This window comes from Gymnoscopelus microlampas (assembly GCF_963454915.1).
Source record: "Gymnoscopelus microlampas genome assembly, chromosome: 5".
NCBI lineage: Eukaryota > Metazoa > Chordata > Actinopteri > Myctophiformes > Myctophidae > Gymnoscopelus > Gymnoscopelus microlampas.
The window spans coordinates 34,495,641-34,639,819 of NC_139942.1; the positions used below are offsets into that span (position 1 = coordinate 34,495,641).

Genomic DNA, 144,179 nt, shown 5'->3' on the forward strand with positions numbered 1-144,179 from the left:
AAACCAGATGAGCAATAAAAGGCAGCCTCCGCACACTCAAAACTGTGCAAAATCAGATTTATTTGAATATCTTTATAGCAAGCTTTCGGTCATAGACCTGGCCTGAAGAAGGTCTATGCTATAATTTCTTTTAAATAAATCTGATTTTGCACAGTTTTGGAGGCTGCCTTTTATTGTAAATCTACCAGTGAAATTTATCAAGAAGGTGGCATCCAATTGTGTGAAAAATGACCTAACTGTTGTCTAATCTTTCAGCACCACTCATGCTTTACTTCCATAATAACTTCAGAAAAGATATGGCACTCTACTATTACTAGCCAAGTATAACTCAATGCATGACTACAGCTTGACCACATTAGAAATACACAGCAAAGAAAACTATACGCGTTGAGCAGTGAGATACCCAAGAGCTGAGAAGATATACTGTACTATATCTTATACAAGCAGATAACGTGGCACAAAGTGCAACATAATCCACTTGTCAGACAGTGCGTTGCTTCGATGTGTCAATCAGCGAAATGCGCCGAGCAGTGCATTCAGCCAGTTCATTTTATTGCATGGGTCAAATAGGCTCTCTGCCTCTCTCTCTCTCCCTCCCTCTCTCGCTGATCGAGCTCTGGACTGACATCATCACGTGCATGGGTGAAATCTATTTCGATCTAGCTTCTCTCTCCCTCACCCAGTCCCTCTCTCCCTCTCCCTCGCTGCATCCAAAATCACGTGCTACATATTAATCAGAATGGTATTTTTCAACAGCTTTTGAGTGTACACAACAGTATCTTTAATAATTTTGGATCACGTGGTGTCAAACAACATGGAGGTTAGGAAAGTATTCCATCTGACGGTCAGCAAAAGTACTACACAAATACATTTTCCAATTTCATTAAATTGTTTAGCAGTTAACGTTGTGTATTGGTTCATTAAACTACTACATTCTAGATGTGTTTAATGGAAGGGTACTTGACGTTAAAGGGATATTTCACTTAAAAAAATAATTTTAGGTCATTTTATCATCTACTCAGGCTTTTGTGATTCCCCCAGACCATTTTTAAGTTGCTTGATTCAGTATTTAGATATTTTATATTCATTTTATCAGACACGCCCCCTTCCTATACAAACCCATTATAACTTCAAACTCCATTTTAACCATGTTAGATTTATCAAAAACACCCGTCCTTGGTTCTGGTGACTCACTCTGCCCTCCTAATACGCGAGGGGGCCGTGTTTTTTCGCTAACTTTTTTCAGTTATTTTTTAATTTTTTTTATTGTATTTAATTTTTTTCATTTTCCTAAAAATAAATGAAAAAAGTTATAAAAAAAAACACGGCCCCCTCGCGTATTAGGAGGTCGGGGTGAGTCACCAAAACCAAGGACGGGTGTTTTTGATTAATCTAAAATATTAAAAATGGAAAAAAAGTTATAATGGGTTTGTATAGGAAGGGGGCGTGTGTGATAAAATGAATATCAAATATCTAAATACTGAATCAAGCAACTTAAAAACGGTCTGGGGGCTCACAAAAGCCTGAGTAGACGATAAAATAACCCAACGTTTTTTTGAAAGTGAAATATCCCTTTAAGCCCTAGATTTGGTCACTGTCCGCCAATGTGCTGTAAATTGTTATGTTGTCATCGTCACTTCTGCATTGCGGGACATTTGTACCAGTGTAGTGTCCAGTATTGCATGCTGTAATATTACCCACATTTAGTAGGCTAAGCATTTAACTTACTATTGAGTAGCTACTAAGCTTTGGGACATACTAAATAGTCTCACATGCCACTGATATACTTTATGAGTAACAGGGTTGCATTAGTTAGAGCAGTGTTATGAGTGAGCAATACAAGATCTATAATACTGATCATCATACTGACATGATACTGACCATGATACTAACCATTATACTGACATGACGCTGACATGATACTGAACATGATACTGACCATGATACTAACCATGATACTGACATGATACTGACCATGATACTCACATGATACTGACCATGTCAGCAAAGTTTGAGGTCATTCGGTCGTATGGCACCCTAGTTATGCCCGGTGAAGACAAACACACACGCACGGTTGTAAGGTGTGAGTGGGCTCTCTCTCTCTCTCTCTCTCTCTCTCTCTCTCTCTCTCTCTCTCTCTCTCTCTCTCTCTCTCTCGCTCTCTCTTTCTCGCTCTCTCTCTCTCTCTCTCTCTCTTTCTCTCTCTCTTTGATTCTGGCACACACACCCTCTTTCTGGTAGTATAATCAATCAATCAATTCTTCAGCGGTGGTCTCATCATGTTGTAGTTTAGCATGCTCAAGCTGCTCTCAGAGACCCTTTTATGCCAGGTGAGTCCCCGGACCCCACTTTGAGAACCACTGGCCACCACAGAATACAATGTCTCACTAAATCTGTTTACTAAACCAATAACCAGCATATAGTGTGCTTGCTTGGGTTGCTCATTTGGCATTTGAATCAAACTCTGTTAATACTGGGCTCACTAGCTCAGTCAGTGTATGATTACACAACGGCTAAATAAATAAATAACCTCAAAAAAACACTTTCTCCTAGAAACTCTTGTCCATTTTGCCATTGACCATCACTGCTTTTATAGATTTTAGGGGAAAAAGTACAAACTTTGGCAGGCTATTAGTCCTACATACTTACACCTAGAAACCCCATTCAAACTTTAAAATGTTCATCTTACTGTGAACAATGTTTGCCTGAAAACAAATCTTTGAAATGTTTCATAGGTTTAGAGATGTACTCCTCTAAAAGTTTTGGCACCTCAAACAACGCTTTCACCTAGAAACTCCATTCACACTTTTTATAATTCATCTTACTGTGGACACAAATGCTTGAACTTTTTACTTTGAAATGTTTTGTAGTTTTTGAGATATTTAACTTTAAGCGACCAATGCATTGTCAATGGCAATGGATATAGGGCACCGAAGTCTGACGTCACTGCCAGTAGAGGGCCAGTAGAGGGCCCAAGACTCAAGACCCAAAAGAGTCTTGAGACGAACCAGTTATATCCAGGGAGACATCAAATTTCTCTTTTGGGCCTTAAGTCCCAAGAGTCAAGGCCCAAAAGAGAAATTTGATGTCTCCACGGGAGTAATTGGTTCGACTCAAGACTCTTTTGGGTCTTGAGTCTTGGGGGAAAAAAAGACACAAGACCCACTAGTTAGATATGAACCGGGAACCTCCTGGTTGCAAGTCCTGTATCTAAACCACTGCACCACAGAGGTCCTGACCTATTCTGTTGACTTGCATGTAATTTTCTCAAAGATTATATAAAGGTAAAAGCCCCAGGTAAAAGTTAGAAAGATGTCCTTGTGGGATTTGAACTCAGGAACTTCAGTATGCAAGGCCTGAATCTTAACCACTGCTCCACCATGGTATATACTTTCTATGGTCTCTTGCACGATGTTCACTGAAAGATCAGATAAAGGTGCAGGAGTCGGGTATTGGTTGGAAACCTTTCCTGGTTGGATTTGAACCGGTAACCTTCAGGTTGCAAGTCCTGTATCTAAACCACTGCACCACAGAGGTTCTGACTTGTTCAGTTAACTTAGCCTGCCAAAGTTTGTACCCTTTTCCCTTTAAATATCCATTGCCATTGACAATGTATTGGGCGCTTAAAGTTAAATATTTCAAAAACTACAAATCATTTCAAAGTAAAACATCTCAAGGATGCATGTCCACAGTAAGGGGGAATTGTTGTACTGTGAATGGAGTTTCTAAGTGAAAGTGTTTTCTTGAGGTCCCAAAACCTTCCATCCTCCTCCATTATAAATCTCTGAACTTTTAAAGGAGTACAATTCTAAAACTATGCAACATTTCAAAGATTCCTTTTCAGGCAAACATGTCCACAGTAAGATGAACATTTTAAAGTATGAATGATGTTACTAGGCGTAAGTATGTAGTTGTAAGCCTGCCTTTAAATGTCCATTACCGTATCGACAATACATGGGGCGCTTAAAGTTAAATATCTCCATAACTACAAATGATTTAAAAAAAAAAGTGGTAGCACTTTACAATAATGACCCGTTATAAAGCATTTATAAACATTTATAAGTAGTTTGTAGACTATTAACAAATCATTAACAACCTGTTTGTTGACATTCGTAAATGATTACTAAAACCTTTATAACTACAGTTACAAATCATTTGTAAAGTATTAGTAAGTAGTGAACTATTCATGAATAAGCCATTTATATACATCTGTAAAAGATTATTAAATCATTTGTAACGACCCATTCTAAAGCATTTATAAACGTTTATAAGCAGTTTGTAGACTATTAACAAATCATTAACAACCTGTTTATTGACATTCGTAAATGATTACTAAAACCTTTATAACTACGGTTACAAATCATCTATAATTCATGAATAAGCCATGTATAATACATCTGTAAATGATTATTAAATCATTTGTAACTGATGTTACATAATATATACAAGCTATTGGTAGCTTGTTCATGTTTAACATATGCTTTGTTAAACATTCCTAAAGTATCTATAAATCCTTAGTACATGTTATTATGTGCCCTATAGTAAAGTGAAGACAGTTCATCATTTATGACTGTCTGTTAATGTGGACTTTCTCCTTACCTGTTGCAAACTACCTGGCTTTCATGAATGCAGACACCAAACAATTACTAGAATTATCATTCATGTTAAGCAAATGATGCGTAAGACATTCGTAAAGAGTATGTAAACCATTTGTGGTGTTAGGGACCAAAAAAGTCACTACAAAGTACTACCAATCAACTCTAAATTGCCTGAAACGTACTCCTAACAGGTTTTTGGGGGGACGATTTTGGCCTCCACACTTAGTGATTATTTCGGATTTAACTTTCGTTTCGGTGGTGACCAACTTTCGTTTCGGTAGTTTGATTACAAAATGTAAGTTGTGTAAAAAATAATCTGACTATACTAAGTTGTTATTTGTTTGTTTAAGTCAGGCTATACTCTACTCAGAGTCATAAGTTTACAAAATGTACTAAAGTACAGTGAACGTCTGTGCGGTTTGTCTTCATCACTGAAAATAACGTACATGTAAACTGATGTCATGTGCAGTTGGGGTGAAGAAACACAACCATTTCACTCCTAATAATACCTATTTGACTTGACATCCTGACTTGCTGCTGTAGCTGAGGCTTGAACCTGTTACCTGCGGCTCACTAGTCAGTGACTCTATCCATTCACCTACAGCTGTTTCCTTGTCAGGGCCCCCCATGAAAAAGATTTATATTTATGCTGTAACACATTTTTTTTAAAGTTATTTGTCTTGTTTGTTGTTCAAGTCAAAGCACCAGGAAGGCCGTACTTGTCAGCCATCTGTTAGCTCAATGGGTTGAGACGCAGTATTCATGATCCAGAGGCCATGAGTTCAAATCCCATTGATGTCTTTCCTATGATTCTTTCCTTTGCAGACTGGCTTCCAGAAGATCAACTGAAAACTACCAGGAAGGCTATATTTGTCATCCAACTGTTAGCTCAATGGGTTGAGACGCAGTATATATGATCCAGAGGCCATGAGTTCAAATCCCATTGATGTCTTTCCTATGATTCTTTCCTTTGCAGACTGGCTTCCAGAAGATCAACTGAAAACTACCAGGAAGGCTGTACTTGTCAGCCAACTGTTAGCTCAATGGGTTGAGACACAGTATTCATGATCCAGAGGCCATGAGTTCAAATCCCATTGATGTCTTTCCTATGATTCTTTCCTTTGCAGACTGGCTTCCAGAAGATCAACTGAAAACTACCAGGAAGGCTGTACTTGTCAGCCATCTGTTAGCTGAACGGGTTGAGACGCAGTATTCATGATCCAGAGGCCATGAGTTCAAATCCCATTGATGTCTTTCCTATGATTCTTTCCTTTGCAGACTGGCTTCCAGAAGATCAACTGAAAACTACCAGGAAGGCTGTACTTGTCAGCCATCTGTTAACTCAATGGGTAGAGACGCAGTATACATGATCCAGAGGCCATGAGTTCAAATCCCACTGGTGTCTTTACTGTGATGCTTCCCTTTGCAGACTAACTTCTAGAAAAACAAGCTAAAACCACCAGAAAACCTGTAACTCTCAGCCAACAGCTTAGCTCAACTGGTAGAGCGTCTGTCCAATAACATGACTTGACTTGACTTGAGTGGGTTCGATTCCCACTCCGAGTCAAGTGTCCCCGGTAACTTGGGGCAACGGATAAATTGACTGATATCCTTAGTGATGCTTCCCTTTGCAGACTAACTTCTAGAAAAACAAGTTAAAACCACCAGGAAACCTGTAACTCTCAGCCAAAAGCATAGCTCAACTGGTAGAGCGTCTGTCCAATGACTTGACTTGACTTGAGTGGGTTCGATTCCCACTCGAGTCAAGTGTCCCCGGTAACTTGGGGCAACGGATAAATTGACTGATATCCTTAGTGATGCTTCCCTTTGCAGACTAACTTCTAGAAAAACAAGTTAAAACCACCAGAAAACCTGTAACTCTCAGCCTACAGCATAGCTCAACTGGTAGAGCGTCTGTCCAATAACATGACTTGACTTGACTTGAGTGGGTTCGATTCCCACTTGAGTCAAGTGTCCCCGGTATCTTGGGGCAACGGATAAATTGACTGATATCCTTAGTGATGCTTCCCTTTGCAGACTAACTTCTAGAAAACAAGTTAAAACCACCAGGAAACCTGTAACTCTCAGCCAACAGCATAGCTCGACTGGTAGAGCGTCTGTCCAATAACATAACTTGACTTGAGTGGGTTCGATTCCCACTCGAGTCAAGTGTCCCCGGTAACTTGGTTTAGTTTCCGGGACACTTGACTCGAGTGGGAATCGAACCCACTCAAGTCAAGTCAAGTCATGTTATTGGACAGACGCTCTACCAGTTGAGCTAAGCTGTTGGCTGAGAGTTACAGGTTTCCTGGTGGTTTTAACTTGTTTTTCTAGAAGTTAGTCTGCAAAGGAAAGCATCACAGTAAAGACACCAGTGGGATTTGAACTCATGGCCTCTGGATCATGTATACTGCGTCTCAACCCATTGAGCTAGCAGATGGCTGACAAGTACAGCCTTCCTGGTAGTTTTCAGTTGATCTTCTGGAAGCCAGTCTGCAAAGGAAAGAATCATAGGAAAGACATCAATGGGATTTGAACTCATGGCCTCTGGATCATGAATACTGCGTCTCAACCCATTGAGCTAAGAGATGGCTGACAAGTACAGCCTTCCTGGTAGTTTTCAGTTGATCTTCTGGAAGCCAGTCTGCAAAGGAAAGAATCATAGGAAAGACATCAATGGGATTTGAACTCATGGCCTCTGGATCATGTATACTGCGTCTCAACCCATTGAGCTAACAGTTGGATGACAAATATAGCCTTCCTGGTAGTTTTCAGTTGATCTTCTGGAAGCCAGTCTGCAAAGGAAAGAATCATAGGAAAGACATCAATGGGATTTGAACTCATGGCCTCTGGATCATGAATACTGCGTCTCAACCCATTGAGCTAACAGATGGCTGACAAGTACAGCCTTCCTGGTGCTTTGACTTGAACAACAAACAAGACAAATAACTTAAAAAAAATGTGTTACAGCATAAATATAAATCTTTTTCATGGGGGGCCCTGACACTACATCTTTTCACATTGGGGTCCACTGCCCAAATACATGTCAATTTGGGGGGTTGACAACAAAACGTTTCAGAACCGCAGATTCCAAGGAAACAGCTGTAGGTGAATGGATAGAGTCACTGACTAGTGAGCTGCAGGTAACAGGTTCAAGCCTCAGCTACAGCAGCAAGTCAGGATGTCAAATCAAATAGGTATTATTAGGAGTGAAATGGCTGTGTTTCTTCACCCCAACTGCACATGACATCAGTTTACATGTACGTTATTTTCAGTGATGAAGACAAACCGCACAGACGTTCACTGTACTTTAGTACATTTTGTAAACTTATGACTCTGAGTAGAGTATAGCCTGACTTAAACAAACAAATAACAACTTAGTATAGTCAGATTATTTTTTACACAACTTACATTTTGTAATCAAACTACCGAAACGAAAGTTGGTCACCACCGAAACGAAAGTTAAATCCGAAATAATCACTAAGTGTGGAGGCCAAAATCGTCCCCCCAAAAACCTGTTAGGAGTACGTTTCAGGCAATTTAGAGTTGATTGGTAGTACTTGGTAGTGACTTTTTTGGTCCCTAACACCACAAATGGTTTACATACTCTTTACGAATGTCTTACGCATCATTTGCTTAACATGAATGATAATTCTAGTAATTGTTTGGTGTCTGCATTCATGAAAGCCAGGTAGTTTGCAACAGGTACGGAGAAAGTCCACATTAACAGACAGTCATAAATGATGAACTGTCTTCACTTTACTGTAGGGCACATAATAACATGTACAAAGGATTTATAGATATTTTAGGAATGTTTTACAAAGCATGTTAAACATGAACAAACACATTAACAGACAGTTGTAAATGAACTGTCTTCACTTTACTATAGGGCACATATTAACATGTACTAAGGATTTTTAGATACTTTGGGAATGTTTAACAAAGCATATGTTAAACATGAACAAGCTACCAATAGCTTGTATATATTATGTAACATCAGTTACAAATGATTTAATAATCATTTACAGATGTATTATACATGGCTTATTCATGAATAGTTACTAATACCTTTATAGATGATTTGTAACCGTAGTTATAAAGGTTTTAGTAATCATTTACGAATGTCAATAAACAGATTAATGATTTGTTAATAGTCTACAAACTGCTTACAAACGTTTATAAATGCTTTAGAATGGGTCGTTACAAATTATTTAATAATCTTTTACAGATGTATATAAATGGCTTATTCATGAATAGTTCACTACTTGCTAATACTTTACAAATGATTTGTAACTGTAGTTATAAAGGTTTTAGTAATCATTTACGAATGTCAACAAACAGGTTGTTAATGATTTGTTAATAGTCTACAAACTACTTATAAACGTTTATAAATGCTTTATAACGGGTCATTATTGTAAAGTGCTACCAAAAAAGTTTCTCAAGCATGCATGTCCACAGTAAGAACTGAACTGTGAATGGAGTTTCTAGGTGAAAGTGTTTTTTAAGGTCCCAAAACCTTCCATCCGCCTCCATTCTAAATCTCTGAACCTTTAAAGGAGTACAATTCTAAAACTATGCAACATTTCAAAGATTCCTTTTCAGGCAAACATGTCCACAGTAAGATGAACATTTTAAAGTATGAATGAGGTTACTAGGCGTAAGTATGTAGTTGTAAGCCTGCCTTTAAATGTCCATTGCCGCATCGACAATACATGGGGTGCTTAAAGTTAAATATCTCCCAAACTATAAATGATTTCAAAGAAGAAATCTCAAGCATGCATGTCCACAGTAAGGTGGAATTTTTTAACTGTGAATGGAGTTTCTAGGTGAAAGTGTTTTTTAAGGTCCCAAAACCTTCCATCCGCCTCCATTCTAAATCTCTGAACTTTTAAAGGAGTACAATTCTAAAACTATGCAACACTTCAAAGATTCCTTTTCAGGCAAACATGTCCACAGTAAGATGAACATTTTAAAGTATGAATGAGGTTACTAGGCGTAAGTATGTAGTTGTAAGCCTGCCTTTAAATGTCCATTGCCGCATCGACAATACATGGGGTGCTTAAAGTTAAATATCTCCATAACTACAAATGATTTTAAAGAAAAGTTTCTCAAGCATGCATGTCCACAGTAAGGTGGAATTTTTGAACTGTGAATGGAGTTTCTAGGTGAAAGTGTTTTTTAAGGTCCCAAAACCTTCCATCCGCCTCCATTATAAATCTCTGATCTTTTAAAGGAGTACAATTCTAAAACTATGCAACATTTCAAAGATTCCTTTTCAGGCAAACATGTCCACAGTAAGATGAACATTTTAAAGTATGAATGAGGTTACTAGACGTAAGTATGTAGTTGTAAGCCTGCCTTTAAATGTCCATTGCCGCATCGACAATACATGGGGCGCTTAAAGTTAAATATCTCCATAACTACAAATGATTTAAAAAAAAAAAGTTTCTCAAGCATGCATTTCCACAGTAAGGTGGAATTTTTGAACTGTGAATGGAGTTTCTAGGTGAAAGTGTTTTTTAAGGTCCCAAAACCTTCCATCCGCCTCCATTCTAAATCTCTGAACTTTTAAAGGAGTACAATTCTAAAACTATGCAACATTTCAAAGATTCCTTTTCAGGCAAACATGTCCACAGTAAGATGAACATTTTAAAGTATGAATGAGGTTACTAGGCGTAAGTATGTAGTTGTAAGCCTGCCTTTAAATGTCCATTGCCGCATCGACAATACATGGGGCGCTTAAAGTTAAATATCTCCAAAACTACAAATTATTTAAAAAAAAAAAAATCTCAAGCATGCATGTCCACAGTAAGGTGGAATTTTGTAACTGTGAATGTCCTGATCTCCAGAGCTCGATGAATGTTAGGGACCAAAAAAAGTGTCACTACAAAGTACTACCAATCAACTCTAAATTGCCTGAAACGTACTCCTAACAGGTTTTCGGGGGGGACGATTTTGGCCTCCACACTTAGTGATTTTTTCGGATTTAACTTTCGTTTCGGTTTCGTTTCGGTAGTGACCCAATGGTGAAAAAATAAATTTACTAAGTCCAGAGCTCGATGAATGTTAGGGACCAAAAAAAAAGTCACTACCAATCAACTTTAAATTGCCTGAAACGTACTCCTAACAGGTTTTTGGGGGAACATTTTTTTTTTCGTTTCGGTAGTGACACCATTGTGTCACTACCGAAACGGAAAAAAAATGACTAAGTCCAGAGCTCGATGAATGTTAGGGACCAAAAAAAGTGTCACTACAAAGTACTACCAATCAACTCTAAATTGCCTGAAACGTACTCCTAACAGGTTTTCGGGGGGACGATTTTGGCCTCCACACTTAGTGATTTTTTCGGATTTAACTTTCGTTTCGGTTTCGTTTCGGTAGTGACCCAATGGTGAAAAAATAAATTTACTAAGTCCAGAGCTCGATGAATGTTAGAGACCAAAAAAAAAGTCACTACCAATCAACTTTAAATTGCCTGAAACGTACTCCTAACAGGTTTTTGGGGGAACATTTTTTTTTTCGTTTCGGTAGTGACACCATTGCGTCACTACCGAAACGGAAAAAAAATGACTAAGTCCAGAGCTCGATGAATATTAGGGACCAAAAAAGTGTCACTACAAAGTACTACCAATCAACTCTAAATTGCCTGAAACGTACTCCTAACAGGTTTTCGGGGGGACGATTTTGGCCTCCACACTTAGTGATTTTTTTCGGATTTAACTCTCGTTTCGGTTTCGTTTCGGTAGTGACCCAATGGTGAAAAAATAAATTTACTAAGTCCAGAGCTCGATGAATGTTAGGGACCAAAAAAAGTGTCACTACAAAGTACTACCAATCAACTCTAAATTGCCTGAAACGTACTCCTAACAGGTTTTCGGGGGGACGATTTTTTTTTCGTTTCACCATTGTGTCAATACCGAAACGGAAAAAAAATTATTAAGTCCAGAGCTCGATGAATGTTAGGGACCAAAAAAAAAGTCACTACCAATCAACTTTAAATTGCCTGAAACGTACTCCTAACAGGTTTTTGGGGGAACAATTTTTTTTTCGTTTCAACTCTAAATTGCCTGAAACGTACCCCTAACAGGTTTTCGGGGGGACGATTTTTTTTTCGTTTCACCATTGTGTCAATACCGAAACGGAAAAAAAATGATTAAGTCCAGAGCTCGATGAATGTTAGGGACCAAAAAAAAAGTCACTACCAATCAACTTTAAATTGCCTGAAACGTACTCCTAACAGGTTTTTGGGGGAACAATTTTTTTTTCGTTTCGGTAGTGACACCATTGTGTCACTACCGAAACGGAAAAAAAATGACTAAGTCCAGAGCTCGATGAATGTTAGGGACCAAAAAAAAAGTCACTACCAATCAACTTTAAATTGCCTGAAACGTACTCCTAACAGGTTTTTGGGGGAACATTTTTTTTTTCGTTTCGGTAGTGACACCATTGTGTCACTACCGAAACGGAAAAAAAATTAATAAGTCCAGAGCTCGATGAATGTTAGGGACCAAAATAAAAGTCACTACCAATCAACTTTAAATTGCCTGAAACGTACTCCTAACAGGTTTTTGGGGGAACACATTTTTTTCCGTTTCAGTAGTGACACCATTGTGTCACTACCGAAACGGGAAAAAAATTACTAAGTCCAGAGCTCGCTGAATGTTAGGGACCAAAAAAAAAGTCACTACCAATCAACTTTAAATTGCCTGAAACGTACTCCTAACAGGTTTTTTGGGGAACATTTTTTTTTTCGTTTCGGTAGTGACACCACTGTGTCACTACCGAAAAGGAAAAAAAATTACTAGGTCCAGAGCTCGATGAATGTTAGGGACCAAAAAAAAAGTCACTACCAATCAACTTTAAATTGCCTGAAACGTACTCCTAACAGGTTTGTGGGGGAACATTTTTTTTTTCGTTTCGGTAGTGACACCATTGTGTCACTACCGAAACGGAAAAAAAAATAATAAGTCCAGAGCTCGATGAATGTTAGGGACCAAAAAAAGGGTCACTACCAATCAACTTTAAATTGCCTGAAACATACTCCTAACAGGTTTTTGGGGGAACAATTTTGGCCTCCACACTTAGTGATTTTTTCGGATTTAACTTCGTTTCGGTAGTGACGCAATGGTGTCACTACTGAAACGAAAAAAAATGTACTAAGTCCAGAGCTCGATGAATGTTAGGGACCAAAAAAAAAGTCACTACCAATCAACTTTAAATTGCCTGAAACGTACTCCTAACAGGTTTTTGGGGGAACAATTTTTTTTTTCGTTTCGGTAGTGACACCATTGTGTCACTACCGAAACGGAAAAAAATGTATTAAGTCCAGAGCTCGATGAATGTTAGGTACCAAAAAAAAAGTCACTACCAATCAACTTTAAATTGCCTGAAACGTACTCCTAATAGGTTTTTGGGGGAACAATTTTTTTTTCGTTTCGGTAGTGACTCAAGGCCCAAAAGAGAAATTTGATGTCTCCGTGGGAGTAATTGGTTCGACTCAAGACTCTTTTGGTTCTTGAGTCTTGGGAAAGAAAAAAAAAGTGCGCCAGTTGGAGTTGAACCGGGAACCTTCTGGTTACAAGTCATGTATCTGAACCACTGCACCACAGAGATCCTTACCTGTTTTCTTGACTTAGCCTGCGAAAGTTTGTACCCTTTTACCTTTAAATATCCATCGCCATTGACAATGCATTAGGCGCTTAAAGCTAAATATTTCAAAAACTACAAACCATTTCAAAGTAAAACATCTCAAGGATGCTTGTCCACAGTAAGGGGGAATTCTTGAACTGTGAATGGAGTTTCTAGGTGAAAGTGTTTTTTTGAGGTCCCAAAATCATCCATCGACCTCCATTATAAATCTCTGAACTTTTAAAGGAGTACAATTCTAAAACTATTAAACATTTCAAAGATTTTTTTTCAGGCAAACATTGTTCACAGTAAGATGAACATTTTAAAGTTTGAATGGGGTTTCTAGGTGTAAGTATGTAGGACTAATAGCCTGCCAAAGTTTGTACTTTTCCCCCTAAAATCTATAAAAGCAGTGATGGTCAATGGCAAAATGGACAAGAGTTTCTAGGTGAAAGTGTTTTTTTGAGGTCCATTTTGCCACAAATCTTTGAAATGTTTCATAGGTTTAGAAATGTACTCCTCTAAAAGTTTTGGCACCTCAAACAACGCTTTCACCTAGAAACTCCATTCACACTTTTTATAATTCATCTTACTGTGGACACAAATGCTTGAACTTTTTACTTTGAAATGTTTTGTAGTTTTTGAGATATTTAACTTTAAGCAACCAATGCATTGTCAATGGCAATGGATATAGGGCACCGAAGTCTGACGTCACTGCCAGTAGAGGGCCCAAGACTCAAGAGCCAAAAGAGTCTTGAGACGAACCAGTTATATCCAGGGAGACATCAAATTTCTCTTTTGGGCCTTAAGTCCCAAGACTCAAGGACCAAAAGAGAAATTTGATGTCTCCGCGGGAGTAATTGGTTCGACTCAAGACCTTGAGTCTTGGGACTCAAGGCCCAAAAGAGAAATTTGATGTCTCTTTCAGGCTGTAACCATCAAAAAGTCAGACCTCGTCGCAAAAACACGCTGATGGGATTACTGGAAATGTATCAAGAAATAGTAGAATACATTCCCTCACTTCAATAAATCAAATAAATGATTGTTATTAACGAACTACCATAAAGAACATAATGTAAAGCAGGCTAAAATAATTATGTCAACAAGGCAGGGATGTTAGCTGGTATTATTATTATTATTATTATTATTATTATTATTACCCTTATATAAATGTGGCAAAATGTCACGTGACTATCAAGTATTTTGGTCTCATGTTGTTGCCACGACACCTGCTGGCTGAAAAAAGTCAATGCAGGGCTTGGCACTGACAACATAATTATTCATAGCATATTTGTATTGTGTATATACATAACATTACGTAGATAAATTACTGATAGCATTCTTTCTATGTTGGTGGGGAAATGTAAGGTTTGTGCGTGATGAATCTAAAATTTGCCTTACATTTATAGGAAGGGAGGAAACAATAATTGACAATTATGAATTCCACTTAATAAACTTACAATATCACTGGTGTTCACCGTTCACCGTTCAAAAGCCATCTAAAACTTAAAATGCAATCAAAAATCCATAATTGAAGTTGCACAAAGACGTGTCTTTTCAACAGATATCTCTACCCACTGGGCACACAATACAACAACGCCCAAACGCCGTGCATACGCCGTCCATACGACGTCCGAGTCAGACGTGTTTCGACGTCGTTTCAACATATTTTTGCAAAACAGCTAACTGACTCGGACGTCGTATGGACGGCGTATGCACGGCGTATGGGCGTTGTATTGTGTGTGTGCCCAGTGGGTAAAGAGATATCTGTTGAAAAGAGACGTCTTTTACAATGTGTTTTTTTTATACTTATTGTGGGCTTGCAGCGAGCATAGATATCTTCACTATTTATTTATTCTCCCTCAAAAGTATGGCACCTAACTACTCCCCCATACTTTCACTTAGAAACTCCATTCAAACTTTAAAAATCCAGCTAACTATGGACAAGTGTGCTTGTACTTTTCTTTTTGAAATTATTTGTAGTTTTTGAAATATTTAACTTTAACTCAGGGACACCTTTAAATTACAATAACCCTGTGTGTCTGCTTTAATTAGCTGATAAAGCTGTTACTAATTAATTAGTAAAACTTTAGCTGGGAAGAGTTCTTTCAGTCATAACCCCACCTCTAACTATCAGGAAAAGGAGGGACACAGTCCCCCTGATGGTCCTCCGTGTACGTTGATGGCATGGGACTTGAACTTGCAAACTGTCTGTAGCAGAGGCAACCGATCAAGTGCACCACACCACTGCGCCAACGAACCTTTAGGCCCTTTTGTATTTTGGCCTTGAAAATGTCAAAGTAGGCTACTACAACATTGAAATATGGAACAACTGAGATTTGAACATGGATCCTCTGTGCTCAGAGTCTGATCACTATCCCATTACACCATCTCTCACTGGTTCCGAGCAAGTGTCTTCTAGTGATTTTGACTTGCTTTTTTGTATTTTGGCCGTCCGGGGACCCCTAGGGCTCCTTGGGGGGGTTCCAGGGGGTCCCCAGCAAAATGTTATTATTAAATATGGCTCTTTTATTGCTACTTTTAACTTTTTAATGGATCCTATGTAAGTAAAGCCTGATAAAAGTGTCAAACTCCCCAAATCCACCAGAATACTGGAAATGACATCTACTCTCATCTAAAAATCCTTCACTATCTTTTACTGAATAACAAAATTGCATCCAACCTTTTGCATTTTTATCTTTATTACAACAACAACCAATCATTTAAATCTCCCAAATCTTCTGAGTATGTTGGTCATATATGAGCAAATGGTGCTTGTGCTGTGAACAATTTAACAAAAATAAAGCAATTTACAATTTATTACAACAGGGGTTATTGTATCCATACATTGTCTCTTCAGAGCTTCATTTTAAACTACTTCACCCAAATGCGTTATCATTATTTCCATCAATAAACTTGGTTTTAGAATAATCTTCATACTGTAGCATTGAATATAAAAATTAAACAGACAACAGAATTGTTGCACACTGCCAGAAATGTTGAATGTCATTATAGGTTGTGCTCACATACTGGGTAACCTGTTAGTTATTGAGAGGATAATATCAGTTTACATAGCCAGTAATCTCTTGTGGTATAGTACATTAACCACTTAAAGCCAATACAATAGGCTATACTTTGTTGACCGGGATGCCCCAGGGGTCTATTCTTGGCCCCTCCTTTTTCCTCCCTCTACACCAAACTCTCTAACTGAAAATAGCCTATCTGTCCACTTGTAGATAGGGAATTTTCGTTTAATGTTCACCTATACTTTCGCTGAATGTTCACCTATTACAACATGCCCAGGATAGGGACACTAATGTGGTTAAGAGTGGCTGACTCTGCTGTTCAACTAGATGATAGGACTGCACTCTTGTGCCATCTGTTGTAAAACACCAATTCATCTTAATTTGCATTGTGCGTGGATGTAGGTCATATCTCAAGCCATGATTATTTGGCATTGCCGCCTCATATGCCTTGCCTAAAACTGAACAAAGGATTCATCAGTGGTGTCACAAATAAGTGTCATAAAACATTAGTGTTTCAGACTGATGGGGCCATTGAACTTGAAAATACAGCATTTTTGTCAAGTGACTGTTTCTGGAAGGTTCATTATGTGACTACAAATATAAATTAATGTCAGGGCCCCATGAAACCACAGGCTACTATTCAGACGATTTGTGACGTCACTGTCCTATCTTCGGCATCATTATTATAGCCAACAACGTAGAATAAAGATACCATGGATAGGACAGCGGTGTCACAAATAATTGGAAGTGTGTAGCCTGTAGTTTCAATGGGCCCTGATATTAAGGCTTAATTTATACTTTGTTATAAACTAGTTTTCTGTTCAAGGGCCCGATGATTCTGACACACTTCCGCAAGTTAAAGCTTGTCACATCACTGACATGGAAGTGAGCATTTATGAGCAATGCGTACCAAAATAAATGACACCTCCTTGTACCTCCATCATTCATTTTGAAGCTCTAATATAGCTTGAATTCGGTTCAGAAAGTGTTGATGTGTGAGATTATCTCTTTGAATAAAATGTCTTAATATCATAAGCCTTTGTTTGCTACAGTCAACTTTCTTAATGTATCCAAAAACGCAACGCAATAAATCTTCTGTGGGGAACCCATGGGAAGTAACTACCAAGTTGTCCGACAACACTAGAACACTATGTATAGTAAGCAAGCAGGCAAATGAGAATGTGACAACATATCAACCACACAAGGTCACCATGACCCATATGGCCATTGGAATAAAAATTGCAAAAATATATACGGTGCACAGTATATACCGTGTATCCAATTGAAAACATCAATTATCTTCCATATGTAACCACGCCATCCTTATGACACCCATGACTTTTGACCAGCAAAGTTGGTGAGAATACATGGATTGCTTCTAATATAACAGACACACATACAAACAGGGGAAAAACATAACCTCCTTGGCGGAGTTAATGAACTGCACACAATATGAGAAATGAGCATAGGCCTGATATAAAGGTTTTGGCTCTGTACAAATTAATAATTAACAATTACAAATCCAACTGGTTATGAAAAGGGTTCTTACTGGGTGCTTTTTGTTTCACCACTTGAACCCTGACATCCCTATTCTAGGGGGAACATTCTCAAAATAGCATATCTACAAGCTCACAACACTTCGCAACATGACACATTGTGAGCTTGTAGATTCAGTGTAGAGGGGGGAAAAGAGCAGACCTACTACAGAGCTGACCCCAATCAACTAACTATTACTAAGTATAGAGAGTTTAATCCACTTGAACCCTAGCATTCCTATTCCATGGCATAGATTGGGTGAGAATAGTAGATCTACAAACTCACAATGTGTCGCAATGCAACACATTTTGAGCTTGTCGATCTGTTATTTTCACAAATTTGATTTGATAATGAGGGGGGAAAGGAGCAGAGTATAGTATAATATAGATCCCTGGGGGACTTTGGTCAATTAAGTAGGGTTTTAGTGGTTAAGTGGTTAATCGATCCGCCTTACTATAATGAAATCATATGAGTCCCATTAACATCATTTGCAGGTTGACTTGAGAGGGTTGTACATGTAGGTGCACTTTTTTTTACAGTAGATAATGTTTAGATTACAGTTGTGTAAATTGTTGCACTGCCTTCAATGTGGCATTTGTGTCTGTGGTAATTAGGGGAAGAACTGCATTATATTAAAAACTGAGTGTAAAAAAACCCACACAGAAGTTAAATGTTCTCTCTCCACACACACACACACACACACACACACACACACACACACACACACACACACACACACACACACACACACACACACACACACACACACACACACACACACACACACACACACACACACACACACACACACACACACACACACACACACACACACACACACACACACACACACACCAACAGAAACAGACCCATTAAAAAAAAAAAAATACATAACACCAGAAGAAAATGAAGAGCTATTGATAGCACTAATATGTCTCCTCTATTTAACCCATTAAGACCTGGAACACATTCCGTATGTCATTTTTAGATTTCTTTGGGCTATTCAAAAATAGCAGATATACAAGCTCATAGCGCGGCACCGCGTTTTTTTTGGCAAAATCTTGGATTATGTATTTTTTAAAGCGAACATTTGTAAAATATTTAGTTCCAGGGACTCCCAGAAGCAAAGATGTGAGTTACAAATGTCCGCAAAAAAAGAATATATATATATATATATATTTGCACAACTTTTCATGCTTTTTCAAAAATAGCCAAATAAATATTAAAATTACACAGATGCTTCCCCGGTCTAAATGGGTTAACAGACAGCAGTGGAGATTGTAATACACAGACCTCCCAGTGTCAAGATACAGTACAGCAAGATGGCGATACAACAACCCAATTACAAATTATATCTTATACAGAACCATATAAATAATACCAATTTTATACTGAATATAATCAATATTAAAAACATTTGACAGATCTTTCAGAACACACACTAAATTGTTTTTAAATTAAGATGTAGAAAACTCGGACAGTTGTAAAGCTGAAAACATAAGGTGGCATACCATTTTTCTTAATTGTGGAATGTATACCATAATTTGGGCAAATTCACTGTGACAAATCAAAACTCACAGAATCCCAATGTGATGGGGTATATTGGCACTTGAAAGCCATCACTATCAGAGGACTTCTGTAAGCACATTGTAAATTGATTCTCATGACTTACATGTCAGGCCCACAATACAAATTGGGCCCAAAAACAATGGCACCTCTTTTACAATTAAAGACTGCAGTATAAGGTGCTTCACTGGGACATTTCTGCAGTCCAGACTATAAAAACTCCCCATGATTCTCATTTTGCATCACTCCGAATAAAAAATGTTTTTGTCTAATCACCGCCTGTCTGTCTTATCAAAGTTCTTTTAAAATAAATGTTGATTCAAAACAATTTTAAGAACTGATCACCTGGGACATCACTTCCAGTGATCGTGTGTGTGTGTGTGTGTGTGTGTGTGTGTGTGTGTGTGTGTGTGTGTGTGCGCGTGCGTGCGTGCGTGCGTGCATGCGTGCGTGTGTGTGGAGAATCATTTACTTGATACAAAATGTAAAATGAACCTGGAGAAAAATGCAGCATAACCTAAAGTGAATAAAAAACAACTCTTGAATCACATACCCTCATTCGTCTTTACTTTAACCACTGATGTGATTAAACTCTTATGCATGTCAGCAAAAAAAGGGGGTGGTGTACTTTCTAATGGATGTGCATTCATGGCCATAAAATGTAATTACCAAATCAAACTGCCAACTCATATAAAGCCTAATGCCAGATTCTTAAGCACAAAAGTGAGATAAAACATGAACATACAGTATTGCCTAAGCTCCCTACAGAAATATTTATTTTATACTCAAAGATGCCCTGCAGAAGGAATTATAAACCAATCTTGTCTCCCATTGATCTCTCATGGTAGTAACAGTAAGAATAATGAAAGACCTGCCTCGTTAATGATTATACCCCAATTTCTTAGTCTATGGCTTTAAAGTAATTGAAAGGATGTGGCTGGAATAGCCTTTTCTTTCTTCTTTTTTTTACCTTGTGCTTCATTCAGCATCCATAAATTACCAGATATCAATGGTGAGGTTAAAGCTGCTAGAAAAGGTGCTGTAAACATCCTCATTTTCTTGTGAACATATATTTTTTTTACAAATATAATAAGAACTTTGTTGTTTATACAATTTTCAGTCTGCAACACTTGTGCAGAAATATTAACATTGTGATAAAATCGGAATCTTAAAACAGGTTTCAGAAAGGATTTCCATGATAAACATTTTTTTTTCTTTTATAGATTTTTGATATACAAATCAAAAGCTTAAGTCAAAATAAACAAACAAAGCAACTTTTTCTTGATAGTCATAACATCATTATCAAGTTTTATCTATAAGTCTCTCTCCATTGCCATCAAAAATAAATGGAAATTATGCTACATCTTCACTGAAAAGGGCGAGGAAAAGCATTTCAGCAGGCTCTGAACCCATTAAGAATGGTTATCAAGTGAATCAAGTCATTTCTCTCTGTAATACAGCAGATATGCCTTGAGCGACTCGGGCAAAGGCAGAGCCATTATTTGTTCTCTCAACACATTAACTTGCTTGAGGATTTCAATATCACCAATGTCTCGTTCCTCCTCCTCTTCCACCTCCTTGTGGTTTTCCTCCTCCTTGTGTTTTTCCTCAGTCTGTTCCTCCTCCTCACTCTCCACAGTTTGCGGTATCAGCTGGTTGCCCACAAATACATAAGTGCTGATGCGTCGACGCCGGCAACGCCTGCGTTTGCGCTTCTGGGGAACTCTCTGCACAAGCCCCATGTCCTGACCGTCCTCCTCGGCCAGGGCTCTGAGAGTGCGACGTATGTAGATCCGGGACAGGTCCTGAAGACTCCTGACTGTCACAGGGGCTGAGGGCAAGACACAGGATGACATAGGACAAGACGACAATAGGGGCTGCTAACAAGAAGTATGAATACCCAAACGTCTGTGTCGTTCCCTCAACTGTCTCAGCCCAAAGCTGAAGAAAAACTTCCACTGCTATCTGAAGGAAAAGAATAATCGGAATTGTAAGCCACCTGCAGGGCAGGCCTTTTATGTCTGAGCAACAGTCACTAGCTCTTATCACTAAACTTTGAGTTGAAGTGCTATTAATAATGATGGCTAATTTACACTTCAAAAAGAGTGATAAAAAGAAAATGTTTTAAGCGAGTTTGAAACTTTTATGTTTTTGAAGGATCGAGTTTTAAACTCACGCAGTTGAACAGCATCAGGCTTGTCTCCATCTGCTCTGCTCTGCTGGACCAGGGGGGCGAAGGATACAGCCAAGATGTTTTTGCTCTCCCAAGTGCACTGGCCTGTCCTGGTTATCTGGGTCAGCTACACCAAAACAGAATTTACCATAAACTATTAACAGCAACACTTGACTACATATGAACATTTTCATATAACACATCATCAGTATATGATATATGTGCCACTTTAGGATGGCAAACTGAGGTGATCTACCATAACAGCTGAAATGAAGCTGCAATGCTTCAGTTCGGCTAAAATCTTTCTTGAGCTGTCAAAGATTTCCACAGCCCATTGCCCCAAATCTTTGTCAACATTGTCAGGCTCCTTTCTGGCATATACAGCATATTACCAACTTGCTAGTATGTTATACATGCCCTCTCACATGCCCTACAGTCTCTCTGTAGTCAAACATCCAACATGTTCTGTACTATACATGTTGTGTACTATAATTCTTCTATTCTATTATACCCATCAGTGACCTTACAAAGCTGATAATCCAGAGCTATTTGCGGCTCTATAATGTATGTGAATGTTACCTAACAAGTTATGCAGGCCAAGTCTTTTTCACTGTGTCATTCTTCATATTGCCTGCAGAGGTCCATTGTAATTTATTGCCATTGAGTTATTTAAAAATGTTTGCATGGCATTAGTAATGAGGGATGGTAGTCTAAATTTAATAGACCTAACACAAGTCCTTGGTATGAGGGTGTGACGCCATCTACTGTTTTTGTCCATTCTGAATATTCTGTTATTATTTTGGTGAAGACAATATGAGAACTAGAAAGAGGCGCTCCATGGAGCGCATATCTCCACCAGGCTAGGGTGCATAGCCCCCTATCCAGACTGCTGCAAGGTCCGGACTGCTGCAACCCACAACTTGCATAGCCCTGGCTATGCAAGTTGTGGGTTGCAGCAGTCCGGACCTGAGGAAGCTGCAAGGGGAAATTGCATTTATAAAACATGCAGTGCAACTTTTCACATTTGTAGTGCATCTATATGTAGATGTGAAAGTGCGATTTATAGAGGCATAATAATATATCATAAGCCTAGTTTGACCCCCATTGCCACAGGCCTCCCGAGATAATTTGTACCTCATATTTCTGCAACAGTGACATTTAGCCTATAGCATTTGTGGTGCCCCTTATGGATATAAGTGAAATACCTTCTCTTTTGTTTTTTAGCTCTTCACTGTTTAGATGTGCCTTGATGTGATTCCAATTGCGTTCCTGATTCTTGGCTTTTAATTGCCAATCCAAACCGATATGCCCTTATATGGGTATGCCAATATATGGGCATGTACTGATAACATCAGGGATCTCCATATATGGCCATAAAAGGGACAAGGACTGACAGATAGAGATGGCCATATATGGGCACAAAAGGGACAAAGACAGACGGGTGCAATGGGTACTCTGACAAGGCCCCCGACAATATGACTCAGATATTGGTCAGATCGGCAGTGCGACGTAGATGTGAGGGCTTGCATATCGGCCCGAACCTCTAGTATGAAAAATCGGAATGACACATTTTATCACATGACTGCAGAGATAATATGTAGCAATTTGTGTGAGTTTGGGACAAAATCTCCAGGAATAGTAGCAAAAGGTGTGTTTTGAAGAAAAATGCTAAATGGTGGGAAATCTAGTTTGACACCAGACACTGTTTGACACTAGACACTGAGGACAATGAATTCACCAGGCTGTTTTTGACACAGAGAAATGGTTCTCAATGGACCATATTCACATCCTCCCCGAGTATGACATTAGAGTGAAACGGCCACTGTGTGAATATGATCAATGGCTTCAACATCACATCCATAGAGCCTCAAAATAAGATGCCCTGTGGGGTGCCATTTCCCATCTGGACCTCTCCAAGCAATTCCTCACGGGCCAATATAATGTATAGCAATGATGTTCATTCTATGTTCTTCACATGCTTCACACAGCTTACCTGATCCTCTATAGGCATCACCAGTATGCCCCCAATGTTGAGCAGCACTTTCATGTAATTTTCATGATCCTTCTGCACTCCTGCCCCGCAATAGATGCGATCATATTGGTGACTATCCGTCGAAATTTCAAGGCAATTTCCAACCACAAAGACTGGCTCACAGAATTCAAACCTAAAGTGGAGAATGAAAAGAAAACTGCATCAGATCAGGAAAATATTCCTTATCTAATCATCACAGTTTTGAGTCATTTGAAACAAACAAGCTGAATTAAATACATTCAAATGTATGCCATTTGTTATTCAAAGCCTTCAGGCAAAGAAAAACAACTGAAAATTGACATGCTATCTATAGTGCTTAATTGTGTTATGAATACACGCATCATTACATTCTCCGTAAATTGCAACATTTGTGGCATTTGCTCACTTATCAAAGCTGTCACTATTCTTAATGAAGTCATCCAGTTTCTCTCTAGCATATTCAACCACATCCTTGTGGAGTTCAACCCCATGGTTCACACCGAAAGGCCCTAGAAAAGAGCAAAAAAACCAACATTTAGTTTACAACCTTCTTGTTTGTTTCAGCACCGCTTCTTGCAGTATTATCAGTGTTATAACTAGTAGACTCATACTGTAATAATACAGTTGTAGCTTTGCTTACCTAGATGTTCTCTAAAATATCTCAACCTTTACACATACTGAAAACACAACACAGAAATGGAAGTACAATCCTGCACTAATTGTACAGTAGCTTACATTGATACTTTTGTACCTTGTCCTTCCTAAATAAAAAATATACGTATAAAAAAAAAAGAAAACACAACACAGAAATCATACATGATATTACACCTACCTATGATGAGGCCAACCATTGTGCTCAAGTAGCCGGTTCCACTGCCCAGATTAAGGAAAGATAGTCCTGGCTGCAGTTTGAGTGCCTCCATCACCTCAGAGTATATGCATGGGGCGGACAAGTGGATGTTGCCATGCTTCCATGCTAGATCTTTGTAGGCATTGTCCCGGTAGTCATCCAGGTAGTAGTCGCCGCGGTCTATGGCCCGAAAGGCCTGCTCCACTTTGTCTGTACGAATATACTGAGCCTCCTTCAGGTTGTCGATCAGGTCGTCATTGTCCTCCCCAGCGCTCACAGCTCCCCCCATGGTGAAAAAAAAAAAAGATGGCGCGGACGGAAGACCTTCCTTAAGTTGAGAGATGCAGTATCGTCTTAGAATGGCATGGATATTAGAAAATGGTTGAAGGATCCTACATGTGTTTCTCCATTGAGGTCGGTTCAGATCATGGTTGAGACCAGTGAACTAGGGAACTGAGAGAGAAACAATAATAAATGAGTTAGAATTATAAACCTCAAAAGCATCTGTTCAGACCTGTCAGGGTGGTGTGGTGTTGGCACACCTCTACAGGAGTGTTCTTCCACAACTTGGCTTAGTATGTTGGTAACAAAATAAATAACACACACACACACACACACACACACACACACACACACACACACACACACACACACACACACACACACACACACACACACACACACACACACACACACACACACACACACACACACACACACACACACACAATGCAAGAGACAAAAAAGGCATAAGTGCCACACTATAGCAATGGTTGCTGGTACGTTTTCTCCTTTATGAGAACAATCAAATAACATGAGACAATAGCAAAATCATTAGAATGTTGGCCTGTCACAATTATCACATAATCATCTGATCACAATTATTTTGCATAATCGCCATTATTGTTTCCATGTTGAAAGATTTTCATACGTTTTCAAACATTTTCAAACATGCCGGATATAGCAGATAATATACACGCTTATAACGCGTCACTAAGCGTTTAGATCCGATTTGTTTACATCTGCCCCTCCCACCTTTCCTGTCTCTCTTTCACTCCGAAATAATGAAGCAGAAATGCAGGACATTTTTTAATGATAATAGATAGGCGAAAGCAAAGCACCTTCCTAACATGAAACAACCCTGCCGACTATGCATTGCCATAAATCAAGTACCGGAAGGAAGTTCAACCTGGTGAAGCCTACTTCCTTCCAGCCTGTTGCATTATTTACATCACGAAACAAAGATGATTGGAGGTCCCTTTGATACAAAAAAAAATCAAAGGCACCTGATTTCAGATGTAATGTAGCACTTTGAGATTTGCTAAGACATAAAGCGCGTACAGGGAATGAGGGCATTGCTGTTCCACCATTAAGCCAACAGCAGTAGTAGTCACAGAGCCGAATCGACTTCTCTATAAAAGAGACAGTGGCATGGCAACAGAGGGGTGTGTGGCTAAGGTCTGTGCACCCTTCTACCTCAAACCACTTTCTTTTTTACTTGCAGGCTGCACCCACATCATAGTTTCAAATGCAACTGTTCGACCTGCTTCGATGCATCTATTTTCACAACCTGACCCAACCGAATTAGAGAGAGAGTATTTTCAAAGGAAAAATAAACAGCTTTTATATTGTGCGAAAATGGCAAGACAATCATCAGTCCCAACTTTACAGGGGCAACAGCAGCAGATTTGAATCAATTACTCTAAAATGAATAGGCCTGAATCTGTATTTTGCCAATTAATGCTTAGCTATCTGATAAAATAGCTAAGCAGTAAATGTATAAACAACCGTTGGCATCTCAAGTTGTGTGTGAGAGAGAGGGAGAGAGAGAAAAAGAGACCACGTGAATGATAGAAATGGATTAATGGAGAGTTTTGTAACTTTGGAATGATCAACTGAATGGGTTGTACCACTTTAACATGCTCTTCTTATTTGAAAAAGCTGTATTTTTGTCGGTGGTGAAGGAAAATGCTTCAGTGCTTTGGTGTCTGCGTTCTGCTGCCTCGTCAGTCAGTGCCAGTATTTTGAGAAATAAATGCGTAGGCTACAAGTAAACACATAGCCTAGAATCTAAGAACAACAGCTGTCATCTTAAACAGCACAGAGCAGCACTACACGGTGACGCACAAGTCAGGAACGCCGGCATATGTAAAGCCATACATGGGTGAAAAAATTACACCCGCTTCGTTTGGTTCTGTGTAAAAACAAATAAAGCTAAGCCAGCATAATGATGGGTCTTCTGATTGACAGGCCCAATTCTTTTTTTTTTTAAATCTGAAAGCCTTGTAGCACACTCTGTGTTTAGGCTGTCACCCTTCAAAGTGCAAAGTCGCCAGAGCTTCCCCATCCAGTAGCTATGCTGGACACACCGAGTTTGGTGTTGGAGATTGACATGACACACTTATGGCTGTTACAATGAGCCGACTAATAACAGTATATATTGTTAAAAGTAAATATAAGCAACAGTGTGGCTAAATGTAAACAGTCACATAAATGATATGACCTTTCCCACAAAATGAAAGTGACGGTATGGAATTAATGAATTCAGATGAGACACTGGCATGACCTATTAATATATGAAATAAATTAATTCAAATGAGATCTGGCTGAATGACGTGTTCCTGGTGACTCAGTAAGTGAAGGTGCAGAGAATAGTCACAATAATCAATTTAACATGACTCAAAGCCTAACTCTCACTTTGTCTCTCTCTCTCTCTCTCTCATGTTTCGAATCGGTTACCACAGTAACCTTTCCAACAACGCACCAATGGGATTCTGATTAACTGGGTAGCGTATACATTATTGATCCACACTTTGCTATAGAAGCCTCTATAGCAAAAGAGAGGACATTTACAAAGACTGATACAGTATAATCTGATAAATAAATAACAGTCCAGAGTTTGATGAATCGGCATGGCTAATCTGTAAAACCTTGAATGAGAGATGCAGCAGTGGGAGGCGACTCTTGAAATTTCTCCCTGCCTCCTCAGCATCTCCACATCTGACTCAGCTAATAAAGATTAAATTCAGGGGTGACATTGTAGTGGTGGGCTTGTTGAAGTACTTTTCCATTGGGCCTCCCTTTCTCTCCCGCAAAAGCATCATTGGTCCAGTCTCACCATCAGTGACAGTACAGCAGTGTTTTTGTCCTACTTATCCCCCCCTCTGCCATCCCTGTAATACATAGTCCTTTGAGTTTTCAGTTGCAAAATAAAAGTCAGCAAAATTGGGTCAGGAAATGTATTTTACAAGTAAATTGCTTCTGGGCATTGCAATACAGTTTTACCAATGTTAATCCACAGAGGTCATTATTCACGCTCACCTCAAAGGCCAATCAACAACTAGCTAGGTAATAGCATTTCTCCTGTAGCTGTAGCCTGACACAGAAACATCACTCCATTCTAAACTAGGATGGCCTAGGTTGACCCACCAGACAAACTGTATATAGAGTGAGCATACATGCCATGCCTAGAGTGACTGTCTGCTATCTGACTGTGTGCTGGGGACAGCTCATTGAGCAAGCTTGCTGCCAAAACATGTAAACAGATCCGTGGGAAATGCAAGAAGGTGTACACTACACTGCTGAAACTCAATAACCTGGGCATGACCCGTAGGAGGGATGCATAATGATCTATGGACAACAGAAATTTACATGCATAATTTTGGCTGCCACTTCATTAATGCTGGTACAACTGACGTGATGATGACTGTTATGTCCAGGCATATACTCAGTTGATTTTCAGCAGCAAATATTTTCTGCAAAGACTTTGCAAAAGCAAAGCAAAGTTTGTTGTTTACCCAGGGTGTTGGACTAAGTGCGGAACTTATTTACAGCCAGACCCTGCATGGAAGCCTTGCTCAAGGGCTATTCAGCGGTGATTCATTGCTGCTTAGTCTTTGCAGAAATAATATACTCAGTTGATTTTCAGCAGCAAATATTTTCTGCAAAGACTTTGCTGCTTAAATCAAACGGAGCAGGGAAGTTTCTGCAGTGCCTGGCAACACAAGTGCGGACACTCTCTCAAGTCTCAACTAGAGCCTATTGCAGTGGTTCTCAACCTTTCAGGCCACGACCCCCCAAAATAATCATAATTGAACTGGGACCCCCCACCCTGACAAGCACTTGGAATTGTAGGAGTTGAGGCATTACATTTTGTTTGACTCAGTTCCACAGATAAATATTGCAAAAATAGCCAATCTACAAGCTCAAACCGCCTTGCATTGCAAGGCGTATATAATTTGACAATTTGGCCAATGTTTGATCAGTTTTGATTGTATAGTTTGTTGATTACTTTTGATGCAGTAATGGTCTTTTTCTTAGGTAATAAAAAGGTCTTAATTGTCATTTCACTGTCATCTGGGGACCCCTCTAAAATCATGTGGGGACCCACAGGTTGAGAACCACTGGCCTACTGTAATGTCTTGGCTTTAGCAGATGTTTCTTCATTTCTCGGCATTATGACTGACAGTTTACCAAACCAATCATCTTATCAGCAGGTCATGTGCTACAGTTGCCACACAGAGTGGAGCTCTTCAGCCAATCATAGCGCTGAGCTGCTTCTTCCCACTGCGTTTGATGATGTTGGGAGAACAAAACAATAACAGGGATTTCATGAAACGCACGCTAATGTCGTCTGTGCACAATCACTATTGTCTGTAACTTGCAAACTCACTCTGCCGTTCATAAATCCAGAGATATTGACAGAGGTGTGAGCTTTATTATATTTTGCCCCCCCCACCCCCACCGACACAATGCTGTGCAGTGATCGCTGGCTGCAGTGCGATGAAGATTTATTTCAGTGTTGCCAGATTGGGTGAAAGAAATAAGCAACCAGGTCTAGGACAATAAGCCCAAAAGAAGCAACTAGGGCAATTATGAGCATTTAAAACTGTATATACAACGTGTAGATCTGCTATTTTTTTTTAAATATTGAAATAAAATGTGGATTTTTTTTTTTTTTGCAACATTCTAACAACACAAATCTGGTATGCGGGCTCCCTGGGCTGGCACAAAACATTTTCAGTCGGGGGTTATAGGGACAACCTAATACAATCCAGCCACCTATATTTAAAGCAACTTCACAGAAAAATAAAGCCCCAAGTCACTTATAATAAGCGGACAAGGCAACTGCTTTCTTTAACAGCCAGCAGTTGAACAGGTCTGTTGGGTCTTCTCTCTTGGCTGACATACATATCATCACATTATATGCACAATGGTTCATGCCAGGTCAGTCAGTTCCACGAATCCACAATAACAACACACCATGGCAGACATCCAGCTTATGGTTATGTTGTAAAAAAAAATACTCTCCAGCAAGATCGCGTTTAACACTCTAGGTTGACCAACAAAAAGAAACCTGCACCAAAAAGGAAGCTCACGCGCACAAATGACAGTGGAAACCGTATCCAGAATGTAATAAAAGTTAAGCCCCATGCAGACCAAGAAAAGCAAAACAGTTAGCTTTTCTTAGTCTGCAGTCTTAGCTTTTGTTTAATGAAATCTCTATGCAAATGAGCGTTTTAATGTTTATAATAGCGTCCAGAGCTCGAAAACAAAAGGCTTGCTTTATTTCTCCCTTAACAGTTGGATCGACGAGCGTCAAAAAAGTGGAGAAAAGCGGACCGTTTATTCGGCTCTTAATAACGCTAACCAACGTTAACTTAGGATTTTAATATATAGTGTGTGCGTTTATACTTCGTCGTACGCCTTTCGCTCAAAAAATGACGTACTTTAACTGAGGTGGGGAAAAGTGTCGACACAGTTTCATTTCCCCCCAGTTATATTTAGATATTTATAAAGAGCAATAGCCAGGCTCGTGCGAGGGATGCTATAAAATGATCCTTTAAACCTGGCTAACATTAGCCTGTGTGCTGTGCTGTGCTGTGTGTGCGGGCCAGTGTTGCCAGATCTTGTAAGAGAAATAAGCAACCAGGTCTGTGAAAGCAAGCCCAAAAGAAGCAACTATGAGCACTTGTGGCCTATAGTCGCATGGCGACGCGTTGTGAGATTGTAGATCTGCTGTTTTCAAAAACTCTTGCAATAAAATGTGGAATATTTGGAATATTTTTTAAATATTTTTAATATCATTTTTCTAACAACACAAATGCTCCTGGACACTGGCACAAAACATGTATGGGAATATTTGAGAACCACTGGTTTAATAATCATTAAAAAAAATTGGAAGCAAGCCCAAATAAGCAACTACATTTTAGAAACAAGCCCCAAAACAGCAACAACCAATATTCATTAGCAACATCACAGAAAAACAAGCCAAAGTATCTTATAATAAGCGGACATGGCAACACTGGCTGTGCTGTGCCGTGCGGGCCTGTGTGCGCCATCACCGTCAACACAGACAAAGCAGGTTGGAAGAAACGGCGTTAGATAACAACCTGTCTACGAAACAACACTCTCGTCTAATAAAACCACACGTTCAACCGCGTGTTGTAAACAAAGTATACATTTCTGACATGCCAAAACAACACCACCAAAAACTAAACAAAAAAAAACATTTACTAAGTCGGTACCAACACTCATTTGAAACATACTTACGATACAACGCTGTGTCGTCGCATCAACTCTCTGTAATGTTAAATGGATGAAGTGGTTCGGTTGACAACAACGTCCACAGACAGACAACGTTAAAGTGACTACAACAACGGACGGTAGTCTGTACACAACACAGCTGATCTGAGATCGGTTGCTTACCGCGGCCAAGTGGAGGAAAGAACAGCTGAGAGGATGTAAACACAGATCACGTGGTTTGCAAAAATATTGATAGAGCTAACGTTCCTCCTCCCCTGCGAGTACTGGAATATGCCCATTGCATCATGTGTTTATTTTAAATAAGAGTAAATATACTTCTACGCTGAAGTATAGATAAGAGACTCATCTTGAAAAAATGATCAGTTCAGTCCTTAAGTTGGTAACCAACTTAGCCTTGGACCAAGGCATAGATGTATTGTATGACCATCATAGATGTATTTTATCGATTTTGATATTTTATATCTACGATAGTCTTGGCTAGCACCCTCCAGTGCGTCCTGCCCATTCACCAGTAAAGCCCGTACTTCTCCGTACATGTAAACAAACAAAAAATATATATATATAAGGAGCTTACCCGGTTGCCCCAAATGTTAACTAGCAGTCCGCAGTCTTTTTGCAGTGTATTAGTCCATAGTTTTCAATAAAGAAGTGTTTTAATCCCGTCTGTGTCGGATTCTGTCGGAAATTCCCTTTATTTCTCAATGGGCGGGACGCATCTGGTGAAATCCGGAATTATGCTCAACGTAAACAGGAAATAAACGAGTCGAAAAAATGGCGTTCGGCCGCAAACGGGATTAAAACACATATCTATTGAAAAGTATGGACTAATACATTGCACAAAGACTCCGAAGCGTGAGTTAACATTTGGGGCAGCCGGTTAAGCACCTTATATATTTTCTTTGCACATGTACGGAGAAGTACGGGCTTTACTGGTGAAAGTGCAGGACGCACTGGGGGGTGCTAGCCAAGACTATAGTAGATACGAAGTAAAAATAAAATAAAATACATCTATGATAGTCTTAGCTCCGTTCCGTCAGCAGAAATTGGACTTCCGGTTTTTGACCTAGCAGAAATAAGGGTTCCGGTTGCCTTCAAAATAAGACCGTGAATTTTTTATGTTTTTTAAAAGACACAAATCTAATTTAAAAATACATTTATGATGTATGCCTTTTAAATGGCTCATACTAAAACACTTCTAAGTGGCAAGTTTAAAAAAAAAGACAAAATTGTATTTAAAAAATACATTTATGATGTACAGTATGTCTTTTTAAATGGTTGTTCCAGTTTGAAATTGGCTATTGACCCCCATTAAATGTGCACTTAGCACTGTTTTGCACTTTAACTGGATATTGATTTGTGTGTGTTATATATATATGTATTGTTTTTGTATTGTTTGTCCATTGTTGTAATAATGCTGACTCTAGGCCAGGTCACTCTTGGAAAATGATGATGATATAATATTGTTTATTGCAGAAGCAAATAAACAATGATAAAAGAGACCACAAAATATGCTACAAATAATAATAGTAGATAGTGCAGGTGAGATAAAAAAAAAAGAAGAATTTGGGATTTATATAAAGTTGATCTCACCTATTTAAAAACTAAAATACAATACAAATACAAATGTAATCAGAAAAAAATCATTAAAAATGTATATTATTTAACAACATATATACAACATGGAAACACAGCATAAAAAAGATAGAGGACAGAAATATTAGTAAATTTGTAGTTTGTGTGTGTGTGTGTGTGTGTGTGTGTGTGTGTGTGTGTGTGTGTGTGTGTGTGTGTGTGTGTGTGTGTGTGTGTGTGTGTGTGTGTACTTCTCCATAACTGAGCGCCCATAAACTTGATAGAAAATGGATACAGACCAGTACAGAATGCTGGTGAACATTTGAGAGATAATTTGTAAAAAAAAGGAAAGTGGCAGGCCGCCCAGTGCGGCCTGAGGTAAGAAAAGTGCCATTTTCAGACAATACTGGACACTGGACAGGAGACGGCTGTTGGCGCTAGCACTTTTGACATACGCACACGTTCAGGGAGACCCCCTCTACAACGCCACACTCGGCGCTAAGCGGAAGAGGTGTATTTGGAAAAGTGGCGGGCCGTCCAGTGAGGTCAGGGGTCAGAAAAGGTCAATTTTCAGTGCATATAGACTTCACAAATTGGGCGCTGGACACGAGATAGCTATTTGCGGGGGCACGTGTGACATACGCACGCGTTCAGGGAGACCCCCTCTACAACGCCACACTCTCTGCTAAGCGGGACAGGTGTAAAAAAAAGTGTGGCGGGCCGTCCAGTGAGGTCAGAGGTCAGAAAAGTGCCGTTTTCAGTGCGTAGCCTATACCAATTGGACACTGGACCGGAGACGGACACGTGTGCCAACACTTGTGACATACTCACGCGTTCGGGGAGACCCCCTCTACAACGCCACACTCTCCGCTAAGCGGCACAGGTGTAAAAAAAAGTGTGGCGGACCGTCCAGTGAGGTCAGAGGTCAGAAAAGCGCCGTTTTCAGTGCGTAGCCTATACCAATTGGACACTGGACCGGAGACGGACACGTGTGCCAACACTTGTGACATACTCACGCGTTCGGGGAGACCCCCTCTACAACGCCACACTCTCCGCTAAGCGGCACAGGTGTAAAAAAAAGTGTGGCGGACCGTCCAGTGAGGTCAGAGGTCAGAAAAGTGCCGTTTTCAGTGCGTAGCCTATACCAATTGGACACTGGACCGGAGACGGACACGTGTGCCAACACTTGTGACATACTCACGCGTTCGGGGAGACCCCCTCTACAACGCCACACTCTCCGCTAAGCGGCACAGGTGTAAAAAAAAGTGTGGCGGACCGTCCAGTGAGGTCAGAGGTCAGAAAAGTGCCGTTTACAGTACATAGCCTATACAAATTGGACACTGGACCGGAGACGGACATGTGTGCCAACACTTGTGACATACTCACGCGTTCGGGGAGACCCCCTCTACAACGCCACACTCTCCGCTAAGCGGCACAGGTGTAAAAAAAAGTGTGGCGGACCGTCCAGTGAGGTCAGAGGTCAGAAAGGTGCCGTTTACAGTACATAGCCTATACAAATTGGACACTGGACCGGAGACGGACACGTGTGCCAGCACTTGTGACATACACACGCGTTCGGGGAGACCCCCTCTACAACGCCACACTCTCCGCTAAGTGGGAGAGGTGTAAAAAAAAGTGTGGCGGACCGTCCAGTGAGGTCAGAGGTCAGAAAAGTGCCGTTTTCAGTGCGTAGCCTATACCAATTGGACACTGGACCGGAGACGGACACGTGTGCCAACACTTGTGACATACTCACGTGTTCGGGGAGACCCCCTCTACAACGCCACACTCTCCGCTAAGCGGCACAGGTGTAAAAAAAAGTGTGGCGGACCGTCCAGTGAGGTCAGAGGTCAGAAAAGTGCCGTTTTCAGTGCGTAGCCTATACCAATTGGACACTGGACCGGAGACGGACACGTGTGCCAACACTTGTGACATACTCACGCGTTCGGGGAGACCCCCTCTACAACGCCACACTCTCCGCTAAGCGGCACAGGTGTAAAAAAAAGTGTGGCGGACCGTCCAGTGAGGTCAGAGGTCAGAAAAGTGCCGTTTTCAGTGCGTAGCCTATACCAATTGGACACTGGACCGGAGACGGACACGTGTGCCAACACTTGTGACATACTCACGCGTTCGGGGAGACCCCCTCTACAACGCCACACTCTCCGCTAAGCGGCACAGGTGTAAAAAAAAGTGTGGCGGACCGTCCAGTGAGGTCAGAGGTCAGAAAAGTGCCGTTTACAGTACATAGCCTATACAAATTGGACACTGGACCGGAGACGGACATGTGTGCCAACACTTGTGACATACTCACGCGTTCGGGGAGACCCCCTCTACAACGCCACACTCTCCGCTAAGCGGCACAGGTGTAAAAAAAAGTGTGGCGGACCGTCCAGTGAGGTCAGAGGTCAGAAAGGTGCCGTTTACAGTACATAGCCTATACCAATTGGACACTGGACCGGAGGCGGACACGTGTGCCAACACTTGTGACATACTCACGCGTTCGGGGAGACCCCCTCTACAACGCCACACTCTCCGCTACACCTGTGCCGCTTAGCGGAGAGTGTGGCGTTGTAGAGGGGGTCTCCCCGAACGCGTGAGTATGTCACAAGTGTTGGCACACATGTCCGTCTCCGGTCCAGTGTCCAATTTGTATAGGCTATGTACTGTAAACGGCACCTTTCTGACCTCTGACCTCACTGGACGGTCCGCCACACTTTTTTTTACACCTGTGCCGCTTAGCGGAGAGTGTGGCGTTGTAGAGGGGGTCTCCCCGAACGCGTGAGTATGTCACAAGTGTTGGCACACGTGTCCGTCTCCGGTCCAGTGTCCAATTTCTATAGGCTATGCACTCCATTGAACAACATTTATCCATTTAGATACATTTTTTATCTTTTAAAAAACGTTTTTGTTACACAAAAACATAATATGTGTTGTATAGCTTCGTTTAAATGCTTAATTTATAGTTTTAATGTGCAAATGAACCGTTTTTCAATGGTTTTCAATGGTTTCTTTTTACTCTAGAGGGTACTCTTATTCTGAAGGGATCGTCAACCGGAAGTCTTATTTCTGCTCCGTTATTTCTGCTGACGGAACACAGCTGATAGTCTTGATCTAAGGCTAGGAACCAACGGTGAAAAGCATATCAACGCCTGCTGCATGCATACATCAATTAGCAAGCTCATGGAAAATACAGCCTACCTCATAACCTCACACAACCTTTCATATGCCCATTGCCCATGTACTCTAAATTTAGACTGCTGCAAGGACCACTGTAGCCAAAGTATAACGATGGTGACACATGGTTATCTTAGTGTTGCAGCATGCAGGGATGGACAGCAGCGCTGACTGAGTTCGCCACTTTACAAAAGCAGATGTAGGCTACCGTTTTTAAAACGCTTTGATTGATTGATTGATTGATTGATTGATTGAATACTTAATTAACAGTTTTCAAAGACAGGCACAGCGAAGTACAGTTCAATAAGGTCTGTTAAAGGACAACTTTGTTTTTTTTTTTACAACAAGGGTTATTGTATTAGTTTGTAATGATAATAATTAAAAGATGAGTGTTAAAATCATGTATTGCTTTCTATCGTTATAGTGATTTTATTGATTTTTAACTGGGGGGCGTGGGGACATTCTGTCTATTGGTAAATAGTCATGAAACTTTGTACGCACATCCCCACTAGGCCAAGGAGGAAGAAATGCCACCCTACCTTTTTCAAATCAGCCTCATGCTGGCGCTGTAACAGGCAGATTTACGTTTTGGCCTAGATTCAGTTCAAGAGCTATAGGTGTATTTCGTTCACCATTAACTTATTCATCATATGCACATAGCCTTATCAGTGAGCCTTTGAGACACACAATCACAATCACTCTCTCTCTTTCTCTCTCTCTCTCTCTCTCTCTCTCTCTCTCTCTCTCTCTCTCTCTCTCTCTCTCTCTCTCTCTCTCTCTCTCTCTCTCTCTGTTGGCCTATATATATACTGTATATAAATTATATGATTGCATTATTTATATTCATTACATTTTACTATATGTATTGCATTTTATGTATTACCCCAGTGTGTAATACCTACATAAAATGAAGCAATGTTAATGTCTGTCAAGCCATAGCCCATAGGTAACTTAGTACTAAAGCAGAACCCCTGACTTCATTAATTATTCACTATGCAAACCAAACACAGCACTGGAGAACTAAACATTTTGAAGCACTTTCTCCAAGTTCATCAAGTTCACATGCCATGAGATAAACGTAGGCCTACTGGAGCTTCAGCCAAACATGGAAGTCATAGGTCATATATGTCGAGGTCTTCAAAACATCTCGGGGCCTTGACTGCTTCAACGGACAGGATCTTAAGGTCCGGAGGGCACTTGGCATGGGATGAGGAGAGTGTGGAAATCTGACATGGGAGAAGACCTCAAGGGCGGCTGTTTGTAGCTACAGTGGAGTCAGTACTGCTTTATGGGGTCGAGACATGATGGACCCTCACAGCACAAAGGCCCTGGATAGCGTGTACACAAGAATGCTACGAATGGCACTAGGTGTCATATGGTGTCTACAGGGACCTACCACGGGTCACAGACAAGGTCAGAGAGAGAAGGATGAGGCTGACAGGGCACTGCGTCAGGCACCCGGAACTAATGGCAAGCAAACTGACACTGTGGGAGCCAACCCACAGCACAGCCAAGGAAAGGAAAGAGGCGCACCACCTACCTAGATGCACTGCGGTGCGACAGTGGAACTAACAACACTGCAGAGCTCAAGACCCTGATGCTAGACATGAGGGTGTGGAGGGCAGCGATTCAGGAATCCCCAGTTGGTGTTGGCTAGACCGCACTCTCACTTCGCATCACATCGGCAGTAAGAGGTAACAGGGTGCTGAGGTCAGGTCCCAAGATTGTATAGTTGTGAAGTTGTCAGGTTACTGTTGATAACTACTGTTGATAATCCCCCCTACACACGCACGCACGCACGCACGCACACACACACACGCACACACAGTAACAAAACTGCTATATTAGGAATCAGCCAAGTCTCTCATGCTGTGATACAAATTACGTGGTTTGCATTGTGTGTGTGTTGATTGCCCTTTGGTAGACATAAAAAATAAAAAAAAAGTCAAGCGCCAAAAAAAAGATATTGAATGGTTTGTTTTTGATTTCCTTTAGAATGAATTTTGCACAATCTGCAAGGCATAGGAAGATTGCTATTGGAAGATTTCTTCATGTGAATAAAGAACATTGTGGAGTACAGTATGGCACTATTCTATACAGTACATCACTTGATTTGCATTTATTCATTGTACCACTATGGAATTTATCAAGCTTTGCAAGAAGGCTTGTCTTCTTAATATTTCCCACCAGGTGGCGGTAAGACCTACTGAAATGAAAGCTTGTTCCTGGAACTGTTGAGGGTGAGGATATTTGAACTGTGAGGCATCACTTGTTTGTTTTAACAAACACACAACCATTTGAAAAGTTTATTTCTACCATACACAAACTGTACAACACAGCGCATATCTGCTCATTATGAAATAGTAAAAGTAATAGGAAGTTTCAATTTACAAACTACCTCAACTGAAAAAGCATTACATTTTAATGTAAAAGAAAAGAAAATACATTACAATTTCATATCATACTAATATCGTTCCACAAAAACCCATTTCACATTACAAAACGTCAAATACTAACAGGGAAAAAAAAATATTATTCACAAAACTTCCTGAGCAAACAATGTGTGGTATAGGAATTAAATATGATAAATTATAGATACATTATTAAGTTGAAAGAATGTGATTCCATTTTAAAAGATTTAAATTCTTTAAAACATACTGAGTATTTGGCTAAAAAAACAGGGTAATTAGAAACAACTTCATTTCATCTTCTGTAATTTGGCTCTTTTGCTGTTACATTTTGTCATTTACACATACAGTAGGAGGATATACAACTCAGTTTTAATTTGCCTGTTTGATACTTGATCAATACCTTTTCCCCCTCTTGTTATTAACCTTTTTTTTTAGTCACATACATACAGCAACAAAAGTGACATCTTTCTTTGATTCCTATTCTCTTTTTGTTTGTTGAAGTCGAGGGTAGTATGAGGAAATGACATACAAAATTAAAAGTGCAATTTATGCAAACAAACAAGTCATTAACCAACAAATATCACTTATCTTTGATTTGTATCTTTTCTTTTCTTTTTTTGCATTTAGAACATGAAATTTATAACTCGCTTGAAACTGAAATGTTGAAATACTAGTTGTAGTGATAATGGGCTGGGGATTCAAGTAGCTACTGTTCAAATCTGCACCAGGAGTTACAGAAATATCCATACTGTAAAACTTGAGGAAATGGGAAGGCCGAGAAACAGTATAAGGTAAACGGTAGTAAAATATAACTGAATTGTTTCAGTAGCCGTTATAAATCACTCCATGCTCTCTTTCCCCATGCTAACGAAACTTAAAATAAACACTAGACTTTTCTCTTTCAGTGGTAATGTTTAAAAACCTGACTTTAAGATTACAGCTACTGAGACAATGTAACTTGAACAGTCATTATAGGAATATTTTCTCCTTTCAAAATAATTGTACTGTATAATAAATTAGACACCATCCACGTAATACTGTCCTACCACAAAACAGAGCACTGTATATTTTATGAATTCATATACATTTAGGCACATACTATAGGCACACTCTTAAATGTGTGCACAGAAGGCAGTTTAATATCTATATATCTCAAGTAAAAGAAATACATCTTGACAAAGTGGATTTTGATTTTCTTTGTGCTGTCAGTTTGACTAATCTAGTAGTGACACATTAGATGCTAAATTAAATCGGACATTCGGGTCACTGAATAAAATAAATAATGTTGCATTTTGATAGGAGATCAGTGACACTTCCTGGTTGCATTCAGCCTTCAGAGTTATTGGATAAGAAAATGTACAGTACAAGTGCATTGCATTTTTTTTTTATCCTAGCGTTCACTTTGTCTTGCCATACATTCAGTTTTCAATAAAGAATAGAAAGCAAAAGCACACTCAAAAATATTAATGCTTGGTAATTTTGGTGGACTTTTTTAAGGGTATTATACTTCTGGGCTGATAAGTTATTCAACACTAGATGGCGAAAGTAAGCCATGATTGAAACTGGAATGTGCTTCAATGTAATTTACAATGTGCAGAAAGTCAACAGATTTCTCAATATTAAGCATTTACAATTAGAAATAAATTAAAAAAGGAAATAAATACATTGATGAACAAATATAATAAATAGCAATAATATGACATGAACAGGTACAGATTCAAATCAAGCAAACCATACAAAATAATTAAGTGCAAGAGGGGTAAAAATCTCACCAGGAAACACATATCAAGTGAATTCAGAAACAGTAAGCATTACAAATCTGGCTGGTAATTTTCTCAGTGCAGTGTATTTACGAGTAAATTTCGAACACATTTCCAAAAGCCTTGTCTTATATACTGTATTCAGCCTAGCCAGCACTCTTCAGTAAAATAGAGCTATCTAGTGCCATTATTCCAAGTCAAAGATACCTCTTGGTAGCTCTACAGCTTAAACATGGATGCCCTTAATAGCTTGTTTGATATTATCCAAGAGGGCCTTGCATTCCGGAGAGTATTCATGCTCCGAGTTGTTGTACATATCAGTTAATGTGTTCACATAGGCTTCAAAATTATGCTCACTGATGGGCCCCTGCAACAAAAACATGTTTGGCTATTAGTAAACATGCACAGCATAATGACAATGCATAGAATGTGTATTTCTAGGCAACAATCACATAATTTGAGGTGGAGAATGTGGATGAGGCTTACTGTACCATTTGAGGCAGCTGAATATCTGTTAGACTGTTAATGAGAGCTTGGCTGAGGCGAGCAAGCTCCTTCAGAAGGCTGTCATTGTGCTGTTCGATCATCTTGTTTTCTTCCTCAATTGTCTTCAGGTTACATTCCATCGATGAGATCTGCTTTCGGAGAGGAAGGAACCTTGTAAACTTGAGGAAGCCAGAATCTCAATTTATGGCATTTCGAGCTGTCTTCTCAGTGTGGATATTTACCTGGGTTTGAAGCTGCACCATGTCTGCTTCTATCTTCAGGTTAGATTCATTGAGCTCGTTTATTTCGTGATCCAAGTGATGGACATCGTCTTTGTTTTCAACACCTGAGTGAAACGACAGACTTTTCGTCATACTACAAACTGTGAATCCTGCTTCTTTTCTAAGAATAAATTACTCGGGAGCCTCAAATGCTTTCATTAAGTGAAATTAATTCACATACAAGTGCTTTAACCACTTAAACCTTATTAGTTGACCGTGGTCCACCAGTAGCCTGGAAACCAGACGAATCCGACACAGCTAAAAAAGATTGCTCTGGTGATATTAGTCTGGCCATGCCAAGCTAGTCCCCCAGGGCTCTATACTCGGAGCAAGTTCACAGGTGAGGTTGTGACACGTTGTGAGCTTGTAGATATACCCTTCTGACCTTTTTGAATCTTGCCCCTCACTAATCCATTATCAATACAAAACTAAAACTAACACTAAAACTAATGAAAAATTAAAAACTATAATAACATGGCTAGAGCACACGTTGTTAAACCACTTCAAAACAGCTTACCGCTACTGGCTTTCAGTTTGATGGTCATCATCTCTTCTCCAGACTGCTTCTTCTTGATACTCTGAGCATTCAGAGGGCAACCAGACAAGCTAAATCAAAAGAAAAAAGCAAACAAAAGTTAAGTGAGATAATATGATGTTTGATATGATGATTTGTTAAAAGTTCAACAGAAATATTGAAGGAGGTTAACGGTTGTGAGAATGCAATTATGTTGCCAGCTGTATTGTATTGTATTGTTCAGACACAAAATGAAGGAGGGGTGGCCTCACCTTCTGTGTGTGACAAAAACATTATTGGCATGTCCAAGGCCATTGCATCCAGGTAAGGGACAGTGGGGCAGTTCTTGTTTATTGGACTTCCAGGGAAAGGCCAGTCCATTGATGGGGGACTCCTTCTGCATTTTGGCAGCAAGGGGACAACTCCCTGCCCTGCGGTGGGATGTGTATTTGCCTGATACATGGCCCTGGCCATCACATCCAATTACTGGACATCTATCAGAGACAGAATCAAGATGTCAGATTTGGTGTCTTTTTTGTTGTGCTATTATTGCATAGTGTACAGCATAAATTACCTGTAAAATCCAGGTCATTCATGAGCAAAATGTTGAGTAAACTCAAGATTTTGCAGCTGTTTTATGTTTTGCAATGATTATGACCACTAAATTGATAAGAGGGTTCATTTTTATTGTTGTTAAACTCTGCTTCGTGTTAATAATTAACTAAAATCCAATACAAAAATATTAGGCTACTTGTATTTAAAATGTTTAACTTAAAACTACAAGGAATACAAGAGCGCATAACCAGTAAATCAATTAATTCTCTGAGTTCATAAAAACCTATCCATAACTAGACCGGAAGATTCATTTAACCATTACGTTGATTAATCCTGCCAAAAGCTGATTAAAAATAAAGTCAACAAAACTAGAAATGGACGCAAGTAATCATTCTAACAACAACTTGCTAATCCACAAAAACTTTAGGAAGCACAAATACTGCTTTGTTGAATACATACATGTACATTGTGGGCTTATTGATGTTTGTGCTTGAAAACAGACGAACGATTCTTGCTGAATATCATTAAGAGTTTGGTAATTGCATTTCCACATCTGTTTTCTGTGGGTCAGTAATGGGGTGACATGAATTACAGATAATTGTCATGCGTCCCCTCATGTGAAAGAATGTAATTTTGAGGTTGCTCACCCTTCCCTTATTGATAAAGGTGAAAGGTTGTGCGAGATGATACAAATGGCACACATACAGTAGAGTGCCGCCGCGAAAAGCCTGTTTCAGCACTTTATTACTCGACAGAGAAACAGCACTTAGAGGACAAAACAGCATCAGTCCCATTACTTACATCTACCACAGGTAGGTAGCTCGATGCTAGGCACCAGGACAATAGAAGCATGCCATATGGCCCACTATTTACAATAATCTAGGGACAATATAGATGTACAGTAGGTTTGATGCACTGCCCCCTCCTTTTCTCTCCCTTTCTCTCTTTAATGTTTATGAGATCTATGCCAGTTTAATTCCTACGCTCAGGCCCTTGCATTAGTAATTAAAAAGAAAAAAATTATAATCAGTGTCCAGATGTATAAGTAAACAAGGTTTCATATATCTGACTTTGGATTTAAGCAGCAAATCAATTACATTATTATTATTCTTTTTTTTTTCAATAACCCTATTGCAGAGACAACAACTAGAATGATTAAGCTTCGACTGAGTGCAAAGGCACAGAAGCCTTTCAACATTTTCTTCATATGACAATGAATACTATAATTACAAAGAAAGCACTCAGTCAAAAGAGTGATAAGCCAGATATTCCATTCAGCCAATAGGACAAAACGCAAAAGCCTGAAACATGCCCTATAAACATGTTGTTAATCCTTAGAAAATAATTCACTAATGTTGGGAGAAGAGAAATATTATTTCTTTTGTTTAACTTAATGGCTTCCAGGTATAATACGCTAGCAATAAGATCGTTTCATGACCCCCCCCCCCCCCCCCCCCCTGTTGTTTTATTTTTAAGCTAGTAACACTATATGGCGCGATGGTCTCTCTTACTTCATTTCTTGTTCTTCTTTTTCATCCTTGTTTGGTGTGAGCTTAAAACCTCCCTTTCTGGCACGTGGACATCCTGACAGACTAAACAATGATTGGAGACGTTGGGAAACAAAGGGAACAAAGAACCATTTAACAACTAGTCATGGCTTAAGTCACCACTTTCGTTCTGTGAAACATATAGTGTGTTTATGTATGCATGTATTTCGGAAATACAAACTTTCCATAACACGATATCTGTCACTTGCCATTGCAGAGGTCCCCTATCATGCATATATCCTGCATTTGCATTGTGGCCCATTCTTTGTGTTTTAATAAAAATAAGTATAGGATACAGTGCTAATGCAAAAGAGAATGCAATACAGGATAGATTGTAACGCTTAATGTATACTGTACTGTATATATGGACTAACACATTGGCTACATTTATTTGCATTATTACAGAATACAAAACTTCTGCCATGCTTCAGACAAATATAATTTGTGCTCAGTTCTAATTACTTATTGTTTTTTCTGCAATCTGGTCAGACAGGATACCTTCTGTGCGAAGCATAGTTCCCAGTAACATGCCCGGATCCGTCACAGCCAGGTGTTGGGCACCTGCAGGTTGAGAGGAGACACAGAGGCCAGGCGTATCTTATTATAGAAAAGACTGGGACAACAGCGTCCTGTTAATATGCATAGAAGTTATACAAACACTCAGCAAGTTCATGTTAATTAGACTAATATTCCATGTAATCTAAGCAAAGGACAGGGTGGACGGAAGCTGAGATATAATGTAGCTCTCATAATGTGAGCGATCTATCACAAATCACATAAGTTAGACTAAGGGCACGTACTTTAATTCCTGAGAGTTGGCTGCCATCAGTGATTTGAGTGTCTTGTCGGCCAGGGGACATCCAGAAACACTAGATAAAGAGATAGCAGTCATTTCAATGCACTGTTGGTCCAGCCCTGCTGATCTTGAGGACAGAGGTCGGTATATAACCACATGAAGCCTAGCGTCCTTATTGTGGGCAAACATTCACAGAAAATAGCCGATCTACAAGCTCACAACAGGTCACAAAGTAACACATTGAGACTTGTATCTGCTATTTTGGAGGATGGGACCAAGTATAGACCCCATGGAGGAAATTATTTTGGGAACACAATTCTGCTCTATCTTCATAAAACATCAACAATTAAAAGAATGACAGAGGGTATAATTGCCGATCATATGAGCTCCTAACGCAGGTTTTAAACAGTAATAATGATCAACATTAAAACATCGACATTGTTATCCCAGTCCATATATCCTCTGGCTGGTGCTAATGAGTGTGTAATTAATTACACTACCTTCGATGCGATGCATAATTTCCTGTAACGTGGCCACTGCCATCACAGCCTGGGGTTGGACAGCTGCAGAGGAAAGAAGCGTTTAATACATAGCGAAGTATGCTCATCATGATTGTGACACACCTTTTATTGTATTGTATCTTTTCAGAAAGACCTTGTTTTAACCACTTTCAAACTGATGTCCCTATTTTGGGGAAATTAAGCAAAAAACGAATTTAAAAGAAATCCAAAACATTTATAATCTTTAAAGAAAATAGCAGATCTACAAGCTCACAAAGTGTCGCAATGTGATGCGTTGTGGGTTTGTCGATCTGCTTTTTTCACATTCATTTTGTCCTAAGACAAAGTATACATAGGGTTTAAGTGGTTAATGGACACTGTGGTAAGAGTTAGTACAGCAGAGAAATTTAGTAGAAAATTATATTATATTGCGTAATATTCAATGTTGCAATATTTCTGAATGCAGTGGAAAAGGGGAGGCAGAGGTATGCTGTGCTGTGGAATCTAGACAGGCCTACCCTCTTGTGGGGTGAATCTCAAGAGTATACCCAGCAGAACATGCACTCTAGCTACAAGAGTCAAGAGCTGCAAGCTTGTGTAGTACAGTACGTACAGGTAAAAACTCACTTTTTAATTAGATACATTTCTTCTCCATATGAACCTGCAGACATATCAGTCAAAACGATATGTGATATATCATGGGGCAACAGGACAGAATGCGGACAGTGAGTTTCAGTGTGCTTTAACTCAGTAGTTCTGAAACTTTATTTGCTTCAGTACCCCGTTTCCCTACTTTTTGAATCCAAGTATCCCTTTAACTGACTACTAATAGAAACTAGAAAGCAATACGTATTGCTTTCTATTCAATAATAGTTGTGCTAGTCAAGTGTTACTTTTACACAGCTCAGCAGGTTCACAAAGTTTGTCAATGTTTTATCAGTAGTCTAAACATAAAATAAATTCTTCCATTTTCCACTTTCTCTCCCATACCTCCTGTAGTACCTCTGCGTACCCCTAGGGGTACATGCACCCCCATTTGAGAAACACTGCTTTCACTCACAGTAAACTGTCCTACTGAGCAAAGGTCTTGTCTGGAATTACACTTTTGTTATTAATACTGGCCATCTGTCCACTGACCTTTTTAAAGGGAACATCTCATTATTCACGGATGACTGAGTGAAGATGCCACAAGATTTTTACTCCTCCCCTTTAAAATAAAACCCAATATTTAACACTGCATCATACCTCATTAGTTCCTTCTTAGCGTCTCGTAATAGCAGCTTGGATTTGGGGGAGAGCATGCTGCCGTTATCGTGATAATGTTGGTCCTCCAGGGAAGCCTCATCAAGGTCCTCCTGCTGAAAAACAAATAAATATGTCTCCTTAAACTAGTGCACATTGTTATTTGAATCTTCAGACTTGATCATGATCCGCAATGACCTAAAAGTGAATAATCAATCGAAAGTCCCACTTAATGCTCTTAAAACACAAGCCCTGGGGTTAGAGTGCAAGGCAAAGCGATTATGCTTAAGGATACTTATACTGTAGTAAACCATACATCCATTTAAAGTCATAGTTAATCCCTACAGTATTTATGATGTACAGCCATGACATTTAGATTTCCTTTTATTTCCAAAGACAAGATTCTGTAGCCACCAGATGCTGTATATGATTTAGAAGCAGGTCAGACATGAGGCTTCTTGATATCAAGCATAAAAACGGATCCCACCTATAAAAAGAAAAGAATAAAAGAAACAGGGACCCGAAGCCCAGATTAAAATCCCCCTGGGGGCCCTTGGGAACATTCTAAAGGCCCCGGCTTGGTCCATGTCCCCGGTATAAATACTATATGTCACAGATTCTTAGATTTGCAAGATGTGAGAGAAGAAGATGATAATTTCTATTTGAGTGGTCTATTCTTGTTGTACTTGGCACTGGGGAGCTTATTTCAGTGAAATGTAGTAACACTGGTCTCTGACAACTTATTGAAATATTTAGAGTGTGTACTATCTGTGAAAAATCCTCAAGAATCCTTGTTAGATTCTTGTTCTTAGTGTTCTTGTCCATCGTACCTTCATAGAGCACCGAAGTCTGACGTAATTTACACATCCTAGGTTTGTCTACCTGGTTCGTGGTTTTCCACCCCCATTCTGAATCCCCATAGACGTATTTGATATCACGTCAAATAAGAACTGTATTCCAAAAATAAACAAATGACCCTGGCGGTTTTACTCTTATGGATATGAAGCATCAACTGGCGGTGAGAAAACGATAATGTTACTTCTGCCGAATTAGTTACATTTTCTCCAGAAACAGACTGTATCAAATATAAGTGACTGACTATCATAAACGATACAGAACCTCCTCCCTGACAATATCGCAGAGACAGTTTGTTTATTTTTGGACCACAATTCTTATATGAGACGATTCTAAGACGACCCAATGTTATTCTCCATAGCGAAATTACTTTACGAACCTGGGGATGAACGAGTGACGTCAGGACTTCTGTACTCTATTACTGAGTCACACAAAGGCTGTCATTGTCTTTAGCAGCTGTGACTGAAAACTAATATAAATTAGAGCATAGCACCTCTTTCCATCCATCAAGCTCTTTTTGCATCAGTTACTCGCTGTTATGCTTAGCATGCTGTACATCTTATTATTTTATGAATAGTCTCAGGGTGTCCCTTATTCATAAGGAATATACTGTGATTTTACCTCTTGCAAAAGTTGTGCTTTACTGAAGTTGATGGGGATGGGGCTCTCCCAGCAGTCTCTCTCACACAGGGCCTGATAGAAGGCAGGGTTGATGAGCATACTCCCTGCCTTGGACATGGTGGACTCAGGAGAAGAGAGCCGGTCTTCTGAAGGCATTTGTGTCTGGGCTTTCACATTCTCCATCTTGCATTTTTTCATGCTCAAGTCCAAGGTCCCATTTTCATCCACCTCAATGGGTGTGTCCTAAACATTTAATCAACACAAAGGAATAAGGTCACTGGTGTGTACATTCAACCGCCTTGTCTATATTTATACGGTGGCCATTTTGCTCTAACTTCATACTCAGGGGTTGGGAAGCCCCCGAGTATGAAGTAAGAGAAAATGTCTGCCATGTAATTATGGTCAATTGGGTTCAGGTGCAGGATAAAGAAGGAATTATAAAAAAAGAAGGAATATCCACACACTGAAAAATAAAGTTCTCAATATTTAATTCACTGTTTCACAGTGTTACGGTCACATAGACCTTCAGCGGGTATCCATGCCTCATGAAGGTCTATGCATAAAGCATTCATTATATGATCCCAGGTAGAAAGGTAGAAATCCATATGAATCAGAAAAACATACATACTATACTATAATGTAAATACTATAACAACAATACTCTTCATAAAAAAACATGATGATGATGCTGATGCTGATTATGAAAAGGTGATTTTGAAAGGCTACAATTTTGCATGACGAATTTTAAAAATGTAATGCTCAGTGGAACATACATTATATTGAAATAAGTGATGATCTAACACGGAGCAAACTACCACACTAAGCCATGTTAATTCTATTCAACACAGACACACAAAAATAATAAACGCGGGTGGTATAGTTTTTCAGTGACAGCTGTGTCATCTGTTTTCTAGGACACACGACCAAGATGGCAGCTGGGGGCGGCTGGTTTTAGGTCATCACCATTATAACAAAAATTAAAAAAGCTTAATGTAGCATAAGTTTCTTGGCTGACAGATGTGTCACTCATTCTGTGCTGAAATGCGTATGACCGCTTATGGCTGAGATTTTCATGGCGTTAAAAGTTTTACCTCATTAAATACAGAAATCCTTTCTATAAATGAAACCAATTATTTGGCGCATATGTCTCATTAAACCCTATACACCATTATTTTAATAACAAAAGAGGGCTTTTAAAATTAATTAAGGGGGATGACTTTCATGGATATCGCATGTGGCTATCCACTTTAATTATCAGGCCATGTTATGACATGTGTATCTAATCAAAATAACATCAGTGTAAAATTAAGTGCTATGGAAGAGTGACCTTTTCATTTTGCGATTTGTTCATTACAAAATGTTAAAAGTTATAGCCAAAAGTGTTTGTTGTGATTTATTACTTATTACCTACACATTGTTGCATTTTATTTTTATTTATTGATCAAATGGCACCCCACCACACGCGCGCACGCGCACACACACACACACACACACACGCCCACCCGCCCGCCCGCCCACCCACCCACCCACCCACCCACCCACCCACACACACACACACACACACACACACACACACACACACACACACACACACACACACACACACAGCTATTCACTTTTGTGAGCTTTATCTTATTTTTGCCTGCAATGACATGCCTATAGTCCAAATTAAAACAAGCTACCTTTTTTTTATTCACACTTGTTTTGTGGCACATAAGGTTGGTTTTGTGTATCACATTTGAAATCTAATGTATTGTATGTATGTATGGTATGTATGTATGTATGTATGTATGTATGTATGTATGTATGTATGTATGTATGTATGTATGTATGTATGTATGTATATATGTATATATGTATATATGTATATATGTATGTATGTATGTATGTATGTATGTATGTATGTATGTATGTATGTATATTTGCTTGCGATATTTATTTGTTTATTTATTTTCAACACTTGTAACTGCACATTGCACTCCATTGTATGGTCTTGTGCTGTGGACTTCAGAGCTTTAGTTGTATCATGAATCTCTCAGAGACAAGTCAGCTGCAAAGAGAGCAGATGATTAACTTGCTAACACTGTTTAATTCATTCAGTGGGCCGGTACCTGGTACCGGGCCACGTTCTCAGCTCAACAAGCTGGGAGACAAGGAATCTGTGCTGTGTAGGAGTGGAAACCCTGAATCATCTACAGCATATATATATACATAGGCCTATCGTCGCTGTCGGGGGGGAAACCTTGTATGTCCAAAACCGTTACCTTTCAGTAAAATGGAAAAAAAATAACCTGTGTTCTGATTGAGCGATGTAGTTATTATTTAGTCACAAGCTCTTGTTAATACTTGTTATTGGTTCAATGTTTATAAAACTCACAGACTTAATCACTTTTACTTTCACTTTCATAATTTTTTAAAAATTGAGAAAGTAGCAGCTGTACAAGGTCAAAACGTGTTGTGATGCAACGCATTTTGAGCTTGTAGCTGCTATATTGGTCCTTTTGCGCAACGCGGGAAAAAACAACCAACAGTTGAAATATGGAGATACAAGGTTTTCTGCTTGACGGCAACGATATATATATATATATATATATATATATATATATATATATATATATATATATATATATATATATATATATATATACACACACACACACACACACACACACACACACACACACACGCACACATACATACATACATACTGTACATACATATGTATGCAAATGCAAATCAATTTTAAAAGGCCATATTATATAAATTGAGGGGGGGGGGGGGGTTTGGGGGTTATACCAGTGTGTACTTTAAAAGAAATTGGATTTGAGTGAGTAAAAGATTTGAGATGACGATCCTTTAGCTGTTTGATTTAATCCATCCAAATGCTTCCATAGACTCTTGGGTGCAGGCACACTGCCGATGCTGGATCATATAACTACGCAAAATATCCATCCACCATCTGCAGCGTGCACGATGCAGTTTCACACTACTACTACTCAGGGTTTATGTACATGTACAACCATGAGGAAACAAATACAGCACATGTTTAACCACTTAACCACTTAACCACAAAAACGTTCTAAATTATTTTCGACAAATAGCTGATCTACATGCATCGCAAAACGACATGTGCAGATCTGCAATTTTCGAAAAAAAATAGAATTAAATTGTTTGAATTTTTCATTTTTCATTTCACCTATAATGACATTCCCAAACTGTGAATCCAGGGTTAAAGTGGTTAACAAAAAGATGGTTGTAATAAAGACAGAAGTATATCGTTTTTTATTTTTTTATGCGATTACGCACATTTTCTTTTGTATTATGATAAAGCTGTATGGGGGTGCGAACCTCCTTGTTTCTCTGCCACCAGAGAGACTAGCTCCTCTTGCCAAATTCTCTCTTTTGATGTTGCTCCTTTTTTATACACAAATCAGAGGTCCTTTAAAATGACCACATTAAATGCTTTTCCAAGTGGTCTGATTTGATTACCTTTGTTGAGGTTGCCAGGGGTCGGGCAGTGACGGCTTCCATGTTACCTCGGTAGCGTGTAGAGAGGTTAAGGATGACGGCAGTCGCCGCTGGGCCCTGGAGACTGTCTCCATTTTTTAAATGACTGGGTGGGCTGTGGTGACCAGGGGTGGGCAGCCGGCCGACAGGAGCACTAAGGAATCCCGGGTATTGATGAGGAGCTGCAAGACAAATAGTCACAATTGTTTTTATTAAAAAATATATATATATTGCTCAATGCAAAAATGATTTAAGAAATACGTTTTATTTGCAATAAATTGTCATTACTAATAAATTGCTAAAAGAAATTGTAGACCAACTAAAATTGGAACTTTTATTACTATTGTGACTGAGCATGGTCGGACATAGATAGTAGTGTATTGCCCCTTTCTTGTGACAGGAGGTGACCATCTCAAACACATTTAGACTGGGAGCCCCTATACGTACCTATACTTTTCAACCCGGGAACCCCTTTTGGGGTCGTTATTGTTATGTATAGTATATAGCAACATTAAAAAATATATATATTTGAAGTTTTTCAGAAAACTTAAGTCTTTTAGAATCGGCCTCAGGTCTAAATGGGTTAAGACGTGCCTATATCTGCCTATATATACATAACACGCTATGGTACATCAGGCTTATTCTTGTGAGTCAAATATAATGTGTGAAACTCACATTCAGGGAAGTGTGAAGAGATTTCTTGCTCCTGGTTGGATGCCATCAGAGGCTGTTTGCCGAAGACCTGTGCATCAAAGCTAGCATAATCAAAGCGCATCTTGCTGAATTTGTCCATGTCCTTGGCGAGGTTGGTTTGCAAGGCCGCTACAGGATGGGAGAACCTATAGTTCAACTGGCTCATGTCAAACTTATTCATCAAGCTGATGGGTCTAGGGGGGAAACAAAATGAAAGTGAAGATGACAATGCTTTATCCTGTGAAATAATAGCATGTAGTGAATTGAGGAGTTATTATTTTGAGAGACTAGAAAAGTAATGGCTATAGAAAAGCAGATCATTTAATAGCTGTTGTTATTATTTATTCACAGATGCCAATGTCTTTGTCCTTGTTGGAGTCTGGTATCTGATCTGTGTTGTCGACTCACAGCAATGTTGCCAAACTAATTAATATCGTAGGAGTGGGCTTCCTGCCCATGGCATATCCAATATGAACAAAGAGTTTTGGTCTTTTATCATCTTTAATAAAAAAGGAACTCACAAGACCCACAACCATTACTTAAGTGAGACACTATCAACTCTTTGAAGTTAAGAGAATTTTTTTTTAAACATTTTTGTGTTTGGATCCAGGAATGAAGCATTTTATAGTTTCTTTGACAGTAACTGCATTTGCAACAAAAAGAAAAGAAATCCCTCTACTTAATTGTACATTAATAACCTCAGCACTCTCCTGTAAAGTGTGTGAACATTGCTATTATTGGCAGCTACGTTCATACGTATGTGTGTATAAAGGAAAAGCTCTACTCTTACCTGGCGTCATACCTGGGCGATCGATCGGGTGTTAGTCTGGATTTCGGGCTCTCACTCTGAGGTTTGGAGACTTTCACTGCTGCGGCAATGGGGCAACCTGAGAGACTAGATGGGAGAAAATCAAACACATTAAGCCCTATAATGTCACTCATCTATGAACAACAAGTAGTTGTCTAATAGTGCGCTCCCCTGGATGTACCTCCGGTGGGTGCTACGGTTGCTGTTGACATGGCCCCTTCCTGTGCACCCAGGTGTAGGGCACTTGAGGACGTTCTCATGCATGGCCAGGACTGGGGAGACATGGAGGGAGGTAGCAGATAGGACAATGGTGGACACAAAATAAGAATTGGATTGATAAGTTCAGAATGATTTGGTGCATCCAATTTTCAGATCATAGGTACAGGTTGTCAGTAACTAAAAGCACAGTTTTATATACAGTATACCCTATTTACAGCATAATACAGTACTGTATACATTTATATATTTGAGTTATATATATATGTTTAATAGTGTTTTTTACAAATAGTTAGCACATTTGTAAACCTCCAGAGCAGAGATCTCACTGAGACAATATTATAAAATGACTAACGCTAAAAACAAAGGTAAACGGTTTCCTTATTGTGAGGGATTGCCGTATGGTGGTCCGAAATGTAAATAGCTTACAGGAAAGCAGTCTACAACAAGACACAGCTAATTATATTCTTCAAAACCACCACATTGTTAAAGGTCTGCTCTGTATCCTTAGAAACTTCTCTTCTGTGCATATTCTCCAATTAGTTTGTGGGAGTTGTCTATTTATTTTTGAATACTGCACAAGCTAGGCCTTTGATTTGCAAATACTGCCTCCAGTCTAAGAGCATATGCTTTCATTTTGAAAAAAAGTTAATTACGTTTTCTGTTCCTTTTGTAACATTACTGTTTAATGTTCAGCGTTTGTTAAGTTATGTTGAAATGACTTAACAATTATCAATTCAAACAAACCCAAACATTTTCAATAGTCAGACATTGCAACACATTTTATAAAAGGAAAAACAAAAGTAGTTTATTCGTGATAGGTCTCTTACACATCACTGAACTAAATTGGAATTACGGAAGCAAGGCTTTTTTTTATTGAATTCAAACTCATACTAAGAGAGTTCCAAACATGATCAGTTACCCACAAATGCAATATTTTGCATGTTGTAGCTTGTGTGGCTTACTTTCTGGAGGAACTCTGACTTTGTGTGGACACCCAGACAAACTCCTGTGGTGTGGATAGAGACCAGTTACATGACCAGTGCCATCACAGCCGGGAGTCGGGCACTTGATATCCTTCTTATCTGTCCGTGGTGAATCTGTGGACACAGTAAAAAACAAACAAACAAAAACATTTGATTGGCTAAATTGACTCATTGTACTTTTATATTTGAGTGAATGTACTTTCCAAAAAGGTGGAAATTACCAGAAAATGATATATATAAAAGATGAGCTTCACTCTGAAAGGTTAGAGCAATTATGGGGGTGAACATTTTTACCTATTGTTCATTGCTCAATATGAATGAATAATAATAATTACACTCTCTGAAAGGCTTCTAGCAAAGTTCTTGAGTTACGAAATTAATTCAGTCATTTTGTCAGAGCTAGAATCCTTTTAGTTTTTTCTTTTCAAATACATGCCTCATGTTGGAAAGAAACTATTCAAATGCACTTGTATACATTCTTACTGTATACATTCCAGTGTGTAACATATTGTCCACAACTCCATGTAGCTTGAAATATCATGCAAAGCCAGATACTTTTTTTCTGAAATGCATCTATTAATCTGTCATTTTAGTTAAGGCCACAGTTCAACACAGAGTATTCACTTCTTAATGCCCATCCATCGAAAGATTACATCTAGGATTACACATTTAGCTGCAGTCATTTGAAGAATCAGAGGAAAATATGAGAGGTACTTTATGAGGATTTAAGACTTATGTTCATGGTTAAATATCTACAGTAGTTTATTCCTATCAAAATCCAATATAATGAGTTGTAGCAATTCCAACAGGAAACTTTTTACTTTTAAAATGTTTAGTCTGGTTATTTACTACTTCACTTGCTGCCAAATGGTTTTAGTATTAAAGAGGATTTCCTCCCTCTAATTTCCCTGAGTATGGCCCTCTTATTCCTTTTTTCTGTTTTCCAGCAACCAGCCACCTAAATCACAAGTGGTCAATTTGATTTTTATATTAGATTAACACTGTACATTATTTCTGAGTGAAACCCTTAATGTGTCCATGCTTATGACCCTAAGTGAAACTATAGATTTATTTCCCAGCTAAACTGAAATACAGACCTGCAGTACCGAGATAAAAAGAAAAGGAAAAAAAGATGCCATGGAGGAATTATCATATCACACCTGAATGACATCACAAGTACAATACATCACATCACTTGTACATCTTTTAGTGAAGTGTTTGTACCTCCATGGTAGTTCAGTCTGCTCTCCAGGTCCATCATTCTCTGGTGTCTCCTCTCATTGGTCATCTGCTCCAGCAGGAATCTATCCATCTCTCTGTAGGCGTGGTGCAGGACCTGCCTTTGCTCTGACTGCAGGGCCATGGCCTGCTCTAGTAGGCTGAAGTTAACTCTCCCCCGGCCCATTTCAATGGCCCTGTCCTGGAGGCTCTGGGTCCAGCCCTCGTGCCGGGGCGGCCTCTCCACCTCCAGCTCCCCCTCACTGTCCTCCTCCATTGGGGGTGGCCTGTACATAAGGGCCTCAGCCTGGTAAAGGCTTGCTCGGCTCATGGGAACACCTACATCTGACTCGAGGACTTCTCTCATGTGCTGGCTGCTCCGTCCCGATGGGTCTTCTGAGGGTCTGGAGGGACTGCTGTTGGAGTCGTTCACCCTGGCAGACAGAGATAGAGGCTCCCACTCATCCTCCTGGCTGTCTCCATATGGGCTCCCCTGAGGCGATAAACTACACGTAACGCTCATCCTGTCCTGACTTTGGTCTTCTTCTTCATTAGCGAGCTCCCCCTCCTCTGCCTCCACCAGTGCTCTTTGAGATGCGTCTGCCTCAAACTGCGGAGAATCATCTGATCGAACTTCAGACCACCCAAGAGGATCATGGGACTTCGCCGCTGTGTCGTGGAACCCATTTCTGTTGGCCACTCCATTAACAACGTTCAAGTCTCCATCTACAGTAGTAACAAAAACAACAACACTAATTATTCAATTGTGTTTTCACGCCTCAGACGTGCTGTGTTCTTATGCGACCACTTCGGTACTCGGGAGGATAAGACTTGTATGTCCTAAGCAAGTGGTTTCTTTATCTCCTGCAAGTCCATATAAGGCTTCATATTTTGTGTCACTTTTCATAGGTAATATGTTGCAACATTTTTTTTTTTTTAGACTATTAAGAAGATTTTTTACAAGAATACATGCTGTAATGGAAATTATAATAGTATGGCCAGCAGCCAAAAGATTTCAAAGCAAAGCGTCATCTATTTTGCTGACAATATGTGACCATTTCTTACACTGGATGACTATAAAACCTGGAGATGATTTGAAGAACAAGATTGTTTTAGTTATCTTTTCTTCTTTAATGTTTTCAATCAGAGTGCAACATCCTAATTTGAATTCAGAATAACCAGATTAACCATGGATCTCCAGTGCTGTGCCAACAGAAAATCAGTAGTTGTGTGCGTATATTAACCACATAAACCCTCACATCCCTATTCTAGGCATATCATAATACGTGAACATTCAAGCTCTGCTATTCTTTTTTGTATATTAAGAAAGGAGGGGGGACCCCAGTCAACTGAAGTATATAGTGTTTATGTGGTTAACTGTAAGATAAGCTGTTAAATGTGGCTATGCGTAAAAAGCCTGTTTAAAAACAATATTTATTTCTAGGGATGAGAAGAAAATCTGTATATAACGCAATAACCCATTAAAAGTCATAAATAAAATAAGCTATACAAGAGGCTTGGTAGATACTGTCCCAATGGAATAACATCATTAATAGCTTATCTTATTTTTTTGGCTAATTTCTGTCAACGGTATTTGGATGACACACTATGATATATGTGCTATAATTAATTCAATTCACATGCTAATTTAATGTATACTAATTTTGTTACAACTTTTTGCACTTAACCCGGGGCCTTCCATTTTTCAGTGGAAATCCATAAATCCAATGAGCCACAAGATTGTGTGAATCCGTTTGAATGGCAAGTCAAATCATTGAAACAGACCGACAGTGACACTACTGATTATGTTAAATCAAAGTCAGTAATTAACAATGGAAAGCTATCGTCTGGACTGATTCAACGTAGTGAAAGTAATCTCACTTGATAAAAAAAAACATTCAAACTTATGCTGTGTTAAGACTAGCTCTTTGGACCACAAGATATTTAGACCAATATAAGCATAAAGCAGACTATACTGTTTGTTTATTCTCTCAAGTGGCTAGACGTCAAACCAAGAGTACCCCACAGACCAGTCCTGTTTTCTATCGGTCCGGATAGATTTTGAGAATCACATCACACACCACCGACATTATCAGGCTGCAACTTATTGCTCTACAGAGCTTTTAATATGACATAAATGGGCAAAATAGGCAAACCACTTTTGCAAATGCATGACTTCCTAGCCTATTGTGTATCATGGACTTTTAATTGTTGCATTTGTTTTATTATGCACCTATCAACTAGTTATAGGTGCATTTTTCTTTGACAACATGAAATAATTCAATGACAATTACCATGAGCAAAATGAAGTATCCATTTCCCCAGTGGTAAAAATATTTGTACAACAGGTGTTATCTAAAGATAGCCCCTAAAGATAGATGGTCAATGAAAAATTCATGACAGTTACACTAGTTATAATCAGTAGGGCGGCCATCATAGTCTTGTGTTTCATTCAGATGGATACAGGGCCTGATACAGTCACACACAGACACATGCAAGCACACAATGCACATGTGCGCACACACATCACACAAGCGTCCACGCATGCATGCACACACACACACACGCGCACACGCACACACATACGCACGCACTCACACACGCACGCACGCACGCACGCACGCACGCACGCACGCACGCACGCACGCACGCACGCACGCACGCACAACACACACTCACTTAAGTGCAATGAAAAGAGATTGAGGGAAGAAAAAAATTTGAATCCCTCTGGTGTTTTGTGTGTTGGAACAGGTGAACGGTTTGTACTCCAGAATAGCCATTACCAGCTCTCTGCAGCAGGACTGGAGTTGGCTGTGGTTGAACACAGTGTGGCTCAACCAAATGACACGCTTATTTTTCTCTTTTTGTTCAATGCAGATATGACCACCAGCATCCCACTGTAAAATTCTTTGTTTCCAACCCACTTATGCCACCATGCCACTTCTACTAAAAAACTAAACAAAAACAAAAAATCCTCCCAAATCTGACAGTGGTATGAAAATAGGTGTTTAAGTATGTGTTTAAGTTAACACAGTAATTTCCTCAAAGTAATTTGATGCGATGAATGTATGGAATTTTACATTCAGCAAAAGCTTTATTAAAATGTATTCCATGGTATATAAGGTTTATGAAAAGTAAGATCAAAAGCTATGTTCAAAAGCTAAAACTAAACTAAACTACCTAGAACTTAGAAAAACCAGGAAGGAAAACTGATATTACACTGATAACTGTAATGTAATATGAACCCAGGAAGCAAATATAAATTCCATTTCCAATGAATCCACACAATTCAGTGAGCTACTCTTCTGGTCCATTTAACTACACACATGTGTACTATAATGAGCTGTAGACATTATGCCTAATTATGTATTAGACTGTGTTAGAGAGCCTAACAAAAGCTTTTGAAAGGGACAATTACGTTTGTTGCTTAGTTACATCGTTAAAAATATACCAAATAAGTGCAGATTATAGTGGGTGAGAATGCACATGTAAACCAGGGGCATTGTTGCCAAAATGCACAAAATTCAATTCATTAGAAAATAGACATGTTTACCTTTGAAAAAGACAACGCTTTAACTTGAAATGACCATTTAACTGTTGTTGATGACATTAACGTGTAGCTATGCAAAATCCCAGCTGTAGGAATATAATCCTCCTGCCCACAACGGTAGTGCTCTCATTTGGTGTCTGCTCATTTGCTGCGTATAATGTGCAACTTTAATATAAATCAATTAAAGAAAATGAAATAAACTTTCATTCAAATTAAAGTGAACCAACGTGCTCACCCTTTCAATTTTTCCATTCCATGCATCCATTCAATGGATTTGGAATGGCTATTCAAAAAAGACAGATGAGGGGCCAAAATCTGGCCTCATCAAAAGGGGAGGGTAAACCCATGCCAAAAATATCATGGTAGATCAGCTGTCAAAACTTCAATTTGAGGACGTGAGACACAACTAATGTGGACCCAGCAGTGTAGTCTTTCACTTCCAGTGCACAATGACTGTGGCTGCTGGCTGGTGGCAGAGGGAGGGAAATATGAATGCAACAGATGGGATTTTAAAATTCAGCGTCAATTGTTCATCAAAACAGACAAAACAACAGGACATCTGTTTACCTGCTGGAGTGTCAATGTTCCTCAGCTCTTCTTTGTCCTGTGGTGCTGCCAGGTCTTCGCTGTCCTCCTCACACGCCTCGCTGGGGCTGTAGTGACGGGGCTTCATCAGCAGGGACTTTCTCTTGTTGACAGGGGCGCCTTGCACCCCTTCCTGGGCACTCCTCTTCCAAGCTATGGGCCCATATGGGCTGGAGAATGGACGGAAAGATCAATAGGTCAGTTGAAGCCGCAGTGGTTGGTAGATCTCACCGTTGGCTCATTTGAAAGTTCTGACAAGCTGGATTTGTGTCTCTCAGTTAATGAGTGCTTTTGTTCGAATTGGAGAATTGCTGCAAAAACTGGAGATTACTCTTTTTTTGGCGACATGATTGCATGATGATTGATATTTTGGAAACAAAACAAAAAACAGTGATGTCTGGAAAATCTGAATTATCTTAGGAAACTTACTTTAAGTATTTTATATGAATTATATTGCGCAAAAAGCATTGTTGTACGCTCTAGTACACAATCTGAAATTCTCAAGACTTCTCAAGAGTTCATTTTAGTTTAACAGGTTGGTGAAGGTCTGTTTAGTTTTCTTGGTATGATTGTGGACAAGCATTAATACAGCTGGGAACTGTTCCCTCAGCGTTCATTTTTTACAATGAGGTCATAAACTTTTACCTTGAAGTCTCAGTGATGCAGTCAGCCAGCACTGTAAATAAGAATGGAGAAAAGACAGGTAAACAATCTTGTTTGCATTTCCACTACAGGGCATCACTCAGGCACTGTGGGATTCAATAGAGGCATGTTGCTAAACAGAGGGTCCAGGGCTGATAAATTCCGTCTATCTAGGGAGAAATGCTTTATGTACATCAAACAATAATGATTAATAATGGTTGTTTTTGATCAAGCAGCCCAATCTGATCACATCGTAGATCACAAAGAGGTGGTTGCGCAAGGTTGTAATTCAACTCTGCAAGTGTAAAAATGGCCACATTCACAAAGGTAAATTAAGGGTTTTGCAGTGCATAGATGTGAAGGTTTCTTCTTGCATTTACAAAGCCATCAGCTATGATCAGATGAAGGATCGTGGGGGAGGGGCTTCTTTATTGATCTGAAAAGCTTCTCATTCAATCTCCGTGTTCTCTGGGAGACCAACAGTAGCTCATCCTTTGACGGCTTTGACAACATGATCTAAAAGGGTAAATCGATTTTCCCAGAGGCCCATGCAAATCTCATTCACAGGTTTCACCCTACTCCCATGAAGCACAACCAATAATAACGCTTCCATGAATTTCCCAGACATGGTAATAGCTCCAGCATACGCAGGCGGGCCTCAGAGGCCCTGAACACTTGCATAATGACATACCCAGTCTAGAGGTTTTCAATCACACAATATAGATGCACTCCTTAACTAATTTGAGCCAGTGTTCCAATTTAATGAAGTTATTCCCCTCTGAATAATGTAATGGCAATGCAGCGCTCTTCAAACTGGCGAGATAATATATAAACCTGACAGTTGTAAAGTTGGATTGTTGTTGAACTGATACCCCTGAGCCATATCGGTAAGTGGAATGTGTGTGTGTGTGTGTGTGTGTGTGTGTGTGTGTGTGTGTGTGTGCGCGCACACACATGTGTGTTTGCATACTGTATGTTGGCGACAAGTATGTGTACGAATGGGTGTGTAGTTAAAAACTTAGCCAGACATGACAACCACTATACTCACCAGTGCTTCTGTTACATGTTTGAAGCGTGTTGTCCTCGCCATCAGAATCCATCTATAAATAGAGCACAAGATTACTGAATAAATACGTTACCGAATCTGTAAATACCACCGTGTAATTTTTGCCTACACTGTTAGTTGCACTAATGTACAATTGTATTATGTATGTGTATACCTTACTGCACATTCTATAAATCCAGATACTAACACATTCTGCACATTGCCCACTTTTTTATCTGCTGCATTAGCTTTTACCTGTACTATTGCCAGCTTTATTTGTATCTGTATACCTTTCTTTTTCTTATTTTTTTATTACATCCAGTATTCTCATTACTACTATCTTGTTGTTACATTGTGTTGTTGTTTTTAGCACAGTCTTGCTGCTTGTACCTGGATGAGTGACAAATAAAACCCTCTTGAATTTAATTCAAGTCTGTATGTTTTTTATTATTTTAAATTGACTCAATTTTGGGTTGGACAATTGTGTTAAATAGCTTCTTGGTTATTGGTGGATTTGTCAAATATTAGGGGCCATTCAGAAACAGACATTCATTATTTGAGGAGGACCACAGTTTATATGAACCAAAACAGTAGATACCGTATAATATTGAGTTTTCGGTATTTTGGATTACCCATGAAAACATCACGAAACCACTATATATCCAATAGCATGCTAATGCATGCGGCGGCGACACAAAAAACGAAATAAATAAATAAACTTTCAAAGGTGAGAAACACACCATAATAATCTAAAATGATAATATTTAAGTGCAGACTACGCCTCACAGCATGTGTTTAGACAAAAATAGTTAGCTAAAATCCATCCACTCTCCCTGGCCATCCATTGCTTGTGGATCCCAAATAAAACCTATTAGACATAATTATTCTAGGCTGATGGCGGTGTATTGTGATCACAGGGCCAGTGAAACCTGTGAGTCATAGGATATGCTGTTACTTTTCCCTGGTAATGGGAAACATGACTCCTCTCTCTCGTTTGCTGTTGTGATTGAAGGCACTGACCTGTCATACATTTATAATAGGGGAGCAGGTGTGGCAGTGATGGACCTTAATTTCCTTTAATAAACCTTTTATGTGCCACACTCTTAATGCCACGCCGGGCCCTCAGAGGTCCTGCTCATAATAGGTTCATTACTTTTGATTACTAGAGCCTATTGAGACAAACAACTCCCAAACACTATAGATTACATTCTGTAAAAACTAATGTACCCCATCAGTTCGGAAAACACTTTTCCCTCACAAACATTCTGCAACTTTGTGCACGGGTTTCTATATAACTTTGACGTTATGAACAAAAACTGATGTGTATACTCATTATAAAATATCATCAGACAGCATAATGCTTATCTGTTATAGATACAACTCTCATTATGTAAACGTGTTGACTTGTGTTTAAGAAAACACATCCAAAATGTTTATCATGAAACATTGACATAAACACGCGAGCATTGTGAGCTTGTAGATCTGCTATTTTCACTATTTCTGAGGATTTCTGAAATAGAAAACAGTAGCGGTTTTGGACATACAAGCTTTATACCCGACAGTGACAATATAAAGGGCCCAGATCTTCCTTTAGTCTTTCTGTCCCATGCCTGTCCAACAAATGAAACAGATGTGTATGGTTTTGAAGGTGCGGTTAGGGTGCATGTTCAACTAATGTTCAATGATACTTTGACAGTATAATACTACTGTATACTGAATTCCATGTATCATTTCGGGTCTGGGGACAAAAATAAAGCCTTTCTCATGTAAACACATTTTCTACTGTTAAAGGACAACTTTGTTTTTTTTTTACAACAAGGGTTATTTCATTAGTTTGTAATGATAATAATTAAAAGATGAGTGTTAAAAAAATCATGTTTTGCTTTCTATCCATTTTTTAATGATTTAGTGATTTTTAACTGGGGGCGGGGGCATTCGATCCATTGGTAAATAGTCATTAACGCAGCCTCCGATTTCCGTGAAACTTTGTACGCACATCCCCACTAGGCCAAGGAAGAAATGCCACCCTACATTTTTCAAATCAGCCTCATGGTGGCGCTGTAACAGGCAGATTCACGTTTTGGCATAACTTATAGGCCAAAACGTGAATCTGCCTGCCTTTTTTTTAACACTCATCTTTTAATTATTGTCATTACAAACTAATAAAATAACCCTTGTTGTAAAAAAAACAAAGTTGTCCTTGAAGGGGATGACGGACCCTTAATGGTTCTTGACAAACTGAAGGCTATATCTAGTTAGACAAATACAGAATCATAAATAAAGGAACAACAAAGATGTTCATGGTGCAATAATACTCCTATTACACGGTAATATGGAGAGCTTCTATGACGTTTGACTGAGTGTTTACAAAGTAAGAACAAATAGATACATTCAGCCAGGGTCAAACATAAGCTTTTATTTGATATTCCCTCCACAGTCTGACTAGAAACTTTATCTGATCCTTGACACAGAATAATACATATAATTGCTGCAAAGTGCCACATATAAGGTTTAAAATGAAATACTGTTTGGTTATATAAAAGTGGAAAAGGAATTCCTTGATACTCAATCTACCAATCTAATCATCCAAGACCTGAGCACAAGGTCAAATGAGGCAGTGCATTGTTATGATCCAAGAATTAAACCTATATATGAGGTTTCCTGATTGAGCAACGCCCAGCATCACTGCATGAAAAGCACAGTCAGCAGCATCAGCTGTAGTGTATACAGTCCACCAACCACCCACATCTTTGCATAAGTATAAACAATCTCAGTTTGGGATCACTGCAGTCAGGGGAGCACTGACCCTCACCTACTAAACATGCTACTTATCCAAAACATGCATTAGTCATAAGCTTTAGAGATGCAGGGTTACTTATGCTTTCACACACATACATTTTAGGCAATACTGTTATTTCTGATAACAGAGAAAAACTAAAAGTATACAATAAGTATACAATAAAACTAATATTTATATTACCTTACATTACTTTGATTTAGAATTATAGAACATTGGCATGAAAGTACTTACCTTTGATTGTAGTTTTCCAAGCGCTGTGTAGGACAAACAGCCAGACCCACAGTGTCCACCTTGGTTGATGTGTTCACAACTCTTAGCTCTCAGGACCTGAGCGCGTAACTCATTCTCTGTAATAAAATCACGTCACACACATATATAAATCTCTGTCGTGGCATGGATAAAATTGTGCATTACAATTTGTCTCTTCCAATTTACTTTTTTCGCCCGCAAACAATAATTGCCGTCAGTTTATGGCAAATCAATTGGATCATTCTAAAGCTCCTTCCCACCTATTTTATTAGCGTTATCTTTTGTTGTTGTTGCTGCTGTTTCAGCCATTGGCTGTGAACATGCAGTTAGAAACGGAGGGAAGCAACGTAATAAAAGCTCACATGGAATAAGGAACAAGATGCAAATTGATTGCTTGACAGAGATCAAATTGCTTGCCTCTAATTAATACAAAACATCCAAGAGGGAAAACAAGGATGAACAACAATGAGTACATTAAGCCTCTTCACTTCACAGATCTTATTAAGGAATTATTTATTTCCGTTAGCTTTGAATAAAAAAAGTAAAAATAAATAAATAAATCCACCTTCTTAATTATAGCCCTCACAGCATTTCCACCAGAAAAAAAGGGAGGGGGGGCTGAATGTCATTAGCATAAGAAAAAAAAGATACGTCTATTTGCGTCGGTTCGTCATCTGCTGAATCATATATCTACTCCCCCTCCCCTTTTCCAACACAAATAGTGCATCTCAGAGGACTGTTTGACTGTGTATTGAGCAGATTTCTCAAGGGGGGGGGTGCCTGATGCTCAGGGTCTATGTGATTTTCTATGTGTTAATCTGGCTGCTAGCTGTCCTTGAGCCCAACCCATTCCCCCTAACCCCATCTGCTAGTGTTCCCACCACAGAGGAGAGAATGGGCTGTGACTTGGGGGGGGTCTTCCCAGTCCAACAGTCATGAATAACCATTGCTTCACACCATTGTCAGGGAGGGTGCTGGATCCAAGTTGAGATAGTGGAGGCCGAGGATGTTGAGACATCTGTGAAATACCTTTAAAATACTACAGCTAGCATGACTATGTCCAATTCAGTGGCTGATTGGACATTTTATGGAAGTGCTGCTATTATTATTCTTTTTTTACAATGGTGTATTAATACTGTGCAACTGCTGTGGATATTCACCATTGACCTTGAATCATTTTGTCCTCTTGTTCCCAGCTTATCCATGCACTTGGGACACTCTCATGTAATTAACACAGACATTATTGTGATAGAGCAAAACTCGATGGTACTATACTGATACTTCATCTTGAAACTAATAATGCAGGCCAGCGTAGGAAAAGTAAGATTTTGAAGACCATAAAATTAATTACATTGTTTGCATTTCCTTTAGATAGGGGCCCAGGCACGGTGATAGAGGCAAATTAGATTACACAAAATAAGATTTCAAAATGTCAGAACCACACACTCACCCGACCAACTGTTATGATTAGATTAGTCTTTTAACATAATTACTGTCTAGGGCTGTGTGGTGGAAACAATGCATACATAAAAAAAAACAGGGGCTCTATCTGAACTGATACCCATCCCTTCCTCCCTGAGCCTTTTTCTCTTAACCTTTCTTCGGCAGTATCATTTTGAATTATGGGGAACGGATGGGTGCTCTGTACAAGGTCACTGTCTGTTCTGTACCCCCACCCCCTGCTTGTTTTTGTTTCTTTTACCACAGGCACACTGAGCGAAGGGTTAAAACTGGAATGGATTTAATTATGGAATGAATGGAATTATAATGCGCCTGCAGCAAGTTTTCCTCCTTATTTATTAAAGCAGCTGATGGGCCAGGTTTGATGAGCCACTTCTGGCATAATTGAGTCATCACACAAAGAGGGTTCCTCGCATTCAGAGTGGTTTTATCAGCAGCAAACAGACCTGATTACTGGCAATTACACTCTGATCTAGGGGAAGGAGAAAAAAGGGTAAATGTGCGGGGTAACTTCTGTGTTTATAGTTTACCCCAGGAATAATTTTCACATTAATTTTACATGCTAAGTGTTTTCTATTTCTGCATAATAAAGAGCAAAATGTAAGAGATACCAGTTTACTTTCATATTTTCTTGTAATGGATGTTTGAGGGTTATGGGAGACTGATCATTGATTCATGTGCAACATAGGTCGAGGCGCAAGGTTTGTTATCATCCACTATGCTTAGAATCAGCAAAATGTAAAGAGCGGGCAAAAGAATCAAACCGGGGTGCCCACAGCAATATACCTCCTTGAATAGTGCTCACACCTTGCCTATAGAAACAAAGTCAAATGCTATAAACAAAGAATGAGGACTTTGCAACCTGAAATGCAAATTGTTTTCGTGTATGGATATCAAATGCTGCTCACTAAGATCACCTTCTTACCAGAGATAATTTAGATAAACAAGTTTTTCCCAAAAGAAAATTTCTTTCTAGATTGCGAGGGAGCCATTAGATGGCCTGTGTCTAAAAAGCTAGCAGCTGGACATTAGAATAATAGCTAAGAGACGTTTTAGGGGAGGGTGGGGAATGAGGGGGGACTGATTTCCAATTCATATTCAAGCTGAGCCTAAAGTGTTGACATAATCATTTCCTTTTGGATTTTGCAATGATGGATCATTGGTTATTTAAACCTATATTATATATATATATATACTGGAAGAGGAGGAACCGAATAATTTGGACGATACAAAGTAAAATTCTAAGTCATGATCTTGTGATGATGATTAATATCAGTAAAGATGGAGTCACACTGGTTCCACCTGTCCCTAAAATATTCTTTTGAGAATCCATCTAAATTATAAATGATAAAACAAACAATTTATGTGTGTGACACGTCATTAAAAGAAAATACTCAAGTTTGAATCAAACCTTGATTCACTGAAATACATATACCACATGCAAAAGTATGACTGTTAGTACATATGCAAATCAATGCATCCCAAGATCAAAATTAAAAAGAAAATCAATTTTCCAATAGGCTCCAATAGAGGTTCTGGATTCACAGATACATAGTCAAAATCTTGAAGTCAACTGTGATTTCAGATATAACAGCCTCACAGCTACGCAGACAGCCAAGCAAAGTGTTTGTGTCTGTTGCCAATTGAGTACTTTTATAGAGGGGGAATTGGCATCTTATCACTTCTCCAAGACTGCGATGCTTCAATAAAAGAATGCAGCACACAGAATTCTTAACAGACAATTAGGAGCCTGGCTAGCCACTATCGCTTCAATGATTTGTTATGATGGCATAACTACAGGCGAAACTTGTTATTGGACTGAGTTAGCAAGGCGCCCATAAAAGAGTCAGATGGTGACACCTTTGCTGAGGTGATTTATGAATCTTCTAATCGCTTTCCAAAGTCATCTGAAAGCCCTCCCTCTAAACTGAGTTCATCTGGAGCCGGACCACACAGAGACACCAAGTCCAGATTGTTTCTTCTGACATCAAAGAGCCAATTTCCGTTTTTGACCAAATTTCTGGTGCTTTTAGTTCGCTTATCATATGAAAGGGGACTAGATAATATGCTATTTTATGTATCGAATTCAATCCAAATGAAACCCAAAAATATTATAGAAAAAACAACAGATTTTTTTTATTGCACAACTCTGTGCATCAGTGGCATAATAAATGGAATGGCAGACAATTCATCTCTTTGGCCTGTCTCCAGTATACCAAGCCACGCTCGTGTTAGTTTGTATCTTTGAATTTAGTCATGAACATGGTTTTTCAAACCTCACTAATTTGGGGACAGGTGTTTGGGGAGAAAGAAGTTCCAGCCCTGGTGTCTGTCATCTCTACAGAGTAATCCTGCCCATTGTTCCTGCCCAAGGAGGGCCTTTCATAGAGGCGGGATGCATGAATGCAACCAGGTGGTCTGTAATTTGGAGAAACGTAGTAACCGTTCGAGCTAATCCTCCCCATCACAAAAGGCAGGTCTCCTGTGCTCTGAGGCCCTCCGGGGCAAAGGGAAAAGTTTACCTCAAACACACAGTGCCTGAAAGGAGTCAGGGACTCTAGCAGTGATTCCTAATCAGATTGCGCTGAAGTGAACAGCTCGCATGGCAGCTGTAGTTTTCCCAGGGTTAATTACCTTTCACTGCTCTCTCTAAATGAGTCAGCTGTTCCTGTCATTAAACAACTCCACTCTATCTCTGCTCCTCTGTCCTCCACACATGTGTGCGGCACACATGCACGCACGCGTGTGCACACACGTAGGCGTGCGCATGTGTACACATCAACCATTGCTTGTTTTATTCCCATATTCCAAACAAACTGTACGTGATATTGTTACCAAAAAAAACAAAAAAGTGGGGAAAAAGAAAATAATCAGAATAGCACAGCCACTTTGATCACTTTACGAGATGAGGGGCAGTCAATGGCTGTTGAAATAGAGGTCATTGTCCCTTTCTTTATGCTGTTACCAACATCTATTCATCTTTATGCAGATGGGATGCAGTATTCCCAATACTCTCGCACCCTGTCAAAGCAAAATAATACCAATCTGTCAAGGTCTCATTCTAGCAAGCTCCCACTCTTACTAATTGAGTGTATAAAGGAATCAAATGATCCAAATAAACTCAAACATACACACACATCATACACAGTCATGTACACACAGCCAGGCATGTGTGTGTGAAAACACATGCATGCATGTACTCATGAATGCATGGATGCACGCACGCTCACACATACACAAGCACGCACGTGCGCGTGCGCGCACTCACACACGCGCACGCACACACGCGCACACGTACGCACGCACACACACACACACACACACACACACACACACACACACACACACACACACACACACACACACACACACACACACACACACACACACACACACACACACACACACACACACACACACACACACACAGAGTTCAGCTCTGATATAGTTGTGCTGTCATCAATTCTGAAAAATCTGCCTGCTTACTGAGCTCAGTGGCTCAGGATGTAGGGGGAGATTTAAGTGATTTTTGCCACTGTGTGGTAAAATCCCTTGGCCACCTGGATTACAAACTCTAGTCCTTTAACTCATGCCAGTATAAATCCGTGTTAACTCGGATTTACCTCTGGCATATGAATTCTCAGTCTGCATAAGCTTTGTTTGGAACGAGTTTAACATAAGTATTTCATGTGACAAAGATGCCCAATGGTGAATTCCTATTTTTTCCCAGAAATGTATACGGGGAAAAATAGCTAGAAACTGTTGTAATTCCGTTAACAGGAGTAACCTTAATCAGAGTTCTATTACATTCGTGAAGTACGGCCCACAAGCATCTATTCAGAGCAAGGAGAAAGTGTGCGCATGAGTTGTGAAATCCATGTCACCATGGCAATGGATATAAACGCAGAGCTGTATGTGGTCAAGAGTGCAATCAGATTCCATATAGCAAGATTTTTTCGCTTTGCGTATTGTTATTTGCTCAGTTGTTCAAACACATGCCCTGGTCTGATATCAAAGAGATCATGATAAAATAAAATATGGCAAGAGCAGCCTATAGGGTCTAAATTAAGTATTATCCAATATCCATTCAATCTCCTCAAATACACACTCAACACACACGCACACACTTCTAGGATAGCAGAGTTAAGCCTGACTATTTTGTACTTAAAAGGTTAGCAGGGCTGGTTTTGTGAGTTTGATCCAAGCTTGCCAGATCAGCAGATGGTCCATGAATATGATTATGTGCATCAATAAAATGAGTAATCTTTAACAAAATGTAAATTTGACTTAAGTCCAGGGTTTAATACACAAGATGGACTTTAACCTACTTTCCATCAGGGTATGATAAGCAACTGCACTTTAAAAATGATATATTACGGCTATCATCCTCCTTACGTGTCCAGTAAAAGTTCCCCCTGTGCCATATACGGTTAACAAAATAGACGGAGAAAAGATCCCAACTCTTTCCACTATTTTGAATGCAAAGCCTACTCTGAAACCAAGCTACAACACCGCGATGAAGCAACATGAAGCACAAGTTCAGCAAAGTGAACCACAAAGAGAGAGAGGGAACAATATTAGCCACTATAAGAGTGGTCAAAACTGAAACGGTTGTGGTCTAAGTCTGTATCACATTAGCCAGCATCTCTGAGCAGAGTAACCTCTGTTAACAGCCGTCTACTCTGACACTTACAGCACAGCACATCTTTAAACAGACAGAGATCTCACAGTCTCCTACTACAGCTACACATATACTCATACTCGCACGTCTGACAGGGCACAATTTCTAGCTTGACTTACCCTGCCCCCTTTAGCCTTTGTTTTGCGTTTCATAGTGACATCTGGGAAGAGATGGAGTATATTAGCGGGAAACCGAGGTAGGGTAGTCCAGTGTCTCACTGCTGCGAGTGAGAGAGAGAGAGAGAGAGATTGAGAGAGAGAGAGAGAGAGACAGAGGGAGAGAGAGAGAGAAAGAGAGAGAGAGAGAGAGAGAGAGAGAGAGTAGCGTGCGTGCGTGCGTGCGTGCGTGCGTGCGTGCGTGCGTGTGTGTGTGTGCGTGCGTTTGTTTGTGCGTTTGTTTGTGCGTGCGTGCGTGCGTGCGTGCGTGCGTGCATGTGCAGGGACACTGTGATATTCAACCAAACCACTAAGCTTTTTTGCAGCCTTTGTGTCACTCACTTAACGACCAATCTCATTAGCTGCTGGGCTACAATGGGCTGAATTATTTTCCATGTAAATACACCACATGGTGACCCTCAAGGTAAGACCCCTAAAAGTACTTTTAATCATATAAAAAGATGTATGGCCCCCCACCCCACCCAGAAAAAAAAATCAATGACCAAAGGAAAGAACAGATTGGACCTTAAAAAGAAATGAATGAAACAGCCTGTTAGATATTCAGTTTAGGACAAAGGTTGATATTCCTAATGCTAATATTTTAATGCAATAGTAAAAAGATTTTAGTCTAATTAATTACATGGCAATGCATGTGTATGATCTCTAGATCCTATACTGAATGCACGTTCTCTATACATTAAGTTAACATGAGTACGTGGATGACCAGGTAAAGTAGTAGTTGAATGGATGGATAGACGGAAGGATGGATGGATGGATGGATGGATGGATGGATGGATGGATGGATGGATGGATGGATGGATGGGTGGATGGGTGGATGGGTGGGTGGGTGGATGGATGGATATTCCAAACTTTGTATACATATTTTTATATATATATTTGAAAATAAATTCTATCATAATGTGCAACTGACAGAAAATAATTAGACTGACATGCAGATTTTTCCCTCCCTTTTGGTACCACTGTATTTCCCTGATGCTGTGTTTCTGGTGCAGAGCTATACAGTAATTGGGTGTAAAGTGAATTATGGTAAGTACTTTAAGTCATGACAGCTGTCTATAAGCATCAGGGACATGTCTATTGGCTAACTTGACCCTTGTTAGAAAACAAAACAAATACAAAAAGAGAATACTGCAGTCGGGGACTGCCGAGCCAGGTCACTGGAGATTTTCCAGACAAACGCGGCACAGGGGAGGGGAGGGGAGGGGTAGAAGAATAAAAAGGACAGGCTCAGAATCTCATTTTAACAGACCGCACACAATCTGGGCTCCCACAGAACTATCTCTGCCTGACCGCTTTCTATTTATCCCTTATCAGTGTTTACCAACCGCTAGTTTTCTTTCATTCACACTGTGAGGCAGTTCTCTTACTATCAGTCAACAGCTGACACCGTGGAACAGCCTCAAAGGCAAGAGGAAGGGATCAAAACTAAACCAAAGCTGTTTAAACAATACAACAGAGGAAATAAATTCATAAATCCTAATTCTTCCCAACCCACAAGGGTACAAGCAGATCCTTTATAGTTAGGCCAACAAACAAAACCACAGCCAATGAGGTACATTACAATCAAGGTAAATGCTGAAATACATTTAGAAAAAGGGAAAAAAATCCCATGTCATTTTAATTAGGAACATTGCATAGTCCTACCGTAACTATTCACTAAAAGGGATTTTCTTTTGTAACTGATTTTTTTTAAGAAACACCACCTGAGTCGTTCTTATTTGTATTTTAGATAATTCGGATTTATAGTGTTATGTTATATTTAAAAAATGCCTGATATGAGACATAACATTTGCAAGATTTTCAATATTCTACATTTATCAAATATATTACAACTGATTGCCTTACGAAAGTATGGAAATCCTCATCTCATAATGTACCAGAGAAATTCATTAGAATTAGAATGTAGGCCTATATAATTGATATTCTGAGGATTACTCCCGTTATCATTACACAAAATTCAATACTCTTGATTACATTATGGGTTTCAAATTAAATATATTATATTGAAAGTGGCATATTGTTTCAATAAGGTTTCAATATGATTCTGCAAACCATACCAACAAAAACCTACTTTTCAATGACACAATAAACAATATAGAAAGAGAATTTAAAAAAGAGTGATATTGTAGGGGCCTAACAAACAATATAACATATAAGTATTTGGAAAAAATAGAAACAATAGTTTAAAGGTATTGATGCTGATTTTGTTTTGCTGCTTTATATAAATTATTTACAGCAGCACAATTAATTTCCAATCATACACACGGCGCTGTTTGTCTGGAATACTGTTCAAAAGTTAAGTAATTAATTACATTTATCCTTTCACCAGCTGCTCAACAGCAGATGGAACAGTTCTGAGACCTTGTTGAATTAAAGCCACATAATTCATTTTCCTGGATTAACTAAGTGAAGTTTTGAGTGCGAAAAACAGGTAATACAATGTGTTTCAGATGGACACGCACTTCTTTTCTCACGCAATTTGTAGTTTCAAACATGAACACCCGACGGCAACTTTCCCCATAGGTGACATAGTGTCAACTTTAATTTCATCAAATTTTATCCAACAATTCTATCCAAAACTTGATGTCAATTTCTATTTCACTTGAAGTCACTTATGGTGTGATCTAAAATGATGAACAGAAACTATTATGAACGTTTTTACGACGCCAGTTCTGTCCAAGACGAGCCTGTGTGAGTTGTTGGGCACTTAGGTACCATGGACAGTTCCTGTTGGTTGACTGACATGTAGACAAACAGAGGGAACATTAGTGGGTTGTGTAGGAACTGAATTTACATCCCTGTGCTTAGAGCACAACCAGGATGAGAGAAATGCCTCTTACTTATCCCTGTTTAAGCTTACATCTATGCCAGTGCTATAGTGTTGCATATGTAATTGGAATTAACAAAGTCATTGGTGTGTGTGTGTGTGTGTGTGTGTGTGTGTGTGTGTGTGTGTGTGTGTGTGTGTGTGTGTGTGTGTGTGTGTGTGTGTGTGTGTGTGTGTGCGCGCGCGCGCGTGCGTGTGCGTGTGTGTTTATGTTCTTTTTCACTAACCACACTACATGTCTCATAATGTCCAAGTTGCAAACTTATCCAACTATTTCAGTTATTTACGAAAGGGGTCAGGACAATCGTCAAGTGACTTTGTGACACCGTGACACGGTGCAATGTTTTTATATGCATTGCAAGTATTGCACTTCATTACTCGGACTGAAATAACCTGACTGAGTTATGATTACATGTGAGACTCTACACTGTCAGCTGAATTTTTCACCCATTAAAATGTATAATGTCTGAATAGCCTCAAATATCTTAAATCCTCCCACTTGTCACAAAGTGTATAGCAATAGATTGAAAAAAGTCTGAACAAAGGCACAGCAAAAACTTTTGTTTTATGTATACACAAAGCTCAGAAGGCTTCAAAAATAGTGTGGCTTGTAAAATGCAGTTAAAGCGAGATAACATTAATTTGATATTTCCAAGGCCTACAGTACACACAAACCAGAAAACATTCATAGACTGCTCATATTTGACATCAAAGTAAATCTAGCTTTGTTTTGTAGGAAAGACTAGTGTGTATTCATCCAATTAGATTCTCAGCCAAGAGAGCAATGCAGGTTGATAGTAAATGATAAACTTTTCCAGTCAACATCCCTCCAACTAAATCAATGGTTGCTCTGGACACCTCTGAGTGCTATGTCTCCCTGTGACTTTAAGTGTAAAATTTGTGCCTCTTTAATTGCTCACTCTCGCCTATGAACTCCCTAACTATGATATTACATTCAGTGCAACAGGATTTACACATACTTTTCAAACTTTGCCATGGTTAACATGCAGATTAAAAACAAGAAGCGACGACCAAATGCAATAAAATATGACACACACTGTTCAGATGTGGTATTACGTAGAATGGAATACAGAGTCAAAGTTTAAGTGCATTAGGCTCAATGGACCTGTATGTACAGCTGTCACTGTCAAAGCCACCCACAACCTGACAATGCTTTGTCTCCATACACAATACTAGCATGTGTTCATCTAAGACAAGCTTAAACTCCACACAAATGCTGTGAATTTAATCTAGGTAGATAGCATCTCATGTTATCTGGGTGATCAAAAATAGGTCATGCATTTAAAAAAGAAAAAAAACAAACAGTTTGAGCCATTTAATCTCTTTTCAAACACTGTGAAACCCGGACAGAATCTGCACTCATTGTTCCAGCAATTATTATTTGTTGTGCTAACTCTTATACACTGCACAATAATTGTATAATAATATATTTTCTAGATAATAGTCACATAACATTCTGTCATGCTACAACACAATTGCCAGTGTAATTTCTTTCTCACAGTATCAGGTAAAATATACAGAAAGTCCTGCACTTGAGGGAGAATAAAAGTAATGAACAAGCCTGTTAACTTCCCCACTCTCGTGCATGCCTTTTTTAGCCCTATTTCAAATGGCAGCATCAGACAGCCTAAGCTAAAATGCTTGTCTTTCTCATGTCCGCTCTTGCTATCACTGACAATAAATACTGACCAGCATGACAATGTATTAAATGAAATAACTTTGACACAAACCTACTTCTGTGATCCAAAAAGTTTGATTTTTCCCCAGTCTCTTGATAGCTGAGCTGGTGCGGCAGCTTTGAAAGGTAGTCCCCAGGAATATGACATACTGTGCCTTTGACAGCCTGGAGATAAGCACCTGCGTTCGGGTCCCTTTTTACGTCACACCTCCCCATTCACAGCCCTTCAACATGATGCACATTTGCACATCAACAGCCACCAACCCCCCCCTCCTCCTCCTCATTCTACTCCCACATCCGCAAAACACACAAACAGGCGCACAAGGAGGCAGATGCATGCACTAGCTTCTACTCATGCGCGTCAGCGCGTGTACACTCGCACAGACACAAGCCCTGGACACGGACATTGCAGATTGATGTAGGCTCGCGCTCAGACACACACACACACACACACACACACACACACACACACACACACACACACACACACACACACACACACACACACACACACACACACACACACACACACACACACACACACACACACACACACACACACACACACACACACACACACACAGGTGAATTGTCTTAGCATTTTTGTCTTTACTCCATCTTTATAGTTTTCTTTTTCTATCTTTATTCTATGGATTTAAGGAAGTTTGTCTTGCTTTGTCATGAGACTACTAGTGCATATGCCCTCCCTAGCTCCCCATACATCACTCATCATGCAAATGAGAGGGAATGTCACTCCTTAGCAGCAGATGGCCAGGGATGATAACAATGGCTCAACAGACCAGTTTCAGTGTCTGCGAATTTATCTCTACGGCAACAACAACAAAAAAATAGGTGATATGAGAACCTTGTCTGGTAATTCTATTCCCTCCCTTTTTGAATGTTATTACCCGTCAGTCTGTTTAATTTCTCCCGGACTGTTTGAATATGAAGCTTTTGTCCAAGGTTCTCTGTCACAAGAGCGCCGGCTATCAGTAAAAGGCAGAGACCTGGAAATGATTTTTGGTGACTAAGGAAGGTCTGCTGCCTAGCAGTTATTTAAGTAATTAGGTGTAATTCCTCCCTGTAGGCCATATTAGCCTCCTGAGTTAGCTCATGCATTCGACAGGCCTGGATATAGAGAGAGGGAAGATTGAAAGAAGAAAGGGGCCCCGAGACATCACATAATGCAGCTTATAAAAGCCCCAGCCGAAGTGATGTCACCCCACGTCCTGCTGACTCCTGTTCATACAAGCCCCCATAGCAGAGAGTAAACAGTGGAAGCGTTTAGCAAACAGGGCCAGATTACAATGACAAAGGCAGCCACACTTCTGGGTGGAGCCTGGGGCAAGCGGGTGCGTTGGGGACGGGGTGGGGTGGGGGAGGCTTCAGGATTTAAAATAAGTGATACCCATAAAGCATTTTTTATTTATTTTTCACAATCAGTACTTTTCTGCAAGCAACGCTGTCGTAAGACGAAGTATAAATTCGGCTTAAGAGGCCTCCTCAAGATCCAAGCGTAGGCCATCCCCAGCTGATGGTAGGGGCCACCCAAACATGCTTATCTCTTGGTTATGTCCCCTGCTCTCCAGGGACTGATGTGTGAACACAATGTGTAATAATGTATTTTCAGTGCTTTTTTTTTTTGTCATCTGCGCATTTGGTTATGCAAGGCTGGGGACTTGAGGATGGAGCATATCATTACTTAAGGTTTGGCAGTTGATCATCACCTTGTTTAATGCCTCATTTGAAAGTCTAATTTGTAACTGTCTTGAAGAGCCAATTCATGGTACACACAGTGAAAGAGACATACAAAGGGACTAGTCCTGCTTCATTTTCCCTGCCTTTCACCATTTTGTGCTCGATAATGGTCTGAAAATATGAAAGTAAAGAAGCATCTATCTGAGCTTCTTATCAAATAATGAAAACATGCTCTTTCTCTGCTGATGCAGACAATCTCTCTGTAAAGCTACAACAACAGTGCTCGTTTCATGTTGTAAAATAGACATTATTACAACACTACAAGAGGAACAGCTCATGAAAAGCTACCTTGACGAACCATAAGTGAAAGAGACTATTTTGTTGTTGAAAACATGTAATAATCCTGCATTTTGGCCCTCACATCTGTGGAAATCTGTAACAATAGTTTCATTCGTGGCTAGCTCGGAAAATAAACTACTGATTTGTCAAACTATTTCATCAACAGAAAATGTGGGCATAACTAGAGAGAGCTGATGGAGAAAAGCACGAGGAGTGGGTTGTATAAAATTACATGTCAAACAAGGGTTCACGTTTAAAAAGTCCTGTTCATATTTGTAGAAAGTGTTTGATTGCATTTAGAAGGGTATTACAATGGGTCACGTCTGTGTGTCTAAAAGCTTTTTTGCATTCTGCTGCAAATTATGTAAGCAAAGTGAAATGTCACCTCACCCCATTGTTTTGAGCACCATACCTTACTCCTGTGAAACCTACACAAATATGTTTGCCTGAATTCTTCTAATGCACGGTAAGATCAAAATGTCACCGATATAACTTTCACCAGCCCCTCCCCCACTCCCATCCCCAACCCCCAGTTCCAACAAAGCAGCATGGCTAATTTCAGATGGCAGCCAGCACAGCCAAATAATAATGCATGTTCAGAACATGCCATTGAATATGAAATATATACAGTACATGAAACTATGTTGATTTGAACTAAAATGCTACAACATTGTTCTAAAATCCCAAATGCCTTTCCTTGGTGATAGTGCAATCCTATCCGTCTGCCACTGTAAAACCACTTGATGGCTTGTTCATCAGAGAAAGTCACATAAAAGGACTAATTAATTTTTAAAAATCAATTTGCATATGCAAATATGAGTATCCAAACCTAAGTGCATGTTGTTGATATGGCTCCAGGACGCAATACTATCTTTATGTTGATGTCAACAGACAGGGGATATTACTTTGGAAATACAGTACATTTTTCATAGGGATAATTATCTTCACTGCATGTCACTGTGTCTCATTTAACCCATTCAATCCGGGAACGCATCAGTGTCATTTTAGATTTCTTTGGCTATTCAAAAATAGCAGATATACAAGCTCATAGCGCGGCACCGAGTGCCGCGTTATGAGAGACGTGAGCTTGTAGATCTGCTATCTACTTTATTTTTTTTGTGAAAATGTGTGCAAATCTGGAACAAAATATTTTGAGATGGGGGGGGGGGGTGTCCGCGGACCAATACATATCATTTTGGGGGTCCTTGACATGAAAAAAGTTTGAGAACCACTGATATTATAGCAACATAAGTAAAAAAAACAAAAAAAAAAACTGTTAGGATTTAGAAGACATTTGTTGAACCCCCAGAAGCAAAGTTTTTGAGTTACAAATGTTCACTTTAAAAAACATATATATTCAAAGATTTGCACAGATTTGCACAAATCTTCACGATTTTAAAAAGAGATGAGCAGATCTACAAGCCTGTGAGCTCATGAGCCTGTATATCTGCTATTTTAAATAAAATAATGGTTATAGCTAAAAATCTAAAATGACACAGTATGCGTTGCCGGATTGAATAGGTTAAAGAAATGATTAGATCACTTCCCCTGAATCCCCTCTGGTGTGATCTGTGTGTGACCATGGGCAGCTTTACAATATATTCTAAAAGGCAGACTAAACTGCTCCATCGCAACCTTTTACGGTGGCCGTCAGTACTATTTCAATGTTTTGTGGACCAGTGGTTCTCAAACTTTTTCATGTCAAGGACCCCCAAATTGACACTTATTAGCCCGCGGACCCCCATTTCAAAAGATATGCAAGGGACCCCCATAAGAGACATTTTTTTTTACAGCTCTAGCAGTGATTCTCAAGCATTTTAATTTCAAGGACCCCTAGTTTGACATGCATTAGGGCTACAGACCCCCATTTAATGGCATTTCTATCACTTGGACCGCAATTTCTATTGTAAAATCTATGTCAATTTAACTCTGAGAGTGTACAAATGCAGGTGTACAAATGGAACCAAATGGACCCTAACGGGTCCATTTGGTTCCATTTGTACACTCTCAGAGTTACAGACCCATAAGGGTCCATTTGGTGCCTAATCTATCATTTAGCTGGGGACCCCCTGGAACTCCCTCAAGGACCCCTGGGGGTCCCCGGACCCCACTTTGAGAACCAATGTTGTGGACAACAATATAAGTTAGAATAGAATATTCAGTGTCTAACTTGAAGTGAATCTTTGGAGCTATAGGGTCTTTGTTACATTTACGGTAGTCTTGCGTTGCCAGTCACACAATCGGAGATCTCCACTGTTGCTAGAACAGCAGCTATTTTCAAATAGGTGTCTGTGTCATTTTAGATTTCTTTGGCTTTTCAAAAATAGCAGATATAAAAGCTCATAGCACGGCTATGAGCTAGTAGATCTGCTATTTTTGAGGGGAATAAATCGTTAAAATGTGTGCAAATCTTTGAATATAATACATTTTTAACTCAAATCTTTGCTTCTGGGGGTCCCTGGAACAAAACATTTTGAGATGGGGGGGGGTCCGCAGACAAATACATGTAATTTTGGGAGTCCTTGACAAAAAGTTTGAGAACCACTGATATTATAGCAACATAAGATTTGAGTTAAAAATGGTCACACATTTTCACGATTTTCCTAAAAAATGGCAGTGCTATTTTTGAATAGCCCAAAGTATAAAATAATGGTTATAGCAAAAATAAATCTAAAATGCGTTCCCGGATTGAGACTTTGGATTGGTTCTTCAATATAGTTGTTGTTGCTGTTGTTGTTGTTTATAAGTTCTGCATTGTTTTCACCTAGTTTTAGCAACACTGAATGTAGATGTCATCAGACAGTATCTTTAGGCTGCGATCCGTCTGTCTGGCAACGTGAGACTACATTAAAGCTGTGGCTCTCAAACATTTAACTTCAAGGACCCCCAAATTGATATGCATTTGGTCGCGGGCCCCCATCTGAAAAAGGTTGTGCCAGGGACCACCATAAATAAATTCTAAATTATTCCAACTTTTCGAGATTTTTCTAAAATAGCAGATCAACAAGCTCACAACACAATCGCATATTGACGCGTTGTGAGCTTGTAGATCTGCTATTTCTGAATAGCCAAAGTATAGGGTTAAAGTGGTTAAACTGATTTTGATGCAAAAAGATTTTTGCTGGGGACCCCTGGGGGTCCCTGGACCCCACTTTGAGAACCACTGTTCTAAAGTCATCAAATATCATCCCTTAATCCATTAAGACCGGGAACGCATCTGTGTAATTTTAAGATTTCTTTGGCTATTCAAAAATAGCAGATATACAAGCTCATAGCTATGAGCTTGTAGATCTGCTATTTTTTGAAAAATGTAATATATATATATGTTTTAAAGCGAACATTCCGAACACTCCAATCTGTGCTTCTGGGGGTCCCTGGAACAACATGTTTTGAGATGGGGGTCCGCGGCCAAATGCATATCATTTTGGGGGTCCTTGACATGGAAGAGTTGGAGCACCACTGCATATAGCAACATACTGTTAGAATTTAGATATGCATTTGGCCACGGACCCCCATCTCAAAATCTTTAGACCCCCCCAGAAGCACTAAAGTGCTTTGGGTAGAGGTGCCATAGAAATGCCTGTGAAGTTTTTGCCTTATGCAGGCTATACCTTCTTATATGGACCTGCCATTGTACCCCATCCCTTAAAAAAATGTGCTTCACTGGCTTCCTTTAAAACAGGTCTGAAAATTCACCTTTCAGGAGGCTAAAGGGGAAGGTATACACTTCTCCCTTTAGACAGGCGATCACCCCCCACCCCCCTCTTTACCCCCCCCCCCCCCCCCTTTTTCCCTCTACTCTGTACATATAGTGTTTTATATTTGTGATGATATTGAATTTTGGTGTTATTTTCTATATGTTGATGAATTGTATACATAGGACCCCAATGGAAACAGGACTTTTTTTTTGTGTAATCCTTTTAGACCAAGTGTTTGACTGTACTCTAATGCTGTTTTTCATTTCTGTCCAATAAAATATTTAATCAATCAATACTGCTACTTTTTGGACCTTCTAACGTCATGTACAGTACATACCTGCTGCTATGTGGCCCTATGCCGATGTGTTGCTGCGCTTTTGCACCGTATGTCTAACCTCATGTACATAAATGGCTGCTTATTATGCAATGCTTATTTATGTAGATGTCTTTGGGAAAAAAAAATCTTTCCTGGAAAACAACAAAATGATGAAGCTTGCACAAAAACAAATGACACCTGTAAACCTGTGATGTGACAATAAACTGTTAACGTTACCATTATCTTGATTCCCTGGATGTGACTGAATCACATTCATCAAGTACAAAATGCTGAATTATTCAGACTTTAAGACTAAACCTGCATCCACTTGTCATTATTAGAGACAAGTTCATCATATAATGCCTTTACCATCACCCAAATGCACTGGTAATTAATGGGCAACATTTGTTATTTAAGTATCAAATGGCTGAATCTTTAGACAGCAATGCTATAAATATTGTTTAATAAGTCAAGAGTCTGCCCTTGTTGGACTTGGGCTCATCATTATTTTACGGCCATCAAGAGGTCAGGTCCTGATCTGGGGGTCTCTGGGGGTCTTTTCTCATATCTTCAAGTCAGACAGACAAGCAGACAATGAAAGAGGTGCGCCTAATGACTAAATTGTACGTTAGATGCAGCCAAACACCAACGTCTAAACAATGGTAACAGGTGTGTATAGTGGCTTTGTTAATAACATTAGGAATTTTATGAGAATGTCTAGACTTTTGAAATATATTTTTTTATGGTTTTCATCAGTAACTCAGTTTTAACATCTTTAGCAGGGCAGCAGCACTTAACTAGCCTATGTGGTATATGGTTTATCACTAAAATAATAATCATTAAATATAGGAAACATCTTTAGGAGACAAAGTGTCAGAAAAGTTTAATGTGTGCTTGTTTTCAAATCTTTGTAGCACACTTTGTATGACAAGCCAGCGTCATTATGACTATTCAAAGATATGCACAAAAAAAAACTCCTATTACTGTGGATGGCTTGCAATATTTTTGATTGCACCAAGTACACAAAGCTTGCTGACACGAACCAAAATGCAAATGCCCTTTGAGCAAAACAAAGAAATTGATTATGAAGTTTCTTCACCACAAGTAGCTAGCTTTGAGTGATTAATGGGGGTTGGCCATTGATTTCCTTTTGTTTAGATCTTGGTTAACTTTCTGGAGACACAATTATAATTTGTTTCCTAACAATAAATCCAATCTAGCTTGAGTATATTAAATTTCCCTATAGCCTCTTCTGCGTCATTTTACATTTGGACTGGATTGTTATCAAAAGGCGTCGCTATAAATATCAGCTGTTTCTGTTTATATTTATAAAATTTCTGATTAGATATTGTTTTTCTCTTGGAAGGTGAGCACCTCATGAGATTCAGAAAAAAGGTTGTTTACAGAGATCTACATAACCTGTCAGCCACTGTGCAAAGATTAATTTTCACATTCTTATTTTAAAGCTGTGCATCACATACAAGAATAACATGGCACAGGTATGAAAACATATCCATATGACATCGAGGAATTTATAACCTGGGAAAATAAGGGAATTTTGGGGGTATTCGTTGAAGGAGCAGCAATTGTCTTTTTTTGTAATTGCATTAAAGTTATGTTTATGAGCCCAAAGTGCTGTATACAGTACATTTGCAAGTCAAATGGTAATGTTCACACTACTTTAGTGTAAAGACTTTTGCCACATTCTTCTGATGTATAACTTTGCTAACTTCCACAGATCCTGACGTTTATACTTTCTGATTTCTCGCATCATCTCTCCAAGATAGTGATAATACGATTTCTGTGTTTTTCGCTGTTGAGAAACAAACTGGATTATGAACAGATCACTACATAAACAGCTTTCTAAAAGGAGGCAGCTATTTTAAAAGACGCTGAAGAAATGCAAAGAGGGATTTAAATTTTAATTTGAATTTATTCCAGCAAGTGAAAGGTTCTTTTGAGAGGGGATTTCAGCAAAGATGATGGTATTTAAAAGTGATAAACAAGCATCTAAACCTCCAGTGGGGGGAAAAAACAGTAATGTTGCTTCTTTCTAGTGTAAGGGAGGAATTGGGCTTGCTATGGCCACGTAAAAAAAAATACACAAGTAATGGTAGTAATTAAAATGTAAATAAGTTATTTTCCATGGAGATGTTCTCTGATCTATGACAAAGAATGTGTCATGAATGTGTTGCCTTTACACACCTTGATATTATATATATATATATATATATATATATATATATATATATATATATATATATATATATATATATATATACACACATATATATATATATATATATATATATATATATATATATATATATATATATATATATATATATATATATATATATATATATATATATATATATATATATATATATATATATACATATACACATACACATGTCCTCAGGTGTGAATTCATGAGTTATCTGTGCACTTGGCACGACATACTGTACATCAGGGCGCTAAAATATCTATCACACCTGCAGCATGTATCACATGTAATTTAGAGAGGCATCTCAATATTGGGAAAGGTCATCCAACAGACAACAAATCTCTTTCAAAGTAAAATCTCTAACATGACAAACTAAAGAATTTGGATAAATTAGATGCCGTCCGGGACCACATCTGTGAATTCTAGTGACACAGGGCAATTGTGGAATGAATAGTTCCTTCCGAGCAGTTTACAATGTTAATTCTTAGACATTAACCAAGGCTGATACACAGTAAATTCCTCAGTGTACATTTAATGTAACCAAATGGACCTGGTTACATCTTTACACTCTCTGAGTTACAAATGGATAGAATAACATCATCTGATGTAGCTATGGATTATCATGATCAGCTTTCTGATGTGTCCATCCACGCACTTTTGGATGACCACTAAACTCAAGCAGAGGAACCTATGCCACACAAGAAAGACAAAGAGTTACATCATTTTGTTGAACAGCTAATCCGAGCATGGGCAGTGTTTGTGCATTTGCTATCTTCGGAAAATGCCAGCAAAAGCGCTAAGTAAACCCATTTTACAAGACTCCCTCACAAGGATACAGTGCCAGTATCGGGATAAAATTTCACACCGCAGCATGGCTCAGTCACATAACCTAAGCAGGCTTAGGAAAACAGAACACTTCAAACTACACAGTGTTGCACTTTTTGCCTTTTCGTCTGCCTATTTCAGCAAACCAATGACTGATTGATGAGTTTCACCATTAACAGGCAGAGTAAAGTGATAGCTGGATATGGCACGTTGATACTGCCGTTAATGCTCTGAGTTGCTCATAATGGGAGACTATGGGAGTGTGCACCTGGCATTCTGCATTCTAGCCTGGCAACACTCCTCCCTTATAATTATACTGAACACACAGTAATTCAGGGTTGAGGCTAAAATACGTATGCTGTCCTCTGAGACAGCTTGTTTTAATGGTTATGCAGAAGAGATTTCTAGAAGTACAGATGGCAATGCCTTTGATGCTATTTACAGACTTTGCCCCACAAGGTATAGAATAGCACATAGTGTGGAGCCATACTGGCCTTTTCAGAAACTGAACTGACTCTAAACTTGCAACTGAATTTATAATGAAGGTCCTGTTTTAAAGCGTGTGTACTGTAATGGTAATAATTAACCATTATACATTTAGCACATATTGAAAACTAGAACCAATCCATTTCAAACAGCCCTCTGTTCTTATTGTGTCCACATAGGGGTGCCTTTGTCCAGGATTTGAAAGATAATGCATCTATCTATTTAGGATATTACATCCTGATTTAATATGCTGGAAAGTTACAGTATATCTACTCTGTAATGTTGTTCATATCTGGTACATATTAGGCTAAATAAAAATGTCCCAAAGCAAATTTCAAATGCATTTTGTATTATTAGATGGATAATTTTAAAATGGTGTCGTTAGAATAGTTAACCTCCACTATACAGTAACTAATTACCCATAGCTGCTATTTATCCCACTGAAGAAAATCTTTCTCTGTGAAATATTCAGAATAAACCCATTCCTGACACAATCGCCAACTTACAGTGAAGAGTTCAGGAGTTCACACAACAATCATCAAGGAAATAAAAACTAAAACTTCGTATTGAAGGGGGAAAAAAAACGAAAACTCCAGGAAAAAAGTTTTGCAGCATTAAAGTCACATAGGAGCCACATTAGCATGTGAAAAGAATAAACAGGAGCATTCTCAGTTACACACTCCACCTGGCTGCGAACCAATGTCCTTGTCAGAAGTCCACCCACCGCACTGGCTTACACTGAAAGACCTCCTGGGGTCCGCAGTGACCATTCACTGGGTTCTCTCTTTCTCTCATGCACCTGTGACTGTTTTTGTGTTTGCTATTTTTTGCTTTGTCTTTTTCTGGCAACGCTGTATCATTGGAGACACACTTTCCCTCAAAAGGAATTCTCCAGCCCAACAATGTGGTTTGTTTGTTCACCGGATATGGCAGGCCAGAGAGTCAAATCGAAAAACAAGTCACCACAGTAATAATTAAAAATTGCCACAAGAAAAATAGGCTGAGAGACATAGGAGTATGTGTGGATATGAAGTAAGAAAATGAGGTACTTAAACCGACTGGTTTCTTGCCTTGTTGTGGGGTTTCACAGGTGCAGTTGGAAAGGCTCTCCTCCTTGCTCTCCTCGGACAGCTCATCCGGCTTCTCCATGGTCCTGGACCTTAGAGAGCTGCTTTTCCATTTTCCAAAGGACTTTGCCACAATCGCTTTGTCTGCTCCTTTCATTGTTTTCTGTAAAACACATTTACAGCATGACTTCCCAGGTTTATCCCTCTTGTGAGCCATCTGCCCCCTTTTTTGGCTCCCAGTAAACCTGGGCTCATCTTTCCCCAAACCAAAGTAAGAGAGAATTAGGGCATTGTATGCATTCTCTTAAGCATTCCAGAAAATGTCCTGATTGCCCTGGCATCTTTTTTTTGCGAGAGAGAGAGAGAGAGAGAGAGCTTGGACATAGTTTTTCTCCTGACATTTTACAATCCTGTGTGGAAAGTTACTGATTGAAACTGAATAAAACAATAGTTTTCAAAGAACATACATTAAACACTAGATGGAAACTAAAAAACTAAACAAGAAAAAACAACAACAAACATGTTTTCACATTTAATCCAACTTAAAGGGAATAAAAATAGCACATTATGACCTAATTGAGTACTGTACAGTCCACAAATACTATTATAAGGCCGATCGGGATTAGCAGTAGAACATACCTAGTTATCTATTTCTGAGTGCCAAGACTGCTAGCAGTGAGCAACTAAATTTCAAAAGCTGGCAAATCCAGTTGTCTCCTAAATACAGAAAGTACTTAAATCCAGAGCTAACAGAAGAAAAAGACGGATAAAGGGTGCTCTGCATATCACCGAAAAGCTTGTGCACTTTCAGAATCACTGGCTAGGTTAAACAAATATGCTAAGTAGAGATCAAAACAATCCTTTGATCTGCAGCCTAGTTTCCAGAGGAATGGCTTGGCTGTTGTTGTAAATAACTTGTATAAATCTATACCATTTGCCTTCAGGTAATATCAAAAGTGCCAGGGATTCACAGTCAAATACCTTGTGGTTAGGATACAGATCAGATAAAAGCATATAAATATTTTAGCAATTCTAGCTGTATATCATTGTGTTTATTGTAGTAGTCTTTCTACCTCATTGATTGACATTTTCACTAGTAGTATAGTTCTACAGCTAATAGCAGCAATATCAGAATGTTTAAATGCATTCTACCTCTTTCTATTTTGTATTTGGGGCTGGAAAAAAAATCACTCCTACCTCTAGCATCCCATTCAGGTCAAACACAGTGTAAAACATTGTGTCAAACTTCATACAAAAGAGGCTTGAAGAATTAGAATGCAGAAGCTATGCAACTTGCTGACTAACTTTGCCCTCTGTTTTGATCGAGCACACAAAGAAAAACGCTGTCCATTCAAAACAGACAGCATAACTCTTTTCAGAGAGGGGAGGCCGTGAACAAACGAGGCCATGTCCTGATCTACAGTCAGTTTCCCATCAGGCAGGCGTGCACAGTGCACAGTGCACGGTGAGGGCCACGGGGACTGGGACTGACTGACACCACACTCATAGGCAACAGAACTACTTTTGTGCAACTACTATCCTCCTTTGGAAAAAAAAAATCCCCCTTTCTATCCAACTTCAACTGGGTGTTTTTTTTTTTTTTTTTTTTTTCAGCTTGTTTTGACCACTACCTCAGCTCCCAGTATAAGATATTCTGTGGTTTGTAATGAAGTGGTTTCCAAACATTTTCATGTCAAGGAACCCCAGATTTGGCTGTGGACCCCTATTTGAAAGGATGTTTTGCCAGGGGCCCCAATAAGAGATGATTTGTGTTAAAATTCCACATTTTCAAGATCTTTTAAAAAATGTTCGAAAATAGCCGATCTACAAGCTCACAAAACGTTGTGCAACCTTGTAGATTTTGCTGGGGACCCCCTGGAACCCCCTCAAGGACCCCTGGGGGTCCCCGGACCCCACTTTGAGAACCACTGTCTGCTGTAATGGAGAATATGGCATATCCTGTTGCAAAAGCATGCAAATTCATAGATTTTCACTAATTTGTTCCAAAATGAAGCACTGTGGTGGGCTATAGTCACATTTAGGCTATAAGTACATGCTGTGCTAAACTTTGTTGTTGGCCTGTAAAAGCCTGATTTATAGGCTAATTCGTACTGTGTTGCATCACAAGGCGTTGTGAGCTTGTAGATCTGCTACTTTTACACATTACTTTTGTAAGATGGAGAATAAATTAAACCTAACATTATTGAGCCCACTGCATGATTAAGTAACAGTTACTAAAGGCTATGCTGTAAACCTACCTCTAATTATTTAAATAAAGCCTAATATTAACATGAGAAGAAAATGTGTCTAAACTTAGTGTACACACTTTCAGCATAAAGAAATACTAGGGCAAAACATTCTTAGTAAAATAACAGAAATCAAATATGGCTCTTACTTACTTGCTTTTAGCACACATGCTAAGATAACAAATATGCTATGTGGCTAGCAGAGGGAGATCAGCCATCCAAATGTGTGGGAAATGAAATTTAGCATTTACATGACCTTAACTACAGTACCAACAGTACAATCTGCACCTACCAAAACATAGAGACGCATCATGCTGATCAGGGTTTTGTATACTGAGTCAATGCTTACCTAAACATCAACTATACACTCAAAAATCAAAATATAAACTCACCAGCACTGAATGTTTTTTAGGTATGCTATTTGCCTTTTGTGTTCACAAAACTTCACTGTAGTCTTTGTTTACTTGTCTATGGGTTTGAGCAGCTGTGTCCACTGTTGTGGTTAAGGAATCAACAGTCCCAATAAGGTTTATGAGAAGAGGTCAAGTATTAAGCTTCTGAGAAATTTAATTCTGTGTTGACTGCTTATGACAAGCCAAGTTAAACCCAATGCAATTCTTGTAAATCATCCTTACAGTAGGTGATTGAACGATACAGTAGGCTACAAGATTTTTCTGACTTCCCCTGTGTCCTGAAAATGAGATTTTGAGAAAGAACAGAATGTGCCATATTCTTAACCAGCCTGCCTCAGATGCAATGGAACTGAAAACTGGACGTGAATTGGATTGTTCTCTGTATCAACTTGTTAGATGGCAGCAGCCTCTACAGTGGAGTGGTGAGATCATGGGCACATGGGAGAAAATTGTGAAATGACAGGTTCGTCTGGGTGTGATACCGAGGGAATGACTAACTAATAAGAGGGGTGCTGTTAGCTTTGAAAAGCAGTTTGCACATTACTTTATCTTGTCAATCAGATTCCTGGAATGGAAGAGGTGACTGATAACTTGAATTAATTATTTTCTCATTGCACGCATGTGTTAATTCATGCTAATTCATGTCCCTTAAAGGCCCAACAGGCTGTTCAGAGTATAGCGCCACCTCTGGCACAGAAGGACATAGATATCCATTTGAAACTTGTGAAGAGAACACTACTCACAAAGTCACTGTATGTAACACCCAGAAGTCTCTATAAAACAAAATTAAGTATCAGGAATGTTTAATTGACCATATTCATATGTTTTACCTAAATAATTGCACTCATAATAAGCCATAATGGATAATATATTTTATAGGCAACACTGGTTATATCCATAGCTGTTCTGCATGAGAACATTTGATTGCAGTGAAATTCTCATACATCAATTCATTGCAATATATTGAACATAATATCCTCATGATTGCAATTCAATAAATAAATATTCTTAAACATTTTTTGATAAATCCAAGTCGCTCTGCTACGCAGACGACGAGAGAGAAAAAAGAAGAAATTTCTCTGACAAGAACAGAAACAGCAAGAAGTTCTAACAAGGAAAAGCCTGCCAGGTGGCGAACTGGCTGCACCAACAGAACGCACAATCTGTCTGCTTCTCCTTCCAAACCATTGACAGCTGCCATCACCAGCCTTGCACACTCGCACTCAGTGGCTCCTCAGCTCCCTGCCCATCCCTCTTTAGTGTTTCCTCCTAACCTCAGAGACAGGGTCACCTGGCCCCATAGATGCCCGTCTGTGGGGCCCTGCTGGCCCACTGGAGACCTGCCTATATGAGGCCGCATGGCTCCCAGAGGTCTAGCAATTCCACTTTGTTATGCAAACCGAGGGGCTATGCCTTTGACCTGAAACCATAGCATTTCGCATCAGTTATTCTCAACCCTTTTAATTTTAAGGACCCCCCCGTTTGCAAAAAAATAAAACATATATCTCTGGGACTCTTATCTACACTGTATAATCCTCAGTTTCATTTCAACTCTGAGTTACTGACCTGTAAGGGTCCCATTCTGACCCTTAGTGGTCCCTGGACACTAAGCATCATGTAAGACCCCTTGTCTTATATGATGCTCAAATCTACTGATGTTTAGGGGACGTAAGATTTCTGACTATCAATTGCTGCTCTGATGGTTATACTGGTACAGTGCATTTTCTCCTTGACAAATATTTGCATTTGCTAAGGATATTTCAGATTTATATTAATTGCAGTGAAGCACAGCACTACATAATAGAGTTGTACAATATTGATTTTAAACACATTTGAGTAAATGTTCTACATTGAAACAATTTGTATTAAAAGTGAAACTGTATTTCTCCCAATGAGAGCAAACAGAGGTACATAGTAGATGCACGGAGGCTAAAATGTAGTGTTTGACAAAGCAAGCATTGCAACTGGGCTAAAAATAAAACCTGGCAAAGTTATTCTGATCCCTTATTGGTCCCATAGTTTGATTTCACATTTAGCATTTGCATTCCCCTCCGCGTAAACATTTCATTCTTCCCCTCCTGCAGTACAATGAGACTTGAGTGACTTTGGCAGCAGATTTTGGATCGGTGCTCCTGAATCCACCAGTGTATGTTATCAGCAGGTAAACAAGCTTTCGAACAAAGCCATAATGGAACTGCAAGCGGCATAAAGAGGCTCATCTCAAAAGCTATACAACCCATCAAAGCTGGTGTCATTTCCCCAGCACTGCACTGCAGCTGGAAAATGCATGGCTGTTAGTTACAGTTTAAATCGCCTGGCTATTTTCAGACACTTCAAAACTATTTGTATTGATTATTTACTTGTCAGTAAGCAGCCAGATTACCAAAATAAAACAACAGCTTTTAATGTTTACTAGAGTCTTTGTGGTTTTTGTTTTCTGGGAGGAAATCGGAAATGGTGTCATGCACAGAAATCAATGGGATTTGCAGTATTGGGTATTAGAATAATTATTTTCTACTCCAAATGAAATAGTTCTTTCTATATTTGGAAGGATTACTGATTGCTCTGAACTTAACATGACAATATTGTTGCCATTTAAATGAATAGTTAAGCTATATCCTCCACTTTCTGCTCACCAGATACAATCTTGTTAACCACTTGGATGCTTGTCACCAAACTTTCCACATATTTGCCTTTTGGGTACAGCTAAACCTACGCACTCTCCTCCCAGTGAGTGGAGAAACCTCAAAGCCTTCTCTTTCATATGCTGCATTATCGCCGTGGCAGTAATTATCCATAAAACTATGCCATCAGATGGTGATGATTTCCAATATGAACCCAATAAATGTGTTTAAAATTTGAATTATCATATTTATGTGGATATGTGTTACTAATAGTGATTATGCTCTCCATGTGGGTAGAAGAGCAAACATCCAGATATTGCGTATTCTGACATATTTCTCAGACATTTCATCACACATTTAATCTGTTCCCTGTCTATGGTTTTCCACTGAACCTGCAGTGAAGGGGAGAGAGAGAGAGAGAGAGAGAGAGAGAGAGAGACAATACTGGATGAGATTATGAAGCATGTCTGTTAAAGCATGTCTGTTTGATCATCGTTCTGTTTAGGTGAAGTTCTCTACTTGGTCTCTTCAGTCTCTGACAGCAGATATACAGTATAACCTAATCTCTTTTCCTCACCCCTTTCTTAGGCATGAATAGGGTAGAGATGTGATGGCATTAAGTCGATTTAGTCCTTGGTTTGCAGTTTCAGCCTTAATGCCATCTTGGCTCTTCTTCAACAGACTCGCTCCATTTAGATTTTGAAAATATAAATGTACAATGCCTTCCTATTTATTTTCATCAATCCATCATTTGAAGTTCATGCATATATTTACCCAACAAATAATGCTTGTTTATTCGCAACCCCATAGTATAGTGTCAAATATGGGGAAATGCAATAAAACTTGTGTATTAGCTTGAAATACAGAAGATATCGGTGACAAAGGGCAAGATCTGAGACTATTTGACATGCATTGTGATTCCTCTCTTTCACATCACCGTTGTGATATTTCAACATTGCTCTATCTAAACCTTTATTCAGTGCTATCCGTTGTATGGTGACATGCAAAGAAAAGCCATGATAATTTATTTTTGAATATCAGCTGACATTTTAAAACTTACAATAATATCCCTTTGCTTTTACAGCTGATGGACTTGCTTTGATGTTTTTCCCCCCACTCTCTTCTAAATCAGTCGACCGCAACTAAAAAGGGAAAAAAACAGCAACAACCTTCTATTCTACTTGTTGCATCATGACTGATATAGAAGATACCATTTTCAGCTTTTGGATTCTTGCTTATTGTTGATAATACTACAGTGTGATCTTGATTTTTCCTACACAACCTCTTCCATCAAAAGGTATGACAGACTGCAAGATCCCTTGTGTCACAGTGGAGCAACATTCATCAAAAGCATAAACCACCACTATCAATTGTCAATTATACTATGATAAAAGAAAATCAGGGAATGATTGGGTACAATCTTTTTCAATGTAATTTGCAGAACACACACGCACTCACACATCCAAGCAATGTGTACGTAACTGGGAGGTAATATCAGTGTGAGCATAATTGAGTATGTTCTGCCATATTATTATATATATATATATATATATATATATATATATATATATATATATATATATATATATATATATATATATATATATATATGAGTCTATGCAACCTCTTGAGAAACATTGTGCGGCTTTGGACAACAAAGGACTGAAAATATCATATATCCTTAGGTGTTACAGTGTCAGAAGTAGTTATGACAAGTGAAAGGCAGTTTTAGTGGCAAAACTAGCCCAAGACTACACATGGCAATGTTAAATCCCATTCAGCCTGATGAGAGTGAGTCCCAGCAGCACTCGGCTCAGTGGGGGGTTGTAAACATTTACACTAAGAGCCTGTCCAGTGCACATGGTTGTTGCTTGCCAGCCACCTCGGTATCGAATGTTGTGTTACATATTTTGTCATTCAGGCCTGTCCCGAAATTGTAGGAATCACACCATCAATTTATGAAGAAGCCATCCAAATGTGACAACAGGCTTATGCTAAATGGAGAAAATAGAGCTAAACATTGTTAAAACACCCCTAGACCCACATGGTAGAGTGCTCGACAGAGAGCTGCTATGCTCCCCGCTGTGAACTGGGAAAGTGATGTTGGTGCGGTTCCTTCTCCATGAGGTCTGCACCGTTCTTGGGACCCGATTTGAAGCCTTTTTGAAGTCTGTTTCCTGTAACAGTCTGCCAACATTAACTAATGCTTACACAAAAGCAAAATAAGAAAAGCTCAAATTAATTTTCTTTTTTCTGATTTGTGCTACCGCATGCAGATTACCAAATCCTTTTATTTATTTTTGTGATCAATAAAAATATTTTAAATACAAGTCAATAATGTGTTATTTTCCCCTGCACACAAGTACTATGCAATAATTAAAAGGTCTTTTAACAGTACGCACAGACATCTTAATTTCCGGAAAGCTAGCCAGTCTTCTTCAAAACTGGCAGGTGGTCAGTGGTGTAATGAATTGAGTTTTTGTCCTTGAACTAGGGGAAGTTGTTTTCTCTTTTCTAAGGGAGCATTCTATAGGCGAACCCATCATTTACATTTCTGAGCTTCCGCAGGAATCCACAGATGAGGCTCGATGATGCTGGCACTGCCAATCTGCAAAAGCCATCAACAAACAAGACAATACAATAAAATATGCTTGGGATCAATCCTTTATTGTTTCAAAACTCTAATATCTTTTACAATACAGTCATTTATCATTACATGTGTGATTTGATGGGTAATGTACAATGTCTTCCAATAATGAAACACAGTCACAAAGTATTCCTTTCTACATATCAATATTCTATGATAGCGAGAAGTTTTGTGCTGTTGACTTTTGTTTTTTTACTTGATTTTTCCACAGCTCAATTACTTCCCTTTTCAAATCAACAAAAGCATCGTTTTTGAAAGTGCATTTCAAGGATTGCAATGACTGCTGTCAGTCAGCCATAATTTACATTTCAATATTAACAAGAGGGCCATACTGGTTTTTGAGTAACAAACAGCATTAACTAATCCTACTACAACATTTACCTGGATAAGTAAATCAAAGAAAATATATCAATATGCATGCCATGAACATTCCTCCATAAACATTTATAATAAATGTATATTTTCATTTGAATTATGTTGATATTGATACAGTATTTTCCACAGAAAGGACAAATGCTGATAATGAGAACTAATATTTAACATCCAAATACCTTTTGTTCAATTTACACACAGGTCAGATGGCTTTATGCCACAGTGTATAGGGCAATGCCCTAATAAGGTAATAGCATTTGGTCCACAATAATTAATTTGTGTTAAAAAAAGAAAAGAAACAAAGAGAGAGAACAAAAAAGAAAAAAAAATGTGGGAGTATGGATCTTCAACTGAAAACCATAGCATGACTACGACCTCCATTCTTTCAGTGTTCAAGTTCTTTCAAATTTCAAGTTATGAAATATGGTGTGAAGATTCTTTTTCAAAACCTCTAAGCAATATAAATATACATAGTAGCTCTTTACTTGGCTATTATACTTTCCTGTTCCACGGAACAGCTTTCACTCTGTAGAATTTAGTTCCCAGTGGAACTTTGAACCTGTTTTGAGCCTGGGAGAGAGAAAGAGAAACAGCATCTGTTCAGAGTGGTTTGTAAAGACATGAGACACCTTCATGGATTGAGTATTGTCCAAAAACTTAAAATAAATAATTTCAGTCCAGACTAGTTTCCAAATATCTGCACAGGTACTTATATTTAAAAGAAATCTATGTATATTAGTCATACCACTAATTATAAAATATGTTATGGTACACCGGTATATACTGGATATATGACATTTTGACAAATGGAATTTAGTGCTTAAATTCTGTAGAATACCTTTTTTGCCTGGCAATATTCCTTCTCCATCACCTTCCCAAGAACCCATGGCCGTCTTGTACTCCCTGATGCTAAACAAAGAACACAATTCATCAAACCAACCATCTTATGAACACTAAAATTTAAATGAAGTCACAGCCAACAAGAAAACAATGGAGCTACAGGACATAACACAGCATTTCTGAGATCCCCCAAGGGTCTGTACTTGGTCCCCTCCTTTTCCGAATCTCTTCACTGAAAATGTACAAGCTCTACACATCACAATCACAAACTTGCAGATCAACTAGTTTCACTGAATGTTCATCCATTTTAACATTTGAATCCATCTGAACAGAGAGCAATAAAAGTGTCTCAGTTGCAGTTCTTCAAACAAATGTGTTGTTTGGGGGTGAAACCAACCTGGTTTGAGGTCCAGTGCAGTGAGAGACTCCGAGTGGAGGAAGTAGAGGGTGGGTCCGACAGTGAACAGTACATAGTTGTCATGCCTTTCATCTAGGATGATCAGAACCAAATCGCCCACCTGGAAACTAAAACATGGACAACCACAATGCAAATGAATGAAATTAGGTTCCGTAAAAAAGAGATAATAAAATAACAGACAAACGTTTAAACAATTATAGTAACGCATGTACCGCATTTTAAAATGGTTAGAAATAGTGCTGGGTTAAAAAGGAAAAGAGGGACAGTATTTATTGACTTACTCTCTGATGGCAATTTTCTCAGAATGCCGTGATGACACCGAGGACATGCTTTGAGACATCTAAAAAAAATACACAGGTGTGGGAATGTTCAACATATGAAATCAACAGATGTTACAAATAGTGAATCAACTTACTTAAGACAGTCATCTTATTTCTCTTATATGAAATCTGCAAGCTATGTTTGTGTTTCTATATCTCCATTATTATTATGCTTACATCACTCTCGCTTTATTTCAAGGCAATTTAAAGACTTGTGAGACTTATGACACCTTTACAGGCAGTCATAACAACGTTCATAGTCATTTTCCATAACCAATATGAAGCACATGCTAGTTATTTGTGCACTTTGACTAAAACTCCATTCAGAGCACTCTAGTGGTGTTCTTCCCTATAATCCATTCATCTTTATTGAGTCATTTGGCCTACCCTCCTGGGTCAGGATTTTACACTTTGATGCTACTGCCACCTAGTGCAGCAGGGGACTCATTGAAATAAAAATGAATGCATAATACATATTAAAACATACCAGCCTTTGACTGAGGCGCTTATTTTCTTCTTCCTTCATATGTAAAGTCTGGAAAAATTGAAATTAAAATTATAAATATAAATACTAATACCAAAACAGGCAACATTAACATTATTTGACTCATGTAACTAGATGGATATTGTGAACTTGCCCTCTCTAGTAAGAGTATCCGCTGTTTCTCCTCTGACATCATCAAAATGTTATCACTGGAAAGAGAATGAAAAACAATTCAGATAATCAGGAACAGTAATTGAAATCAATAGTATGATTAATTATTAAGGTTTGCAGGATGTCTAATATATAAAGACAAATGTGATGAGGTATTGTTGCTTTTGTAATTTCATTTGACACCACACACCTTTTATACCTTCAAATTCTGTATGCTAATACCAGGGACTCTTCCCAGTTTATTTGTATCCGTTTTCAAAACAAAATCATTCACCCCTGAACCAGTCCTACGGTTCACATAGACACAAATGATACTGCAACTATCGATTCGTTTTTTGTAATAATAGAAACGTTTTTTTTTAAATATATACAACAAATTGACGTGATGTGACGCATTGAGCTTGTAGATCCAATTTTGGATTTTTTTAACTTTTTGAAATTTGAAATTTAAAAACTTCCCCCCAAATTGATTATTTTTGTTAAAATCTATATTTTTTTATAATCAATGAAATCAATTACTTTGATGAACTATTGCACCCCTAAAATGATGAGCAAGAAAACATTGAGGTCACAGGTTGTAATGTCCTCGACAAGGGCGCGGTGAAGCAGACTTAATCAACTTTGCAATTTATGTTATTGTGTAAAATAACTTAACATGTCCTAACTTGACCTTTAGGGTCAGGATTAGACATGTTCTCTCTCGATCCATGTTTCGAATTTGTAACCATGAGTAGTGTGAAATCTTTCTTCAACCACATAAATGCATTATTTCGCTATTTATTCGGAACTGACTTCAAATGATCTCAAGCTTTCTATTGCTACATTATATTGCACTGTTTAAATGATATGTCATTAATTAAGTTAAACATAGTTATAGCTATTCTTTTCTACATCTCAACCAACCAATGAGCAATTATGAACATGAACTCCAAAATTGAATGCCATACCATGGCCAGTTTGGAGCACCTCCTTCACAGAGAGTGTGTTTAATATTCCAACATAATTGCAGATACTCAGGTATTCTAGCCAAATATTATTGGGGATAATCGGGTCCCTTTTAAGAGCTGGCTCATGTTAATGCCACACCACAATATCCCACATAAGCTGGAAAATATGAATTCTCTGTATTAATAGTTTTCTGAACTTTTGCACTGAAATAGCCATCAGATTGTTTAATATTCTTAATTGGAAACATACCCATATGATATTATGCTGGATACAACCATGTTCTTACAACTCTTTCACATGCACTTGTACACCAGCGTGACTTCAAAGATCATTTTTTGTCTGACGTTAGGGGCCGCATTTAAAGTTACCAAATAATATCAGAGACAAAATTGCATTTTGTCTTATGTTTTCAGGCTTATCAGTTCTACCATATCTACTATAATCATCTCTGAGGTCAATTCCTGCAGTCATTGTTCATTGGACATTAATTTGTGCATTGGGTAGATGCTTACTGCACTGTCACTGCCTCCACTGCAGAGTCCACGTGTTCATCTTCTAGGATGGCTGCCACAGAGGCCAATCTGTCTGGGTCAGATGGGGCCTCCAAGGAACAGGCTCCAGCGACAGGCACAGCCCTGGCTGCTGCCCCGAAGCCACAAGCACCAGCATCTGTGGCCTCGTGGGCTGCGGGGTTAGGCATGAAGAAGGCAGAAGACACCAGGGCAGTACCACGAAGACGGTTCAGCTCCTCCTCAAGATGCTTCTTCTCCTGCATGACGCTGGCTCTGTCCTCCGAAAGAGTCTCTATCAGCGCTTAAATAGACAACAAATAAATTAATAACGATTAATAGCTATATTCAGGGGAAATACCATAAATAATTGATTGAATATTTTTTAGGCAAAAAATGTAAAACAGCACATTTAAAATACTTTGTCTAAAAGGTCTGTTCAAAAAGGTCCTTGCGGTCTTGGTATTCAATTCATAGTCATGAATATAGTGGCACCACAGTTCAAATATCAATACAAAACAGAAAAAGATAAAGATAACACTATGTACAAAATGCCTACTTTAACCTACTAACTACAATACCAATCTGAGCAGAAATTAGCAGAACCACTGATTGTGGCCATTTGTGATCTGCTGTAATGAAATCAGTTGGGTGTCACTGAAAACATACGTAGATCACAATGCTACATTTATAATTGATGTTAATAGAACTTGCTCTGTATCAACGAAACACCTCCATCCTACTCCTCCTGTTCATGTATACTCTCAAAATTGGCCAAAGACGAGGTTAGAATATTCCCTAAAAACACATATATATTATTTTTAATATATAAAATATTGTATGCAGACCGTTTTTACATCACTTTTTCGGTTGAGTCTGGTCGTTACCACTGCCATCATTGAAACAAAAGGAGCGCCCACTTTAGCTTGACCAATGTTCATCATTTTGAATCCATTAAAATGACTTGTGATTCAACGTTGCGTACATTCAGTACAGTACATTCAGCTTGTCTGCTGTGAGGAGTCTGTGGATGGCAAGGGATGGGCATACCTTGATGGCTCTGTGATCTGCAGTGTAAGGTTACAGGCTCCCAGAGCCTCACGAAGCGGTTTATTTTTTATTTGTATTGGAATCATAATTTTTACAGTCAAATATTTCTTTACGTTTAATATGGATAAGGAATGGATAAGGAATTCGTTAACAGTCCAAATTGACGGCCAAGACAATTGCGCTGCGGTGGAGTCAAACTCTGAAACTCCGCGGTGGTGGGCAGTTACTTTACCCCTGCGCCACCCGAGCACACAACACTTAATTTTTGACTAATATGTTAAACACAATTTAAGGTACCCACACATTTTCCATTACAAAACAGCCAGCATCAGATAACTTAAAATGTGCACAGGCAAGATGGTCTTCCTTTGGAGCAATATTTATCTTTCTTCCTTAATTTAGATTATATTTATTTTTGAGATTTGTATGCCTCTATTATTGATAGGACAACAGGAAATGGGGAGAGAGAGATGGGGATAGCACTCAGAACAGATAGCGCTGTCAGGCTACATTGTAGCCTGGGTGGCCGGACCGCTACGCCAGCGATCCGGGCCAGCAATATCTATCTTTATGAATACAGGCATATACATAGGCATTCAACTCTTCACTCAAAACGCTCAGTATATGTGTAAGATACCTTTGTCCTTCTCCTGTTGCTGGGTAACCTGCCGCAACTTATCTGTGAGCTCATTGATGATCTGCTCTTTCTTCAGCTTCTCGCGGGTTAACACAGTGTTGAAGTTAGTCTAGTGGGGGGAAAAACAACAACAACAAAAAACAAGGTATGAGAGACTTGATCACCGTCTAGCATAAATCGGATACAGGATAGCAAACAATATAACAATAAAAACAATATAAATGAATAAATTAGGTATTGATTTAACCCCAAATTTCAAATCAATATCAGTCAGTGAAGTAGTAAGTAGCCTTGGGAACCAAACACACATCGGTCAGTGAAATTAGAAGATAATTATGTAAAGTGAACCATTATTGCATTTAATTGGTCTTCCATCAATATTCCTCTCAACAAGATGTGAAAGGCACTGTAAAATCGAGGGGAACTAAAATTTCTCAATCTATGTGGTCATAAAGTATGATAAAGAATAACAGATTAGATTATTCATAAACCATTGCCACATTGTATTCTCAAGACTATTGTCACATGCCTCTGTGAAATATACTGTGTAAATATAGCTCCAGAAAATGAGCTTGTAGGGTAGTTGCTGCAGCCGTCAAGAGGCTAGAATGTGTTTGCGCTCATGGAAGGGCGGTATGTTTACCAACACTGGGTCTCCCTCAGGCAGTGTCACAGACTCTAGTGTCAAATTGCTGTTCTGAGTGCTCTCCTGTTTGTGCAAGGTCATCACAACATTCTGTGTACTATAATTATGGTGTGCACATGCAGGCTAAGCCACAGGCCTGCATTCTACAATGACTAGTGAGGTGCATCTGGTGCATGTAGTACAGTGAAGAACCGGTATGTTAAACAAAATAACAAAGTTTCAGGGCAGTGACACATTGGTTTCCGCCATTACCAGTGGCGGTATATTAAATTGAGGAAAACATCTGCTGAGTGTGAATTGTTTTCCAGGGAAAAGCAAATGGGACTGGATGCAAAATCATATCAACAGAAATTCAATATTTTTTATTAGAAGCATTACAAAAATACTTTTACGCAATCCACTGACGATAGTTTAATGTATGGTAATTTGCGTTTGTGGTGCTAGACCTAAACCAGCGAGTGCAATGGCCCGTCATTCAGGGTTTGTGCAATTCAAAAGTACTACCAGAAGTTCTAAACAACATATAGAGATTATTTTTATTGCAGCAACTAATATGCTCATTTATTTTAATTTGAAGTCGCTTGGGGGGGGGAAAAGAAGATAACACAAACCTGCTGCTCAGCGATGAGTGATGTCTTCAGGTTCTGCATCTCATCATTCTTCATCTTCTCCAGGAGTTCCATCTGGGACTGCAGGGAGGCCCTCTCCTGCTGCAGCTGCTCCTGAAGAGCTGAGTCCAGAGAGAGAGCAGCGCTGGCCTCTGCCCTGCCCTCAGTCTGTATCGACGAGCATTCCTCCCTGAAACATGTACAGTACAGTGAAATACAGTACAGTGAAATACGGATCAAGATCAATTTATCAGGGCACGAAGCAACAGAATTTACTTCTTTTTTTATTCTGTCTTTTCTACTTCAGCCTTGTCAGACTTCATGTCTGTCAAGAATATTAATTCCATGATTATGTGGGTTATAATTGAGGTATGCTTTCTAACGACTTCCGTGTGTATGTCATTGATAGGCAGGCTTCTGAACTGTCCAAAGCCCACCAATGAGACACAATGAGTTGACGAACATTGTGCCATTTTATAATGAGCATTATTGAGGACCAATTATAGGAAGTTAAGGTTGAAAATGGGTGAATGCTTCTTTCACTTAGACACCACTGTGGATGCTGCCAGCAGGCCAAACAAAAAACAGGAGGGTCCAAATGAACTCCAAATGTTTTGGTTTTTGGTACACAATTTGTATTAGAACACTAGAATGTGAAAATGTCTCACTGGACTCTGTGTGTATGCTTGTTTTCTGCAGAAACTTTGCATGTGATGTATTTCCGTATTACACTGGTGTGAAACAGCTTTTATTCTCAAGGTTTTCAGTCAGCTACCATTTTCCTATCGATAAGTTCATAAAATGTCTTTAGGCTTTGACAGTAAAGACAGAACAAAGGGGGTTGAACTTAAAATTCTTTGCAATGAAACAGCATGCCCAACTCTGCATGTGATGAGTTTACTCACCCCTTTGACGACTTTCTCTCATGAAGCTCATTTTCAAGTTGTTTAATTATGTCTAACAGTCTCTTCTCCATCTCCTCCTTTTGTTGCTCTAATTCTTTAAAGGCATCTGGTGACACAACCTCCAAGGCCTCTTCCTTCTCTAAACTTCTCTGGGCTGCTTGTCTCTCCTGCTCTAATCTTTCAGAAAGCAGGTCGTACTCTGCCTGCAGATTGCAGATAACAGTCCTCAAGTCTTGTTCCTGCTGCTGGAAACTCTTCAGCTGCTCTTCCTTTTCTCCGTGCAGAACAGCCACTTGCTGGTCCAGGTCTCGCTGGAGTTTCTGTTGCTGTTCAGCGTGTTCCTTCTCAGCATGGAGGGCTTGCTGCTGCAGGGAGGAGAGTTCACTGCGCAGCGAGATGCTCTCCTTCTCATGGCGGTCCACCAGCTCCGAGATGCAGTGGTCCTTCTCAAGCCGCATGAGAGTCCTCAGCTCCGCCAGGCCGCGTTCATACTCCTCGTTTTTAATCTGCAGCTGTCTGTTGAGGTGTTCCACCTCGTTGCTGAGGGCTTCAGTTTGAGCCTCCACCTGGGTTTGCACGGCCTCGGCCAGCTGCACTTTGGTGTCCTCAAATAGCACCCTCAACTCCTCAGTCTCTGACTCTTTGAGGGCCAGCTCCACCTCAAGTTTGCAGCGCAAGTCAGCCAGCTCAGAAGCACGAGCCTCCAAGTCCTTGATCTGACTCTCCTTCTCTCTTAGAGTGGCGATATGACAATGGTCCACCTCGTTTAACTTGCTCCTGCTCTCCACTGCAAGGTGTTCTAGGGCCTCCTGGTTCTCCCTGGAAAGGGCCTCCAGTTGGGCCTTGTGTTGCTGCGCCATTCTGTCCTCAGACTCCTTCAAGTGGGACTTCTCAACCCCCTCCATCTCCTGTCGGAGCCTCTGCTGGCCACGCTCAATCTCAAAGTGCATGTTCTCCAGCTGGCTGGTCAAAGAGTCTCTGGAGACAGTCAGAGTCTTGACCTCTTCCGCTTGCTCACTGATTCTCTGCTCCAGGTCTATACTTTTCTCTTTTTGGCTGCTCTCCACTTTCACCCAACGCTCCTTCTCGCTCTCCAGCTGAACGAGCTCCTTCTCCTTGCGCTCCAGGAGCCCCTCCAACTCCAGCATGGCCCGCTGGATATCTTTGACAATATTTTGGTTGACTTGGTTTTCCTCCGTCAGGTCCTGGACCTGCTTCTCAAGCTCTTGCCGGAGGGAGAGAAGCTCAGTTTCTTGCTGCTCTCTCATGTCCGATTCATGCATTTTACGGATGGTGTCCACAGCGTTGCGCACCTCTACGGTCATGTTCTTGAGGTTGAAACCAAAGTCCCGTTGTTCTTTTAGAACCAGACCTCGGAAGTGGCAGAGGTCGTCTTTGACGCTACTTAAGTTGGTCTGCGACTCCTCTGCAGCAAATCTGTATTTCTCAATGGTCAGCTTCAGGGACGCCATTTCAGAGTTCTGCCTCTCTAGTGTTGTGTTATCCTGGATACGCTTGTTGTCGATAGCATTGATGACTGAGGAGTACAGAGACTCCACCATCATTTCGGGGCTTGTGGGGTCACTGATGGGGTTGGGAGAGGTCAAGTGCTCTTCAATTACAAACTCATTAACAGCAGACATGAAGTCAGATTCGGGGCTCTCTGCCAGAGAGTCCAGATCAAGGGAGCCCTGCTGAAGGACCGGGTCCATGTTCGGGTGGCCAATAGTTTCGAAGTCAAAGGTTTGAGCATCAATGCTGTCAGGGGACAAGTCTTCCAATGTTGAAGGGACAGGAACCTGTAGGGGCTGACAGGTGAGCCCTGTGAGGCCCACCAGACTGAGCGAGGAGGGGGTTTTGGAGGAGGTAGGGGTGGTTGACCCAGCTGTGCTTTCGGATCGTGGTGTGGATCTCTGAGGACAGAAAGGAATGAGGAGAATATGTAAACAGAAAATGAATGACTTGGAATTTAAATAAATGCAAAATGTAAACATTTATATATGCCCTGTCTTGTTGTTAGCAACACAGCTAGCGATGCTAAGCAGCGTAGTATTATTTGCGGTCTGTGCTAAATCCTCCTCGACAGTATCATGTTCAGTTAATCCACGTTCAGCTATTCCACCTCTGTACTCTTTTTGGTTGAATCTGCCAACCACTCCTGGATATACAGTAGATCCTGAACATTAAACTTAAACTTGCGTGTCTTCCCACAGTACCTGTGGAAAGCCTACTTTCTATTTACTGCTCTGTGCTCAGATCCGGTCTAAAGCCCACCTACTGCAGCTGGTAATTGTAAACATGCATGCAGAGATTGCAGACAGACCGTTTCTGTATCTATCCTCTCTAAACCAGATGGATAGTAAAGTGCATACTGAGTGAGTCGCAAGCAAACAGTATAATAATATTAAATAAATAAGCGAACCCATTAATTGAGATTAGAACATCAATATAAGAAATGAACATTCAGACATTTGGGGCCAGCCCTAGTGTGTATTAATGCTAATTAAGAGATTGTTACCCTTTGTTCGCTTAGTAGATCGGTGATAGTTTGAGACATCTCATCCACACTCTGTGCAGCTTGGACCAGGTGGTGAAGCATCTCAACATGCTGATTTAAAGGCTCAAAGTCACACAATGTGGGAACCCTAGAGGGAAAATGTAATCCAGGCAATTTAATCCTGTGAAATACAATGTGTTAGAAAAATTCATCATGCACAATAAAAACTAATGAGAAATAATTTCAAGACGTTTATACATTGTCTGGTCATTTCACATTTCATAAAAATGCAGAAATGCGGTCTTTACATGTAGAGTGAAAGCAGAGCATAAAATATCCATTTGCTTACAACCACACTAAGATCACTTGATTTAGAAAAGTACCCTTATGTTATGACATGGTCATGTCTTAAACTAAGTCAATGATTTAAACAGCAACCGTGTTAATTTCGTCAACTATAACGAAAATTGTTAGTCTACAAAAAAGTTTCACTGACGAAAACTAAATAAAAACTAAGCTATGATGACAAAAACTGACTAAATGTATTGACAATTTCGTCAACAAAGAAAAACTAGATGAAAATGTTAGGGAGGGACTTGCACCAAGCGGAAGTGTTATGCCTGGTTGCATGCAAGTGTCGCGCTCCGAAAATAGCCGATCTACAAGCTCACAGCACGTCTGTGGCGCGTTGTGAGCTTGTAGATCAGCTATTTTCGGCTATGATCGTATAAATCAGGCATTACAACGTCATCACAGCCTGACAAAACACATTTTAGTCGACAAAATCAACTGTAGATTTTGGTGACTAAATATGACTAAAACTGGCATTTTATTCAAAAGGCTACGACTAAAACTAAATCAAAATGCTATCAACATGAACACTGCATCAACTTACATGAGGAAAGGCTGCACCTCTGTGGGACAACAAGACTTCAGGTACTGCAAGTCATCAATCGAAATGTCTGGAAGCTCATAGTCAAATCTTCTGGGCTTTCGAGTCTATAAACAGTGGGAAAGACAGTGAAAAGTGGAGAAAACAGGACACATTAAAATGTAATAAAAACATATTTGAAATTCATAGTTGTTCAAAGAGCATGGATCCATTAGTTCTTACGCAAAATGACGTGGGTGGCCATGAATCAAGTCCTCTAAACAGGCGATTTCTGAGGAAAGATTTCCCTGAAAGAAAAGAAGCAAGGGAATGAATAAATATGTTGTGAGACCTCAGGTCCAGGTTGGAATCACACTGTGTAGTGTTTTCAAAGACGTGCTGGGCTCTACATGCCAAATAACATCTAAGAGCGATCCAAATAGACTTACTGAAGAGCCTCCCAAATGTTTCCCTTTTGTACTTCTCAGCCTCATAGAGTTTTTTCCCGTCCTTCACAAGAGCACAGGCCCACTGAAAAACAGTAAAAAATAAAAAGTTACATTTCACAGAAAATTATCTTTTACGGTTTGCTAGAAATACTGAAAAAACTGAACAAAAAACTGCAGCACTTTTGACTGTTGTTGAGTACTACAAGAGGTTTATCGACCATTTAGTTTAATCTATTTGAAAAGTAATAACGAACCCAATGAACTCCAGGACTGATTTCCATTGTGGTCCTCTTACACGTATCAAATACATGTCAGAACACACGAGTAAAAAAAAATGTCAAGATGTGAAATATTACATAAAAAATGTTTTTATATGGACTGGCATAGAACAACTTGATTTTGATCACTGCCTTCACCAACTCTCTTCATACATCACTATCAATGTAGCCTACTCACCTATCTTAACAAGTTGCAGCATTGGCCTAAATACAAAGACTACCCTGATTATAAGATGACCTCCCATCATTTGTTGTTAATAGTTTTTGAACACAAAATCTATTTAAAAAATAGTAAATAGTAAAAATTACTATTTCCGTTATTACCACAGTATTTGGGCCAATATGGCAAATACATAACACTCATTTTCAGGGTCAGGAGGGCACAACATAGCAAGTATTGGGGAAGAACAGCTTTTTGCACTGTCTCTTATGAAAGAAATACGAAGTTATGTTCATGCGTTTAAAACGTCCTATTTGGGTTTGCTGTGGCAGGGGTGTGGTGCTGTATAGCGGATTTTAAACGTGACATAGATATGTATTGCTTGACTGGTGTTTTTGTTCTGGTTTTGTTTGTCTTGTTTGGTCTGTTTATATATATATATATATTTTTATATGGATATATATTTTGTTTTTAATTTATGTCTTCATGTTTGGGGTGATAATTGAATGTGTCTATTGAAATGTTGTATTTTATTGGTTTGCTTTAAAAAGCTTTTCTGTACCTTATGTTTTTTAATGCTGAATACTGCTGCAGAAAAATCCAATAAACAAAGTTTTAAAAAAAATAAAAAAAACGTCCTATTTAACTTGAGACTGTTATGCAAACTCCGTTTCTGTCACCAGTAACAGAATTTGCAAGTTGCAACTGACCTCTCTATAGTGGCGTATGAACATTTTCCTCCTGACGACTTCCACCACTGCCAGACAGTACATCTGGGGTACAGTGCTGAGGGCCTCCACCACCCTCACTCTCTCCATTAGCTCTGTTAGCAGCCTGAGCAGTGCCTGAAGTTTCTCCCCATCCTGGTCTGCGTGGAGCATTACATAGCAGCACCATCTAAAGCAATCAATCAATATATTAATCAGTAAATCAATCAATAAACAAATAAACTTACTTAAGTTAAGTTTGCAAACATGCTTCTTCAAGCTTGTTTGCATGGCCTGCATTTTGTCATCTAGGTCCGATTCATTTGCATGAGTATGGTTGTAAAGTGATCACTGGCGGTATAAAGGTAGATTTTTGCAATGCAAAGAAGAGGGAATAGATGAGGGGAAATAAAATGGTAGAAGCTTTACTTGAGACGGACTTGAAGGTTGTTTGCAAGTTCTTGTTTGGCAGTGGTGCACTTCTGTTTAATGTCCAGCAGCTTCCTGTGGTTGGTCAGCATGATCATAAGCTGGTTGGCGTGACTCAGACACAAGTCAGGCAGAACAGATGTATCCTTCAGGTTCTCAGCACGCTTCTGATTGGCCAAAAATCCCTAATAAAGAGAGAGACACACAATATTGTTAAAATACAATAAAATAGACACTTTTAATTATAAGCCGAAAGCTGTTTAAAGCTAGTTAAACTTTGGTAGAATATTGTTTTATCATCGTTGCTTCTGTGCTCCGTGAGTAAGAAACAGATTCCACACACTTTCTTGTGTGCAAGTGGACATTTTCACCTAAGGGTGGTACAAGAGGAAAGGCCATGGTGTCACCAAAATCATCATACTTGAGGGAGCAAGAAGGTACACAGCAAATTCAACGTCAATCCAGCCAGCAGTTTGAGAGATACCTTTTGGGTACTTAACTGTTGGATGGATGGACCGATCAACAAAAATTACCTTGTTAAGAAACCTGCTGCTAGTGGGGCTAAACAAACATGTACCAGGGCAAAATGTTCCATATATTGGCAGAATCTGTGTTTTTGCAATGGTGCAAACTTTGAGACCTGTCTAACCACACAATACGAGTAAATGGAATCACAACTTCCAGTTCATCACTCAAAGATAACAGTAGCAACAGATAAAGATGACGAACAATATTTAGACTTATATAACAGCACACACTGTTGCCCAGGTAGCTATTCAACCCAAGGTTCTACCAAAATTCAACAATGCTTGACCAAATGTACTTATGTGACTAGGCTTACCTGAGCAAGTTCTTTCTGTTCATTGACCAACTTCTTACAGCTTGCAATCATTTGGTCTAGAGCGTACAACCTGTCCTCAAGCCCCTTGATGGCTTTCATGTTTTGATTATCTAGTTTGGCAATCGTGTCTCGACAGTCTGCCAGGAACGGCTGAATGATCCGTGGGTCAAGCTGAAAGAAAGGGCAGGTCAATGATGACTCTCTAATGACGTTTCCTTACAACTTTGAATTAAGGCACTGATGACTCTCTAATGACGTTTCCTTACAACTTTGAATTAAGGCACAATGACAAATAATAATGAATACGCATATTGTAAATCTAGTTCTATGAGGACAGGCAGAGTGCTCTAATGGCGCTCTATGCGTTCTTGCCTGTGTGACATATAATAGAACCAACTCACCCTGTTGATGGAGTCAAAGCACTTCCTCACGACTGATTCCACGTCATTGGGCCTGTCTTGAACGTTGATCCAATCTAGTAGTGTGACGTTGAAGGAGGGTGGGTTGGCCGACTCGGGAGTGTCATCCTCCTGTAGAGCAGCCCTCAGCCCACCACTGTCGGTCATCTCATTTGTTTCCTGGTCTTCGGTTGGTAGGGATGCAGTTGCTCCCGGTGCAGAAAAAGATGCAGGTAACTTGGTGGTCTTCTGTGCATCGGTGGCGCAGAGCACAGAGTCGGTAGATTTCTGATCCTCTGCCTCAGAGTCCTTGTCTGGGGTCGAGCCGGATTTTTCAACGCTCTCTTTGTAACTGTGTCGTGTCAAACATTCTAGCAGAGGTATCTTGGCCATGACAGAGACTGCTGTCCCTAGCCTGCAACCACAGAACAAAATACATCAGTGGAAACCTCACAGCCAACACAGTGGTGTAAAACTGGTGGCCACAGACCACATCAGGCCTGCGAAGGTGCCCAATCCAGCCTGCGGGATGATTTTGGGAAGAAGAAAAAAATATTCCCAACCATTTATTACATTATCTGTATAGCAGTCGCTCTGACGCTGCTACCCATGTCTGTTGCCTGCTTGTGCTAGTGTTTTATCCAGCAGCTTGTGTGTACTTGTGTGTGTACACAATAGATGGTGAATGGTGATTGACGGCAGTTAACCACCCTACTGTGCCTACTGTGCACAACTCCAGTCTATCAGTCTGTCCAACTATCCAAGAACGACCCAGTTAATTCCCCCTCTTTGCAGTCTGTGCGTATAACTCATGGAATAATTATAACATGCCATGGACAGGTACAGTGACAAAATGTCAGGACTGAAAGGTGAGTTACAAAATAGTCTTCATGCTGGAAAGAAAATAAGCTTTTCAGCTATGATCAGTGTCCGTGATTGCTGGTGTTCGGTTTGTTATTTTACTTGTCAACCATGCACTAGATGAGAACAGTACTGAGAAATACAGGCACTTCTACTATGTATCTTCATAAGATTAGGTGCAATTGTGTAGTCTGCATTTACAATTTGTTTAATTGGTTCTAAATTTGTGTCTGCTAATGTTCCATTTCAAATGGTTTATAAATGGAAATGGTGAGGCTACAAAAATAATGTTTTTCTTCTTCACAAATTTCATGTAGCCTCACTAGCCTGTGACTGTAAGTTAAAGGAACCTTTCACCCATTTTCAACATATACCTGTAATTGGTCCTCACTAATAATAATAATTTAGATCTATTTGATCCAGCAGGGAAAATTCAGTTTTCAGCTTCACCCAGTTGGGCGTCAAGTGTCTTGCTCAGGGACACCTCGACACCTTGCCGGGGCTCAAACCTGGGAGCTTCTGTTTCCCAGGCGGCCTCTCTACCCATTCAGCTATAGTGGCTCCACAATAATTCTCATTATAAGATGCCACCATTCCTGTCTCCATGCTGTGTCTGAGAGGTGGACTGTGGACAGTTCAGAAACCTGCCAACCAGTGGTATCATCAGTGTGGATTCCTAATTAACAGTAACTAAAGCTTTTCTCTTCCTGTTAAGTTAACATGCTGAAATAGAAGTCAGTATTCTTGCAAATGAAAAATGACAAATAAAAAGTTTGAAATCTTGAATGACCAAACCTGCCTACAAATAATGTCATTGGTAGGCAGGTTTCTGAACTGTCCACAGCCCACCTCTGAGACGATGAGCGAGTAGAGAGAAATGGTACCATCTTATAAAGAGCATTAGTGAGAACCAATTATATGAAGATACAGTTGAAAATGGGTGAAGTTTGATATTGCACCGTACTATTTAAAAGAAAACATTAAGCTTCTAAGTGATGAAACATTTCAGGGAGTAATGTTAGCAACGGTACATATGCAGCAATTAACCACCATCTAGTGTAGTAGTGCTTGACATTCGGAATAGAGTTATAAATGTATAAATGTCCACAGCGCAATATATTGTATTCTGAAGACACCACTTACTTTGTGAGTTTGAATTTAATTTCTTCAAAGTCCTGCTGATAGTGTGTGTATTTGGTGTCAAATTTCCAGAGCAGCTTCTGATAAGACAGGGTGCAGTCATCCAGGTTTGCCATAATAGCAGCCCAGCCTTGGTGTTGGAGGTGTTCATCATGAACCAAACGTTCACAGAAAGAACAAAGTTTCTTGGCAACTTCAAACATTTCCTGGAGAGACAAAACAATATGAAAACAAGCTAAACAACCACCTTTTATTTTTTATAGGAAATAAATTACTAATTTTAAGAAGGCATCCAGCTCTCTGACTAGCCATATTGATCAGAAATAATGAATAGCATTGATTTTGTCTCAAAAGAAGTACCACACTGCTGTCAATATATAGAGATGGATATATACAACTGCCCACAAAAAGTTCGGAAACTCAACTTCGTAGATAATTTCTTCCCTTTAATATAATGTGTTTTATATCATTTTTATTGTTGATTGGTCACCTTTACAACGAGGTACAGCTTGTAAGGATCGAGCATTCGTGGAATGAGCCACACAGCTAAACGTGTGGGTAGTGCCCCCAAGAGATTTGCCAAAATCCCCGAAATGCTTCTGTTGGTAATCGCTCTCGTTTTGAGTGACCTGCCAGCACACACCTGCTGAGAGGTGTGTGCATGAGCATGGGTTCTGCAACCGGTTCCTCACCTGCTTCACGGAGGAACCATAGGTTTTCTTCCATAGATTTACAGGCAAGATTTGCACAACCATACCAAAGACAGAGGTCAAAGTTGCAGGACCCATGCTCAGGTGCCAGTCACACACCTGTGACTGGCACACACCTGCAAATGGTACAAGGGCTGACACCAAATAATGCGTAATCTGCGTAACGGAACACCAACTTCACTTGCCCTATTGCACGGGCCTTATCCTGAAGGGACAAACGTGGCATCTTTCCATGGGGGCAGTGTTGCTGCTTGGAGCATACACAAACTGAACAAAGTTGCAAGACCCATGCTCAGGTGCCACCTCTTAGTAAGTGTGTGCTGGCAGCTCGCTCAAAACAAGAGCTATTACCAACAGAAGCATATTGGAGGATTTGCACGATCTTTAGAAGTTATACCTTGTTGTAAAGGTGACTAATGAACGATAAAAATGATATAAAAGACAATACCAAATCAATTACCAAATCAATTGGTATTATTCAAGGGGAGAAATAATCAATCTACATTAAGTTTCCCAACTTTATGTGGGCAGTTTAGATGCATAACGTATTGATCCCAAACTAAATGACATGTCATTGCCTGTTCAGTTTAGCTATATATATATACGGTATATCTTTTTCCTGCTAATGGTTTATTTTGAATTTGTTTAAATTTCCTCCAGTCATTAAAACATTACAGATCCTCCCTAAAAACATAACAGACCATTTACCTGCTAATGACTTTATTTTTGAGTTTTCTTAAATTTTCTCAATAGTAATTAAATTATTACAGATATTACCTGAACAACTCTGTCAATGTTGGCTAAACCTCATTGTCATGATTATTTTTCTCATTAGCAATTGCATCTTTTCTCAGACTTTAAAATCGATTCACTTCAAAATGCATTCAAATGCAATGATAACATAACTGGCAAAAAAAGTGTCACAAAGTTCACCGTGCTGTATTACCTATCTCAGGAAAATGTCATGTTTCTGCAATTGATTTTTGTACTGTACCGATTACTGAAATTAATGGAATCCAACCATGTTATGCTTCGAAAAATAGTCGGCAGTCAATGGGCTAAACGGTCTCGTCCTTTGCTCCTTTAAGCCTCCAGTATGTCTCAAATGTGGGAAAGACAGCTATAGCAAAGTGTATGTAATTACCACAGCAAGTTGTGTTCGTGAGGCAACTGTGTGAAAGACAGCTGGCATCATTAGAGACTCTTCCACTTTAAGCTCCATCTCGTTCTCAATGGAGAAGGTGGTTTTAGGGATCGTTGGAGCTCGATCAGACAAGATCATCTCTTTGTTAAATAGGAATATGGGGTTTGTGTCCTAGAAATCAAACAAGCAAAGACCTTTGAATATAACATAACGTATGCTTCTTCTAGCACACAATACAATATCCTTACTTAGCATGCAAGTGCTTCAACCTATTTCTTTGGATGAAAAGTCACACACACTTCTAGGAATAGGACTACAATGAAACAGTTGAAAAAACAAAATCCTAGATCACTCGGATCATCTTAAACTAAGGGCGTCACGATACTCGATACGTACCAAAATGTACCGAAATTGACGTTCAATACAGTGTACCGAAATCGTATCGGGATTCTCACGCTATTTCATTATGTCTCTACCGCGTGGCGTCCAAGGGAAGCCACGTGCTGTTGTTGTTTTTCTGCACATTCCGTGCATTCCTGTTTCCGATGGGGAGAAAGGAATGCGCTCTAGTGTTGCATTGTAGAATGCAGTATGCATTACCTGTCATTTACCCATCTGTCAGGTAAAAAAAGATGACAGCCAACAAGGGCTAGGCCATGTATAATTCATTGCCTGCCGTAACTAGAAGAACGGTGTGCTCTTCGTCAGAGCGCAGATTACCGTCAATCTCCGCTAGGCCGGGTTGTCTACCCAGGGCAAGCAAACTTTGGAAGTCAGTCATAGCCACTTGGAACGGGAAAAAATCATAACTTTTCAAAGAATGTTAACTAATCTTCTTAAAGAAGAATCTAAAAATGTCAATGACAGTTGATAAAACACAAAGTTTATATTATTAATATGTTGAACATTTTATTATTCTAGATTCTCATTTTTTATTTAAATATTGAGAGTTATTTATTGAGAAAAGTGTTTCTTTACAAATCCAGAGAGACTAATAATTACAATAAATTTAAAAAATCAATATCGAATCGTGAGCTTAAAGTCGAATCGTGGATTAGGCGTATCGTGACACCTCTATCTTAAACTGATGTTTATACTCTGAGCCCCACTGTTGCATTGAAATATTTGTTTTGGTACCTTGCCTAAAAACAATATTAAGATATCTGTGTGCTCCAGAATCTTCTTTTTCCAACAAATTATCCTAACCTACAGTGGTGTGGTGCAACAGAGGAACAATCATATTGCAAAACTTACAGTGCCAGCACTGTAGCTGCAGACGCGCCTCTCTGCAGCCATGCACTCCCCTCCATTGACAACAAGGACTTGATGTTGGGTTGCAATCTTATATTTGACCTGGATGGCATGTTTAAGGTCCAGCACACTAAAAAGGAATAAGAGTTAAACATTTTCAGATAAATCAATTCATCATTCAAGCTTGGACAAATCAAATAGATTGTTATGCAGCATGCAGAGTATTTGTTAAAACAAAAATACAAATATAATTTGACTGCCTTACGTTTGCACAGCAAGTTCTGTGTCAAATGTTAGCGTGATGCCATTGTTGACCTGGAACACATACAACTTCATGTTGAATCTTCCAGAGATCTTCACTCTTCCTTAACGTGATCATTTAGTCATTCAAAGCCACCCTGCAACAATATATGCACAAAGAGACAGTGGACAAATGGTAATTACAGTTTTTCTATTTTGCTTAGGATTGCCATCATTATGGTTGTTGAGTTATTAAAGGTCTTTACACACCGAGGGCATGATGAATAAGCAATATGAAAATGCTAAATACTCGCCAGCGAATATTACACATCAAAATCAAAAAATTATGTTGCTTTATTGCTGTCTATTATTCACATTCTGTGTGAATGTAGTAGTCATGACACGAACAGTTAGAAAAAATATATAATAAGGCCAATTTAATCGCACATGACACATTAAGGGTAGGTCGGCTTTCCTTGGCTTTGTGTCGAAGTGTCGTTGAGCAAGACAGGGGTGTGTGTGTGTGTGTGTGTGTGTATGTGTGTGCGCGTGTGAAAAAGGTGGATGTAACTAACTTTACAAAGCACTTTGGATAAAGGTGCTAAAGAAATGCAGAACATTTACAGACAACAATTAAAAGAGTAATGATCGCTCCTGTTCTGTTCCTGGTTGTCATGGACACACTCATGCTATTTGGGCTATTATATTACTGAATGGCAGCTTTCAGTAAGTTGTTCATGAAATAATGAACATGGGTGATATTAAGCATCTAGTATCTGAAGCCTGCTATTGCCACATTTTGCACATAAACCTGGCACACAGGTGGAAGGATACATCTAAGCAAGTCTACGTTATTGTAAAATGAGTCGTGGTGTTAAACAGTATACTGGTTACATGGCTGATGAGCTGAGTCACCATGTGCTTGGTTAGGTTACTGGGCTGGCTACTATGAAGTGTTCACCATAATTAACGTTAGTTAGTAGTGACAGAATATTTGGAAAGAAAAATAATAATAATTACTTGAATTACACATGTCAGCCAATTTAGCAGCATTAAAAAAAAACAGTTTTCACCACGACCCCATAAGAGTGTGATGATAATTTACCCGAGATGTCTTTCTCACGAGGCCTAGTAAAACATTTAACACTGGCTAGCGTGGTGACGGTAGGCATCTAGCCACCTAACTGTGTGGTTAAAACCACTAAATAAACTAACTTAACAGCTGCCACTTATATAGTAAGGAAACACAAAGGCGCAAGCCTGCTACGTTATAACATAATATTACCTACGTATTACTTCAGCTATCCGATCCACAAGCTCATAGATGCGACGTATGCTTGTAGATCGGCTCTTCAGTACATTTAGAAAAACGGTGTAACATTTTGAACATGATAGCAAATGTTTGGGACGCCAGGTTTCAGTGTTTACCACAAAACGGCCTCAATAATCATAACAGCGCTAGCGCCCGGGTTTGGGTTAGACAGATAAACACTTTACAACATAATAAAAACGACACATTCTCAGCTGGGGAAAATGACTCATTGTTGTCGGGCGACAACAAGATCAAACTGAGGGTTGACTGGGGGCGAAGCAAAGGCCAGCAGCAGCTGTTGGCATCAAGCTGGTCAATGACACCCACTAAACTGCTGCTGCCCAGCTAATATTAGCTACCAGGCTAGCGTTATGTATCAGAACAACGTCGACAATTTTGGCAGATAAAACATGACCAGCAGAATGACCCAATGAGACATACTGCTGTTCACGTGCCGACGTGCTTTCGCCGTTGATGTCTAAAACGAACGGTTCCGTCTGTCTTACCTTTCTTTGTTTACTCGCATCTCCCCCTGTAGTCGGGCTCCACCTTTGACTCGCCGAGCTAGCGAGCTTGCCAGAAAGCAGCTAGCTAGCTACACTGCTGGTGTAGCTTGGCATACATAGAGCAGGCGAGCTAGCCTAATGTTAGCTAGATTAGACGAGCCTGAAATATAGCTAGCAACCGTGGCCAGCTCTTTATTTTATTTTTGAAACTTATCTTTTAAAAAAATCTCACAATCGCACCACACTGCTACCAACTAAGTACCTATTACGACATGGCATCAAGGCTGAGGATTTTCCTCCCGATGTTGTTGCACACACGAGCTACAACAGCTGATGTTTATTTCAAGTAGCAAGCTAACGAAGCTAACTGTCTCACAGGTAGCCAGTCTGTTTTGTTGTTGTCGTCTGGTGATGTGCGACCCACAAACGATTGGTTCACTGCTATTGCTGTTCACTGAAATGGTTGCAACACTGCAACTAAACCCAAACTCCCTAACACATCATTGAACTGGGCTTATCATTTAGCTACGTTTGCTGTACTTAATTATCACTACAATCAGTTCCTTATCCGACTACATAAATTACATTCCCGAATCCCCCCTGTTCTTTGGGAAAAATGTGATTACTTTTGCCTACTTCCACACCATACCCATTTATGACACTGCTTTACATGTGGAAACAATTATTGCCGTTTCGGTCAAAACATAGGTTGTAAAATTATCCAGGTTAATCCACTTGAAATGTATTTTTTCTATTAAAAAAATCCACCAAGGATCTCAAAAAGCACGTCTTGTTCACCTGTATCAGCTCCAGCTCCAGCTAGTCTGCATAATCGATTCACATCGGTCCTCCACAGTTGGTTCACTGGCTCCCGACAGGCCAAGAATCGCTCACCACGAGTATCCGCAAAGCCGTCTCGTAGTCGTCTACATGCAACCTTGCTGAGGAAGCTGGCCCCTCTCTACCTCTCCGACTCTATGCACCCTCCAGACCTCCACCCTCCCACTGCCTCAGGTCTGTGAGGTGAGGAGGTTGGCACCTCCTGGAAGCCGAAACCCTGAGGTGTTACCAGGGCATTTCCATGTGCTGCCTGTGGAACGCACTACCTAATATCAAAGAGCCTCTCATCCTTCAAAACAACCCTCAACAAACACCCATCTCTCAGCCTTACACCCCCCCCCCCTTTAGTTACTTTTAGACACATTTTTTATATTTTTGTTTTAATCTTCTACCTAATACATGAGTGGTTTCAAAGGGCACACATCCCCCAAAAGAGTCAAAATTTCCATCACAACATACTGTCGTCACTGTACATTTTGCTCAATGTATTCTGGGAAAATGAAAAAAACTAAAAAGCCTGTTGTGTTTTGCTGCAACATGAGGAGGGGTGTGGTTAATGTAGGCTGCAGTGTGTAGTAGGATCTACAAGATTATTGCTGATTTGCTGCAAGCAGGTTCTTCTCCTCAAGATGTGTATTAAAGATGTGTATTTGCATCATTATATTTATCATGCTTTTTTTTATTTATCAAGGCATTTGCTGTGCCGAAACAGCTGTTTGGCTAACAATAGGCTAGTTCACATAATGGGGTCATTTCAGTGAGCCAAGAATAATGCATCCTGTTCTTTTGAGATCAATCTGCAGAATATTCAGAAACTCCAAATTGTGTGCCTACAATAAAGAAAAAAATAATCCTTGCAAAAGTTCTAATAATGGGTAGATCAGTGGTTTTCAAAAATGTTCAGGCCAAGGACCCTGCTGAGACAGAGACGAAGCAGACAGGGACCCTAACAGATATATTGTATAAACGTATGTTGTTTTTTAAAATTTTGTTTTTGTTTTTTAGAAAGCATTCCATTCCCAAAAAAATGGGCAGCCCCCTGTAGTATGGTAACTCCAAGGACGCCCTTCGGGTCCCAGACCCCCTGTTGTTGACCCATGGGGTAGACTAGAGTGATGATGCCATGGAACCTGTGATACGGCGAGATCTGATTCTGAAGTGGCAAGTGATATCATCAGAGGGGCAGGGAAAAAACTAGCAAGCTGAATGTTCTGGTCATATACTGTATATATCCTACTATCCTATCCTACTATAATTCTAGTAACCTCTGTCCGTTTGTAGTGGTGGTGGTGGTGAAGCTACCCGGTTCTCCCCACTGGCTGGACCAATTGCTCTGATTTTGCACACAGCCATTGACCATTACCATCTGAACTTAACTGTGAAGCCCGTTTTTCAATTTCATCAAATCTCAGCTTCTTATTAGCGTTTTTGTGTCAAAGAATGTCGTCCCATAGCTGCGGCTGCCCAGCTATGGGACAAACTGCCTCCCGGGTTGCCAGATCATGTGCGCATATCCCCCCACGGATGCGCTGCGCCGACCGGGTATGGTCTAGTACTAATAATTAAGGTTGTGTTCAATTCAGGTAAAACAGTCAGGATGCTGCTATTGTGCACTTTGGCTCACTGGAAAGGCTCTGTTACACTAAATGCAATGGAGCCTTAATTCGTTTCACCTATGTTTATCCTACTATTTCATGGCAGTATGGCAGCTGTGAAAAAGTATTTTGGCCCAGATCCCTTACATTCTCTCATTCAGTCATCACTTGGTCATTTATCAATCAATGTCCAGTCCATTAGGAAAAACCTAGGTGTCTTATTTGATCCCAACCTACAATTTGGGAGCCACATTAACACACTTGTTCAGATTTGTTTTTATCATATCAGGAATATTTCCAGGATCAGATACATTTTGACACCAAACACCAAAATCATGCTTTTTGTTTATTTGGACCTTGAATATTGCAATGGTGTTTTAACATGTTCAAGTAAAAAAGAAACACTCAATAGTCTCCAAATTGTATGGAACATTACTCCTACTTTAACTTCCCTACACTCTGTTTTGGGATTGATTTTAAGATTGTCCTGATTACTCTTAAGCACTTCTGTATCGTAATTACATTTAAGTCTTATTTGTTTCTCAAATCTGATCTTGGACTGACTGTCCACACTGTAGCAATACGTGATCAAAACGGATTGTGTATTCAGACATTGTCGACCTGCATTGGTTGGTGTGAACAATGCTTAACTTACGGCCTCAATACGTAGCATTGCGACGCATTGTGAGCTTGTAGATCAGCTATTTTTGGCGAGCGACACCACCATATGATGATGTATGAATCAGGCTTCAGTTTCTAAGACCATCTTTAAAACATTTGAATTGCATTTCGAACCACCCAGTAATAGTAAAACTCAATTTCCATGTAGTTCTTTTTTTTAATGTTCAGACTTAATGAAAACAATCTGATTCCAATCTGGATAGGCCAAAAATCGGCTGCCAATGTGAGCATATCCTTAGAGAGCACATGGACTGGGAGATGTTCCTGCTCGTCTCGGATGATAACATCAGTGAGTACATGGACACAGTCACTTGATTTAGTAGAAACTGCTGGATGACATTGTTCCTATATACAAAGATAATTTTGGATATATCCTAACCAGAGTGTACAGTTATTCACTATTTTTCCACAACTGTGGGATAATAGTGACATTTGCACTGCACTTCATGTGTGCGATGCTGCCTACAAGCTCAGGGACTATGGTGGATTATTAAAAATCCCACTCTGACCTCTAAAGAACCATCAAAAGGGCCAAGCGGGAGGACAAGAATAGAGTGGAAGATCAGATCAACAGTGATGATGTGAGGAATGTGTGGCAGGGATTACATACAATAACAGACTTCAGAGGGAGATTCATGAGCTGCATAGAGAGCCCCTCTACTCCCCCCCTCCCTGGTGAGCTGAATAAGGTAAACAGCCCCATAATGACCGGAGAGAGCCCTAGTACCTGTGGTGGCCATTGGCCAACCCACTAAACTTCTCAGAGGCTGACGTGTGCAGAGCCTTTGTGGGTGAACAGCTGTAAGGCTGCAGCACCTGAAGGCATAGGCCACATCCTCGGAGCACATACTGACCAGCTGGCTTAACCTCTTCCAAGCTGTTGTCGCGCTCAATACAAGGGCCGCTCAGGGCTGCATGCTGAGCCCTCTCCCCGAAAACTCTGTACACTCAGTGGTGTAAAGTAACTAAGTATGTGTACTCAAGTACTGTACTTAAGTACAATTTTGAGGTATTTGTACTTTACTTTAGCATTTCCAATTTCCAATACTTTTACTTCTACTCCATTACATCTCAGGGGCAAAAATTATACTTTTACTCAACTACAATTATTTGAAAACTTTAGTTACTAGTTACTTTGTAAATTTTGATTATTATTACAAAAGATACATTAACCACTTCAGCCCTATACATTTTCGGCCATTTGAAAATAGCCCAAAGCTCACGCATTGTGAGCTTGTCGATCTGCTATTTTCAAAACACAATTATACATTTGAAAACTTGAAATAGGACATTCTGTCTAATGAATACTTTTACTTTTTGTACTTTAAGTACAGTATGATGCCAATACTTTTGTACTTTTACTCAAGTACATTTTGAATTCCAGACTTTTACTTAACGTAAACAGACTGTAACAGAGTATTTCTATATTGCAGTATTGACACTTCAACTTAAGTAAGAAATGTGAGTACTTTTTCCATCAATGTGTACAGTGTACACACATGGCCACACACAGCTCCAGTGTCATCATGGTGATAGGCCTGATCGTCAAAGATACTGACACAGAGCTGTCAAGAACCTTGCATTCAATTCAACTGTAATGTCAAGAAGAAGACTAAGGAGCTGATATTCGACGTAGGAAGCAGTGAAATGAGCACAACCCCATCTCCATTGACTGCTTTGCAGTGGCGAGGGTCAGTGACTGTACTTTATTGTGTACATCTTGTGTGCAGGTACATAAGAGTAAAACAATTTTTTGTTTGGCTTCCTTCAGACAATGTAGCACCATAGGTAATAATAATAAAAGTAAAGAAAAAAGAGATATATTATGTTTTTATTGTTGCTGATTAAAAAAGAATTCTGTGCTGGTGGCGTGTCTTCTCCTCCGCGTCATCAGGGCCCATACCCTGGGTGGGGTTGGCGAAAGGGCTTACTCTGTGTGGAGTTTGCATGTTCTCCCCGTGTCTTCTAGGGTAGTTAATACCCTCACAAAAACATGTAGTAATCCTGGTCGCTATATATCGCCTCCCCCATGACAGCCTGATAGAGGGGAAAGGAACTGGCTGGAATAACGTGTTCCTTCCACGCGCTACATCCTACCGGGGAAACTCCCCCCTGTCAGGTGACAAGAAGGTCAGTTGTCTCTTATGCATTGAAGGAGGCATGAGCTCGGCCCTGAGCTCCCTAGGCTGTGGGGGGAGTGTAGCACCCAAGATCACTTAGAAAATTGGCACCGGGTGAAAAAAGGGTCACAAAATCGTGGGATAAAGAAAAATAAAATAAAAGAATTCTGCTCTACAAATATTTATTATTATTATTATTATTACCCTTATTACTTTGTTGTTGTTATTTGTGTTAGCATTATTATTTTATTATTATTATTATTATTATTATGAGCTATTACTGAGGGGTCCAAATGGCCCTAAAAGCCATCTTACATTGTTCTCGCTAAGACATTATGTGGTCGATAATGACAGTTGAGACCATCCTCTAAGTAAAGGCACTTGCAATATTTAACGTAATCACTCATTGATGCCAAAGTTCATGATTCACTGATTGACATCAATCAGTGATTTTGCCCAAATGTGAGTTTAAAAGACTGCCTGTATTGGGCCATTATTGTTTCAGAGAAGAGTTTAAGGGAGGGATGTGTGACACTCAACATTTTCATTTGAGCCCCTTGCATAAATCACACTCATCTAAAATAGTGAGTGCTGACCCTTGGTTACCATTTTCATGTGCCTACGAGGAAGATGATTACCTGCTGTATCTGTGACAGAGCAACTTCATTTTATTTTAATGCATAATACATGCACCATATTATAACAGAGCAAAGCCATTACCAGAACTTCCACAAGATGCTGCTATTGAGCTGCATAGCTGTTAGATAATTAGACTATGGTTTGAGACAAACTTTTACTATAGTAGAAACTGGTATTCAAATTCGACTTATTTTTCGAATCCATCCTATCTTCAGTGAAATCACCTAGGGTCTACATACCTAGATATCTGTGCAAGTTATGTTTTTTTAATAATCATAAAAAAAGTCCTTCAGTAGTAGCTGAAAGATTAGAATTTGGTCTTCATCCCTGCAAGATGAAACAATCAATAATTCACTCAGGTTTCATAAATATTGCTCCTCCAGGCCCTTGCCAAGTGTAAATGAACCCTCAGGGCTGTTTTAGAATTCATGGCAGCTCCTCATGTCCTGGGGCATGCTCTCATAGGCTCTCCAAGATAATTTGAGGCTAAGACTCAACAGAATGGAAAGACACACCAACAAAGGCTTTTCTATAGAGCAGGGGTTCTCAACCTGAACCCCCTTCTGTCTCCAAGGTTCAACTGAAGCAGACCACGGCCACGTCACTCTGACATAACCGTAAACCAAACTATTGATGGTATAACAGAGCTTCAGGGTTGTTATCCCCTCGAGCTCAACAATATCCACACTTGCCTCTATGATAACAAACCGTCATTACACCTGGGAAAAAACAAATCCACTCTTTGTGGGTTTAAAGCAGGGGTCTTCAACGTTTTCAGGCCAAGGACCCCCTAGCTGAGAAAGAGATGAAGCAGGGACCCCCTCTATATTTTATAAAATTGTGTTTCAGATTAAAGTTTTTTTTTTTAACTTAGTCTGCTCTTTTTTCCCTCTACACCTATAGCCTCTTTGCCCAAAAATAGCCGATATCTGCTATTTTCGGCTAATGTTCCCCTCAGAAAAGGAATTCTAGGGTTCAAGTGGTTAATGTAAAAAATCTAAATCCTATCACACAAAGATTTGGCGGACCCCCTATAGTAGCTTTGAGGACCCCCTTGGGGTCCCGGACCCCCTGTTGAAGACCCCTGCATGGTTTAAAGTCAACCTCAATAATACCGAAGACTTTTCGGTCACAGTAAAGAAGAGGGAACCTATTTGGTTGTATTTTCAATAACAATCTTTCCGGTGAAAAAAAAATGCATCAAAGGTGATCATGACAGTCAACCAAAGAGGGGCAGGATCTCCTCTTATTTCAACAAGAGTGCAATGATGACTCTAGCTGGAGCTCTCATTCAATGTCATTTTGACTATGCTTGGAACCTCATGGTTCACTAACACCTCAATGTCACTAAAAACTAAACTGCCGACCTCTCAAAACAAACTACTTCAAGGCCTCGATCTCCCCCAGGACTCACCTTCATCCAGCTCACTTTGCTAGTCTAAGGTAGAAGACAGAGTGCAACATCTCTCTATGGGCCTGGTCTTTAAGATACTCTGAGGACCAGTGCTAAAATACCTGTCAAACTACTTCCCTAGAGTGAGTGACACACATTGTCATAACATCAGAAGGAGACCTCGTTCCCCCAAAATACATCTAAAAAATTGGTAAAAATGCATTCTGCTATGCTGCCACCCAAGCGTGGAACAACCTACCTGAAGATAAAGGAGCTCGACTCCCTACCCACATTCAAAACTAATCAAAATACAAGTGAACATAATTTAACTCCCCAAACACCTTGTTAGTAGAATCCCCTGACCACCGCTCCCTCCTCTACGTTCTCTGTAAATATACCTTATGATTCTACTCAACTCTATTCCACTATGTTTTGTAGCATATTTTGTATTGTATTGTATGTATAAATGATGAATTTGAGTACAAAGGACCACAATGGAAACAAGCCCCTGGGTATTTTTTATCCTTTTAACATAACCTTTGACTGTACTACCTATACTGTTAATAAGAATGTTAATAAAGTATTCGATCATTCAATGATATTATCATATGATCATATTATCATATTATCATCAATCAATCAATCAATCAATCAATCAATCAATCAATCAATCAATCAATCAATCAATCAATCAATCAATCAATCAATCAAACAAACTCTCAGAGGTCTATAGTTCTTATTGGGGTGGATCAGGTTAAATAAATAGTTAGTTTTTGCCCACTCTTTCTGTTTGAAATATGAATGAAGAGAACTTCCATCTTAGTTCTTCTCCATTTATGCTTCACCTTTCTGCACTGTCTTTTTAGATTGCATATATTATTATTCATCCATGGGGATGATTTACTGCACCAACCAATTTGTTTTTGGCAAAAAAAACTGGCAAGCAGAGATTATTAAAATAACAGTATGGAGAGGAATAGTTCCATCCTTACTCAGGTAACAGGTCTACAATGGCTGGGGAGAAGTTGTCAGCAGTGTGGTAGTTAAGAGTGTGAGAACGGGTTGAGCGTTTAGTAGGCTGGGTCATCACTACATTTGGGACCCAGGAGATGGCGTAAAAGGTGAAGACCAACCATGGCGTAACTGGACCCTGCTGTACTGCCTATGCACTTGGGGTCAGCAGCTTCAAATCATCCATGAAGAAGTGAGGCTTGGTAAACAGCACAGGATGCCAGTGCAGCGAGCATGAGCAGACTGCCGAACAATTATCACTTGCCCCCTGTACAGACCACCCTCAGAAGCCGGCCTCTTCGATAGCACCAGAGACAGGGGTAACACCCTGGTGGCTCCTGGTCCAACTGCCAAGAACCTGGGAAGGCCCACATTGCAGCGATCACTCATTCCTGTAGGCTTGCACTGTACAACATCTGGAGGATCAGACCCTTCCTCACCAAGGCGTCTGCCCAGCTCCTTATCCAAGCCACAGTCATCTACAGGATTGCTGGGCTGATGGCATGCTAGCTCAAACCCCTTCAACTGATCCAGAATGGCACGGCATGCCTTATTCAACCTAAAAAAAATCCTTCAATGGTGGGTGATGCTGCCTGCATCCAATTCAAAGCACTTACAAGTCAATCAAGGACATGACACCACCTTTTTTTTCTTCAGCACATGATCCACTGCTACACCCCTAACACACACTGATACCCTGGCCATCGCTCCAAGCATCCTAGAATAGAGCCTTCTCCCTCCTGGCTCCCAAGCTGCGAAATGCTGCCCCCCCCCCTCCCATTCAGGACTAGGACTGTTTCCACCACAGTCAGAAGGCAGTCTGCACTCTCCACCTCACCTAACCTCATTGTATCACTTCACTTGTCACCTACTTTTTGTTAGATGCTAGTTATACTATGCAGATGTAGGCTACGTATGTTGTTAACTTGTTATTTAGATAGACACACTGTGTGCTTGAGAACAAAATTGTATGCAAAGACAGATGCTATAGGTTTGATATTTACCTGGTATATGGTTACTTAGCACTTCATTGTTGTTCTTAGTTTGCACTCTACTTAAGTGACAATTACCCTGTCATATGTTGACTATAAGGTTCTAACCATTTACGTCTGCTATATGTTTAAATTGTAACTTGTATTAAACCATTGTTGCCAACTGTAATTTGTAACCAGTTAGGTCAACCATTTGCCAAAAAGGATACCTTCTAAAGAATGTCATATAAGAACAAACTCAATTGATGAGATGGTGACCAATGCCACCATGTGTCAATACAAGCATTGGAAAGACAATTGGCTGCATGATTCATATGATTGCATAGACTGTAGAGCTGCATATTGTTTATGCTAGCAGAGATTCCCGTTTCCGTCTTCCACCCCTCTATAATTTGCTTATATTTGAAGAATGTATTCATCCTAAAGATTGTAATACCTATATATATATCAGCAATAACTTTCACTTTTGTGACCCTCAACCACAGTTAATAACATATTGGCATAAAGATATACAATAACAATACATTATTGAATGGTTGTGTTGTGTTGAAAGTGAAACTTATTATTGCACAATACTTTGTGTAAATGTATCAGTGTAAGATTCAGCATATTAACCCTGGGGTGCCTATTTTGGGCAAAATTTAAATTAAATAAAGATTCAATGTATTGCTGAATGGAATGTAACTGGTGAGTTCCAAATTTGGTCAACAGATGGTAGCAGAATGCTGATAACACATGGTTTGGACCTTGAGTTATACATGTGTTGCCATCATTGTTATATTTAGAAGTAGGTCTATATATGTTTGGCATCTTCATACCCTTTTGCTTAGTAACCAATGCGAGCACACAACCAGTTCCTCACAATCATTCCACCTAATCATGAAACAAATGCAGGGGGGAAATGTGAAGCGATTCTTATCTTAGCTATTCTTATTCTTTTAATTGTGGGGAAATGCTTCTAAATAAAAACTAGACTTTGGTAAGGCAGAATAAAGCATTCAGAAGATTCAGCTTAAACATTGAGTACATTGGGGACACATGGTAGACTATACTTAAATTAGGGATTTGTGGAATTTGCAATACATTACACAAATATTTTACTAAATATAATATGGTAAAAAAAAGAAGAAGCTATTTTTGGTTAAATACATCTATCAAAGAGCAGAAGTTATCTAAGTACAAATGACAAACACATGATTTGGTCAAGTCAAGTGGTAAACAAGAACCGTTAGTGAGCATAATAACATATATGATTGATTGATCGATTGATGTGCTTTATTTAGTAAGACATGAGAAACAGTACATGCTAGTGCAATTCCCAATACAAGGTCTACTAAACTGGATAACTGGTAAAGCACTAAGCGTGTTTAAAATGAGTTCCCACACATACAAATCATGATGACATATAAGAGACAGACAGATATACACTACTATACAGAATCAGTGTAGAGGTTACTGGTATGAGACGCAGGGGGGGGGGGGGGGGGGTTATGTTAAGACTTTGACAGGGGCCAGTTTGGAATTGCAGCCTCCTGAAGGTGTTTCTTTAGGGCAGTTTTGAAAGTGAGTAGGGTTTTACACTCCTTTACTCCTTTTGGTAGGGCATTCTACATGTTTGTTGCATAGCATGAGAAAGGGTTCATTCCCTTAGTTGTGCCAAATCTGGGTTGAACAAATGACATCGCAATTTCCACACTGGTCAAATAATAATAAGTCCCTTGCCAGCAAGTCTGAATTATTCAACATTTTGGTTCAGAACAGTTGCAGAATCTGGTGTTGTGCGTTAACACCAGCAGATGGCTCTATATCCTGGCTTCCCTGTCAGTGAATATCATGAAACACTGTAATGATACTTCTTCATGTGCATAGACAGAATACAAAGCATGTTTTATGATTTAATATGGCGTAGTGGTAGTAGATGAAGTGGGCATGGTGTGTAGGAAGGAGGAAAACCATGACCCCACCATCCATGATGCACTGCATGGAGCTGTGATAATAGGCTGATAAGTGGGTGTGCTCCATATGGCCAGGACAGGGGGTGGGAAAGGTAGGCTGCTACAGTATACTGTTGCCTGCCACATACCAGTGATACCACGTACAGCAATTTGTGCAAAGTAAGAAATTACAAAATACTTATACAGATTTTTTTTTTTATTATCACAAGAGAATTACGAACCTATGATAATAAGAAAACTTGGAGATCTGAAAATGTAAACATGGGCTACTGCATTGGTTTTGATGATCAACCCCAATCGACACAATAACCAATTATGCATAGATGATTGAAAAATGATTGAATGATTATAGAATGTGCAAAAGATGATCGGCCATATCTGTTTATTGCTTTCAGGTCTACTGCATTTGTAGCTATTCTTCTTGCCTATTTTGTTGATATATTTGCATGAATCTGTATTTATTTGTGTTATAATGTGTGTGTGTGGCTTCAATACTACATAATATGCCATAACCAGTATACCAACTACCATGAGGTAAATATTGTTTTCTTCCCATACGACAAATGCTGGTTGCATAACTGTCAGGTAGCTTATTGTAATGATGTGCACGTTGCTTTATTCTCTCCCTCCATCCAATCGAATGACACCCTCCCCCCATCAGAAGTACAATTACGTGATGGGTGACGTTTGAGCATGCGGAGGAGGGCGCTGCTGGGCAGGGACCACTTGGACCAAAAGAGGACTGAAACGCTATTTCATTCCAGCAGCACAGAAACAACCGACGCATTGAAGGCAGTGGACCAGGGCGCCGTGCTGAAGCCTAGCCCATTGTCTCCTACAAACAGAGCAACTAAAGGAAAACGGTTTGTCTATTCCAGCGGTATTCCCCATAAAGGTGTGTCTAGTGATAGGCAGCGGGTTGTAAAGCCACAGAGAGAAGGGCCCTGGACTGGACACGGCTAGCCAATAACAGACAATGAATCACAGTGAAGTTGTAATAATATGAACAAGAACCGCGTTTTGTTGCAATTGGCGACCAACTATTGATGCTCCTGCGCCGATCGCCGTCAGACCGCTGATTTGCGTGGACTTCTTTTTGATCGCATCGTTTGCATCACAACTGTAGTTTGTGTATTACTGGGTGGCCGTTTAAACGAGTTAGTCGTTCAAACCGAGATGAATTTCCAGTCGGGTGTCCCAGTGTCCGGTATCTCGCAGCAGTCGCAGCCGGCCATGCCCACTCCAGGCACGGTCCCGGCGCCTGTTCCAGTGCCCCAGTCCATCCCGTCCCAGTTCGGATCCGGATCATCTGCCAGCTCCGGGGGTGGTCAGTTTGGTTCGGGGACTGTATCGTGCCAGACTGCCCAACCCGGCACACCAGGCTCCCAGTTTGTTTTGTCCAACTCTGCGGCCATCAGAGCCGAGATCCATCGGTTCGAGTCTGTCCACCCGAATATTTACGCAATCTACGACTTGATCGAACGCATCGATGACCTGGCTTTGCAGAATCAGATCCGCGAACACGTAATCTCTATTGAAGGTGAGTAAAAGTGAGATCACTGATTTGTGCTTTCACTGTGGCTTGGTGCCGTTCATTCATTGGGGGGGTGGGGTGGGGTTACCTTCTGTGATTCACATTGGTGGCAACATTGTTGCCATGGGCGCTCAAAAGTGTCAACAATCACAGACACTTCAGTTTGTTGGACAGGGTCTCTAGGAAATCAGGTCAGGACTCTAGGGGATCAGGTCAGGGTCCTCAATGGAACTAACTGACCACATACATTACAATAATATGCAACACCACGAGAGGTAGCTAGCCTAGTAGCCCCTTTCGGGACTCTGTATACCTTTTTTTTTTATTTGGGATACCGCCTTCCCAAATACAAAAAAGGTATTCAGGGTTCCGAAAGGAGCTAGCCTATGTAATCTTAGCCTACTTTAGCTCTCAGATTCGGTTCTGTTGCTGAAGAGAGCAAATGTCACACAACAGAACAGATTTAGTTGTTCTGCAGAATATGGTACAGGCTACTTGTTGTGACAGACTGAAGTGACACACAATGATGACCACACTAAATGGTTAAATGTCATGGATTTATCAAACAGGGGCTAGCATCATGGAAATACACTTATTACAGTTGTACTTCAGGATAGTATCATGGACGTCAGTTTTAATGCTGACTTCTTACTGTGTGTGTGTGTGTGTGTGTGTGTGTGTGTGTGTGTGTGTGTGTGTGTGTGTGTGTGTGTGTGTGTTTACTGAAAAAATGAGAGTAATAATATTATTATTATTAACCATTCAGTTTCACTCAGAGGAAGCTACAGTAATCACAGTCAGTTGAAGATGCAAACTGTCAGCTCCCTGCTAAGGCCCTCCTCCTAATATGATGGGAGCTCTCACTTGATGTCTAGTATTCTGTTATTATATCCAGTAGCCTCTTTTACTGATGTTGTACTCATCTAATCTTGCACAGGCAGGCAACTCAATGATTTCACTGCTGCATGTTGGATGCATGGTAACATTATCACTTACACAACATTAGCATTTACTGACTAAAATTGTGGAAATTATTTGAGGAATGATTTAAGTAAAAGCCATGACCCATATGCTGTACATGAATGTATATAACTGTGTGTGTGTGTGTGTGTGTGTGTGTGTGTGTGTGTGTGTGTGTGTGTGTGTGTGTGTGTGTGTGTGTGTGTGGGTGGGTTGCTGGTGGCAGGAGTCTTTTATTATTATTTTTTTTACACTAGAAAGGAATCCACATGGGGCTGTAGAAATTAATGTTAATACATTCTGTGGCACTATGCTTGAAGGTGTTGGTTCGTAAATGGTGAGACTGCATAACAAAATATTGTAGCCTGAATAATTTTTCACATTTCTACAATATAATTACTGTAGGTAAGCAATGGCAATATTCCAAAGCGTCTCATGGACACTCAGGTCGAAAATGCTCACATTTCAATGTATTATGTTTTATCTGAGAAACATTAGGAATTACATAACAGGCCCCAAAGACATTGCTGGCATACATCATACCAGAGTTTGTCTACTCTTCTATCTTCCCACCAAATAACTACAAAGCAGAGAAGGGGCTATTTAAAGTCTTTATTTTGAATTGATTGCGAGGAGCATTGTCCATATATTTCTTTGCTTATTTTTAGTTGATTTTGAATTTTAATGTTACATTTTTATTCATCCCTATTATTGTTTTATTATCAATTGCACATTGGCTTTATTGAACCTGTTCTATACAACCATACCATGAATCAATAACAGCATCACCTGCATAGCAGTTATTACACTTGCAGGTGTAAGGCAAGAACAGCATGTTGTGCAATGTGACCTTATATGCTCCAGGTTCAGGACAAAGCATTATGAAAATGAAAGTAATCTAGTTCATAATAGATTATTGACCAGTGGGTCTTTGGTATGTGTGTCTTTTAGGCTTAGTAATTTAATTTATAGTTACATAGTTTATATGCACAGGGGTTGTACCAATTTCAATTCAATTTTGACTGAAGTATCTTGTTTTAATCTGAAGACCGATTATAACACAACATCTTATTGCCAGATGCACCATCATGAAAAGAAAACATTACATTGATTTTGACACTTCATTTTGTTTACAATGCTAAATGGATCGAATTTTCTTAATAACCTCCACTGTCGCTTTGAAGAGCTGCAACAGGAGACATTGTGCGACTTGTATTCACCTGCACTAGAACTGCAGCTCCGTTCTTCAATTTTGCCTCATCGCAGAGTCTGTTGCTAAGGAACCAGTGGCTCATGCCTTTAGTTGAGAATGTTGGAGAATGAATGAATTGAAATCCTATAGTCTTTAGAAAATGTATCCCTGTTGCTACCAAGGTCTTTTTTTTTTACTTGATCAATCTTTATGACTGTTAGATGTAGACCTGTAGATGTACCTATATGTACATGTTGTAAGATAAACCATTCAACATAGAATTGCTAGGTTTGTATCTCTTGCCTCACTTTGCACTATTTACTGTCGAGCACTAGTAGTTTCAGTCATTTCTTTGGAAGGTTCTGGTGTATTTTGCTATTTTGGCATTTGAGTAACTTTGTCAATAGAGGACAAATGTACTATTCCTCTTCAAAGAAAGAATAACTACAGTAATCAGTTTGGAACAAACAGTACTCACAATCATAATGCATTTCTATGCTACAGTACTAGCAGCTATTGTTACAGCAGCCAACATTGTATTCCGGGACATTACATGTATATGAAGTATGTATGTATGCAAAGTAGCCCCTGTACCCTTCACACCAAAAAAGTTAAAATATCCTTTATTCATTTTTTAGGAGATCCACATCTGATACACCTATAAAGAGTGAGATGGATAAGCTAATGCATATCCAACACTCTTCTGGCATGATATTTGATACCATATCCTTATTGCATAATTGATTGTTCTGAATAGCAGATTTGTGAGGGCCTTCATTAACAAAGTAAGACCTAATGGCGAGGGCAAATGTTGCAGTATGTTTTCATGACTCAAAACAAGGTCAGCTTAGCAAGCTTGTTTTGAAATATTACTTGAGTATTATGCCCTTGAGTAAGTTGGACACTGGACTTGATCAGGGCTTTTGACTAAAATCATCGTGATAAAGACAGAGGCATCTCTCATACTGTATCTCTAATGTGATTTGGGATATATTTTTAGCTAGTCATTCCAATGAGGAGGAGTGTTCCATTAACAAGCCTATGCCCTGGGAATAGTGTTATTTGGTTCCCCAGTTTAATTTGCAAGAGGCATTCCGGTTGTTGCCCTAATTTATATTCAAATCAAACCTTTTTTATATTGTTTTCCTGGCTGTAAGCAATCACAAGGTACCACCCTATGCCATAAATACACAGCATTACTGTCATTTTTTTCAATAATCGACAATCTTTTTTTATCATCAATCGTAAAGTCTGATTAACCACTTAAGATCCGCTATTTAAAAAAATATTGTTCATTAATCGCAATCTTGGCAAAAGTTTGAAATATTGATGTGAAATCAGATTGCCCAGCCCTAGGTCAGAGCATTGAGCTTAACTTCCAGTAGGGTTTAATTCTCTTTAGGACTGCTGATTGACTCTTGAGAATTTCTTGACTTCACACTTCTAACGGGCAAAACGTGTTTTAATTCCATCAGTTTGATGACGCTCACATTGCTACGGTGATATCGGTAATCTTAAAACCCTAAGAGAAATCATCTTGTATTACTTAGCCTGTGAAATTTCAACCATGTCTTGCTTTTATAATTGAAGTTTCATTTCCTTAAGACTCTGGTGGTCCAATGTCAGAGCAAGGGCAGAGTAGTGCCTAAATCCATTCTCTAGCTGGGCTGCACTGGGATTTCAGGCAGGGAGTTGTTAGCCTGCACTCACTTCAGGTTGGAGTATAATGGAACATTGTGTACAGAAATACCAGTGGAGACGACACACAGCGATACAGAAAGCACACGACAGACAGAAGCCTGCCTAGAAGTTTGCTGGCAGAGTGTGGCATCTAAGCAGTTGCTTGGTACCTACTGCATCTCTGCACCAGTCAATTACCAAGGAGACCGTAAGCATCACTCTATTCCAAAGAATGATGATGAGAATGCTTCTTTTTCACTGCTGTTGGATGTGGATTGATTTCCCACCCAGTCAAACCTGAGTGTTAATTTAACTCAGAGAGTGTAAAATGGACCACTAAGGGTACATTTTACACAGTGTATTGACCACCGAAAAGAAATCATGCAGAAACTAGAAAAGTGTGCTCCTCGCACAGGTCTCTGCCAGGCCGGGTTACCTACCCAGGGCCCGCAAGCATTGGAGGGCAGTCATAGCCAATTGGAATAGGATCTGGAAAATCAGATTGATACATGTTGATCCCATGACCCCAGAGATAATGTGTTCCGATCGAGTTTTGGACAAAATCGGTAGAAATTTGATTCTATGACCCACGGTTCAAGATTTATCAGCCAAAATGTGAATCAGCCTGTTTTAGCGCCACCATGAGGCCAATTTGACAAATGTAGGGTGGCATTTCTTCCTCGGCATAGTGGGAACGTGCGTGCAAAGTTTCACGGCAATTGGAAGCTACGTTCATGATTTGTGCAAACTCCTGCAAACTTTGGAAGCCAATCTTAGCCAATCAGGATGAAATCTGAAAAATCGGACAGATACGTCTAGATCACATGAAAGATACTGTGTACCGATTTGCGTGAGGTTTAGACGGTAGGAGTAATATCAGAAAATGTTTTGCAAAAATCTGCCTCCTGGTGCCGCTATAACCGATGGGCAGATGTGAAAAATGCAGGGCAGAGGCCTCCAGGGAATGTGCATGCAATGTTTCACACCGATCGGTCCAACGGTGCCAGAGATTAGCTGCTCACAGACACATGGACAGACAGACAGACAGACAGACAGACAGACCGACACATGGACGGACAGGGGCAAAAACATAGTCTCCAGCCATCTGGAGTTTCACGGCAATTGGAAGCTACGTTCATGATTTGTGCAAACTCCTGCAAACTTTGGAAGCCAATCTTAGCCAATCAGGATGAAATCTGAAAAATCGGACAGATACGTTTAGATCACATGAAAGATACTGTGTACCGATTTGCGTGAGGTTTAGACGGTAGGAGTAATATCAGAAAATGTTTTGCAAAAATCTGCCTCCTGGTGCCGCTATAACCGATGGGCAGATGTGAAAAATGCAGGGCAGAGGCCTCCAGGGAGTGTGCATGCAATGTTTCACACCGATCGGTCCAACGGTGCCAGAGATTAGCTGCTCACAGACACATGGACAGACAGACAGACAGACAGACCGACACATGGACGGACAGGGGCAAAAACATAGTCTCCAGCCATCTGGCCTTCGGCCGTTCGGCCTGGCGTAGACAATCATTTAATTGACACTATTTGAGTGATAGAGGTCAGAAAAAAGGGGTCATAGTAGGACCAGTACATGCCAAATGTTCTCCAAGGCTATGAGTCGAATAATATTGGTCATTTAAGGTGACAAGAAAAACATTTTAGAGACTAGATTCACTCCAGACTCAGACAAATGAATGTTATGAAGCCTGAGATGGTTGAGGATAGAAGATTTGATGGCTGCTAACTGTGGGGAGACTGGGGACATAATCATTTAAAGATATTGATCACCGTAGACCATCTGTGTCAGTGCCTCTGCTGCTAGCTGCTGAAATCTGCTCATTGTATTGCAAATCACCATACCTTTAATTATGGATTAGAGGGTGATTTGACAGAGAGAACTGGAAAAGCCAGTCAGTGCCACCAGGACCACCACCTGCGACTCTTAATTATGTTATTTAATGTAGAATGTCTTGGTTGGGGAATGTTGTGTGTTTATAGAGTAGCTGGGTGAGTTGCTGGCTAAAGATCTGTACCTCCGTAAGTAGGAGAAAGCAGATAAACACATCTGCAAAGCCTGGATTGTGTCCAACTCTGGGATATTGAGTCACTTGGAGTCAGCCCAATTTCTACCAAAGGTAATAGGAGAATGATCCAAGTGCTCTGGCTGTAAAGATCCTTTTTACCAAAGTCGGCGAAAAGAAATTCGGTTGAAAAAAGTAATTCACTTTATACTTTGAAAATAAGTTATTTTCAGCAAGCAATGTAGTTGTATGACAAAGTATACTCCTTTTGGACTGTAGAAGAAATTGAAGGGAACAACCTGAAATGAGCATGAAGCTGTCATGTCAGTCATCATACTTGAAACTGACACTCTACCAAGTGTGCGCTTGTTGTCTTCACATTCACTTGGAAGATCAGATCACCCGTAGCATTAATATCGAGAAGCTTCTACGTTGGATGGCGGCAAGTTCCTTGTGTCAGCTATATTTAATACTTAATGGGCGGGGGGGGGATTTCACAGCAAGTTTTCATCATGGCCAGGTTTAATCTCAGGAGACCAACTAGTGGCAGCAGCAGCAGCAGTCTCTTCCCCTGACAGAGGCATGACAGATAACGGGGCTCACACACGCCTCGCTCTGAAAAGGCTCTTTGTTTAGTCATTAGCCCATACAGTTTTCTCTCATCTCCCGCTTGAAAATGCCCATTACAGCCTCATTCAAGTGAGTTCAACGCTGGACATGACTGTTGACCTCTTGGCCATCAGGGATGAGCCGAGCTGGTGGGCAGCACATGCAGGGCACCATGGGGTCGGAGGAGGCCTGCGAGGTCTGTCGGGGTCAGGGGGCTTGCCTTTGCATCAGCAGCTCCCGTGGCCATTCGCTGCTGCAGCACCACTGCGTACGCTCAGCGAGTGTGACGCTATACTTCACAGCAGAATGTCCCCCATTGTGCCTTTGAACAAAGGCTCTCTCTCCCATTGATGGACAGCTAAATTTTTTCTTGTGTTCTGAAAGTGAAGGGCTGGAGAGGAGCTGGTTAGTTTCCTGAAAAGGGTTGGGGAAAAAGGAAAGTCATATACTCCTTTCAATTGAAAACGGTTGAAGGTGTAGAATGGGTTTTTTGGTTTTGTTATTTCTGGTTTTGTTAAAGGAGAGAGTGGAGTAACGGTATGATGGTGAATTAAAGTGTAACGGCACTGAATTTCAGAGCTCATATGCATTTTCCCTATTCCCTAAAAATTAATCATATTGTGTGCATCACTGAATATTCACTTTCTCCTACAGGCAGAAATAAGTGAGATGTGTTTGTCCCACCCTTGACTCTTATGCTGTGAACACAGATATGCTGCTCAGTTACTGTTTGCATACAAAAAGATGAAAGTGGACTGCAACAGCGGCTTTTTTGGTTTTAATTAAATTGGGTTACTGCTACTGTAGTTGCTGAATGAAGATCATTTCGATGTAAAAGTGCTATTCTATGTTGTTCATTTGGATGCCCATTACTGTAATCTATTGGCCACAAATCCACAAAGTCTGCTTTTCCATTAAATGTCAGTGTGGCAGCATTTCTCAGATTAAAGTCCTCATTCTGTGGGTTCTTGAGGGAGTGCTATTGACATCACCCATTAGTTATTGATTGAACTGTCCTCGGCTAGAGAAAAAGGATATGTGAACTTTGAAATTTGTGTTAACTTTTCAAGTCGACTTGATCTGCTTTTCACAACCAGGACCTTCCACATGACCATCAGCTCTGTGCTAGATTATTATATGGTTGTACGTTAAACATAATCATTTGGATTATTGTTAACAATCTGTCAATATTTTGATGTCACATATAGATCATAATTATGTTATTTTATGTTATATAATATAATTAGATTTTCAATGGCTGTCTTTTCTAAAGGTCAAGAGAATGGTCAATTAAATTTGCCCTCAGGTTGTTGTTTTTTCTCCCCCAACCGGTGCATCATCCAGATCCCATTGTGGAAGTGCTTGTGTTTCCTGCCGGTGTTGCAGGGCTGCAACCAGATGGTCACTGACAGTGGACGGGGCTTTGGAAGGCAATGAGTGAGCAACAGATGGAATGGCGCATATGCCTCCTAGTCCCATCAGCCTGCCAACAGTCCCATGTCTAGCTGTTTGGAAGATCCAGGCCCTGTCCTGGTTAGGGATGGATGGGAGGATGATGGTGAAGAATAAACCTTGGATCGAGGGCAAATATAGGGCTCGGTGATATGGACACAATCAAATATCACAATATTCTTTTACTAAATACCCCAACATCAATATTGTGGGGATGACTTGGTGCTTCCACAAAATATTTATACAATGAGTTTTTTGATACAATCATAATAATCATCAGTAATGCATACTTATTTATTAAATTATAATAGGTATAATATGACCACTTAGTTATTATATTATAATAATAAAACCGTCAGAAAAGTTCAGAAAAGTACATCACTCTACTGTAAGGCAGTCTTTAAAATCGGGAAGGACAACAATTATGCCCTATCACAATATTACAATATCCCAAATTACAGTCAATATCTACATTATATATCCATATCACAATAGATAAATAATAGACAGACAGACCTAACTACCTACCTTTTATTAATCCCACAAGGGAAATTTCGCCGTGGCAGTAATAGCAGTCAATTACAAAACACAAATGGAACAGATAATAAGAACACAGCATATCGATATAATATTGATGTATTGCCCAGCGCTATGGGCAAACATTGATATAAGATTTCAATGATAGGAATGCTGATCCGAGAACAATTTGTCCATTTAAATTTCTACCACCATGTGAGCTGAGCACTGTGAGCAGTGGTCCCGAATCAGTACTGCTGTTTTAGAACATTTATGAATAAGGAGAGCTCAAGCTTTATCCTGTCACTCTGAAGAGAGAATTCATACCAAGACATTCCTGGCCCTCAGGGAATGCATTTTCCACATTGAAGAGGAAAATGCATAAAGGAAATATGGCATGTGCAAGGCCATAATGCATTGGAGTATGACAGCGTAAAGTAGCAGTGCATGTGTAAGGCCATAATGTGGTAGAGTGTGATAGTAGTAGTAGATGTGTAAAGCCATAATGTGGTGGAGGATGACATTGTAGCTGTGCATGTGTATGGCTGTAATGCAGATGAGTATGATAGCATTGCTGTGCATGTGTAAGGCCATAATGCAGTGGAGTATGACAGTGTAACTGTGGTGGTTGTTTTACTGGAGTCAGGAGTCTCTAACTCCCATTTCTTGAGAGCTAATTGGGAACACGCAGTCTATTTAAAGGTTGCAGGGCTGTGGAAATTAAATCACATTTCTTAATAGCGCAGGGCCATGTCACAGTTTTATGTATCAGTTGGCTCTCAAGGGCGTACCTTGGAATAGTTTTTTTTGTCATAGAAAAAGAAGATTGAAGCTAGATAGAGGTGTTGTGTGTCATCTGTCACTATTCTATTATGTCAATGACTTAGTTTATTGGGTTAAGTGTTTATGAGGAATGCTCATTCTTTTTGTTAGTCTGTAGACAGTTTAGGGGTCACATTGCCAGTAGATGAAGAATCTATTTTCCAGAGCATAATTATTTTGTAGACTTGCTTCAACCAACACCAGGGCTAAAATCATGTGGCACATTTGGTGTTTAGATTAAAGACTACATGGATTGCAGTATGACATTTGCTGTCTCACTTGGATGAAAATAGAATGGGAATCCTTACTGCATAGTTTATGGTGTGAAGTTCTGAATGTTTTCTTTTCTGTTGATGAAACTAAGGAAAGCCTATAAGTGTGCTCTGTGGGGTTTAGTTTGTTTGAGGTGAGCGCACTGTCAATATGGCTTGTTTAACATGTGTCAACTGGATATTATCACCTTGGCTCCACATTCCATATGTAGATGTCATAGGCTTGATGATCTCTGACGCTGTGACCTCGGTTGTCGTGTGTGTGTGTGTGTGTGTGTGTTGTCTTCAAAGGCAGTATATCCAGGCAGCATGCCAGATATTTGCTTTCCAGGCATCTTGTTGCCTTCGTGTAAAACAATGGACAAGGATGTAACGTTTAAGAACTTTCCTTAGAGATGGGACAAATTCATACCGTAACAGTTCTTTGCCATGTTCATTCGCTGTTCAGCTGATCAGAACTGCAGGAAGAGGTTTTTTTTTTTCCAAAGAAACCGCTTTTTCTCAGGGAATCACTGGAGAGGAAGTGAAATGTGACCCCATTACTGTTTATACCCCATTTCCTGCATTCCCTGACTGGAATAACCTAAAGTTGTTCCACTGCTGTACTCCCCCTGGCCATGACCCGTGACTTGTGTCATGTGGTGGAGTATGTGAACCTCATGTACTACAAGTACACAGTAAAACACGGAATGTTAATTTAACTCTTCTTGAGAGAGGTAAACATGGATGCTTTTCCGTTAAATTAAGACTCCAGATTGTACTGTGTAGAGGCACAGTTGCAGTGCCATTTTCATCCCAAAATCTGAGAGGTTTCCTGGACAGCCATGGGGCCTGCAGAGAACTTCAGCTCTGTTTACTTCCTGTAAAAGTCGGTCCATGTTTTAGGTTTTACGTTTGTATTAGTTTCCCTGTTGGGCTTTACTTCTCAGCCATAACTCAAGTAGTTAGGTTTGAATAGACACTTTGTTTGCTCTACCAAACCCTTCTATGAATCACTTTCACATAGACGAAAGCTTTATGATGCATTCTGTTACCTTGGATTGGCCCATAAGATAGCTGAAGAAATCCCAACTTGCTAACTGCTTTAGTCTCAAAATGAATGAATGCACACAGAAGGATTCACAAATATGTTTCAGTAAATTGATTCTCTCCACAAAAATACTTTTCAATGCAAACAGTCATTGAGCATGTACTTCCAGATACATTGGTCTGGTCTATGTTTATGGTTAAAATAGAAGGAGACATCTGAAAGCAAAGGAGACCTCTGATTTGTGAGCCCGTCAGGGGAGTCTCAAAATACCCACACACAAATCCAGTTAAGTGAAAAGCAGTTTAATGCAGGTTTAATGGTGTATACATGTAACAACATCCTAATATATAGTTGTTTTGATGGGGGTGCAAATACTTTTAAATACATACAGTTGTAGATTAATATTATATTTAAAACAAAATATTTGTATGTGGAAATATTATAATGTGGATTACATTTTTATACAATGATAAATATGTATGCAGTGAAAGTATTTTGGTGGAGAGAGTCATAAATATATAAATACCAACATTTGTGATTCCGTCTGTTTGCGTTCATTCATTTTGAGACTGATCTGACATGCAAAACTGCATTCAGAGAGACTGATGAAAATTCTTTGAACATTCAAGTCTTTATAATCTTTTATTCTACTCATGTATGCGTACAGCAGCTCTGTAGGGAGCAGAGCATAACCATAATACATTAGACACATCGTTTAAGGGTCTAAGTTTATCATTGCTTTCTAAGCCTGATATTACAATGGTACCAGAGGCCCATTAGTTACACGCTGTGTGTGTGTGTGTGTATGCGTGTGTGCGTGTGCGTGTGCGTGCACAGTACTGCAGCATGTACTGAATGTAGGCAGATACGGTACATACAGTACATCATTATTGTAAGAGTTTACTGTATTAAACAAGTAGAGCTGCTACTGGCAAAAATACAATGCATTTTTCAAAGCACGGTTCAGCCCCACCCCCACCCCCACCTCACCCCCAAAAAACAAAATCCAGGAAAATATGAATAAAAATGGAAAGGTTAGGTCATTCATAACAGCGATTTCCTCAATACCCTCTCAGTTATGAAAGTGACAGTCCCAACTGAGGGACCCTATTGAAAGGATGGGGCGCAGTCCGTCTTTAAATTGAGCAGACCATGCAGACCTTTCTTATATTTGAAACAAGCCATTGAGAGATTGGCTTACGGCTATCTCAATGCAGCTTCTCAACAGGATAGGTTGAGATGACGAGACTTTGCTCATCGACTGAGAGGGGGCGCTGGCAGGAAAAGTGCAGTGTTCAGCAGCGGAGTGCTCACATTTAGAAGATGAGCTTGCCTCGATTTCTTTGTGCAGGAACAAACTGCTGGTCTCGGATTAAATAATATAAGGTCAAATATATGGAAGAAATGATGACACACAGGACCCACTGTGCTCTATTCTGCCTATTAATTCCGTTGTGAATTTGGTAACAACTAGCATGCAGAGATGTGTCCTGGCTACAATGCTACATGACACGGAGAATCGTTCACATAATTATGAGAGATATTATTTGTTTTAGCAGCAATTGTGCATGTTGAGGTTAGATTGTTAAATTATGCTGGAAATAATTGATTGTCAAGTAAAAAAATGCGTTATGCAATTTAAAGCTGCACTATGTAACTTTCCCTTTCTACCCTGCATTTGAACCCGGTCTCCTGCACAAGTGCTTATGCCACTGAGCTAATAGAGCCTGCCTGCTTGCTTTGGGGAGACATTTAATTAAGAACTTCGGGTCAAAATTTGTGTCAAACCAGAAACGGGATCGTGTCAAAGGTCATGTCCAACCTAGACACAGGATCTAAATGTCTCAATAGAAGAGCAGGGAGACCAAATGCAACCACCCCAATTGTATAAGTTATATTGTATTTACATACTCTACCATAAAGATTGGACAAATAACATTGTATTCACTAAAAACAATTACATAATAGGGCTTTAATGGTCATAACAAAGTATAAACTAGGCTTTAGCTTCGCTGTTGTACTCAGAGCTCTGTGCTATTCATTTGGCTTCAAACTCTTGTACTCGGATGAAGAATGTTGAAAGTTAGAGATTACCTCTCTATTACTATTGTTTGTAGAGCTTCTAAGGAAAACACTTAGCATCTTGGGCTTGAAAATCTGACTTCAAATCTAGCTTTGATCCACTTCTTGAGATAATAACAGACCCAAACTAGAATCAAAGCCATATTTTGTCACTATCACACTTACACTACAAAAGACAGTTCTGTTCTGTCTTGACCCATGTTGTAAGAGAGACAGTTGTCGTCCCCTCCCCAAAACAAGGTCTGAGATTTGGCCCTCTGGTATAGCTGGGACCAGGGTGATATATCGAAATACCATGATATGAGAATAGATATTGTTGAATGAATAGACGTAGTCTTCTCCTAATCTTAAAGGTTGTGTTATTCAGTTTGAGGGATACAACTTTCTTAAGTTTTATTAGGATGTCCTAGCTGAGTGAAAAGAACAATGAATACCTCTACCAGGTAACAAGTCAAGTTAAGTCAACACATCCATATAAATCATAGTTTTTCCTCCCCAATGTTGCACTATAAATATCTTCTGAAAGTAATTCCCCAAATATCATCACATTTAATATTGAGGACAAAAAACATAGTGATATTCTTTATTTGGTATCACTTTGGTACTTAGCCCTACCTTCTGGAGAGTAAAAGTTACGGAATTCACATGTACCACTACCTTGCTTTGAAACCAAACCATACTTACTCTGATGCATAGCCAGATGTCAGGTAGGAGAAATACCGTCTAAAGCAGTGGTTTTCAACCCTTTTCATATCAAGGTCCATTATTTATTTGGCATTTGTGCCACGGACCACCTTTGATGAGATTCAGACTCTCAGAACCAAGACTTGGAATATTTTGTTATCGTTGGATACGATTTTGTCCACAATTCCATGCTGGTGGTACCATTGGCGATATAACAGGCAAACGTTGATCAAAAGAACAATAATTTTACTCTTGAGAGCGTGAAATTTCAGCGTAATCATTTTACACTCAAGAGTTAAAGATCTATAAGGGTCCCTTTTTGTTACCAACTCTCCATCATTTAGCTGGGGACCACCTGCAACCCCCTCAAGGACCACTGGTCCCCGAACCACTGGTCTAAAGTGACATCTCAGTTTACACAATCTGGACTCGACAAAGGTCATTTAACGTCTGCCCTTGTGTCAAAGAACCCAGAGATGATGTGCTTGTATGTCACGATTGTTGTGTGTTTGATGCTTGTATGTTGGTGTAGAAACTCGGGAGTCGTGTGTCTCTCTCAGTAGTGGAGGACAGCGCAAAGCCGGTGGTGGATGGGTAGGCGGTGGCAATGTTATGTAACAGCCAAGTAGTGGGCCAGAGTATAGCTCAGTGCCGTGTGTGTGTGTGTGTGTGTGTGTGTGTGTGTGTGTGTGTGTGTGTGTGTGTGTGTGTGTGTGTGTGTGTGTGTGTGTGTGTGTGTGTGTGTGTGTGTGTGTGTGTGTGTGTGTGTGTGTGTGTGTGTGTGTGTGTGTTGCTCCCTTGAAGTGTGAATTTCTCCACGCACTTCCCCCTCGCACCGTTTAGTGCCAAAGCCCAGAAGGGATCAATGTATGTAACGCAAGTTTGTGTTTGCTGGGGGTAACGCAGATAGATAGATACAGTAGAGCAGTGGTTCTCAAACTTTTTCATGTCAAGGACCCCCAAAATGTTATGTATTTGGCTTGCGGACCCCCATCTCAAAAACATTTTGTGCCAGGGATTTTTCAAAATGCGCATAGCGTGGCACAAAGTGACACGCTATGAGCTTGTGTATCTGCTAATGTATCTTGAATAGCCAAAGTATAAAATATGGTTAAAATGATCAAGCTATATTAACACATTTTGCTGGGGACCCCCTGGTACCCCCCCCTCCCCCCCCCCCCAAAGGACCCCACTTTGAGAACCAGTGCAGTAGAGGAGGTGGGAGGTTTCCTCCTCTTAACTTCTCTGGCAGGGCTAATTCCTTTCCAATGGCCAATTTTTTATTTTTTACTATGATGCTACTGTGCCGCTCGCTGAAAAATGACTGTTTCTCACTTGAGAACTCTTGTATCCATCGCTCCTCTACTGACTGGCGGATCGAACCCCCTTTGTTTGCAGTTGGCCCAGGACCTGACGAGCCTTATTTCTGACAAAAGAGATGGGATCTCACTAGATGGAGAGGCCTAAGGACAGGTCAACCAGGGAGTAGTCTGGAGGCTCAGCTGCTTGTTTAAGAAGTGTCTCTAGTCTAGAGATGAATAGCCGAGGCAGCTTGTTCTTAAATTCAAGGTTAGTTTTTTAGCTCAAAGCATTTCAGTGGGTAATGAATTGCTTAGCACACAGGTTTTCAAAGTGGTGTGGGCCAAATTGAAAGGAAAAAATATAAATAAATAAATACACATATGTCATAATTGTCAACATTTTCATTTCCCCCCCTTTTTCTGCCAGAGGCGATGAGTATTTAGGGGTCCTTGCCATGGAACTGTTTGGGAACACCTAGCTTAGTAATTCCATGTTTTTGACAAATGTTTTTATGAGTTCAAAAATACGAAAGTTGGACAGAATTGCTCAGTGCTGTGTGTATGTGTGACTTCCCTTCACCCCCTAAATTAACTGGTTGTATGTGTGAGTTGCAGTGTGCTACAATGCGTCTAATTGACAACAGCCTGCTTTGTTGAGTGAGCTATTGTATGAACACATTGGTATGGCGATGATTCATTGAAAATACCTATGGTTGCATATGACCGTAGCTGAGTAATGTAACACCTCGGTCTGCACGGTCTCAAGGACAGGGTGGATAGCTATAATCCTATAATGTACTACAGCAGTGGTTCTCCAAGTGGGATGAAGGGACCCTCAGGGTTCCTTGAGGGGGTTCCAAATGGACCCTTACAGATCTGTAACTCTGAGAATGTACAAATAGTACCATTTGGTTCCATTTGTGCACTCAGAGTTATGGGGGTCCTTGAAATTAAACAGTTTGAAAACGACTGTACTACAGCAAAACCACACAGGGTGTGGTTTTGGAATCCAGTGGGCAATTAGGCCTACTTTGTTGTGTTGGAGGTTTTCTCTTTAGTATACTGTACTTGCCAGACACAAAATTTGGCTATAGCCAGTCTTTTTGTTGGATTTGTGTTACTCCTGGCTTGTTGAGATATTTTTATGGAGGGGAATTTAAAATGTTCCACAAAATGTTTTAAATTGGTTTAAAGTCGAGGACAAATTCAGGTAGTGCCTGAGCACAATCTCTTAGATGCTCAGGGAAAAGAGTGAATCCTGATTGCTTTAACCCATTAAGACCGGGAACGCATCTGTGTCATTTTAAATTTCTTTGTCTATTAAAAAAATGAAAATGTGTGCAAATCTCTGAATATATATATATATATCTGGGGGGGTCCCTGGAACAACATACTTTGAGATGGGGGTCCGCGGCCAAATACATATCATTTTGGGAGGTCCTTGACATGAAAAAGTTTGAGAACCACTGATATTATAGCAACATACGTTTTTTTTCAAAAAACTGTTAGGATTTAGAAGACATTTGTATAATCCCCAGAAGCAAAGATTTGAGTTGAAATGTCCGCTTTGCACACATTTTCACAATGTTTAAAAAAATAGCAGACCTACAAGCTTGTTGCGCGGCACTCGGTGCAGCGCTAGGAGCTTGTATATCTGCTATTTTTAGAATAGCCAAAGAAATCTAGAAAGTACACAGATGCTTTCCCAGCCTTAATGAATTAAAGTTTGACAATACTCAACCTGACAAACGTGCAGAGCAGTGGAGTGCTCCAGTATTTCATTTGGTTTCTACTGAAGTGCCCATGTATTATTCTCTCTGATTCAAGTTGTCCCTGTTGAGCATGCCACCTACCAGCCCTCCTGGCTACCTTCAACTGGCTGAAGCGTGCTGGACTTCTCTTTGTACCTGAATACTCAACCTGTGTTTGACTGCAACCACTAACCCCTCTGTGTTAACCCATTCAATCCGGGAACGCAGATCTACAAATGTGTAGATCTGACCACTTAACATGGCAGCCGTTTCGGCTGCCATGTTAAGTGGTCAGATGGAGATTTTCAAGTGGGCCCTGATCCAGAAAAAGGCCATTAAACCATACATACTTAGTTGACTGG

General features: G+C 39.7%; 4 protein-coding genes across 8 annotated transcripts in view; 1 reads left to right on the plus strand and 3 right to left on the minus strand.

The window, feature by feature from the left end:
• Positions 1-20,555: 20,555 nt before the first annotated feature.
• Positions 20,556-31,094, minus strand: pcmtd1 (protein-L-isoaspartate (D-aspartate) O-methyltransferase domain containing 1). Of its 2 annotated transcripts, none has more exons than XM_084058810.1 (6): positions 30,941-31,094; positions 24,371-24,841; positions 23,945-24,047; positions 23,521-23,692; positions 21,531-21,654; positions 20,556-21,185 (listed from the first exon to the last, which is right to left on the minus strand). In XM_084058810.1, the coding sequence occupies exons 2-6, from the start codon at positions 24,675-24,677 to the stop codon at positions 20,794-20,796; spliced, it is 1,098 nt and encodes a 365-aa protein (XP_083914936.1). In that variant the 5' UTR covers positions 24,678-24,841; positions 30,941-31,094; the 3' UTR covers positions 20,556-20,793. The 2 variants fall into 2 exon arrangements, with proteins under 2 accessions (XP_083914936.1, XP_083914937.1); XM_084058811.1 differs by having other exon boundaries at positions 30,937-31,094.
• Positions 31,095-39,942: 8,848 nt separating this feature from the next.
• st18 (ST18 C2H2C-type zinc finger transcription factor) lies at positions 39,943-86,298 on the minus strand (the record flags this gene model as incomplete). The annotated part of the gene is made up of 23 exons (XM_084056613.1): positions 39,943-40,218; positions 40,343-40,489; positions 40,580-40,683; positions 41,136-41,224; positions 41,405-41,626; positions 43,199-43,279; positions 43,733-43,795; positions 44,035-44,103; positions 44,531-44,593; positions 45,776-45,888; positions 47,249-47,491; positions 50,738-50,937; positions 51,431-51,642; positions 52,251-52,343; positions 52,438-52,528; positions 53,438-53,572; positions 54,683-55,402; positions 58,794-58,981; positions 59,457-59,487; positions 60,502-60,553; positions 63,530-63,645; positions 85,036-85,210; positions 86,245-86,298. The coding sequence occupies 23 exons, from the start codon at positions 86,296-86,298 to the stop codon at positions 40,078-40,080; spliced, it is 3,402 nt and encodes a 1,133-aa protein (XP_083912739.1). The 3' UTR covers positions 39,943-40,077.
• A 6,678-nt stretch (positions 86,299-92,976) lies between these two features.
• On the minus strand, positions 92,977-115,632 carry rb1cc1 (RB1-inducible coiled-coil 1). Of its 3 annotated transcripts, none has more exons than XM_084058579.1 (23): positions 115,478-115,632; positions 112,887-113,019; positions 112,625-112,751; positions 111,371-111,541; positions 109,520-109,722; positions 107,519-107,930; positions 107,118-107,288; positions 106,277-106,461; positions 105,851-106,037; positions 104,703-104,784; positions 104,497-104,561; positions 104,278-104,381; positions 103,404-103,563; positions 100,886-102,798; positions 99,984-100,170; positions 98,727-98,835; positions 97,043-97,343; positions 95,566-95,620; positions 95,415-95,462; positions 94,889-94,947; positions 94,587-94,714; positions 94,188-94,258; positions 92,977-93,919 (listed from the first exon to the last, which is right to left on the minus strand). In XM_084058579.1, exons 2-23 carry the CDS (start codon positions 112,955-112,957, stop codon positions 93,842-93,844), a joined length of 4,887 nt encoding a protein of 1,628 aa, XP_083914705.1. In that variant the 5' UTR covers positions 112,958-113,019; positions 115,478-115,632; the 3' UTR covers positions 92,977-93,841. The 3 variants fall into 3 exon arrangements, with proteins under 3 accessions (XP_083914705.1, XP_083914706.1, XP_083914704.1); XM_084058580.1 differs by lacking the exon at positions 115,478-115,632 and adding an exon at positions 114,680-115,070 and having other exon boundaries at positions 103,404-103,530; XM_084058578.1 differs by lacking the exon at positions 115,478-115,632 and adding an exon at positions 114,680-115,070.
• Positions 115,633-126,683: 11,051 nt separating this feature from the next.
• agap3 (ArfGAP with GTPase domain, ankyrin repeat and PH domain 3) overlaps positions 126,684-144,179 on the plus strand; it is a 132,315-nt gene continuing 114,819 nt past the window's right edge. For both annotated transcript variants that reach the window (XM_084056571.1, XM_084056574.1), the window contains exon 1: positions 126,684-127,445. In XM_084056571.1, coding sequence (XP_083912697.1) covers positions 127,082-127,445 — 364 coding nt within the window. In that variant the 5' untranslated portion in view covers positions 126,684-127,081. The remainder of the gene's footprint in view (positions 127,446-144,179) is intronic.

Coding starts and splice junctions, on each gene's coding strand:
- pcmtd1 (XM_084058810.1), bottom strand. CDS start 24,677: ATGGGGGGAGCTGTGAGCGCTGGGGAGGACAATGACGACCTGATCGAC. Junction 23,693..23,944: donor AATAGTGACAGCTTTGATAA/GTGAGCAAATGC, acceptor TCTCCACTTTAG/GTTTGAATTCTGTGAGCCAG. Junction 21,186..21,530: donor GCCTGATGCTGTTCAACTGC/GTGAGTTTAAAA, acceptor TCTTGCCCTCAG/CCCCTGTGACAGTCAGGAGT.
- rb1cc1 (XM_084058579.1), bottom strand. CDS start 112,957: ATGAAGTTGTATGTGTTCCAGGTCAACAATGGCATCACGCTAACATTT. Junction 107,931..109,519: donor ATTAAATTCAAACTCACAAA/GTAAGTGGTGTC, acceptor CTGTGGTTGCAG/GCTAGGGACAGCAGTCTCTG. Junction 93,920..94,187: donor AATATTGCCAGGCAAAAAAG/GTATTCTACAGA, acceptor TCTCTCTCCCAG/GCTCAAAACAGGTTCAAAGT.